General features: G+C 35.8%; 5 protein-coding genes, 1 long non-coding RNA gene and 2 pseudogenes across 14 annotated transcripts; 3 read left to right on the forward strand and 5 right to left on the reverse strand.

Moving 5' to 3' along the window:
* Positions 1 to 2,071: 2,071 nt before the first annotated feature.
* LOC132609377 (F-box/kelch-repeat protein At3g23880-like) lies at positions 2,072 to 6,799 on the reverse strand. 6 transcript variants are annotated; one of them, XM_060323343.1, is made up of 3 exons: positions 5,349 to 6,799; positions 3,621 to 4,262; positions 2,072 to 2,452 (listed from the first exon to the last, which is right to left on the reverse strand). In XM_060323343.1, the coding sequence occupies exon 1, from the start codon at positions 6,737 to 6,739 to the stop codon at positions 5,567 to 5,569; it is 1,173 nt and encodes a 390-aa protein (XP_060179326.1). In that variant the 5' UTR covers positions 6,740 to 6,799; the 3' UTR covers positions 2,072 to 2,452; positions 3,621 to 4,262; positions 5,349 to 5,566. The 6 variants fall into 6 exon arrangements, with proteins under 6 accessions (XP_060179326.1, XP_060179327.1, XP_060179325.1 ...); XM_060323344.1 differs by having other exon boundaries at positions 2,533 to 4,262; XM_060323342.1 differs by lacking the exon at positions 3,621 to 4,262.
* On the forward strand, positions 3,612 to 4,235 carry LOC132611644 (PAP-specific phosphatase HAL2-like). Its single transcript, XM_060326044.1, has 2 exons — positions 3,612 to 3,700; positions 3,932 to 4,235. The coding sequence occupies exons 1-2, from the start codon at positions 3,612 to 3,614 to the stop codon at positions 4,233 to 4,235; spliced, it is 393 nt and encodes a 130-aa protein (XP_060182027.1).
* Positions 6,800 to 32,913: 26,114 nt separating the features above from the next.
* Positions 32,914 to 34,324, forward strand: LOC132611645 (putative F-box protein At3g16210; annotated as a pseudogene).
* Positions 34,325 to 41,914: 7,590 nt separating this feature from the next.
* Positions 41,915 to 44,076, reverse strand: LOC132610734 (F-box/kelch-repeat protein At3g23880-like; annotated as a pseudogene).
* Positions 44,077 to 46,238: 2,162 nt separating this feature from the next.
* On the forward strand, positions 46,239 to 68,745 carry LOC132609167 (uncharacterized). Of its 4 annotated transcripts, none has more exons than XM_060323030.1 (24): positions 46,239 to 46,679; positions 46,923 to 47,097; positions 49,428 to 49,489; positions 50,523 to 50,660; positions 50,813 to 51,082; positions 53,346 to 53,432; positions 54,083 to 54,184; positions 54,342 to 54,407; positions 55,340 to 55,450; positions 55,538 to 55,599; positions 57,753 to 57,797; positions 58,859 to 58,932; positions 63,775 to 63,842; positions 64,453 to 64,521; positions 64,652 to 64,752; positions 64,824 to 64,905; positions 65,008 to 65,086; positions 65,165 to 65,252; positions 65,329 to 65,482; positions 65,923 to 66,108; positions 66,261 to 66,320; positions 66,976 to 67,265; positions 68,165 to 68,270; positions 68,498 to 68,745. In XM_060323030.1, the coding sequence occupies exons 1-24, from the start codon at positions 46,344 to 46,346 to the stop codon at positions 68,549 to 68,551; spliced, it is 2,865 nt and encodes a 954-aa protein (XP_060179013.1). In that variant the 5' UTR covers positions 46,239 to 46,343; the 3' UTR covers positions 68,552 to 68,745. The 4 variants fall into 4 exon arrangements, with proteins under 4 accessions (XP_060179013.1, XP_060179015.1, XP_060179014.1 ...); XM_060323032.1 differs by having other exon boundaries at positions 46,935 to 47,097; XM_060323031.1 differs by having other exon boundaries at positions 46,239 to 46,676.
* Positions 59,143 to 61,965, reverse strand: LOC132609168 (uncharacterized). The gene is made up of 3 exons (XR_009570728.1): positions 61,345 to 61,965; positions 60,635 to 60,701; positions 59,143 to 59,705 (listed from the first exon to the last, which is right to left on the reverse strand). It is a non-coding gene; the product is annotated as an uncharacterized LOC132609168 (long non-coding RNA).
* A 4,631-nt stretch (positions 68,746 to 73,376) lies between the features above and the next one.
* Positions 73,377 to 74,519, reverse strand: LOC132611646 (putative F-box protein At3g16210). The gene has a single exon (XM_060326045.1). The coding sequence runs from the start codon at positions 74,517 to 74,519 to the stop codon at positions 73,377 to 73,379; it is 1,143 nt and encodes a 380-aa protein (XP_060182028.1).
* A 30,689-nt stretch (positions 74,520 to 105,208) lies between these two features.
* Positions 105,209 to 106,597, reverse strand: LOC132610589 (F-box/kelch-repeat protein At3g23880-like). The gene has a single exon (XM_060324907.1). It carries the CDS (start codon positions 106,579 to 106,581, stop codon positions 105,412 to 105,414), a length of 1,170 nt encoding a protein of 389 aa, XP_060180890.1. The 5' UTR covers positions 106,582 to 106,597; the 3' UTR covers positions 105,209 to 105,411.
* Positions 106,598 to 131,285: the final 24,688 nt, after the last annotated feature.

The following is a 131,285-nucleotide window of genomic DNA, read 5'->3' on the forward strand; positions in this document are numbered from 1 at the left end:
TAAAATTAAAATTACTTTCAAATAGCGAAATATTAAAATATGATAAATTTGATACGTAGGACGAAAGAGCAATGACAAGTGAAAATGTACAAATTGGCTATGGTATTTCTAAAAGAAATATTAAGTGATATTCATCATCACAATGTTCTCAAATAGTAAATATGCAATACTACGACTTGTTATTTGAGTTACGCACAATCTTCTTATTTTTATAGATAAAAAACTATAAAGTAACTTTCATTTGTTAAAGAGTTATGAGGGTCAACGTAATTAAGAAATTTAACATATAATTTGTGTAAGAACTGTTAGGCAAGCCCCGAGCATTGGGCGGCTTTAGGGCGTATAGTCGGGCGCTTAGGGCGTAAGCCTCATAGGAACTAAGCCCCGAACGTGAGCCTCGGGGCGTTTTATCAATGTCTTGCCCTAGGGCGAGTCCTAAAACTGCTTTTTAAAACACTGCTATTGCAATTTTTTTTTTTTAGGGTGAATTACGTATATATACATATTAAGGAGAAATATTTACGAAACGTGATGATAGTTTTCTATTTACAAAACATAACATTACAAACGCTATAACAAATATACATTTTTTTAAAATATATATATTTTTTTAAATTTTTTTTTTTTTTTTATTATTATTTTTTTGGGCTAAAACATTTATGTATGAAAGTTGTATGAAATGTGTATATCTCGCTCAAGGCTTAAAAAGTTCGCTCAAAATTTAGTGTATGAAAACGGTATGAAAACTATATGAAATGTGTATATCTCGTTCAAGGCTTAAAAACTCACCTCAAAATTGTATGTATGAAAGCGTATGAAATTTGTATCTCACTCAAGGCTTAAAAATTCGCTCACATTTTCGTTTATAAAGTTCATGTTAGATTTATCTAAAATTAATACAACTACAACAAAATTGTATACAACTTTGATACAACATTCAAGACTTAAAATTATCGCTTAAATTTTTGTGTATGAAATGTGTATGTCTTGCTCAAGGCTTAAAAAATTCCCTCAAATTTTGTTTATGAAAAACATATGAAATGTGTATATCTCGATCAAGGCTTAAACATTATGCTCAAAATTTTATGTATGAGAATGGTATGAAATTTGTATATCTCGCTCAAGACTTAGAATTTCGTTCACATTTTGTGTATGAAAAACTATATTAAAAATTTCGCTTACACATACACATTTCATACATTTTTCATACAGCTTTTATACACAAAAATTTGAGGTAATTTTTTAAGCCTCTGAGCTAAAAAAATAAAATATAAAAAATATAAAAATTGTTTTTTTTTTTAAATCTAAAATAATTTTTTTTAACAAAATATTTTTTCAAAAAAAATTATTTTCTGAAAATAAAATTAAAAATTGAAAAATATATGAAAACCCATCATGTTTCATAAAATATCGTTATGTTTTGTAAATAAGGAAAACTATCGTCACGTTTCGTAAATATTTCTCCTTATCGTTATGTTTTGTAAATAAGGAAAACTATCGTCACGTTTCGTAAATATTTCTCCTTAATATGTGTATATACGTAACTTTCTCTTTTTTATCACCTTAAGTGGGACCAGGAAGAGTCCATAGTCCAAATAAAGTAGCTTTTCCTTTTTTGATTGCCTTAAGTGGGACCAGGAAGAGTCCATAGGCCAAATAAAGTGGCGCCTCATCCAACTTTCTTGTTGACAGTAGAATGTGAAGCCTGTAAACTTTTTTTGATAATCAAATAGAAATAAGTACAAAAATCTCTTTTACCAAAAAAAAGATCTCATCCTGAAGCTATCAGTAGGAAACTTTATAGCTTCAAGTCATCTAGCCACTGGATAGAAATTCATTTGTCTAATTCTACTTGCTAATTTAGGCTTCACAGCACTTCTACAAATGGACTCTTGAAGAATCAATCTACTAATCCCTTTAACTTATTGTACTAGTGCACTCATCTTGGATCCGCCCCGATTAGGAGAAAACAAACTTTCCGCATGTGGTACCGCATATTATATAACTGCTATTGATTTCTTAAACCCCAAAAACAAAATAAAAAAAAATTGATGATGAATTGAGAAGTTGCTGCACCAAAACCATGTTTTAATTTTTCATTTCAAGCAACCACAAAAGTTTTGTTTAATAAGCAACAGAACACCTTCAAACACTGTTTAAAACAACACCAGTAGACAACATTATCACTAAAAAAGGACACGACATATTGTGTTATAATAGGTGTTTCACATAACCACAAAAAAGTGTTTAAGTTGCTACATTTTGCTAGTATTTCTCTTCTTCTTCTTCTTCTGTATTGCAACGACATACTCCTTCATGATCTTTCTCTTAAAGCGTCTGCCACTCTTAGAAGTCAAACAGGTCCAACATCAACAACTCTATTTAACATCTTCAGCACCAACTCCATCAGCTTGAACAGTCACTACATCACTACTGGTTCTTCAATTCGTCCCTTGTGAACAGAAAAAAGAAGAAGAGAGAATTAAAATCACTATTGGTTCTTCAGTTAAGGTGTTTAGTAAAAATCATTACGTGAGTTATGATTGAGTGATTTGTTCAGTTGAATTCTTGGTGGTTGTTATCCCACATATCCGGGTAATAGACATTTGTAGTACCGCAGATGTCTTCATATTCACCGTCTCCGGTTGGATTTATATCCTTCAAAGGGCTGCTTGAAGTTGCTTTTTCAATTTTTGTCATACTTATAGTGTCCTCTTGCATTATGTCCATACTTTCTGCAAATTGAATACTGATTTTCTGGAAATTGTAGGGACGTCCACCGGGAAGCACACTTCTGGATGTATCACCACAAGGTTAAGATGTGTGCAGACCCGAGATGGAATAGGTGGGAATTGTGCGTTTATGGTCATCCCGGTGAGGCAGTTCGCCGGAGAGACCCGGGAACCCACTCGAGCATGCGATGTGCTAATTTTGGGCCCGGTCTACCATGCCCAAGAGGGGATGGTTGCGGGTTTGCTCATGGTATATATGAGCACTTCCTGCACCTGCACATTTTCCGCACTGAGATGTGCCCGCGTACATATTGCACCAAGACCCCGTGTTACTTTGCTCACTCCATGGAGCAGAAGAGAGCCTTCACCCAACGATGCCAACTGTCCTCTCAGGTAAATTTATAGGCTGGTTCCCCTCACCTCGCTTCATTGGAAAGAATTTTATTAATTGTGACGTGTTTGTCTTGAATTTAGGCTGTCCCATACCACCCGGGAGGCGGTAATGTACAGGACAACAATCTCGAGGGTGAGGCTACTGTGAAAAGAGTTCTTGACGGTCTCTTGGATGATGAATGGGAATGATAGGTTCTGGGAGATTACTTTACAGTATTATATGAGACTGGACAGTTTTTTGATAACATGATGTATTTTGAGACTCTAACAATTTTTGATAGCATGATGTATTTTGAGACTAAAAATTTTTGATAGCATGATGTATTTTGAGACTAACAATTTTTGATAGCATGATGTATTTTGAACAATTTTTGACAGCATGATGTATTTTGAGACGGGTAACAATTTTCGACAGCATTATATTGTTTTTTTAACTGAAAACATACAAACTAGAAACCATTAGAAGAATAAACGAATTAGTAAGATATGCAGTACCTGACTATTTGTGAACCAGTTGAGAAGGCAAATTCAAGCCATCCATTCACAGCAGGACTAGCTCATAGTGTTGGACCTAGGTAAATATCTCTCCCAGTATCCTCTCGTATCCAAAACTAATCTCCATCTCATACACAACGCGTGAAACTTTCAAGATGCTATATTTACTATTGCTTTATGGTCCTCTGTGTTTTTAGAGTCTATTTGCAGTTACTCTTTGCCCACACTGAAAATTCCTTTTGCATATTCAAATAATATGTTTGTGCATTAAGATGTCTTTTAAAGCTTGGCTGACAGCATATCAACTGCAGGAACCAGCCATTACGTGTATATAGCCTGGTAAAGTATGCAGCCACAACCCGAGGAGATACTGAGATATTCATGGAATTTGCGAGGGCTGGTTACAACGAGAAAATATGGGATCATGCAGCTGGTGTTCTTATCATTGAAGAAGCCGGTGGAGTGGTGACCGATGCAGGAGGGCATCCATTGGACTTCTCAAAAGGCGAATACTTAGAGGGACTTGATCGAGGTATAATTGCTTGCGCTGGAGCCAAACCACACGAAAAGATCATTCAGGCTGTAGATGCTAGCTGGAACTCCTCTAGCCTTTAACCTATTGTATGTTACTCAATGTTCAGCCTAAATGTGGTCAAATGGTGTGCATAAGGCCATATGTTGCAAATATAAATAAATGATACTAGCATTATTATACTGCAACTGTGGGCACTGACTACTGAACCATGAACTGATTCTGTACAGTAAAACCAAGGCAGATTAAAAAAAAGGGGAATATATAGATGCATACTCCCCACTCCCTAGCAACAGCAAGGTTTCTGCATATATAATGCTGGAAGAAGAACCCTTTTGCAAGACATGGCAAAAAGGAATTGGCTTCTGGTTCGAGTCACAGTAGATGGAGCAAGGAAATAGTGGCAAGGCCCTTAATTACAAGAAAGGTGCTAGCCAGCGGAAGATAAAGGCAGCTCAGTACATGAAGCGTCCTGTTCACGCAGGGTCTACCTGACCAGCAGAACCTACACAGCTCATTGTTGATTCCACAGCTCGAATGAGGTCAGACGTAGACAAGTTTACCACTGATCCAAGGCTCCCCTTCAAGGCGCTGACCAGCGGAAACTACACAAAATATTATTCACCTCCATCTGGTCATGCTGCAAATGACATCAGTATCTTCTAAGAGCGTCTCTACTCTGCTGAAACTTATAATCCTAGTGCTTGGAATATCAGGCTCACTGCTCTGCCCACTGCAAGAGTTCAAGAGCAGAGACCTAGAGTTTCGAGAGCCAGCACTTTTGAAGTTTGCAGGGAAATACAGCTCTATTAGTAATGCTGAAACAGTACCCAAGTTCTAACTTCTCTTTCATAATGTGTACATAATTTATCAAAAATGAAGTACAATACTATTCGAGTCTCAATTACCATGTGCGGAATGTTATAGATATTTTACTCTCTTCTTCTTACATTATACAAAGATCTTTTTTAAAAATAAAAAAATAAAAATTCTCTGAAGGAAAACCCCAATTGGAGGACATTATGCTAAAATTTTGAACAACGTGAATGGATCTCTTATTTGATTTGGAGCAAAAAGCAAGAATAAGAAAGGGAGCAGGGGTGTTGCGGGGGTTAAAATTCAATAAAAGGTCTACACCAGCGTGTGGGAATTTAATTCATTAAAAGAATGCATTAATTGAACTCTGAAAATACCACCTTAGTAGACATATGGAAAATTGGGAGCATCTGCAAAAGTGAGTGAAATTCAATAGGGTGGGCATTGTAGGTCCTTTTCTTTTGATGTCCCTGCCTGCTGCTTTTCTTGTCACCACTTTCTGTAGCTTCTTACTCTCTACTTGTCTCCAAATGATTAGCATGAACAAAGAAACAACAACAATACCTGCAATATCAGACTTCAAATCTGTAGAGTCTACTTAACTGCCCTCCACAGATTCTAGGCTTTCGACATAATTAATGACTTTAAACCTACCCACTAAACTTCTCCTTTGAAAGCTCCGAGTTCTTTTTGTGAAAGGATTGTATGATAAGAGTTCAAGTGACAACCCATTCGGGTAACCAAAAAGAAGTTCACTGTCCCTCCATGATCCAACGGGTCGTGCTAGCTTAGAGAAGGGCGAAAAATCAAATTGCTTAGTCCAAGACTCAGCTGCACCTTGTTGTTTAGTCATCATCCATACCTCGTAGTGGTTCACATTAATACCATCCCCAAAATAGATTATCATAGAAAGACAACCCTTTAGTACCACAAGCTTCTGGAAAGTGAGGTTAGTGACAATATCAGGATTAGGCAGCGTAATTTTCCCAAAGACTTGATTAAACAAATCAAAAGAAGTAATTATATCCCGTCCATTATCATTACTATACGACATCCAATACAAGCACCCGTTAAGAGTAACAGCAGACCCGCCCTTGGGTAGCAAACCATGAAGAACATCAGCTCCTATCTCTTCCCAAGAATCGGAATTCATCGAGTAAACCCAAACCTTAGCGTTACTATTCTTACTAGATGAAGGAACCTTGACAACCTTGTATTCATGAGTCTCAGGTACAAAACCAAGCATTATATAAGGGAAAAAAGGGTCAGAATAAAAGGAGACACAATCAGGTGATTCAAGAAACCTATACTTTCTCGTAGCAGGATTCCACAAGATAATGTTAGAAGTCCTATTGAAATGAACACATAACAATCCATTACAAGAACCCACAACCCGTACCTCATCATCAGGACTACACGGAAATGGCAAATCAACAACAACAACAACAGAAGAAGAAGACAGATCAGCAAAGTCTTCAATTTTGTACACCTCATCAATCTCCTCTTTAACAGTAGTAGTTTTGTGATGATCAAGAGAGAAGAAAGAAATAGTAGGGGTGTCTCTAGGACCTCTATCGCTAACTCTAAGGAGCATTTCATGAGTGTGACGCAAATGCAGTTGAGTGAAATCAGGGGTGATGAGGAAAGCATACCATGACTTGGAAACTGTTTGGAATCGTAACAGTGACTTAACAGGAAGGCGAAAGAGGATTTCAAGAATTACATCTCCCGGAAGAGAGCAACTCCCTAATTTTGCACTTTCATCACTCATTGAAAGCTGGCCGCACAATTGCTTTTCCCAATCCACGTTTTGATTAAATCAAATCTTCCAAGGGATTCAGTTTTATTTAGGGAAAAAAGAACCAAGGGCCTGTTTGGAATTGGGCTTAATTGGAATTGGGAAAAGGGTCAAATATAACCCCCTCTACTTTACTTTATTGGTTAAATATATCATCCGTTAGTCAAAATACCTAAATATACCTCTCTGTTAACTAAAATTGTTAAATATACCCCTACATGGATGGAAATACTCAAATTAGATGAAATTAACCATTTAACTTAAAAAATTCGTGTCCCGTAATTTTAACCGACCCGAACCACTTAAAAGTTAAAATTCAACCATTCAATCTCTAACATCTCACTAATGGTCATAGAAGAGTCCCATAATAACACCGTCAAAATCGATACATTCAGTACTGGTCTGCTTGAAACAATTAGAACCACTTCTTCCATTGATTTGTTCATCTCGTTATTGTAATGAGTGGAGAATGCTAACATAAATCTTCAGACAAATCTTCACAGAGATCAGAAAATTTCACCAAAAAGTGGAACAAAAAAAAAACCGTCACAAACTTCGTGCACGTCATCACCCTTCCGGAACCTTCCATTTTCTTCATCTTCTCTTCTCAAAGACACTTCTAATTCCAATTTCAAAACTCCCAAAAATCATTCACGAAAAACAAAATTTCACTTCTTCTTCTTCTCCTTCCCCGTATCGCCAGCCGGAATTCTTCATCCCCTCGAAAACCACACCGATATCCTCCGTCCAACCCCGCCGTGGTGGAAGCATAATAAAGTCGAGTGTTGCTCGTAGATTAAAGGCGTTCGAGCTCGAACAATCAAAATTAGCACAAATTTATGGGTCGGGTCGGGTTAAAATTATGGGGCATGCGTTTTTTAAGTTAAATGGTTAATTTCATCTAATTTGGCTATTTCCATCCATGTAGTGGTATATTTAACAACTTTAACTAACAAAGGGATATATTTAGGTACTTTGGCTAACGGAGGGTATATTTAACCAATAAAATAAAGTAGAAGGGGTATATTTGGCCCTTTTCCCAATTGGAATTCGATTAACTGCATAATCTTCTTTGATGTTGTTACCATGATTCGGGGATCGCGTGAATGTATAATGTATAAGGTAATAATCTGAAAGGGCGCTGGAAAGAAAAAAAAAGAACACGAGACTAAGGAAATTACCTTATTTTTCTTATTGTTAATTTTCAGCCATACTAACGAAATTCAGCTTAGGAGTCTTAAAATTGTGATTAGTTGACCAAAATTACTTTGGTCATCATGAGATAAACCAAATCATTTGCTAGACTCGGATCCTATTGGAATTAAAAAAAAAGAATATGAGAGAATATTTTTCTTGTATATTTCTGTATATTTTCAATGATGTACAGTGTCCCTATAAATAGGAAGAAAAGGAATCACTACCTATACACTTGTCACTACCTAATTCGTATGACTACTATACACTTGTCATTACTTAATTTGTCTATGTCTAACAGATTTATTTGTTGTACAAGAAATGAAAATTATGTACTATTCTTCTAGAAAGACCTATGTACTATGTGTAATTCCTCTTATCCTTTTGCTGAGTTGAAATGGGCTCATGTAGTCTGTTGGGCCATCAGTTGAAGAGAGTGAAGTCTGGGCCCAATGAAGTTTGAACCCAAATACTTGAGCCAACCTGTGTTATGTAGTATTGTGTTTGTAGCCTTTATTGATTCTTTAAGTTTCCGTCATTTCTTCATCAACTAAAGACTCCATCTTTGTCTTGTCCGCAATCTTACCAGAATTTGCTTGATCTGATCCGATATTTCCATTAACACCCCCCCCCCTCAAGTTGGAGGGGGCTGTAAGCAAACCCAACTTGCCTAAAATGTTCCGATGAGAAGGATCGGTGAGTGGTTTAGTGAATAGATCGGCCAACTGAGATGCTGAAGGAACAAATGTGAGAGAAATTAGACCGGCTAGAAATTGTTGCCTGACAAAATGGCAATCCAAATCCACGTGTTTCGTTCTCTCATGAAACACGGGATTTTTAGCGATGTGTATCGCAGCTTGGGAATCGGAGTAGAGTGGAATAGGTAAAGCCGGAGAAATTGAAAGATCTTCAAATAATCGAACCAACCATGTAATCTCTGCAACCACTCTACGCATGGATCGATATTCGGCTTCAGCCGATGAAAGTGACACTGAGGGCTGTTTTTTGGATTTCCACGAGATCGGACAATTACCAAAACTGATGAAGTAGCCACTAATAGATCGTCGTGTCTCCGAGCAGGTGGCCCAATCCGCATCGCAGAAGGCTAACAATTTGAAGGTAGGAGAAGATGTCATAAATAGTCCAAGACCCGGATCGGAACCTCAGAACATGGATTGCAGCATCAAAATGGGGTTGTCTTGGAGTTTCCATGTATTGGCTTAGATGTTAAACACAGAAGGACAAATCAGGACGGGTATGTGTCAAAAAGTTTAATTTTCCAATCAAGCGTCGGTAAATTGTTGAATCAGATAATAACCGTCCTTTTGTTGTTGTTAATTTTTTAGATGGATCCAGTGGTGAAGAAACAGGACGAGAATGAATACAATTGAACTCAGTGAGCAGTTCCATGGCAAATTTCCTTTGACTCAAGATCAAGCCCTGTGGTTCTCAGAGCACTTCCATACCCAAAAAATAATGTAAGCTCCCAAGATCTTTAATTTTGAAATCCATATCTAAAAATGCTTTAATGTTGTGGATCTCAGCTGCATCATTACCAGTAAGAACAATATCATCTACGTAAACTGCTAAAATAGTGATAGTAACCTTATTTCTCTTAAAAAATAGACTGTAATCATTTAGAGAGTGTGAATATCCCTTAAAGCTAAGGGCAGAGGTTAATCTTGCATACCACTGTCGTGATGCTTGTCGTAACCCATAAAGGGATTTTCTCAATTTACAAACCAAGTTAGGATTCGAATTCTGCATCCCAGGAGGAAATTTCATAAAAACATCTTCATCAAGTTCTCCATGTAGGAAAGCATTATCAACATCTAGTTGAAATAGGCCCCAATTCCTCTTAACTGCCACTGCTAACAGACACCTAATGGTCGTCATTTTAACCACTGGACTAAATGTTTCATGAAAGTCGATGCCTTCCCTTTGAATGTCACCCCTTATCACTAGTCTGGCCTTTAATCTCTCAACGGTGCCATCAGACTTGAGTTTCACTTTATACACCCATTCGCATGGTAAGGCTTTGTGACCCTTAGGTAATTCGACTATCTCCTAAGTTTTGTTTAATGTCAAAGCACTTATCTCTTTGGACATGGCCTGTTGCCATCCAGGATGTAGGCTGGCCTGTGAAAAACTGGTTGGTTCTTGAACATGGGATAGAGAACTTAGGAAATGTTGGTTAGATGGGGATAAAGAAGTGAAGGAAAAAGAAGTAGGATGAATTGTAGATTGAAGACATGAGTTAGAAACATCTGTTAGGTGCACTGCATTGCAAACATAATCTTCCAGCTAAGAAGGTGTTTGAGTGGCTCTGGTTGATTGTCTTAAAATGACAGGATTAGGAGGAGGTAAGATTGGGGATGGCAGGTGAGGATGAGATGAAGTGAGAGAAGGAGGAGGAGAATGAGTAGGTGAAGTAGGGATTGATATGTGTGGAGGAGTGGGTTAAGGAGGTTTAACTGGATCAAGGTCCAACTCAGGAAAATGAGGTGAAGGAATATGAATTGGTAAAGTAAAAGGAATGGGAAATAAGGGACTGTTGGAGTTTATAGTAGAGAAAGGATAAATATTTTCATGAAAGATGACATTTCGGGAAATAAAAACTTTGTTTGTGTCAAGGCTAAGTAACTTATATCCCTTTTTCCCAAAAGGGTAGCCTAGAAAAACTGATGGTTCTGCCCTTGGAGAGTGTTTAGATTTGCCTTGCGATAAAGTAGAAGCATAGGCTAAACATCCAAAGCATTTTAAAGCAGAATATTATGGTTTGGTACCAAATAACTTCTTAAAAGGAGTTTGAAAATTTAGTATTTTAGTAGGGCATCTATTGATAAGATATGTAGCAGTTATTAAACTGTCTCCCCAGAATTTGTAAGGGAGATGAGATTGAAACAGTAAGGCTCTACAGACCTCTAAAAGATGCCTATGTTTTCGCTCGACTATTCCATTTTGTTAAGGGGACTCAACACAAGAGGTTTGATGTACAATGCCTTGTGATTTTAAAAACTCTGCAGATTCATAACTAGAACCTAACTCCAGAGCATTATCTGATCTGATCTTTTTTACTTTCTTATCAAACTGTCTTTCAATCATAAGTAGAAAAGATTTGAGGATTGGAAAAGCATTGCTTTTAATAGATAGAAGAAAGGTCCGGGTACCTCTACTGTAGTCATCAACTATGGTCAAAAAGTATTTGAAATTATCATAGGTAGGAAGCTTATACGGGCCCCAAGTGTCAATGTGTATTAAGTCAAAAGGTGCTTTGGAAGTAATGCAACTGTTAGGATATGGTTATTTAGATTGTTTTGCTAATGGACAAATACTGCAAGGAACATCAAACTTAGAACAAAAAGAAATAGGAATTGCATTGATATTCTTTATATTGGATAAGAGCATATGGCCTAACCTAATGTGCCATAGCCTACTAGATACATCAGAAACAGTAGCTAAAGACAAACTAAATGGCCTAAGGCCTTTAAATTTGGAAACAGAATTAAACGAAACAGTAGAGGACTTGATAGGCTTGATAGACTTGGACTTGACAGACTTCAAAGCTTCTATGGGACTGGTTTTGAGCACATAAAGACCCCTGTGACTCCTACCAAGGACCATGGGGCTGTTCATTGAAGGGCCCTGCATTAGACAATGAGAAGAATTTAACATTAGTAAACATTGGAACTGAACACATAGCTTGTGGACTGAAAGAAGATTATAGTGGAAACTAGGAATGAACAACACATCATGAATGAAAAACTGAGTAAAGAGTTTGACAGAACCTGCATGAGTGACCTTAACCTTGTGTGAATTAGGAAGATTAACAAAGATTGGTTTAGGTAAAAGAAATAAAGAAATGAAAAAGTGTCTGTTGAAACACATGTGCTCAGTAGCACTTGAGTCAATGATCCAAGAGTTTTTATCTATGTGGTTGTTTTTAAAGTTTGAAGAAAAAGAGAAAGGAAGTAGTTTTATACCAGCACAGTTTCCACTATCTTCTGGTTGTGCATCATTGTTGTGTTCCTTCCCTTTCATTTTACTAAGCATGTTAACAAGTTGCTGAATCTGGTCTTGACTGAGAGACTTTCCAGTTTCCTCTCCTTCAGGGTTATAGAAAAATTGTCCTCTATTTCCTTTATTGTGCATGACTGCATTTCCTTGAGCAAAATTCTGATTGTTCTTTGTCTTTGTAAACTTAAAACTAGCAGGAAATCCATGAATCTTATAGCATTGCTCAATGGTATGACCAAGTTTCTTACAGTATCTGCACATGAGATGTGATTTCTTGTTGTTATAAAACCCTTTTTGACCCTTTCCAGCATCATTATAAAAGGGTCTTTGATTTCCCTGTCCTGCAGCTATAAATGGTGAACTTTCACCTTGGTATGATGATTTCTGAGTGTTATGTCCAGCAACCAAAAAAGATGAAGAATCACCAGGGTATTTAGGTGTAGAGTGCATTTCCCTTTGTTTCTCCTCTTGCATTAAGAGTGTATAGGCATTAGCAATAGAGGGAAGAGGGGAAATCATCACAATGTTACCTCTAGCCCCACAATAAGTGTCATTTTGTCCAATAAGGAACTTAACCAGCCTCTCATCTTGCTTAGCTTTGACTGCCTTTCCTTTTGCTTCACAGATGCACACACAAGAGCAGTTAATGAAGGTATCCATGTTGTCCAGCTCATCCCATAGCCTTTTCATCTTGGTATAGTAAGTAGCTATGTCATTTGGCACTTGTATAAGATCACCTAACTCCTTTTGGAGTTGGAACAGCTTGGCACCACTGCTTTGTCCAAATCTTGCTTCCAGATCTTTCCAAATATCCTGAGCAGTGTAGAATAGATGACACTCTCAGAGATCTCTCTTGAGAGTGAGTTTAGGATCCAAGAAATAACCATTGTTTGCTCTTGTCCATGCTTTGTGCAGGTCTGAATCTCCTTCTGGTTCTGGAGAAGTTCCACTGATGAAACCAGCTTTGTTCTTAGCATTGAGAGCAATGAGCATGGCTCTCCTCCATCCAGCAAAACCCTTACCATTAAATGGAGTGTTCACTAGTAGACTTCCTGGCGAATCAGATGGTGATATGAAATAAGGGTGTGAAGCATTCACAACCTCAGTGGTGACTGTTGTGGGTGCAGCTATTGGAAGATCTTGGTTATTCATGGTGAAAGTTCAAATGAAAAGAAGGAATAGAAGATTGTGATTAGGTTTAGAGCAAAAAAAAAAATGAAGAGTAGGATCTTTTATAGAACCTGCTCTGATACCATATTGGAATTAAAAAAAAAAGAATATGAGAGAATATTTTTCTTGTATATTTCTGTATATTTTCAATGATGTACAGTGTCCCTATAAATAGGAAGAAAAGGAATCACTACCTATACTTTTGTCACTACCTAATTCGTATGACTACTATACACTTGTCATTACCTAATTTGTCTATGTCTAACAGATTTATTTGTTGTACAAGAAATGAAAATTATGTACCATTCTTCTAGAAAGACCTATTTACTATGTGTAATTCGTCTTATCCTTTTGCTGAGTTGAAATTGGCTCATGTAGTTTGTTGGGCCATCAGTTGAAGAGAGTGAAGTATGGGCCCAATGAAGTTTGAACCCAAATACTTGAGCCCACCTATGTTATGTAGTATTGTGTTTGTAGCCTTTATTGATTCTTGAAGTTTCCGTCATTTCTTCATCAACTAAAGACTCCATCTTTGTCTTGTCCGCAATCTTACCAGAATTTGCTTGATCTAATCCGATATTTCCATTAACAGATCCAGGTGTTGTTTTTCTTCTTATAAATAATGGTTGGTGTTACAAATGACTGGTAATGTAGAATCAAAGATTTTTTGTTGGTCCTTTTAAAGTTTCTCATTAACCTAAATTGAAAGAAGAGATAATTTGTTACTAATCCATCGCGTAATAGGATTTGCAACAAATTTTACTGTTTAACTTTTTGTGGATAATTCATGTTTATTTAGCAGTGAAATAACTTAATGTATAAAAGAATATTGATAATTTTCATTTGTTAAAATAAGTGTAACAGAAAAAATAATGACACTTGATTGAGAATATATTTTATTTTCTACTATCTCATACTTGTTATTTCATTTGCATTTGACCAATGTGACATTTAACATTATACTATAATTGATTTTGCTTTGTTTCTAATTTCTTTCGCTATTAATATTTTTCTTATTTAACAAATTTATATACTTAAATTTTTTGTCAAGTTGAAAGTAAATAAAAGTATAAATTAGATTCTTTTGCTAATTATTTAACTCAAAATTATAAGTATTTGCTTGCAATACCAAAGGAAATAATTTATTTATCTTAATTCAAATTCTTTATATTTGTTCATTATAAATGAAATATTTAATTGTAATTATAATTTTATTCCATGAGAATTCTATACGAACTTTATCTATACTATATTAAAAGCACGAAGGGTCTTAGAAATATTGTTTGAACTTTTTGCCCTTCATTAAAAGACTCTACAATAGATGAAATAGTCATATACCATTTTCTAATATTTAGGACTTTAAAACTATTAAATTTTTTATTTATTTGGACTATAAGAGTCCCTAAAATTTTGATAGACAATCACTAATTGAGAAGTTGTCACTTATGATTTTTGTTTATAATATTTCACATGCAATTAATAATTTGAAATTGACTTATTTACAATTCTTGATAGTGTCTATGACGGCAGAAATAAATTTGCTTGTGATTTGAGGTAAGCTTTCTAAATTTTTAATCTGTTGTTGAAGTTACAATTATGTTTGATTTGGCAAAGCTCATATATTTGCTTCTTTATTCCATATTCTTTAGCATAAAATCTTGATATGTGTATGACTGCAGAAACACGTTTGTTGTGATTTGAGGTAAGCTTTCTAAATTTTTAATTTGTTCTTGAAGTTATACGATAATATATGATCGTATATTTTTGATAGACAATCGCTAATTGAGAAGTTGTCAGTTATGATTTTCGTTTATAATATTTCATATAAAATTAATACTTTAAAATTGACTTATTTACAATTCCTGAAAGTGTGTGATGGCTGAAACAAATTTGCTTTTGATTTGAGGTAAGCTTTCTAAAAATTTAACTTGTTCTTGAAGCTACAATTTTATTTGATCCGACAAAGCTCTTATATTTGCTTCTCCATTCCATATTCTTTAACATAAAATCTTGATAGTGTCTATGCCTACAGAAATAAATTTGCGTGTGATTTGAGGTAAGCTTTCTAAATTTTAATCTATTGTTGAAGTTAAAAGATAATAGACGATCGTGTATTTTGATAGAGAATCTTCTAATTGAGAAGTTGTCAGCTGTGATTCTTGTTTATAATGTTTCATATACCACTATATGAAAGGCAATTCGTTGCCTCATCGAATTCTTTAATAATAGCTTTTACACCGCATGAACATTATACTAGCTTTATAGACGTAATTGCATTATTGAAAGCCATCATAGTTTAAAAAATATCTGTTGCCGATGTATTTCACATATTGAACAAGGACATGTCACTAATTACTGCATATTCCTTTCCACTATTTTTGCATATATATGTGGATGAATGTGAGGTGAATAGGGTTGAATAGAAGGTATGAATGTTTTAAGTTTTGTTTTTTGTTTTTGTATTATTATAGTTTGAATTGACTCTTGAGATTTGTTTGTTTCTCTTTGGTTAAAAATTGTTGTCTTGAAAAAAATATTTATTTCAATGGTAGAAGCTCTCATAACAGGATAAGCGTAATGATTGGGGTTAGAAATAAGTTGAAAGAGTATGTAATTAGAAGCAGATCTAGAATTTTGAGTTTGCCGAGTTCTAGAAAAAGTAGCTTATAATTAATTTATATATATTAAGTGAATTTATTAACACAAAATATAAATTTTTAGCTAAAACTATTAAATTTTATCGAACCTATAGCTAAAACTCGAACTATTTGTCTCTGCATTCGATGTGTAGCGTGGACGAACATGAGAAGGTATAGGCAAATAATTTAGATTATTTGAAATTTGAACTTTTTAACCAGAAAGTCTTTTAGATTGAGGAGGAAACAAAGAGAGGGAGAAAGAACAGAGTTGAGCAATGACAAGAAGTTTTGATCAATTTATGTGTTAACTGCCAAATGCCTATATAAGTGACTGCTAGATTATTTTTTGTAAATACAGTTCAATGAAGCATCATTTAGTTATTAGTTTACGAGATTTACACATTTAGTTATTAGTTTACGAGATTTACTTCCTCTCAAATTTTTGTAGTTAATTATTAAAAATTGCCATTTATATATTTGATTAAAAAAAATACATTGCCATTTGAAGTTGCTCGTCTTTCCAATCAAATCACAAAATTATTGATGTGCACATTACTCATGTGCTACACCTATATATCGTAGTTGGCCGTTCAAATTCTTAAGGGTATAGTTACATAGCAAAAAATCGTTCTTACATTTCAACTGTAGACTGTTCTTGGATCTACCTCGGAGCTACTATACGATAAATGAAGATGGAAAGCAAAGAAGAGCTAGGAAAAATATACCAATTAGTAAGTTGAAGAAATCTATAACTGATTGAGCGATTAAAGTTTTAGTAATTCGAAGAGGCTTCATAAAGGCATACAAAACTGCGAACTGCAATGATGTTCTTTGACTTTTGTTGTTGATTTTGCAGGTTCAGACAATATATAATCATTTGTCGCTCAACAAAGAAGTCATTTGAATAAGTTGATTGTTCATCAATTTTAGCTTGAACTTTTAATTTTTTTGTTACTCATGATTTCTGCAGTTTACTATAATTTTGTTTTAATCTGTTCGATTGTTATTATGGGTTGAATTGAATATTTCTTTTAAATAAATTTTCAAATATTTTTATCTATTTATATGATCTTACTGTCCTGTCTGTTTTAAAACGGGTGCGCACGTGATTCCATATACACTTGCAATGACAATTGAAATAGATTTGGCAAACGAATGTGTGACGATTAACAATTTAAGAAAATTTCTTTCTCAACAGGTAATAAGAAGTTTACTTATTCAAAGTAATTTAACAAACGGAATTAAAAATGCAATAAATCAAGACCATTGACTTCGTCCAAGAATGAACTACCAACTGAATATTTAGTTCTGAAAAGGTTAGATGGCGTTTTAATGATTTATTATGAACGTAGTTCTTAGCAAGATGTTTTCCAAATATTTTTTTCAAAAATATAAAAAAGGTGTTTGAAAATTATATCGATATTGCCAGTTATAACTTCTAAATTAAGATTTGGAACCTTTCGGACACTTCGAAATTTGTTTAGGTTTAGAAGTCTTTTTTGTATGTCTGGAGTTTTAACATATTAATCATTAGAAATACTTATTATTTTAGAACTTGCTACTTTTTATAGTAAAATGCAAACATATCATTTAAATAATATTTATGTTGTTCTTAAAAGCTTATTCTTACTAATATGAGGACACGCGCATACGCTAAAACTAGTAATTACTAAATGAAACAAGAAAATAACCAATAACTTCTACGTCTAAATTATTAACTTGCATTTTTTCTTTATTTTTTCCAATTCCCTAATAAATGGTATTTTAGGCTTTTCATTTTGTTTCAAAATAAGTGGTGTTTTAGGATTTCAAAAAGAAATTGATCTTATTCTTCCAAACTTACCCTTATTTATAATCAAGAATCATTAAATAGCTTTTCTTTTTCTAGACATTAATTAGGGTAAGTTAGTTAAAACACTCATAATTTTCTAAGAGTAAGCAATTTCTTAAGGGATGTGCATAAGATAAAAACATCACTTATTATGGAATGGAGGGAGTAACTAATAAGTTCTAGGCAAAATACATCAAAACACCCCTAAACTATACCCAAAATGTCGATATCACACTTAAATTATATAGACGACCCATTACACACCTAATATATTTTAAAGTGCTATTTATTACCCCTTAGAAGCTGATGTGGCAAAAATAAAAATTATAATTCAAAAATAGGCAAGTGAAATTAAAATAAAAATAAAAATGATTTTTAAATAATTCCTCCACCACTACTACCCCCAACCCCAACCCCACGCACCCCACCCCCTTCTCTTCTCATTTGTTATTAGTATGCTTCGCTGGAGCTGGAGCAGCAGCAGCAGCTCAAGATGAATGCTTGCCAACAAGGTGTGGTGATTCCGGTCCAGTAATTCGATTTCCATTCCGGCTCAAAGATCATCAGCCAGCTCACTGTGGCTACCCTGGTTTCGAACTATCTTGCACCGCCGATGATGTCACTCGATTCAACCTCCAGGCATCTGCAAAGAACGTTAACATCCCAATATCAAGCAGTGTTTTTGTTGAGGAAATTGATTACAATCCCAGGCAATAAAAGTATCAGATTTCAATGCTTCATGTTTTCCCAGGCAGATTCAAAACATAAACTCGTCTGTTTGGCCGTTTACCTTTGATCAGAACGCGTATGGTGGCTTCACTTTATTCAATTGTTCCTCATACAACAAGCACTCATTTGCTTATTCTCGGATCGATTACCTTAGCAGCGAAGCATACATCTTGAGAAATTTCTTCATTGTTATTAAACAATTAAGAAATTGCACGAACTGCCCTTCAAATGGACTGGAGAAATTGAAATTGCACGAACTGCCCTTCAAATGGACGTTTAAAAGAGATTTGGGTGATGTTAGTGATGGGGTAGTGGTTGAGGGGTTAGTGATGGAGAAGATGAAGAAGAAGAAGAAGAAGAAGAAGAAGAAGAAGGGTGGCGGGGGGGGGGGATGAGGGGTTATTTATATTTTACAATAAAGGAAAAATAAATTAACTAAAAGAAAAGAAAAATAATTTAAAATTTAAAATTTAAAAGAAATCTGATTTGGCGCTGACGTGGCAGGCGAGTGTATTACACTTTCCATTGTGCAAGTGGTCATCAGTTTGCAGGGGGTAAATAATTTCAGTTTTTAGATGTTCAGGTGTGTAATAGGTCGCCCGTATAGTTTAGGTGTTATATCGACATTTTGGGTATAGTTTAAGGGTGATTTGATGTATTTTGCCTAAGTTCTACTGTTACTTTGTTTTTCGTAACTTTAGGCCTTTTAACCAGACCCCAACCTGTACATATCAACCAAAGGAAAAGACATTCAAATAGGAGGAATCTTATCCTTGCCTCTATGTGGAGTACAAAGGATAAATAGGTCCTCCTTGTACAAATTGTGTCCTTTATAGCTCAGGACTGTGATATGATAGGATCTACATGTAAAGATAACAAAAGGAGAGTTAGTGTTCATGTACATAGCCAGCAGGCCATAGCAAAAAAGGAAAAACTACATGTTAATCATTATTGAATATGAACTCCTTCTTCTTGACTTTGATCATAAGATTAGGGAGTTGATCTTGATCAATCTTCAAGATGGCTTTGACTTGTCTTGGAATAAATTTTTCCTCAGTGAAGAAAATCTCAGTTTTCTCAATTTCTCCAATATTAAAGTGTCAGCAACACAATTAGCCTCTCTATAATAATGTTTTACCTTATAAGTTCCTTTTGCTAATAGGTTGATGATCTACTCCATTTCAGTTCTGATAGCCCATGGCCCTTTAATTTTCCTTTGATCAGATTGACCAAAATCATGGAGTCAGTTTCTATGGTGACATTATCAATGTGATTTGTCACACACCACTGGAGTCCTTTAAGGATGGCATTGGCCTCGGCTTATTATTGGTAGAAATCCTGAAATATGAGTAAAAAGCCATTCTCATATTTCCAATGTGATCTCTCAGAACACCACCACCTGCAGCTTCTCCGGGATTGGCCTTACAACAACCATCAGTGTTGAGTTTATACAAATTAGTGCTAGGTTTTTGCCAAGTGATGAATTTGGTATGTAGACTAGGAGTGGCCTTCTCCACCTTAATGCACATATCAGACCAATTTCCTTTAAAATTCAAACATTGAAACTGGCTATTAAGAACTAAAGTCATCAACCAAGTGACCCTCTCTTTAATCCTGAACATAGACATAGGAATACCATCAAATCTAGCAGAACATCTTCTTTTCCAAATTTCCCAACACAGGATTAGAGGAAGGCATTGAATCATCAAGGATTGAATCTCATTTTTTGCCTTGATCAGCCACCATTGCATGGTAGTGGATTTGAGTGATCCAGGTTGAATTTTGATGCCCAAGATGCTTCCAAAAAAGTGCCAAAGTTGTGCAATATCACTTTGAGCAAATAGGTGTTCAACATTCTCTTCATGTCCATCACTACAGTAGTTGCATTTGGATGGGCCTGTCACTCTAAACTTCTTGACCCTATCATCAGTAGCAATACCTTTTTTAAGTACTTTCATCATAAAAAAATGAAACTTTAAAAGGAATTTTAGAATGCCAAGTATTTCTAGCACTAAGAGAAGGCAATTTAGACTTCCTGATTATAGACCATGTTGATTTGCAGCTGAATTCACCATTTTGAGCAGGTGTCCAGATAGCTCTGTCCTTCTGCCCCTTATGAATATGGATCTAGAAAATGTTATGGATGAGTTTGTTGGGGATGGTAGCCCTGATAGCATCTTCTTTCCAATTTCCATCTTGACTAAATTCATCCACCATAATGTTTTTCGATTTCCTTCCTTGAGGAGTAATTTTGGCTAAAGGTCCCAGACCAGTCCAATTATCCCACCAGAAGGACACCTTGCCCTCACCAATTCTCCATAAGATATTTGGTTCACAGAGTTCTTTAATATTCATGAGCCTTCTCCATGTGTGAGATTGATCATAAGCACCCTTTCTGGCAACAGGATGAAGCCTTTTACAGTATTTGGCCTCAAGAAAATCTCTGAGAAGGGATTTGTTAGTCCTGAAATTCCACCAATTCTTGACAAAAAATGAGTCACAAAAGCTCTGGATCTTTCTGATACCAATACCACCCTCTGAATTGGGATAACATAGATCGTCCCATGCAATCCAGTGGTGCTTCTTCTTTCCATCAGCTTCACCCTAAAAAAAGTTAGCCATCAGGCTATCAATTTGTTTAAATGTGCCTTTGGTAGGTTGAACCACTGAGCATATATGAAGAGGGAGTGCAGCTAGGATAGCTTTAAGCATTACTGCTTTACCACCTGCAGAGAGAGTTTTAGTCTGCCAAGTGGTGACTTTCTTAGCCACTCTAACCACCAAATCACTAAAATAACAATTCTTTTTCTAACCAAGGAAGATAAGACTTCCTAAGTATTTCATAGGGAATCTGGTATGTGGGAAGCGTGTTCTAACCAAGGAAGATAAGACTTCCTAAGTATTTCATAGGGAATCTGGTATGTGGGAAGCGTGTAATTGCCCTGATATCATCTTTGAAGTGACTAGATGCCTTAGGATGAACCATAAAACCAGATTTATTCTTGTTCACCATCTGGCTAGACACCTTTTCATAAAGTCCCACAGTGTCCATCATCATAGTTAAGGACAAGGGATCACCAGAAGAGAAAAGTATGGTATCATCAGCAGAACACATGTCTGTGATAATGGGACCACCCTTCTTGTCTGTTTGGAAAGGAATGAAATGACATCCCAGGAGGTTGTCAGCATCTGAGTAAGCAGCTCAACTCCAATCACAAATAAAGAGGGGGACAAAGGATCACCTTGTTTTAAACCTCTAGTGGACTTGAAGAAACCGTGCCTAGCACCATTGATATTTATAGAGTACCAGTTATTGGACATTAATCTACACATCATCTGAACCCAATCCTCACTAAAACCCATTTGTCTTAACGTTTCACAAAGATACTCCCATGATACTCTATTATAGGCCTTTGCCATGTCAAGCTTCAAGGTCACATTGTCATTGGGATTTTTACCTTTCATATTGTGGACCATTTCTTGAGTCATAATAATGTTATCAGTGATGGACCTTCCCTTTATAAAGTCAGTCTGATTAGGAGACACTATCTTGTGCATCAAAGGATTCAATCTATTATTCAGGAGTTTAGAAATAATCTTACAGGAGAAATTACTGAGACTGATGGGCCTGAGCTCAGTAAATTGTTGAGGTTGATCCACTTTGGGAATTAGGATCAGACAAGAATGGGAAATGGATCTTGGGAGGGAATTACCAGTAAAAAAATCTAAGAATCATGGCATATAGATCCGCAACTATAATATCCCAACAATGTTTATAGAAGGTGCCATTAACCCCATCTAGTCCTGGAGAGCTATCAGAATTCATGCTAAAGACCACATCATTTACTTCCTGGATGGATGGTATTCTGCAAAGTTCATAATTATCATCATCATCAATAACCTTTAGTAAGCATCTGATCAGAGATAGATCACTAGGATCAGTGTCTTTTGAGAACTGTTTTTCAAAAAAGGAAATAGTTTTATCAGCTATCACTTGTTCACCTTCAATCCACTGGCCAGTGTCATCCTTGATCTTTTTTAGAATAAGCCTTCTTCTCGTAGACGTCATAACTGAATGAAAAAAACTTATTATTTAGGTCTCCTTCTTTGTGCCATTTGACACCAGATTTCTGTTTCCAGAAGGACTCTTCAATCTTGTATTGTCTGACAAGTCTGGCATTAGCTTCATTGAGATTCATTCTGTTGATCTCATTATTATCCTGTTGACATTTCTCTTCCATATCAGCAACAATGCTTTCCTTAACTTTAATGTTGTTGAAAATATCCCCCAAGTAATTTCTAGACCACCAAGACAGTTGCTTGTAAATGTTTTTTAGCTTTAGATGAAATTTCCACATTGGTGATCCATCCGTTGGGATTTGCCAGGCTTGTTTGACAACCTCTTGGAAACCAGGCTGCTCAACCCAAAAGTTAAGAAGCCTAAAGTATTTAGCATTAGTATTATTGGTGGAAGCAATAGAAACCAGTAGAGGTGCATGGTTAGACCCAGTTCTGACTAAATGGGTGATAGAAGTGTCATTGAATCTCTACACCCATTGTTGATTTGCCAAACCTCTATCTAATTTTTTCCAGATTCTTTGTCTTGGAGCCTAACCATTGCACCAAGTATATTTAGAACCGGTGTATCCCATATCCATGATATCACAGTCTTGCATGCAGTTCAAGAAAGGGATACTTTTAGAGGTATTATAAATATTTCCTCCCTTCTTCTCATCAGAATCCAGGATACAGTTGAAATCTTTAATGACCATTCCAGGGATTGTGACATTTAGTGGCAATATTTCTGATATCATCCCAAAGATCCATCCTCAGATTAGCATCACATTTGGCATAAACTATGATAATAGTGATAGTGTCATCATTGTTCTTGATGGTGCATGATACCTGCTGATCAGTGTCTGAAATAATATTACACTCAAGAAATTCATCACAAAATCTCCATATCTTATTGGAACAATTGGCAAATGCAAACTGAGTTCTCAAACCCTTTTTATATCTGTCAATTGTTGTTATTGACAAAAGGTTCTTGTATTGTAATAAAAGGTAAATTGTGTTTTCTTTTGAGGTCTTTAAGTTTGTCAAAGGCACCATTGGAATTGATGCCCCTAATGTTCTATGATAAGGCACTAATCATTTGGATGATAGTGCAGTGAATCCCTTGCTCCTTGTGGTTGTGTTAAATGTTTGATAGTGTGTTCTTCCTCCTCTTCCCCTACAAGATGTCCTTCCACCTCTAGTTGAAGGTTCTGCTCTAGGAGAAAGGTTTATTTTTTCAGTGATGTCTCCGAAGGCTTTGGCTATGTCGTCCTCTTTGTATTAACCTGTAAAGGCCTCATATAATGTATCAACCACTTCATCACTATCATCATCCTCACTATAAGACTGATACTCCTCAGATTCATCTTCTGACGCAGTAGCAGAGTCATAGTTAGAATCTCCATCCTCTATCTCTAATTGAGAATTAGCTACAAGATCTTCATTATTGTCAACATAGTCTTCATTTCTTTCACTTGTACTAATATGCTGGTTTTCTCTTTGTATTTCCTCATCTGGAGGGTTTGGAACCTATTCAGGTACATCCTCCTTTTGAGCAATATTTTTGTCCTTCCTGCTTTGTTCCTGGCTCTTGCGATGTTGTTTTTCTTGCCTTTTGGTCAAGATCTTTGTCACCTGATCGTTAACTGTCTCCTTTGATTTATCCTTGTTGCCCTTATCTTTGTATTTGTCAGCATTCTTAATCTCTTGGTTCTGAGTAATTGGTTTTGACTGGGATGTATGATCAACTTCTTGATAGTTGGCTCTAGTCTTATTTTTGGTCAAGTTCTTCTGCTGGTTTTGCTGGTTCCTCGGCTGGTGTTGCTCATTATCATTGTTTCTGTTAATAGCCCCACTGTCCACATTATTGTGTTGCAGATTTTTCTTTTTTCCATCATTTTTGTCGGTGACTTCCTGTAGCTTGTTCTTTTGATTTTTATTGGTCTCAGTTGGTTGCTTGATGATAGTTTGAGAAGTCTGTCCTTTGGATGTGTTTCCGGGATTTTGTTGCTTTACTTTGATCTATAGTTTCGTTGCCCGAGGGACGGTGGTTTTGGCTGAATACACCGAGTTCCCGGGTAATTTCAACAACATTGCCTCGCAATGCCTTCAGAAATTGCCCGCGTCGAACAATAGGTTCACCTACAATTGTGATGGCCACACTTTCAATTTCCTCGCAGAGAATGCATTTGGTCAGTTTTCTAATTTCTTTCCCATTCACGATCATGCATTCTATAATTGCTTTTTAGGCTTATTATTTTCTGCAATTCCTTTACTTTTCAACTCTTTATTTTTTTTAATTCCTATTTAACATAAAAGGCAACTAGAGGCATAGCCTTGTTGCATATTCTCTTCCTTTTTTTTTTTTTTTTTTTTAGGAAAAATAAATAAACTGTTTCATCAAAATATAATTACTTGGCGCTGCCCCCGGTCACGCGGGCGAAATGTGTTATATATTGGACTAACTATAGGCGATTTTGAAAAGAAAAAAAAAACTTATTTGCACCCGTATTTACATTACATGTTATTACTGAATCATAATTAATTAGGAGAGGAATGGGGAATATGGGTTGACTGGGTCTGGCTGGAGGTAAAATAGGTAGGATTTACTAAAAAGAAAAGAAAAGAAAACAAGAAGAAAAAGGAAAAGGAAACTTTAAAGTGGGGGAATTCGATTATGGTTTTCAGGATAGAAAAAAAGTAAACTAAAAAAAAAAGATGGAAAAGAAGAAAGAGCAAAGAACCAAGTTTTATTCATTTACAAACAAGGCAATTTAGGAATAATATACAACCTAATTTTAAAAGTTCTATATCATTTAATCGAGCTTAAAAGGCCTAAAGTTTTGACTTATGAAAAACTATTCCTTTTGTTGATTTTACTTTTCTTTCGACATGAGCGAATGTACCATAAATATTAGATATTAAAATCTCGAATAAGTCTAACTTATTTGAATTTGAAACTAAAATATCAATTTAGAAAAATTATTTTAATATACTTCTAATAAATGATTAAGAAGTAATGAGGAGCTAGGTTAAAACGTAAGCACATAGGAGTATAGGAATACTAGTAAAATGGTCCTCGCTTTGCACGGTTATTTCATGAAAAATTCGAGTGAACTTATAAATTAATGGCTTAATGCATATGCGACTTCTAAACTTGTCCCTTTTTTTCATTTTGGCACCTCAAGTAAATGTTGTTCCTATTGAACCTCTGAACTCGTCTTCAGGTGTATCTATCAGACACAATCCGACTTACTTAGTATTCCATCTTCAATGTAACAACATGCTAATATATGTTCTAATTTAATTATGTCATCTTTTAGCTAAGATTAGCAACAATTGAGAGGGAAAAAAAGAGTAGCTCTTAATTAAGCTGGCAGTGGAAGAGCAGAACCAGCAGAAACCGACACATCCATAACCTAAAGAATAACTTACCACATGTCTAAAGTATTACTCCACGTTCATTTTCCCAATTTAATTCTGCTTCTAATAAAAATCAGATTTAGGGGGTTTGATAGATATACTTGAGGACGAGTTTAGGGGTTCAATAGGATCAACACTTAGTTGAGGTGTCAAAATGGAAAAAAAGGGCAATTTTAGGGGGCCGCATATGCATTAAGCCTAAATTAATTTTTCGGGGTAAATTTACTCTGAGATGGAAGTCGAAGAACTTTATAAAATTGCATTCATCTATTATTTTTTCTGTTTCAATGAGAAATATTAAATTGAATATCTTCCCGTCACTCCTCTATTATAGTTTTCTTCCTTCCCTTTTCCCCCCTCTTTTATATTGTCACTTCCCTTATAATATTTTCTTCTTGATTTCCTTTCTATCCCTCTCTGTTACTCCTTCAATTTACCTCATTTAATTTTGTCAATTGCGTGAAAATGTACATCATTCTATTAAAGTTTGACAGTTACTATATAAACATTTTAAATAGAAGATGAGTGAGTTCAAATATGAGGAAACGGAAAAGGGCCAAATATACCCCTGTACTATTGGAAAAGGGTCAAATATACCCCTCGTTATACTTTGGGTCCAAATACACCTTTACCGTTGAACTTTGGGCACAAATATACCCCTCCACCGTTAAAGTTGTCCACCTTGGGCATGCTATCCTACGTGGCAATGATATTTGATGAGGTGGATGCCACGTGAAATTGCCACCTCGTCACCCCTAACTCATTTATTCCTCCCATCTTCCAACACTAAAATTTCCATCCCTAGTAAGGGTATATGAAAAATCCGAGGTGAGGCTTAAGGAATAATGGTTGTGGATCATTAGCAGTTTTGCATCGTTAGCAACCAACCACCTAAAAACACCATTGAACCGCCACTGCTTCACAATTCTCAACCAACTCTCAACTAGATCCAGTCGACTCAGGCAATCAAAAGTCCACTTAAATTACCTATGTTAATAGTATTCGTCACATATTCAATAAAATAACGTAACAATTAATTATAATTTAATATACTCTGAAAATCATTCTGTATATTAATCATTATTCAACATATATATGGTTAAAGAATTAGGTACCATGTATATTCAAATAATATAATATAACAGACCAGTAGTAAATTACTATTTATACTAGGCATAATGGATAAAAAGTTTCTAGAGCTCTAACTATATGGTGGTAATGGTGGAGGGGTGGAAATTTTAGTGGTGGAAGATGGGAGAAATAAAAAGGGTTAGGGGTGATGAGGTGGCAATGCCACATGGCATCCACCTCATCAAATATCATTGCCACGTAGGATAGGATGCCCAAGGTGGACAACTTTAACGGTGGAGGGGTATATTTGTGCCCAAAGTATAACGATAAGGGTATATTGGACCTAAACCCGTCAACCGGTTCGGTTAAACCGGTTAAAACCGGAACCGGAACCGGTTCTCCGGTAGAACCGGTTCCGGTTAACCGTTTAAAATGTTACCGGTCCGGTTCCGATATTTTTGAAACCGGACCGGTTAAACCGGTTTAACCGGTAAAAATTAAAAAAAAAATAGTCGTTGGGCCTGTGTGAGCTGTCCGTTAATGGACCGTTGGCAACGGTCCATTTGCAAAAATGGTCGTTGCCAAACGGTCTTTAAATTAGTTTTTGGCCCCCCAACCCCCCAAACTTTTTTTTTAACACTTTAACCCATCTCCCACCCCTATATAAACGCTTCTTCATTTTCATTTCAATTGACTCTTCTTCATCTTTCTCTCAAATCTCAAATTCTCAATCTCTCAATTATAGTCACTTTGCAATAATTAGCCACAAAGTCTTATTATAGTTTTAACTTTCAATTATTAATTTTGCAATTATAATATTGTTGGTGAAGTTGGTGATTTTGCAACAATCCGAAGTAGCTTTGGTGGATTTGCAATTCTAGCCGCCTTCACTTTGTTGGAAATTAATCCGGCAATTTGGTACCTTCGTTCCAACTCTATCTTTATTTTTCGTAATTTAATTCTAGCAATTTATTTTTCGCAATTTAATTTACGCAATTTAATTCTAGCAATTTAATTTGTTGTAATTTATTTTCTTGTGTTTTATTTGATTGTGATTTAAATTAATTCTATTTAATAATGTCAAAGAGATTAAGACGTGGTGCCGGTAGTAGTAGTAGTGGTAGGGGTAGGCTTAATGAGGAAACATTTGTGGAAGAAACACCAAATTTAGGTATTGATGTTGGTGGAAATAATCCACTTTTAGGTCATGAGTCAATGCAACAACATTTTACCGACACTTTTAATGAAGACTCATATGATGATGATGATGAAACACAACCCCCCGAAAATCCCATAAGAGATACATGTCCTGCCCAATCACATACACAAGACAAACCGCCTAGAACTCGTAAGCCAACAGCTAAAGTTTGGAAATTTATGACTAAGAATAGGGAAAATCAATCAGCTACATGTACCATATGTGGACACGTATTTAGTTTTAAGCAAGGAACTGGTAAGGATGGTGGAACGGGTACACTAAATGCTCATATGAGAACCAAACATATGGATGTTTGGGGAGAGCAAACGGGTTCAAATGTGGGGGGGGGGGGGGGGGGGATTCAAATGACGACAGACCCACGAACCGGTAGAAATTTTAAGTATGACAAGAAAAAAGAGCGTGTAGAAATAGCTAAAATGGTAGCTTATGATTGTTTGCCATTTTCCTTTCCCTCAGGTTTGGAGTTTGTTACTTACATTCAACGTTGTTATAATCCGTTATTTGAGGGTATTCCTAGAAGTACTTGTAAAGCCAATGTTATAGATTTGTTTAAAAAATATAGATTTTATTTGCGCCATGTATTTAATTCTTTAAATTGTAATGTTTGTCTTACCGCTGATTTGGGTCTTAGTCTTAATAAGTTAGATTTTTTTGCTATTACATGTCATTGGGTTGATGACAACTGGGTTATGCAAAAACGAATTATAGCTTTTTTATATGATGAAGGAAAAGGTCGTCACGATGGAAAATTTTTAGCCGATTTAATGTCTACTATTATGAGATTTTTTAACATTTATAGAAAAACACTTTGTATTGCTTTAGATAATGCTTCTAATAATACAAATGCGATAGGTCTTATAAAAAGAGAACTAAACCCGCCGCTAAGAAATATTTTTCATGTAAGATGTAGTTGTCACATTTTAAACTTAATTGTTAAAGATGGTCTTGTGCATTTTGAAGATTCTGTTCAAAAAGTTAGAGATGCGGTTGCGTTTCTTTTTTGTAATGCTAATAGGGGAAGAATTAGAGATTTTAAGAATGCTTGTGTGGAAAATAACCTTAGACCTAAGAAAATTCAAGTAGAAATTGAGACTAGGTGGAACTACACTTACATTATGCTACAATAAGCATATGAGTATAGGATTCCCATACAACAAGTTCACAACAAATATAATATTAATAGTGAGGATTGGTTAACTTTTATGCATTGGGAAGATGTTAAAGAATGTGTTGACCTCTTAGAAATTTTTTATAATGCAACTCTTGCTTTTTCTAGACAATTCTATCCCACGGTAACCGGAATTTTAGCCTACGTAGCGGAAATAGCTAGAGTTTTACAAGAGTATAAATATAAACCCGGTTATCAAGTGACTATTTTTGAAATGATAATCAAATTTAAGAAGTATTTTTTTCCCATCCCAACTTTATTTATATTTGGTTCTCTTTTAAATCCTTGTTTAAAAGTGTCTTATACTAAAAATTTGGTTAATCAAATTTATACATTTTTAGAAATTGAAGAGGGAGTTCAACCATCTGTAGCTGAAGCCGAACTCGCTATTGATGATGAGTTTAGAAAAGTTTTTACTCATTATTCTAGTTTGGAAGAACATGCTACACCCGTTGCTCCACGCCCTACTACTTCTCAGAGTAGCAAAAAGGGCTTGTCGGGTTTAAAAGTTTTACATTCACAGCCAACTTCTTCTTCTACTGCAAACTTTGATGAATATAACTTTTATTTGATGCAGCCAAATGTGGATATCAAGGAACTGGATGACTTGGTCGTCTTAGCAGGTGGAAGAAGTACAAGGCAAGCTATCCGGTACTTTCAAGAATGACTCGAGATATCCTTACGGTTCAAGTATCAACCATGGCTTCAGAGAGCGCATTTAGCCAAGGAAGACAGCAAATTGGAGACCATAGACATTCATTATCCGGCTTTAGCTTGCAAGTACTAGTGTGCATTCGCGATTGGATTAGATCGGAGCGACGCAACCAAAACTTAGAAGCGGAGGAAGGCGAAGAGGAAGAAATTGAAGATTTGATAGCTAGTGGACAGAACCAAATGGAAGACTTTGAAGATATTTCCATGACTGAATATGATGTGGGGGAAATTAACAAAATGGTTCAAAATTGGTGATTTTATTATTCTACTATTTTTGTACAACTCATGTATTATTTGCAAGTTAAAAAAAACTACAACTTTCAAATAAATGTTATCCAAGAATGAATAAAATATATGGCTCATTGAGCTTTCTTCTATTTACTTGTGTTCATATTTTTACTTTTATTAAGTTAGGAATATACCTAAAATATACTAAGAATATACTTGTAATGTATAGTATACTATAAGTATAACTTAAACATATATACATTAATACACACACACACACATATATATATATATGTAAGTTATACATATATAATGTTATATATAACTTAAACATATATATATATATATTAAGTTATATACATATATATAAGCTATATATAACTTAAACATATTTATATATATTAAGTTATATAACCTAAGTATATTGATATATATATTATATATATATATATATAACTTAATATATATATATATATATATATATATATATGTATATATATATATATATATGTATCAGTATATTCTTAGTATATTTTAGTTATATATATATTAAGTTATATACATATATATAAGCTATATATAACTTAAACATATTTATATATATTAAGTTATATGTATCAGTATACTATATATTATAAGTATATTCTTAGTATATTTTAGTTATTTTAGTTATATATATATATATATATATATGTAAGTTATACATATATAATGTTATATATAACTTAAACATATTTATATATATATATATATATATATATATATATAAAAGTATATTCTTACTATATTTTAGGTATATATATGTATATGTATACGTATATTCTGTATTGCTGACTTGCTGTTAGCCTGTTAGTCAGTAAATATTTAAACTTTACTTATAAACTTGTATAACATATGTAAATATACCTACAATATACTAATAAATACCATAATATATATATATATAATACAAAAAACAAAAAAAAAAACATGTTTTGGACACTTTGAACCGGACCGGTTCCGGTTTGAGTTTTCAAACCGGTAAACCGGAACCGGTTAAACGGTTCCAGTTTTTTAACCGGAAACCGGCCGGTTCCCTAACTGGTTACCGGTCCGGTTCCGATTAAACCGGTTGTCAGGCTTAATTGGACCCAAAGTATAACGAGGGATATATTTGGCCCTTTTCCAATAGTACAGGGATTTATTTGGCCCTTTTCCAATAGTACAGGGGTTTATTTGGCCCTTTCCTATGAGGAAAAATGCAAGAAAAAGGACCTTAATAAATACAAATGACTCAACTTTGTAGGTAAAGAGTAATCTGATGTAATTACAGAACTATTATTCTTTTGGAACAACATACTACAACCCAAAATATACTAACTCACGAAATCATACGACAACACATAGGCTTGATTAGTAAGCACAATTAAAGTAGATAAAATGATAAAACTCAGACCATTTGCTAGAGCGGGGCTGAATATTGATTTAATTCTATATAGAGCACTACCAAAAAAAAAAAATTAGTTGGCTACAAACGTCGTCGCTAATCCATCGCTAAATTGCTCATAGCTAGCAGAATTTTAACAATCCGTTGCTAAATAGGATTATTGACGGATTTTGCTATTTAGCTTACATAATTTATCGGTCTCTAATTCCTATTCTTTTTGTAGTGTAGTGGTTAAAGCATATGAAGAATCACTTATATTAGTACGTTTAAGTCTTATATCTAGTAAATAAATAATAAATACACAATTATGAGAGAAGAGATGAGGACAGAACAATACGACAGAAAACTACTGTACATTTCAGAAAACAGACCTCAAGCATGCATTGTCTTTTTGTTTCTATGTGGCCGTTGCTGCGTTTATTTTTGGCCGGAGAGACAACAAAAGTATTAACAGCTCCCAGATGACCTTTGTAATTTTCGCTTCAAAGAAACTATCAATGCACTCAGATTGGTAGGAAGTCATTTGCAGAAGAAGAGAAGGAGAGATCTGAGGAAAATATAAGGATGTCAGGGAGGGGTATTGTAATCGTGGAGTATATATATCTTGAATATGAGTAGATTTTAAACAGAAAATAAGGAACTAATGAGGAACGGAAAAAAATAAAGGAAGAGTAAATGCTATTAATTGGCTGAACGCCTGGAGTAGGAAGAGCAAGAGAGTCCAAAGGCCAATTACGAAAACTAATGAATTGATCTTTATTTTCTTTGTATTAATATGGTTGTTACAAAATTTAATGAAACTCAATAAATAGGTTAGAATATGTTCATTCTTTAATTAGATAATAAGGAGAAAATAGAGAAAAATGTTTTAAAAAATGAGATAAAAGATAACTATAAATGCTGGTCATAGAGATGTGTCACATCATCTTGTCTATGTCTAGCTTTATATTATATATATATATATATATAGATTCCACATCATTTAACATGTATACTTATCAGGTGTCTGGTTTAGTAAAGAAAGAATTCGAGTTAATGAATGCTAATTTTTGCGTTCATGCAGTAGTAGACTAGTAGTTATTGTAATTCGATTGAATTAAAAGTAGAATTTATTGCTTTTTAACGAAGAAAATAAAAGAAAAATGCAAGTTGAAATTGATATCCTACTCCGACAAGAAAAAGGTCAACTTTAAGAATCCTTTTCCCACAAAAATACTGTAGTTACGTTGCTTGCTTATATAAACCCGTACATTAGTCAGGCCATGGAAATAAAAAATCAGTTGATCAAGCCAAAAATCATCAGGATGCCTAATAGTAACTTACCCTATGATATCACCACCAACATACTTCTAAAACTTCCCGTCAGATCACTTTTACGGTTCAAATGCGTTTGCAAATTATGGCGTTCTCTAATTGAAGATCCCCAATTCATCAAGTTTCATGGCGATATGTCCAAAAATGACATGCATCGTAACAAAATCTTCTTGATTGGTGGTGAATGTGACTACAAGGACGACTATTTCTACTCGGTAGACGTTCCACTTCAACATGATTCCGTTGCCTCTCTTCTGGAACCTCCAATTCCAGGAATCAATCAATTAAGTAGAGTATGTTTTACTAGTTCTTCCAGTAATGGTATAATACTTCTAGTTTTCCATTACGATTTAATCGTTTTGTGGAACCCGTCCATCAGAGAATCAAGAAAAATCCCTAGTCCAATCCTTAAAAAGAGGCTACGGAAGCGGTTCCCTGCTATTTATGGTTTTGGCTACATTTCCTCTACCGATGATTATAAAATTGTTAGAGTAGGAAAAAAAGATACCTCAGCTGGTTATTATGAGGTCGATCTGTTTTCCACGAGAACGGACTCGTGGAAATTGATCGGCAAGTTTCCTCCGAATAACTTTTTCTTTGAAGGAGACATTGTTACAGTAGATGGGATTGTTTATATGATAGCGATGACGTATTGGTCTATGAATGAATGTACTATATTAAGTTTTTGTTTGGAGGCGGAACAATTTCAAGAAGTACTCTTTTCGGATCGGGAGTCTTGGTGTAACTGGTAAAGTTGCTGCCATGTGACCAGGAGGTCACGGGTTCGAGCCGTGGAAACAGTCTCTTGCAGAAATGCAAGGTAAGGCTGCGTACAATAGACCCTTGTGGTCCGGCCCTTCCCTGGACCCCGCGCATAGCGAGAGCTTAGTGCATCGGGCTGCCCTTTACTCTTTTCGGATCGGGTTCAAAGGTTCCAAGATCCAGTTTTGTATGTTTTAGGAGAAAACCTGTGTTTGACTAGGTTGCACGATAACTCGAGTCGCGATTTTGAAGTTTGGTGTATGAAAAAGAATGAATTAATGAGCAACCCATGGAGTAAGATTTTGACGATTCCATCGATGCACTGCGGACGTTGCTTGAGGCCTGTGACTTTACAAAGATTAATGTAAACATAGTGTTTCTGAGGAATAAAGGTTATTTTCGAGGCCTATAATTCAAAAAGACGTGAATTCAAAGTAGTTGAAGTCGTTGGGCTTGAGGTACCACTTTTACTTCAATTGGCTTGTATCAGATGCAGAAAGTTTGTTTTCTCCTAAACGGGGATGGATACAGAATTTCAAGAAGATGAATGCACAACTACAGAAAAAGAACAGAAATCTCAATGAGTTCAAATTTTGAGAACAAACCAAACAAAAAGGATAAAAAATAGATACATAGTGTCTAGTGGCTCATTGTTGAATAATAAAATGGATTTACCTAGGAAGTCTAGGAGAAAATGTAATGAATTGTTTCAAGACCGACTCGAGAAAAGGGTAAAAAATACCCCTCTATTTTGAAAAAAGGGCTAAAAATATCTTCTGAACTTATTTGGGTCAAAAATACCCCTCTCATCCTTAAAGTTTTCAAATATACCCCCGTCTTGATGGAAATTATTCCCCCAAAATAACCTGAAATCATTATTTAAACTCGTTTCATCATTTAAACCCCATCCAACTAATTAATAAATCATAAGATACCCTCGTTCTCCCAATTCCCTCAAACTTCAAATCTACGTATTAGGGGAATAAGGGGATCATATGAGTTATTATTTAGTTGAGTCGGGTTTAAATGATGAAGCGGGTTTCAAAAATGATTTTGGGTTATTTTGGGGGATAATTTCTGTCAAGGCAAGGGTATATTTAAAAACTTTAAGGATGGGACGGGTATTTTTTACCCAAAATAAATTCGAAGGATATTTTTAGCCATTTTTTTCAAAGTATAGGGGTATTTTTGACCCTTTTTCCCTAATTAAAACGCAAGAAGGGACACCAGAAGTGCTCATCCCGTAAAATTTGGGTGCTCGTCTATTATATACTTCATGTACCTTATCTTTTGTATAAGCTACTTAACAATTGTTGACGAATTAATCAATCAATCCGTTGTTGTTGTTAGCCAAAAAAGAGGACATGAAGTGCTGTGTTGATCATCCCGAAGAAAATAGCAAACTCGTTAAGGTGAAAGTTCAAGTTTGTCTTACTTTTCTCCTTTTGGGAATTGTTCGAATTGTATTATTTTAATTGATCGTTTAGTAGAATACTGCTATCATTTTTCAAAATTCATTGTTTCCTATCAAATATTTCCAAATGTTATTTATGTTAAATATCTACCATCACACAGGGTGGTTAACTATACCAAACAATTTAACTTTATTAGTTGAAAAATAAAGAGATCACACAATTAAGTGATAAATATGTATATGCAAGATGGTACCTTACATTTATGAGTTTGGAATAAATGCTGTGCCTGAATAAATTTTTACCGTTATTTAGCCACATCCTACACAACAAATATTCTAGGCAAAATAATCGTCGACAAAAGCAACATATGAAATTATTATATACTCCAATCTTATGCTTGATTAAAAACATGAATTCCACGAAAGGGAAAAGTACAAAGATTAGAAGTATATTATAAATAGCCTTTGTTTATGTTGAGTATGCATACTTGACTTTCAGCTAATGTCTTCGTGCAGTTTCTATCTGTTTATTCCTGTTAACTCGAAAGTTCTTTTTTAGTAAGTGTAGTTGCAAATTGAGAAAGCAAATAGGTGGAGTGGACATTTTTTGAGTAAGCACTTGTCAATAGAATTTGAAAGAAAAACGCATTCATTTTCACAGAATCGAATAAAGGGAAGGTAAGAACAATGTGTTGTTGGAGTAGAGACCTACTTCCATATCCAGGCACTTCAATATGCAAATGAACATAATACAGCTGTTAGGAGTATTAATAATTTTTAACGATAAACAATGAAACTAAATAAAATAGACTTTATACGTTTTTTTGGGTGGTAATAAAGACTCATTAAAAAACTAGGGAATATTATAAAAGCACAAACAATGATTTGTATCATGGTACCTGGCCAATCATTTTAAAGGGAGCAAATTACATAGATAGGTGGTACATCATAAAGTACTGGGTATACTGGATTATCAATTATCCTCATATTCTAAGCTTTTGCTTACCCTCTTTATTCCAAATTAAATTGCGCCAAACATTTTTTTTTTTTGACTGATAATGATAATAAAAAGTAAATCTTTGCGACAAATATTAATTAATAAATATACCAGTAAAAATAGTAAATAATCTGCTATTAGAGGTTGAATTATAATGACAGTGTAAAAATTACTTTTTACACTAGCTATTAGATGGGGTGTGCAAATTTTGGTTTAACCGATAAACTGAAACAAAAAAAATGCACATTAATTAGTTTATAGGTTTTGGATTATCGGTTTAACAGTTTTTAAACGGCTTTTGTTTTTTTTTTTTTTAATATTGACCTATCAGTTCGAATATCGGTTCTTTGAGTTTACTTAACGATTAAAATGATAACCCAATAAGGACATAAGGTTCTATAAAATTTACTTTTCTTTGGAATTCACTATTCCTAATCTCCTATTTCCCTTCATAAGTTTCTTGTGCTTGACTATAGTACATCGTAGTTGTTATAATTAAACAAATTTATATGATTCATAATTTACCTGAGATTTTCTACCTAGTGATTATTATTGTTATCTCTCCAAGCAAGTGAAGTTCACCCTATTATGTACCATTCATTTTGTAGCACTAGATTTCCTGATACAACTTCAACTCAACTGAAAGTAAATCAAGGAACTTAGTCCATGTCAATGATTAAAGGTGTGATTTTGCATTAGTTGTTTGCTCTGGTAACACATGCTAATGTGGAAGTCAAAGACAACTAATTTGGCTTAGAGGTTAGCATTGTTGAAGAAAGTTCATATTAATGAATGGAAACAAGATGGGAAATAGAAAATATCTAGCAGAGCAGGTTGATCGTTAGCCCTTACAAGACTTTTTTTAATTGATTACAGTGATAATAGAATCGTTAAAGACTGCTAAGCGATTAACTGATAACAAATAATTAATATCTTATATGGCTAGCATGTTTACAAATAGATAAACCGTACCAATAACATACAAAACTGAACAGACGATAAGCAGCCCCTACTATCAATACATACAACTTAAATCTTTTATGCATGGGTTTAGCTAATAACGGTGCATGGGTTTAGCTAATAACACGGACAATATTAAAAAATTACACTATCCGATTAAACAGAAAATATCTATAAGTAATTCTCCACTAAATTTTTTTTGAAAATAAGGAAGGTAACTTGTTACAACACGTGAATATGACCTGATAGTGCAAACAAAATTGTACTATTAGTATATACAAATTAAACTCTTGTTAATAATATTTTGCACTTCTTGTTAATAATAGTTGGATCTAATTACAAGGAGAACGAACTACAATATATAATAATTCGAGCTCTAATAAAATCTTAGGGGTCGTTTGGTTAATTACTCGGGATTGCAATGATGAGAGTATAAATTATTGAGATAATGGTCAAAAACACACTCGAGGGTATCACCTTTTTACGAGTTTTTCATCTGAACTATCATGTGTTTGCATTTCGTACCTGAACTATCACCAACTAATGATTGTTTTAGAATGGTTATTTCTCATAATTGCTCCTTGTGATGCAGCGAAACCATGACAATTAGAATCTCAAGACGCAACAACATCTATAATGCAAGGAATAACAAACTTATATCACAATGTCATTTTCTTCGTTATTCTGATTTTGATTTTCGTATTATGGATCTTGGGTCGCGCTTTATGGCATTTCCACTATCAAAATAATCCAATCCCGCAAAGGAAGATCTCAGAATTTCACGCCTACACACGAAATTCCACTCTCCTCTGTCTCACTCAAGTGAATTAGTTTCGAGAAGATTCCGCCAGTTTTGGTTGCTTTCACTTTCAACTCGATTTATCGCCTACATGCCCGATCATTCCGAAGAACACTTGTCTCCTCCCACTTATCCCTCCCCCCCCCCCCCCCCTCCACCCCAACCCAGTCTTACCACTTTCTTTTCTTTCTCTTCTTCCATAGCTCCTAGACAACTACACAGGGCAATTCTTGATATAAGGGCTTCAAATATATACTTGCAGGGCGTTTCCACCACCTTTGAAATACCTACTGTAAGTTAACACCATGTGTAAGGGGTTTTGAAGGTTGCTTGCAATGGTTTAGAACTTGAAGCTATTGTGCATAGGCCACTCTATCTTACGAGACCTTAACTGGTCTTTCCACGCCTATGCACTCGGAGTGTTGAGGGTTGTTATGTTAGCTGGTGTAACTGATTAAACCGGGCATAATCCATTCGCACCGGGAACACGAAGAAAATTTTCGAGATGTGTTTTGATAATTTCATAATTGCTAATCCCAAAATAAAAAAATTTAATACCAAATATCAGATAAAATATCCCACAGTTTATCCCAAAACTATAATATCTTAATCAACCAAAACAAACGATCATAAAAGGGAAATGAACACACAAACTATATGTACTTTATATTTCATCTCCTAACGGCTAAGAGTAAAAATCAAATTCATATTTCCCGCTTCTCTGTTCCACATTGCTTTCAAAAAACAAGAAACCGTAATCTCTTCCAAGAACTTGGATCTTCAACAATGGCCGAATGGAATGACATTTTGGGGCCTGGAAGCTTAAGCTTACTCAACGATAGGTAAATTAATGTACTCTTTTTCTGGTGAAATTTTACTCTATGCATGTAATAGTTGTATGTGAGGTACTTTGTATCTTGACAAATGGACTTTCTAGGCCCCACTTCTCAAAGCAATCAAGAATTACATAAACAAAGTTACTTTGCTCTTCCATTCAATTCTTCGTCTTCCTTCGCGGTTTCTCTCACCCTCTTCTTTTTCTTGGGTTATTTTTTCTTTTTTTCCTCCTCCTTTCTTATTTGCTATTATAATATTTTTCACTTTATATGGAATTTTGAAGTTGAAGATGGAGTTGTGTTTGGTTATGGTTTTTGCAAAGATATTTGATTGTTTGAATGTATTGAAGGTAAAAAAATATATATATATAATTTTAGGTGTTTTCCAAATTTCAAGTATAACTTTAAGTTGTATTAAGAATTTTTAAGTATAACTTTAAGTTATATTAAGAATTTTCATAACCACAGGTTGAATTTCGGATAAAATGAAAAAAATGGAGAAAAAGTGGAAAATTTCATGGCCAAACGGGTCCTACTTGTGTTCTATGTTGGTGTTGAGATGTTGAGAATCACACGAACGGAGTTACCGTTGCATTTTTTCTATTGCCTTGGGTGGGACCAGAAAAAGTCATTTGTCAAATAAATAATTGGGTGGGACCATAAAACGTCCATTTACCAAATAAAATAGTGCCTGATCCAATTTTCTTGTTGACAGTAGAATGAGAAGCTTGTAAACTTTTATTGATGATCAACTAGCAACATTCAATTACTAAATAGAATAAGTACAAAATTCTCTTTTACCTAAAAAAAAAAAAAAATCTCATCTTGACACTTGGACATAAGCCCCAAGTTATCAGTAGCAAACTTTATAGGGGAAAATAACACTGTATGATAATTTGAGGAAAATATTTATCCGGATTAGCTCATGTTTATTTTATACCCGAGCTAGCCATCGGCGGCAGCGATGGAGACGATGGCAGTAGCGATGGAGAAGAAGGAAGCAACGAGATGATGACTGCAGCGATGGAGAAGAAGGAAGCGACGAGGTAATTCTACTTGGGTACGCCGTCGTCGGTTTGGATACGTTGCCCTCACCGTCGCTGGTGACTGTGCACTTTCTGCTTATTGATAAAGGATTCTTGTTGTCGCCGTTGCCAGATCTAGGATTTCGGTAAAGTGTTTATAAACACCTCTTATATACTATTATACACTTTTATACGGTAGAAGTGTATATAAACACCTCTTATAAATTATGTATAAACCCCTCTTATGTATAAACACTCTTGTATAATATTGTATACTAGGGTAAAAGTGTGTATAAACACCTCTTATACATTATTATACACTTTTATACAAGGTTGATGTATTGTCTACAATAGGTGTATAAAGTTGTATAATGTTGTATACTGTGAAAAGTGGCTGGGTGTAATTTAAAAATATGGCCACGCAAATGTAATTTTGTATGTTGGATTTTACATTACTGAATTTCCCCTTTTTAGCTTCAAGTTATCTAGCCGCTAGATAGAAATTCAGTTGTCTAATTCTACTTGATAGTTTAGGCTTCATAGCACTTCGACAAATGGACTCTTGAATTATCAATCTACTAATCACCTCAGGGCTTCTTTGCTTTTGTTGGATTCCATAACAGGGACGAGAAATTCTGGATGTTTACCTACACACATATGGGCATCTTGTCCATACAGACATCATGGCGAGGGGCTAAGCGAGAGACCCATGACTCCACTTTTCCATCCCATGTCGTTTCTACACGGGGCTCCCCATCTCATGTCGACGAGGCGCGGGGTGTTGGTTCGCTCACGGCCTTTATGATCGTAGCTTACATCCTGATAACTTCCACACCAGGTGGTGTGGCGATGATAGATGCACCAGAATTCCTTGCTTCTTTGCACACTCTCAGGCTCAGTTGAGAGTTAGACCACAAGCTCGAGAATCCAAGTTCAGATTATCTGTTCCAATAGTTGTGTACGAGTCTGTTGGTGAGCTTCTCCCCTTGTAGGCTTCTCCTGGCTCTCTTTTTAGGAGGAATTGCTAAGGTAAAACAGCAATCTTAGGAACTAAAATGATTATACTTTTGAGCTTAATTTTGAGGATTTCGGTTGACCTCTGCTAAGCTCCAAGGTTGGGCAGGATTTTAGTTTAGGTTTCTCCACTTCTGTTTTTTTTTTGTTTTACCTTTTGCTTTTTAGGCTTATTATTTTCTCCATTTCCTTTAACACTTTGTTTGGAGATTTGTTACATATTGTTTCATAATGTATTGTATTGTATTGTATTGTAAGGTATCGTAGTGTACTATTTTGATTAACACAATGTTTGGATAGATTGTATCGTTTTACGTCGTTACATTTATTATTTATACCTTTGTATGAAAAAAAGATCAGTATCACACATCTTATAATACAATTGGGAGAGGATCTTTCAAGTTAATAAAATGTACTCCATTTATTGCAATGCAATACCTTCATTCTTGTTGTCAAAAATCTTTTTGGTAGTTATTAAGATTTAAGTAGTTTAATTCATAGTTCTAAAATATCAAACAAAGTTCTACTGTTATTTAACTAACACACTTTAAAATTGAAAATAATTGATATGATGTTTGAGTTACTTACGTACAACTTGTGATGTCCAAAGAATTTGTTGCTAGGGACAGGGTTTAATTAAAGAGGGGGGAAGAACAAACTAGTAAGCAACGTAGGGTTAGGGTTTAATTAAAGAAGGGGAAAGAACAAACTAGTAAGCAACGTTAATTCCTTTTGGGAAAAGGATTCTTAACAGCTTATCTCTTTATGCTTTCATGTCGCCTATTTTTGTTTTTTGAGTAGGATTTCAATTTTATTAACTTGCATTTTTTTTTCTTCGTTCAATCGCTAATAAGTTCTACTGTTACTTCAATTCAAATTATAATTACTCAATGAAACAGGAAAGTACGCAAAACTTCTAGGGCTAACTTAACTTGAAGTATTACAATATTAAATGAAACACTTGATATTTATAAATAAAATATAGGAAAATTTCAATAGTTTAAAAATCTCTAAGTTAACTGAAATATAAAGCTGGCTGAAAGATACGTATTGTGTACCAAAAAAATTGATACTACTCTCCTAATCATCTACTAGTCTAATAAAGTGGATTATATATATAATTGTTAACCATTAGATTGCAATTTAGTTGTCGCTATTTAATTTGGAAGAACGGCTATAAAATCTATTTTGTCCGCTCCAACTTTTCGCTTTCTTGATTTGCTAGAACTGGGGCTCTATGTCCAGTTTCTAGGGGTCTTGTGATGAACTCTGTATCTATTTCCCTGGTAAATACAAGAATTCAGTTACCAAAAAAAAAAAAAAAAACTTTTCGCTTTCTTGATTTGCTACTATACTTGTTAAAAAAAGAAGGAACTTCTAAACTAACAGACAATGCTAGCAATATTCTACAGAACGATCAACCTAAAGACATATTAAACAGTTGCATCAGAATTGTCAAACTTCATTTGGCGAAAAAAAAAGAAAAAAAATAAATAGTACAATTCGAACAATTTCCAAAAGGAAAAAAGTAAGACAAACTAATTATTTTCAATGTTTTGCAGCGTCACTCCCTTGACTTTTGAAACTTAAGCTTTCACCTTCTTGTATTAGTGCACTTATCTTGGATTCGCCCTTAATTATTAGAAAACAAACTTTCCGCATATGGTACCACCCAATTGAAATAAATTGGTACATCAAGCCCAAAAACAACTTCAACTACTTCAAATTTGTGTCGATTTGAATTAGACCTGAAACACCTTTATGCCTTAGAAACAATATGTCCCCATTAATCTTCATAAAGCTCACAGGCCTCAAGCAACGTCCGCAATGCATCGATGTAATTGTCAAGATCTTACTCCACTCATTGCTCATTAACCCGTTCCTCTTCATATACCAAACTTCAAAATTGTGACTCGAGGAATCGAGCAATCTAGTCAAACAAGGGTTTTCTCCTAAAACATACAAAATTGGATCTTGGAACCTTATAACCTGATCCGTAAACAATACTTGGTGAAATTGTTCCTTCTCGAAACAAAAACCCAATATGGTAGATTCATTATTGCTCATAGAAAAATCCGCTATCGCTATCATATAAACAATCCCATCTAGTGTAACAATGTCTGCTTTAGAGAAATTGTCATTAGGAGGAAACTTGCCAATCAATTTCCACTAGTCACTTCTTGTCGAAAACAGATCGACCTCATAATAACCAGCTAAAGTGTCTTTTTTTTCCTACTCTAACAATTTTATAATCATTGGTAGAGGAAACATAGTCAAAACCATAAATAGCAGGGAACCACTTCCCTTCCCTCGTTTTAAAGATTGGACTAGGGATTTTTCTTGATTCTCTGATGGCCGGGTAAATTCCAAGGGAAAACTAGAAGAAGTATACATTACTGCAAGAACTAGTAAAACTTACTCTACTTAAGTGATTGATTCCTGGAATTGGAAGCTCAAGAGGATAGGCAACAAAATCATGTTGAAGTGGAGCATCTACGGAGTAGAAATAGTCGTCCTTACTGTCACATTCACCACAAGTTAAAGAAGATTTTTTGACGATTCACGTCATTTTTGGACATATCTCCGTAAAACTTGATGAATTGGGGATCTTCAATTAGCGAGCACCATGATTTGCAGACGCATTTGAAATGTAAAAGCAATTTCACTGATGATTTTTTGTTTTTTTGGCTCATAAAAGCAAGATCTGAAAAGAGCGGATCAACTAAGATCGTGACTGAGGGGGACTTGTTCTGTGACAAGCAAATGATGACTTCACATTATTTTTTGTGGGAGGAGGATATCAACTTCAACTTGTATTTTTCTTTTATTCTTCATCAAAAAGCAAAGGGTTCTACTCTTAATTCAATTGAATTACAATAATTACAACATGAAATATGGTACCTTGACATAATACTGTGTGCTTACTTTGTAGCCGAGACTTGATTCTTTGCTCTTTCTTTTTTTTATTTTCCATCTTTTTTAGTTTACTTTCTTCCCTGTTTGCCTGAAAACCACAGTCGAATTCCCTCCTTCTTTAAAATTTTCCTTTTCCTTTCTTCTTGTTTTTTATTCCGTTTTAGTGAATCGTACCTATTTTACATCCAGCCAGACCCAGTAAACCCAAATCCCAATTCCTTCCCTAATTAATTATGATTTAAAGATGATATTAATATATGTAAAAATATGTGTCATGTGTTTATTGAATTAATATAATTACCAGGTTTAAATATTTTTATTTAAAATCCACAAATAGTCAATCCAATACAATACATTTCACTTGCGTGTCCCCAAAAACGATTGTTCATCTGGCAGTCGCTTTTTAATTTCCAAAAAGTAATTATGTTAATAAGTCATCTTTGATTATTGGTCAACTATTATATTTAAAGTTTTTTTTTTTGATAATTCAGTATTTATATATACATGTACGTAAGAGGGTCCTCTGCTAAAAGAAATCACAATATTGCTTGTGAAACATCAACGCCACTACTATATGGTAGCCTCTAACTTTATTTATTTATTTATTTATTATTCTATCTGTTCGAGTTCTGATTTAATCGAACCCAATTATAAATATTAAACATTGAGTGAGTTAGAAGAAGAAAAAACCCTTTAATTTGATTGAAGTAAAACCAATCCCTGGTATCTTACTTCGCTCTTGTTGGACTCATTTCATTTTACTAGTATAGACACAAATATAGAAATTTTTACATCGGAAAGCTACTTCAAGACTTAATTATATTCTTTGTGGTAGTTTTATTCAATTACAAAATATAACAATACTTTTATCAATTATAGTAAATGCAAGACATTAGGCTCCAGTTTTCTCCATTTAAAGCTATAATCTTCCTCGTTTTTTCTCTTTCACACCAAGCACACCCAATCTGAGAAAAACTTCATTAAATAGCCACTAAAAAGTATTAAAGCTTTAAATTAGAAATTGAATTTTTCCACCTTGTTATTTATTTGGATTGAGCGTAATGGTAAACGATTGAGAATTTCATTTGGAGTTTATATGTCAATTTTGAGTTGGTTTTTGTTAGAATTTCATATTGAAAGTTGAAACTCGAGAGAAGAACAATGTTGTTTTTTACAGATGTATAAATACGTTGTATGTATTTCGTATTTCAAGTATATGTTACTTGTATGTCCAATGTATCACTGGACATAATGTGACATACACACGATAAACAAAATACATACAACCACATAATTTGTATGCAAGTTGTATGTAGGTTATATATTTTGACCGAATTTTATGAAAAACAGTTGTATGCAAGTTGTATGTTTTGACAGGATTGTATATACGGAAAAGGCTCAAATATGTAACTGAACTATCACAAAAGGTTCAGTCATGCCACTCGTTAATAGTTGAGCTACAAATACCACCACCGTTACCATTTTGGGTCATATATGCCATCACTCACTAACAGAACTCTGTTACTACTAGATTTTGCCGCGTGACATTATCTAAAACCATCATTTTACGAATGGCATTAATTTTTGAGCCCAACTATTAACGAGTGGCATGAATGAACCTTTTGTGATAGTTCGATGACATATTTGAGCCCTTGTATATATTTTATAAAACATCTCTCCAGCTTTTTGCAAAAAATTCTATTGCTAAACTGAATAAACATTTATATAATTTTACATATCCTGATAAAAACCACATAAATATATACAATGTATCTAAAACTGAGTAAAACACTCGTAGCAAATACTCGAACTCAAGACTCATTTGATATGAGGGATAAGGGATAATTAATCCCGAAATTAAATTTGGGATGAGTTTATTGCATATTTGGTTGAGACAAAATTCTAGGATATCTAATATCGAAATTGTAGTGTTATTTTTATGAGATAATTTCAGGAATATACAATCCATCATAAAATATTACATCGGCGTAGCCATGTTTTTAATATACACTTGCTGTAGACAATTTATAAACTTAATATAATAATGTATAAAATGACCATTTCGGGTAGTATTAGAAATATAGGCTATTTGGGGTAAATATTTTCTCCAAATAGACATGGAGTGTTATTTTTGCAACTGTGTTTCTAAACACGGTATACAACATTGTACACTTACTGGTAGGGATCTAGTAGCTCGACTACCTGAACTTTCATCTTATTGGTGAGAGTTCGAATTCCCACGTTGTAATCCCCTTCCCCAACCCTTATGTAATAATTCTTTTTTTTTTAAATAAAATAAAGTTATACACTTATTGTAGACGATTTATAAACTTAGTATAATAGTGCGTGAAATGACAATATTAGAAATATAGTCAATTTGGGGTAAATATTTAGTATTATTTTCCCTATTTTTATCTCTCACATTGAGGATGAAGTAACAACTGCACAATAAATAAATAATTAATACCGAGATAACTTTATTCCCTAACCAAAGGAGGGACTGCAGAGGGTAATTATGGAAATTGATACATATTCCCTTGCCGCCCTTTTCACTTCTCATTTCCCGCCAAACATAACAAAAAAAACATTTTAGAGAGAGAGAGGCACAGTGTGTGTGTGTGTGTGAGAAATCGGAGAATCAATCAATTGGAGGATATGGAAGAGTTTCCTGATGCAGCAGAACTCGAATGGCTCGAAGCCAACACTACTACTTACCCTGAAGACGAAGAAGAATACGACCTCGATCTCGAATTTCCTCAATCAGAACCCGGATCCGACCCGAAACCCACTCTCTCACTTCCCCCTAAATCCTCACTACCACAACCGCAGATCAACGGTAAGAAAAGGTTTCTACCCGACGATCCTGAGTCGTCGGATGTAGTGATTACAGAGGAGAAGAGGAGTAGAGTTGAGGTTGATGTTGAGGATAATGATGAGGATTGGCTACGTTTTTCGCCTCCGAAGCAGCCTGACGAGGAGGAACCAATGGTGGTCATTTACTTACTTCTACATTCTTTGCACTTATTATTCCTACTCAGTTACATTTATATATATATATATATATAGACTTTGAATTGCTTGTCCTTGTGTTGAGTTTCTACTAGAAACAACCTCTCTACCTCCCAAGGTAGTAGGTCTGCGTACACTCTACCCTCTCCAGACCCCACTTTGTGGGATTACATTTGGTTTGTTGTTGTACATCTATACTAAGAATTTCAAATTGTATTGGAACAGGAAGAGGAACAGGAAGAGGAAGAGGGAGAGAAGATATTGGCTAAGTATGCTTCGGAGATTGATGGGGATTGTATACCTGTTACTGGTTTGGATGATGGTGAGAGGGTTTATGCTAAGATAAGTAGAGTTGAAAATGAAAGGGTTAAGAAATTGGAGCTAAAGGAATATTCTACTGGTCAGTTAGTTATTCAATTTCTGTAACTACCTGTTTTTTTTTCTTTGGTTATCGCATTATTTTATTCCATTTTTTGTAAATGCTATCATGTGATGTTTTATCTAGTATTTGTTATGTCTGCTTTACTTTCTGTATTTTATTTTTAAAACCGCTTTGATATGTGTTACTTGACCCAGAGGTTCTTTCAGAAACAACCTCTCTACCTCCACGAGGTAGGGGTAAGGTTTGAGTGCACACTACCCTACCCAAATGTGGCATTTTCCTTTATACCATATCATGCACATATGATAAGTTAAATTTTCCATTTTTTTCCTAGTTAGAATGGATTGGATGCACCTACCTATCCAATCAATAAATCAACAACTATGGAGAACATGAGTTTATAGAGGAGGGCAATGTAGGTTGCAGATTAGGGTAGAAGGTAGTTGAGTGTTGTCTCGCTCTCCTGCGGGATAGGCTTGGTGGGTAGATAGTATTAGCATTATTCTCATAGTTTCTCGTCCTTAGATTTCTGGTACTACCTTTTGTTTCTTGTGCTTCGATTATCGCTTTATTTTGCCCTGAATGCTATGTTATGCTTTCTCTATTATTTGCTATGTCTTATCTGCTATGCCTTTTTATTTCTGTTTTGTCCTGAGCCGAGCGTCTCTTGGAAACAACCTCCCTATCTCGACGAGGTAGGGGTAAGGTGTGCTTACACTTTACCCTCCCCAGATCTCACCTGTGGGAATACACTGGGTTTGTTGTTGTTGTTGTTGTTAGCTATTCACTTTGTTTTTATGCTCCTTGCACTGGGAAATAGCTAATTAATGGATTATTAGGATCCCATGGATTACAGAGGGTTGTGATTGTTGGATGTTGACCCAGTGTTAGTAGAATGATTAAAGAAGCATACATTTCGGGTTAAAGTTTCTTCTGTAGGTTTGTGAGGGAGTAAGCAAAGAGAGATGCCAACACAAAAAGAAAGTGTGAATAAGTGAATTTTGATTATGGTCAGAATTTTTATGAAAAGGAAAGGGAATTGAAGTGCAAATAGATGGATTTTCCTTCACATATTCTCTTTTGTGCTTATTTTTTCCTACTTTAACTCTTTTCCCGATTCCTTCATGGTTATACTAGTGTAATTGGATGATTGTAAATGCTTAAAGTTAAGGGGTTGCTGTATGTTACCGTTTTTGTATATGACCATATTTACTCTTTTTGTAGTACTGTTTTTGCATATGACCATATAAACTTTCTTTTTAAGTAGTCGGTTGTATTAGTCTACTTCAACCGTGAGGTCTTTGATCATAGTGAACTAAGCACAATCTATATGTTTCACATGGTTGTTGGCAAGGGAAGCAGTACTGACTCAAGAAAACCTAAAAAAGAGAAAATTCTCTCTTTGTTCCAGATGTTACTTGTGTGGTGAAGAGGGTGAGACAGTCAACCATCTATTTTTACATTGTCGGATCACAATACAGCTTTGGAGGATCTTTGTGAATCTCAGGGGCATTGTCTGGGTAATGCCAAATAGGATTACTAATCTACTCCATATTTGGGAGGAGGCAGGAATAGGAGCCTCAGACAGAGATAGATGGAGGATTGTCCCAGCTTGCATTTGGTGGACAATATGGAAAGAGAGAAATTCACGGTGCTTTGAAGACAGTAGTAGTGATGTACAAAAGATCAAGCTAAATTGTGTCAAACTTTTTTGTTTTTGGTGCAAACAGATTTACCTTGAGGAGACTGAATCCATAATTGAAATCCTAGGCTCTTGTTAGATTTTCAGAGTTTTGGATCAGCTTTCTCACTTTTGCTGTAAATATGGTTCCAGTGCAATCTATGCACTGATCAAGTCAATACATACCAATGTTACATTTTCAAAAAAAAAAAAAAATATGTTTTGAATCATCATTTATGGACTGAGGCAGATACAAGAATAGTGTGGGAGAGATGCACACTGGAGAGAGAGAGAGAGAGAGAGAGAGAGAGAGAGAGAGAGAGAGAGAGAGAGAGAGAGAGAGAGAGATAGGCAGCACAGGGGTAAAAGATTCCTAACTACCTGTATAGGTGATCTTGAAGTGCATTGCGTGACACCAAATAACCGTCCCCTTGAATATCAGGCATAAAGGAAATTCTCATATGATTTAGTTGGAGTTAATCAAGCATTCCAGTATCTACTCTAAAAGATTACGAATGTGAAAGTAATACTCCAAATCATCTTTGTGCTCTGCATAATAATTCATCCTCTACATTTTGTTGACATGCTCTGTGCTGTTTTTCCATCTTTTGTTTGCTCAAATCCCCAATTTACACTGAATATCTAAGTAAGTGCAGATGTTATGCAGGTCTTATTCAGGAACCTGTTAGGGTCCTAATGCAAAGAGTGGAACACGATCAATTCACAAAGGTGCGGTTTCTATTAGACCATCCATGCTCACTATCATTCTGTCAGTCATTTAATCAATTAACAATTATGCCTCAATTCATTCTCCACTATAAAGCTAAATTTTCTCTGAATGATCCTATCAAATTGAAACAGAAGAAAGATAAGAGGAAAAAGTATTTTGAAATTCTCTTTGATATTTACGGAATCCTCTGAAGCCCATGATTAGAACACAATCAATTCATACTTATCATTGGAATAAGTAATAACAAGTAGTATTATCAAATAGAAAAGGAAGACGATCAGTTCACAAGAGTTGAGATTTTGAGTAAGGTTCCCGAATCTCTGAAAATGTTGCTACAATTCTGAACTGTCTTGCACATTAAAATGGAGGAAAATAGGAAAAGAATTATCAGCTATAAGCTCCTTTTAAGAGGACGAAAAGGAGGTAACTATCCTATCTTGTCCAGATAGTTCTTTTTGAAGTCCTGCATTATTTCCTTCTTTCCTTTGTCCAGATACCCAGCTGCATTGCTTTGATTTTCTTGTCTGTATCTGACTCTTTTCCCTTGTTTTCCCTTGTTTTCTTTTGAGCCGAGGGTCTTTCGGAAACAACCTCCCTACCTTCCAAGGTGGGGGTAAGGTCTGCGTACACTTAACCCTCCCCAGACCCCACACTATGGGATTCAACTGGGTATGTTGTTGTATTTGTTCTCCTTGGACTTTTTTATTTTCTGCTCTTTCTTTCTGCCCGTCGAATTTGACAGTTAGTGTACTAAATATACTAATAGTACTTCCTCATTTTATCCGACTTGGCTTTTGAAGAAAATATGTTAATTCCCCGTGCTCCTTTTTCAGTAGGAGGGATAGTATGTTGGTCGGTTCAGTAGTTGTCTCTGCACCTCATTTCCCCTCCCTAGTTTTCCATTGGATGAATTGGAGATTTTGTGAAATGAAGCATTGACCTTTGTAGATAAAGTTTCCAACAATTTTATACATGTTTTCTATGTATAAGATCTTTGTTCCTCCTTGAAAACTTTCCTCCTTTGTCATGAAGGCTCTGGAAGCTAGTTCTGAAGATCTAAATGAAGCAAATCTTCCAATAGGAACTGTGGTGAATGAGCAACTTTGGGTGGATAAGTATGCTCCTAGTTCGTTTACAGAGCTTCTCAGTGATGAGCAAACAAATCGTCAGGTACTACATATATTAACAATTTGTTTATTCTTATAATGGTTTCTACTTAGTATTTTGTTTTAAATTTTAAGGTGTTTTCACCTATCAGTTTTTTTAGGTGTTTTCTTAGAGATTCTGCTTTGGGGTCTTGACTTCTGGTCACTCTCCTGTAGGTACTAATGTGGTTGAAGCAATGGGATTCCTGTGTTTTTGGGGTTGAAATTAAGAGTACTACAGATGATGTCTTGTCTTCTCTGAAACGGCATTCATTGGCTGTTCAACATCCAAGACGTTCTTCTAGGAGTTCTTTTGGAAATAGCAGAGAACCCAGAATAGACAATGAGAGAGCTCATAATGATATGCATCTAGAGAATAGTGATTCGGACAGAATTAAGGACCTTTGGGACAAGAAGCAAAGAAAAGGTGGTCCTCCAGAACAAAAGGTCAGTCAAAGTGGCCCTTTTCCCACTTTGTTCCACTGGTGCTCGAACCTCTAACTTTGTAGTTTGAGGTGGATGGCCCTTACTACTAGGCTATCCGTCCATTGTCAATCTTATAGATTGTTCTGAAAGACCCTAGGCTGGTGTGCTTTATTGCTTGTCTTGATCTGATCTTTTATTCACACATGATGAAAGTGATGATACTAATCTTCTTTTTTGATTTTTTTTGTTTTTCATGTTTCACAATGTTATTGTAGGCACTGTTTATCTGTTTTCTTTTGAAATATTCATCTTCTCAAATAGAAGTAACTATATGATGCAGTCAACAAACAATGAAACCAAGGATGGTAAAACCCTTAAGCTATAACACGACAATGAAACCGAGGATGGATAAAACCCCTAAACTATAAGATAAATAATGAGCTAACACCACAAGTTGCCCACCCACGGAAATCACTCCTGCCATTTATTGAACTGCTGGCTTTTTCCTCTTTTTCAATGAGACTTTACAAGTAGGTGTTACTTCCCTTTTATACTTGTTAAGAAGGGATCAGCCATTGCTTCTGCACTATGATTGGTGATTGCCTCTCTTTACTTTGCGGTCTATCATGTCATTTTCTTGATTTTGACTAGGCATGTGCATACGTTGGTAAATACCGAATTACTGTATCGAAACCAATTTTTTTTGCAATTCGGTCTTGGTACAACGGTATTTGGTATGCATTTTAAAAATATTGGTATTGGTATGGCGTTGGAATGTATAGAAAAAATACCGAAATACTTAATTACATATACAATCCATATAAATTATATCATTAGACATGTAATAATTTAATTAATCTAAATATAAACTAATAAAAGACCAAAATCTGAAAATTCTTCAGCTAAAAGCTTCTATTACTATATATAAACTAGATACTTAATTACGTAAAGTCATATACAATATAGATTACTCAAAAATGTGTGTAGTTTCCCGCCAACACTGGACAATTTTCATTCAGTTCAAGCATGAAAGAGTTCCCACCGTTATCGAAGTCATAATTCTCCAATGTATGTAAGTTGAAATCTGACAAACAGTGGTTACCGCCGTCCCACACAAACCGAAACTGAACTTAGAAGTACTGAACCATACGAACTAATTTGGTATGGTGATGGTACATTTTTTTAAAAACTGAAAACCGACATTACCTAACTGAAGTTTTCAAAACTGTACCCTACGTGCCATGAACATCGATAGGCTGACAGCTGTGCTCCTCCTATCATCATGGCTCTGCTCTAGTTTTGAGGTAGGTGGTCCAACAGTTTGTGATCAAATCAAGCTCAGCTGAGTCTGAAGTCATATTCTGCCTAATCAACTGAAATATTCATATGTTTGGACTCACCAACTGTTTGTTTCTTCTTGCCATGTGTTTGGTTGTGTTTGTCTATAGAAGTCAGGATTTTTTCCTGTGATTAGTTTTTTGATTCTTAAATATCCTTAGGTATCTGGATGTGTGATAATTTTCTCAACATTTCCTCTAAATTTTGTTCTTCCATAGAGCAATGATAAGGTAGATTCAAGGAATCAGATGAAGAGAAAACTATATATGTCAAACATTTATAATTTTGAAAGGAGTGAATAGCATGTGGCTGCTAGACTACCTATGAAGAGAATAACGAACAAAACCCATAATATATTTTGTTACATAAAGGAATGAATGAATGAATAATGAAATAAGAAGCACTTGGGGTTGTAAAAGACTGGCGTCATATTTGATGTTTGTATGTCAGCCATGCCAAGTCATATTTGCTCATACTACTCAGCTACTTTGGACAATGATCTTAGAAACAATTATGATTTCACCATTATAACCACTGGTTCTAGAGTGATGATAATGTTAAACCAAGCCGTAAAAAAATCTGGACCAAGACTGTTATTATGGATTAGTATGGACCAAGACTGCTGTTTTTGAGAAGGCAGACAATGGTGCTTGAAATCCTTGAATTGTCTTCCTCTACTATCTACTTCTCAATGCAGTCCTAGATTAGTGGTCCGGATGCCAGATTATACCTCATTATCGACTTCCATCATTTTGCATCTCTGGTCATATCCCTATTATGTGAAGTTGATCACTGTTCTCACCAATCCTCTATGGTACATATTGCATATATAGAAATAATGTAAGTTTTATACTTATCACATGTTTGTCCTCTGTTTATTAGTTCCTTATTTCTTTCTCATTTTTATTCTAATTTTACTAAATTGTGAGAACCCAATTGCTTGCAGATTCTTTTGCTTTGTGGTCCTCCGGGGCTAGGGAAAACAACACTTGCACATGTTGCTGCTCAGCATTGTGGGTATCGAGTGGTTGAGGTCTTGTAACCTACTCATTTCAAACAGTCCCATATAGTTGTTCATTTAAACTTTTATCTCCTTATTATCGCAATCATTGTGAAAGAGATCTGGCAAGAGATTGTTAGCACATTGCAAGTCACATTTATGAATTATTTTGTTACCATGAAGGATTTGAAAAGGTTATTTAATTTATTCTACTCTTTAGTATGTGCTAGAATCACTTTGTGGGATTATACTGGTTATGGTGTTGTTGTTTAGTATGTGCTAGAATAACAAGTATACTTGACTCCACACTTAAATTCTACATATGTCTAATCCCTAGGTGCTAGTGGTTTATGTCTCTTATTTTGAATAAGAAATTTTCCGGGAATTGTATTTTCTTTAAATCAGTTCAGATGAAAAAAAGCATGTGCAATTCAACTCGACCTACATATTAGAAGCCCGAAACGGACGGACGCCCTCTGCTGTGCCAACATTCTAGTGTATGCTTGGCTTTTCTCAAGTTTCATGGATAAGTTGATGACAAAATTTGATTTCCCTGCTGAATATGAGCTACACAATCTCAAAATGCCTTTATACATACCTCCAATCCTGAATATCCTCCGGAAAAAATTAATGTGGAGTAATAGATGTCTGTTTATCTGTTGATTGAAATGTTTCCTTTGCAGATTAATGCAAGTGATGATCGATCATCCTCCAGCATTGAAGCTAAAATACATGATGTCGTTCAAATGAACTCTATAAATGCTGATTCAAAGCCCAAATGTTTGGTCAGTTTTAAGTTCTAAATTTTTGTTTTTAATCTTCCTCTGATGATTCAAAGCCCAAATATTTAGTCAGAATATAGTTGTGATTTCAGTTTTAAATCTTTTTCAGCAGAACTTACGATTTTATTTGTGAACCTTGGTTCATTTTTTGCCGTTCTAGGTTATTGATGAAATAGATGGGGCTCTTAATGATGGAAAGGGAGCTGTCGAGGTCATCCTAAAATTGGTAATATACATATTTGCTTTTGATTTATTTCGCCCTGGTAATTTTAGTAATCCCATTATGACGGGTAATAACTTATGGCTGTAAGAAAACTTTATGTACTGGCTCCTGAAGAGTCATTTGTGCCACTTCAGCACCTCGCACCCCTCTTGCTTGTCTCATAAACGAGAAGTAAAAAGAACTTAAGATTTGTGAAGAATTTTAATTTGGACATGCACAGATTGATTTTAAGGCCGTCAGTACCTACTGCTGATTAATTTTCAATGGAGTGTATATTTTGCTATCTTTCTACTTTACAGCTTGAATAATACATATATGTTCAACTTTATAAATCAACTAGTCACTCCAAAAGTAGGGAGTCGAGCCATCTGATTTTATTTTTGGTCTTCAAAGATAAAGCAATTCATTGACATGTAAGATTTCTAGCACTAGTTTTATTAGTTAATGCAGATTATGACTCGTAAATCATTGAAGGTCTTTGAAAAAACTTGCACTTGGTACTTGCTTACTACAGTAAGTTGTTGGGAGTCGAGCCATCCTTTTTGTTTTGGGTGCACCTTCAAATATAAACAAATTTATTGAAATGTAAGATTTCTAGCCCTAGCCTTATTAGTTAATGCAGCTTATGACTCACAAATCCTTAAAAAAAAGGGCAGCCTGGTGCACTAAGCTCCCGCTATGCGTGGTGTCTGGGGAAGGGCCGGACATTCTTAAAGACCTTTGAAAAAACTTGCGCTTGGTACTTGCTTAGTAAATTAGTTGGTCTGCCGGAACTTGAGGGAAAGATAATATCAGTAATATGGAGTACTTTGTGGCACCATATATTTTTCATAGTAATTATGAAGTGAATTTCAATCTTTGGTTGGACCTATATCTTTTTTCTTGACAGTATGTATGTTTCTGATAGAATAACAATGTGTGCTTTAGCAATGCAGGTTTCTGCTGACAGAAAATTGCGTGCAGGCAAAGAAAATGAATCCGAGGGAGGAAATGCTGGGCAGAAGTCATCAAAAAAGAGGCATCAAAAAGCATCTTTGCTAAGACCTGTAAGAGTGAATTTGTCTAAATATGTTCATTTGTATATTAACTAGGCATGTCATTCTCAAATCTCAACTTGTGTGTTTCATTCGCAGGTTATTTGCATTTGTAATGACCTTTATGCTCCTGCCTTAAGGCCTTTGCGTCAGGTAGCAAAGTAAGTATTGCTTAAATTTTGCAAGACATCAGATTGAAGTACATAGATTAGCATCTAGAGATCTTAATGCTAGGTCCATGAAGAAAGCCATAGACTCAACAATCATTTTCATATGACATTTGCTGGTCTCACGATGATTCTATAGAACTTGATTTTGAGTTTGTTAGGGTTCTTATTGCCTTGCATTCTCGTGCTTACCTTCAGTTGTCCTATTCTAGTTCTATGTTAAATCTTCATCTATCATTCCATACTCCTGAACAACTTAACATAGATATCTGAATTGTCTAAGTTTAGTCACACACACTTGTTTAATCTCTGTTCAACTTTGTTCTTCTTATGCGGCGTGTAAATCTGCATTGTGTTCTTACTTCTACTTTTTCTAAAACTTTTACTCTATAGAGCTGTTTCTTAGTATTTCGATCTTTTGGTTGTTTGTTTCATCAATTAACACTCTGCAAGTGGAAAGCAGAATTTAACCTCAGCCTGTATACTAGTGGTGAACTCATCCTTAACTAGGGAAAGAAGTGTAGGTCAAGCTAGATATAGAGAACTCATGTGGTATCTCTGGCCACTGTTTTCACACGTGTGCCCGCTCCCTCATAAATATCCTTTTATTTTGTTTGTATATTTGACATGAACTCTTTCTTCTCAAGCATCCAAAGGACTTTACTTACCCAGTTGTTATATGCCTTCTCTAGGTAGATGAATAAAATGGGAGAGCCTTTGTCGTAGATCTACCAGGCATAAATCCAGTTGGTTCCGTGTCAACCTTGTGATGAAAGTCTATACTCTACCACTCTTTCCTAGAATTTCATGCTTGACTAAGTTTAATACATCCACAATAGTTCACTTTTGAATGTCACATTTATTCTTATACATTGGAATCTGTTCACTTCTTAAATGGATTAGTTTGGTTAGCCATACCACTTCTACCTCTTCAAGGTACATCCAAACTTCTATTGGGATATTATCTGCGGAATAATCTTTGTAACTCATATTCTTTGCAGTAACTTTTATTTCACTGTACCTAGTGGGTGTTTGGATTGGCTTTTCAAAAATAGCTTATAAGCTAAAAGCTAAAAGCCATAAGTTAGGAATACTCAACTTTTGGCTTTTAGCTTATTTTTGTACTTTTTTGGCCTAAAAGTAAGTGCCTAAAAGCACTTTTTATTTTTCCCAATCATAATAAAGAGCTTAAAAGCCAAAAAGCACTTAAAATAAGCCAATCCAAACACCCTCCTAATTTCACGTGTGCAGCAAAGTTTTTTGTCTGTTGTGGATGTATGAAGATCTATGTAGTTACCTTTGTGATTTGTGTTAAGCAATTGATTGAAGTAGCATCTCCATCTCTCTTTGATCTCACCATCTCTTAAACTTGTGGAGATCTTTAGTTCAGTTGACTTGGTTCACGTATTTACTCCTCTTCTCTCTTCGCTCGAATAACTTAAACATTTCTTTTTTCCTATCTGCATCCTAACTTTTGGTACAGGTTGTGTAAGGCTTTGTCTCGAGTTTTGTTAATAGTCTGCTTAGCTCCTCTCTTTGTTCTCTTATACTATTCAAAAGCTTTTTATCTTCTGCTGATGATAACTTACTGTCCACTCCCATTTTGCTTTGATAGCTTGTTGCTCCTTCTCATTCCACAACCATGATTTTTCGTGGTCGAAGTCATAGGTTTTAGACATGCTTAGAGCTTCACTTGTTATTTTCTTAGTGCAACTCATTATTTCATTCCCCTAGGTATCTGTGCTAGCTTGTAACTCCCATATGGTGCCTTCAATAGTTTGTCGTTAAATGCTTTTGGTTCTTACCTTTTAATGTCCATCATCAATTTCTTGTTGCTACTTTTCTCCTTTTTTGCTTCACATCTGGACCAGCAATCTATGTTGGGCAATTAGGGCTTCTCCTGGTGTAACTTTATAGACCTTGTGTGATCTTTTCACAATTGTGGGATCACACTAGGTGTGTTGTTGTTGTTGTTGTATGTGATCCTTTCACTTCTTCTGGTAATGGATGAAGTCTATTTGTGTATGATCCGGATTCCCTTTTTAGCAAATGTTAACAATTTTCTGTTGGACAATTTCACACATTTCTCTATATTATATATAATCACACAACTAACGAAGTACTTGTCTATGTGGTTGGAATTGCAGGGTTCATATCTTTGTCCAACCAACAGTAAGTCGTGTTGTTAACAGGTACTTACTACTAAATTATCAGATGAATCCTCAAAAATATGTTTTCCATTTTTTGCATGATTAACTGTTTGGTAGAGTATAAGGAAAACCCACATGGATACTGGATTAACCTCCAAACATAAGCCATCTTTCAGATTTAAGTAATGCAAAGCTTCAAGTGGATTGAGTGATTTCAAATCCTGGAGATTTTGTAACTTTTATCTTACCAAAGTGTAATAGTTTGTCCAAATTGACCAGATAAAATAATTAAATTCAATGACTGTTAGTCACAGTCACAAAAAAGAAGGATTTTGAGTCAGTTAAAATTGAGGGTATTTGAATGTATAGATTATCATTACAAAAATCTTAGACATTAACAAAAGGATTTGCATCTTATTGAATTTTAAGGCTTATAAAAGGATTTCAAGTTTCACTCGAATGGAGTTTAAGATACCAACAAGTCAGAATGTTTTCTGCTATATGTATGCTATTATCAAACATGTAGAGTTTACAAGTTTTATTTTGAGAGTGCTATATTTCCGAGGGCTTCTTAGCCTATCGTATTGAAAAATGAGAACTCTATTTGGTGTAGTTTTCTCATAGTCATGCTATATAATGACTTGTACAACTCTTCCAGTTGATACTATTGGAAAGTTATATCTTGGCTGACAAGGTGATTGACATAAAAAAAAAAAAAAAAAAAAAAAAAAAAAAGAAAAGAAAAAAAAAAACAAACAAAAAAAAAAAGACAAGGTGATTGACATAATCTGATAAAGCATCAAACACATTCCGGCAATTCACTTTTGTTTTGTCTTCATTTTTCTTGGATATGATCAAATGGGTGATTGGCATTTCCATATTACACCTCAAAAAGTATTGACACTTTCATGTACTCCGTGAATACTTTGTGTTTTAAGAAGTATGCACATATTGGTAAGAAGCAGGAAACTTCTTCCAATTTTCAGTTGTTAGGACCTTGCATTAATTTAGATCTATCATAGAACAATCTGTTTATTAGCAGTGCTAGTATCTTCACAAGATATTTCTAAGTCTAACAAACCTAATTTACTGCGCAATTGTAGGCTCAAATACATTTGTAACAAAGAAAGAGTGAAGACAAGCTCCATCGCTCTTACTGCTCTAGCAGAGTATACTGGTGAGTGCCATTCCTTCGATTCATCCGAATCTAAATTTATTTGAGAAGATACTTGAAATTTTAGTAGTAGTATAGGAACTGTTGGTAAAATATTTCATTTGCTTTGTCACCGAAAATCTGTTAAAAGGAACAATGTAAGCCATGTAACTTATGATTGATATTTATATATCGAGTCAAAACATGCAAAAGTAACATGTATAATGTCACGACCCAACCCCGTAGGCCGTGACTAGTGCCCGATCTGGGCACCCGAACCCATCTATCAAATATTATCTCAAATTCTATTAACTCATTCTAGTATATGGCGGAAGCCGACAAGGCTTTATTTCAAATTTAGGTAATTTCCAGAAAAATTTCGGCAAAGTTTCCTTTGTTTTACGGACTATCCAATATACCCTGCACGCAGAAAATACCAACAAAAGCCACACAGGGCTAACCAAGCAATATATAAACATATGCGGACCGGCCGCCTCGGCGTATAGGATCGCCCAAACAACATATGCGGACCGGCCGCCTCGGCGTATGGGATCGCCCAAACGACATGTACATACATCCATACAGAAAGACCCTAACCCACAAACATGTCCACAGACCTCTAAACAGACCGACAGAATCATATGACGGGACAGGGCCCCGCCGTACCCATGAACGAATATATACAAATGCACTAATAAATATATATACCAAAAGTATAAGCTCCGGAAAGAGAGGAGCACTCCGAATAGCAGAAAGGGTGTCCTAAACAGGTGGATCACCAGGCTGTGCGTCTGTACCTGCGGGCATGAAACGCAGCCCCCGGAAAAGGGGGTCAGTACGAAATATGTACTGAGTATGCAAAGCAGAAGGTACAGAAATAAATCTGAACAATAATCGAATCAGATATATAGAAAGTAATACATATAAAAAAATATCAAAATGTTTATTTCCAAAGTATAAATTATGCATAGGGCACAGGAAAATGTGGTCGCCCGCCTGTCGATGGCGCCACAACACAGCATAACACCAGAAAGTTTCAAATCTCCGAATCCCCGTCACACATCACAACACAGCATAACGCCATACACAGCATAACACCAAATATATGTGGAACCCGACCCTCTTTTGCGAGTAGCTCGGTGAACCATAAACACAGCATAACACCGGAGTATATCAAAGTGCGCACGACAACAGAACCGGCCCGGGAACCGGCGAAAGATGTAACAGAACGCACGAATAGAGTCGTGAGTAGTCATATGCATAAAATCAATATCATAAATTCAAACATAAGCAAAATGATCATATTTGAAAATCGAAATAATAATCTTAACAAATTCTTTCAAACGCTCCCGAATTTCATAAAGGGAAGCCGCGGGACCCACGGACGGAAATTTACCCAAGTCGGGCCCGCTTATGGAAAACATACTCGTTATACGTAATGCAAACTTTTATAAAAATATATTGGAGCAATCCGAGCACTTATGTGAAAGATATGACATTCGGAAATTTCGAAGTTCTTTAAAGTGAAACCTTTTTGCGCAAAGTTTGGAAAGTGATTATTTCAAATACATAAAGGTTCATATTTCATCAAATCATACATAAGAGTGCCAAGGAACATATACGGATCATAACATGCTCGGATTTCGAATTTAGAATTTCCTTAAGGCTTATAATTTAGCCTATACAAACTAAGGCATGCCAAAAGAAAGAAGGTTGCCTTACATACCTCGTACGCACTCCAAGATGGCCAATCTTAAGTAAATATCCAATCTACGCCTCAGGCTCCCCAAGGTCTACAAATATGCCAACGAATACCAAACATCAGCTAAGGGCACTTAAGCCATTCTTCCCAACTAACCATTAAATTCTACAGAAAATTCGGCAGCATTTCCCCTGTAAATGCTACCATCCCCGAGAATTCCACTCGGCTATATCATCAACAATAAATCCGAGAATTTAACTCGGCCAAAACATCAACAACCATACCAACAATATCAACAACCATACCAATAACATCAATAATCAATTCAAAACACATTCTAACATTAGTAACCTTCCTTTCAACATAATTCATCAACACTCATTTCAATTACGAATTTTCAAGTCGATATCGGCACTTGCATATTCACTACCAATTCAAGACCATTCAAGTGCAATTCAAAAAGCATTTTGTACCATTCTACAAAATACACAAAAAAAATCCCACCAAAACTATAATTCACCCGAAACCTCCAACCTTCGACACAAAATTCACAACACACTTTTCATCTTCCAATTTCATCAACTACAACCACAATTTGCATCTTAACAATTCCATTTTCATAATTACATAAAAACCATTTATCCGATTTCCCGCAATTAATTTCGTAGTTCCCATCTAACAATTTAGCTATACCGGGATGAATTTAAATATACTTAGGGGAGAATAAATCTTACCTTATATGCCAAGAAATGATCTTCTTCCGCTTTACTTTCCTTCGAAGAAAGCCCAAATTTAATAACGCGATAAAATAAAAACAACGATATCAAAGCGGTGAACGAAACTCGGATATTGTTCCTGAGAAATAGTAGAATTTGCTTCCTAAAAATAATAATTATGTTGCTACTATCATGAACTGCTCGTTGATGTAGCTAAGAGGAAATGGCTGTTTGTTGCAAAAATATGCCTTTAGATAGCATTATACAGTGAGACAAGTAAAATGGCTAATTGCCTTTACACGTGCCAAACATATGGAATCCCCTTAATATTCATCTTGTCTACAACCTTACGTGTCCTTGAGTGTGGACATATTGTTGTCCATTTGTGAACCGAACATGTGGAGTATGTCCACATTAATGATTATTCAATAAACCCAATTAATTGTTTTACTTCCACTACAATTCTAACATTTGGTCAATCACACACATAATTAATTTTTTGATCTCAGTTCACTTAAATAATAATCATTTTTAACACACTTCACATACTCATTATCATAATCATGTGGTATAATCCTAGTCCATAGCCTCTTTATATCTAAACAAATATTATTCTCAACCACCGTCGTCATACTTGTTAAGGCCTAAATTATATCGGGACTTCTTTCTTTATATACAAGGCCTTTTTGCACAAGATTTTTTTCAATTCCAATTATATCACTTTTGGTCCTAAATTTTCCTAAGTGTTTAATGTCAACAATTTTCATGCACAACTTATCTCTCAAAATAAAATCAAAGGCCAAAAGTCCCGACTTCAAATCCCGGAATGGTCTTGGCCTTAAATTATCATAGTTAATCCGGGTTGTCCCAATGTATAAAAATACGGGACGTAACATCCTCCCCCCCTTAAGAACATTCGTCCTCGAATGTTCGATTTAATGTTACGGATATTACTCAAATTCGGGGGAGTTTCTTTTTGAATAGCATATATCAATTTCTTACCAAACAATATAAATATCGTGTAGCTGTGGCAAGAAAAAGTCCGATTGTCATTAAAACCTTTGAAACAAAAAGCTTTTTGGAGTACCTGATGCATGATAAATTATTGCAAGTGGAGAGGCTGCCAAAAGGACTATTGAAGTGATGTATACACTTGCTTACTCACGTAAACAAGTACCTGCATGCACTATCGTAAATATACCTATTTGGGCCGACCTTTTTGGGTGTGTATTCAGGGATTAAATTTGTATGTTTGATGTTCATTAGTTTGAGAAGGATTAGTGGAAGAGACGGTGGCTTCTAAAGGAGGCATAATCACTCACATTAGCAGTGCTCTCAGCAGTATTGCTACTTCCTCTCTTTTTACACTATCTACATCAGTTATTGGAGACTTGATAAAGTGAGGAGGGAATTATATATTTAAACTATCAGCCAGTGTGGCTTTGGTATGAAGGATCTGAAGAAACCAACTCAATATTTTCTGGGAAAATGGTTAAGGTGGTTGGCTCATGAGAAAGGTGGATAACGGGAGGAGGGACCCAAGTCTGCCATCCTTCTTTTAGGATGGCTGCTTTGTCAAGTTTTGTGGTGATCTCTGGACTGGCAATTTTTTAAGAGATGTTTCCTGCAGGAATTTTAATTTGTTGAGAATAATGCCTTGATCTGCAGTTATGTCCAACAGTAATGACAGTGACTGCAGATGTCTCTAGCATAGCTAGTAATGATTATAATCCACACAGATTGTGCTTGTTCATACTTTGATATAAGCTCCAGTTAGATGGGAGGGAACATGCAGTTTGGTAAAGACAATGAGCAGGGAGTCCGTTCAGTTGCGTCTTTTTGCCCTCCTAAATGGTGTAAAGGACCCTGGTTTATTTTCTATATTTTTTGGGATTCAGCGGATTATACCACCCATATGAGATGATTTATTTGATGGGAGTTGATAAATTAAAGATTAGGGAACCCGTGTCTCACCATATTTTATGATAGAATTCTTAGGTCCTCTGAAAATGTGAAGACACCAGACGCATGCTGACACCAAATACTTAAATACACCTCTTGATGTATGGAAGAAAGTCCAGCAAGGTTGAAGAGCTTTTGCAATTTCTAGCACACCTTAGTTTTTGCCGTTTGTTGCCTATTCCTTCTTAACCTTTGTTACCTTGCTATGCATCATCTTGGTTCTCGCTCTACAGACGGTATTCTTACTTTACTGATCATATCATAAAAATAATTTGTTGTTCTTGAGGGGGAAATGATATAGACTGCAAAACTTTTTTCGTATCAGTGACAAGTTTCTTGTTGGATCTTTATTCAGCTGCTCTAATTGCTTATTTATCCAATGTCCTGCATTTTTCCTTTTTTTGTGCTTTCAATTGCTACATCTTGCTAAGTATGTTTTCCTGTTAATCAGTAACCTGAATTTGTTTTCTGAAATTATTTTTCCAGAATGTGACATAAGATCGTGCCTGAACACCCTTCAGTTTCTTAACAAGAAGATGGAGACTCTTAATGTGGTATGGATTTATAGTTATCATACATTTCTTTTTGTGGTATTAGTCCAATAGAGGAAAACGGTTGAGAATTCGTCGAAAGTCTAGTATTATGATTTGTAAGATCAGTTTGCTTGCAATTATCTTTCCATCAAGCGGTTGAAAGTGCTTATCAGATAAAATATTGCCTCTACCATCCCTGAGTCACATCGTGTGAACCACGTGTAACATCTGCTAACTGTCTAAATCTGGATCTGTTTGTTTTTTGACTTATCCAACCCTTCACTTATCATGTGAATTCTAGGAATACTAGTTCATGGTTCATCCACTGCCATTATTTAATTTCTATGGAGCCATTGTGATATCTTTAAAGACTTTTGTAGAGTATAATTTGTTTTGCTGCACGTGCATTCAACTTCTGAAAAAAAATGTCAAATTCAAGTAGAAAACAAGTCATACTTTCAAGACGGATTACCCAGTTACATTATATCATGACTGAAATTTGCAATTGACTTAAGATGAATTTCACTGTAGTTGGGGTCTTAGGGACATAGTCCCTATGTGTTATACAAGCTTTTCTTTTGTGCATCCTTCTATTTCCTCTGGTTTGATGAATGATACATTCTTTCTAAAGTTGGAGCTCAGTTCTCAAGTTGTTGGGCGGAAGGATGCAGCAAGAAGTGCTTTTGATATTTGGAAAGAAGTAAGCAAACTGCCGATATCTTCAAGTTCTACTTCTATCTAACTTCTAACTATATTATTTTTGTCTTTTCTTCTTCATGATCCTTCTTTTCACCCTCTCTGTGCTTATTACTATTGTTTGATATTTGAAGGTTTTGCAAAAGAGGAAAGTAAAGCAGACAAAGAAATCCTTTAATTGCTTCAGCAGTATGTCCAGTGACTTTGAGACACTGCACTCTCTAATATCTCATCGGTAGGTGAAAAATTGGAATACTTTTGTTTGAAGTTCTGGATTATCTAGTTTAATCTTTGATGATTCTTCAGTGGTGACTATGACTTAATTTTGGATGGGATCCATGAGAACTTTTTGCAACTCCATTATACGGACCCTGTGATGCAAAAGACAGTAAGTGCATCGAGTACCGCAATTGTTTTTCCTTCTTTTTTACTTCATCTGATATTCCGCGTCTAGTTTGGGCAGTATCTCATATTCTAATTACTCTTGAAGGTCAAATGCTTAGAGATTCTTGGTTGCTCGGATATATTTCATCAATACACCATGCGCACTCAACATCTCTCCCTTCAAGGTAAATGAAATGATACCATCTACTTGCTTGAAACTTAATATTTTTCTAAGCATTATTCTATATTTTTTCTTACTGCAGTTTATCAGCCTCCTCTTGCAATATCTATACATGGGCTCATAGCTCAAATTGGAAAACCAAATATTGAATGGCCTAAGTCTTTCCAAAGGTAGTGCTAAATTCCTGTATACTCATTCTGAATATTAACAGTGGTGACTGTTGGTTCTTCTCACCACAAATTGCAGATATCGAACAATGTCAATAGAAAAGAAGGAAATCTTACACTCATGGAAGAACAAGATATCACCCTGCATCTCTAGGCATCTCTCAACTAAATCCTTTGTGGAAGACTTGATTTCTCCATTCCTACATATTCTGTCCCCATCAACACTGAAACCGGTAATTCTTGTTGAATTATCTGTTGGTTTAGTTGCATTCAGGTTTCCTTTAGCATTTTAATTACACATAAATCACTTTTGGCTTGGACTACCAGATTGTGTTGTCTAGAGTTTTGTCCAATTATGCATCTTTGGAATAGAATTTCACCCAGGCTCTGTCTACTTATCATTTGTAAAGGTTGCAAGTGTATAAACCTAGTGAATTTGAGTTCTGAAAAGATATTCACCATATTGGGAAAGAAAACGTTTTACTCATTAGAAATGATTTTGTGGTTACTGCCTCTTTTGGGTCACTATTCTTCTGCTTAATCTTTTTTAGTTATGCTTAGGCTGGTGTTAGTATTGAATCTAGGCTAAGTTGGTTAATCCTTTGCGAATGTCGCTGTGAGAACTTGGGTTCACCTATTGGTGATAATTGGAAATGTATTCTTCCTTTTGCAGGTAGCATTGCATATGCTCTCAGAGAAAGAAAAAGCTGATTTGTCTCAGTTAGTAAATACAATGGTGTCCTATGCCATGACGTACAAGAACATAAAATCTGATCCTTTACTGGGTATGCAACATGGTGCTTCAGATGCATCAATGCTTTCATTGGATCCCCCAATTGGTCAATTTATAAACTTCAAGGTTAGCATGGTCAACTGGACCCACGGAAGGAAATTAGATCTGAATAGTCTATATATAATTAGATCTGAATAGTCTATATATCCTATCATCGTATCAAACTGATATGAACTTAAAATTTCATCTATTCGCTTTGACTTGATGCTTTTGGGCAGGGTTATGATTCCTGTCATCTTGTTCTGGCATCGGCTGTGAAAGTGTTCTTGGTACATGAGGTAAGTAGAGGAGCACTCAACTCTTTGCTTGTGAATTTTAATGCACTCTGTTGCTGAAAAACAAAACCAAGTTGATTCACTTTAGACACGTAAATAGAACCCAAACTAGTCCTGCATTAGTGAACATTGGTTGGATCTTTAGGGAGGAATTCATATATATGTGTGTGTATTAAAGTGTTTGACCATCTCATCAGAAAGCTTAACATGTTATAACCTGTCATAGAGAGCACAATTTTAATTATTTAATTTATATTATGTCTCAAAAATGTATATAAAACACATACATACACACAGGTGGACACCAACGTTTACATGTGGTGTGTCATTTTCTTTGTGGTGTGCTGGAGATTGTCAGCATTAAATAGTCGTTGGACGGCTTTGTCACGACTTGAATTAGTGGTCTGTGACTAGCACCGACGAGCCTGGCACTCGCCGAGCGAACCCTTAACCTTGTCGTATTTTTTTTTTTGTCACCCTCTCCCTCTTTTGGATGTATGTGCATGTGTGCCTATCTAGTTTCCGTGTGACTTTCTTCGTTGTCACTGGCATTCCCGTGTAATTCTCCAAAGATCCTATTTCTAGATTATGTTGCTTTGTGGTGCATTATGGGAACTTTTTCATGTCATATGTTCATGTATGTCAAACATTATTTTAGGCGGAAAAGCAAAAAATTTTGCAAGGAAGTAGCTACCTTCGCTCACCATCCACTGGTGTGGAAAGCCAGGACATTTTGAGGTGCGAGAATAGCAGTACACTATCTAAAGCATCGGCTTCTTCAGATAAAACAATACATTTCAGAGATACCTCTAGACAAAAGCAATATGACTTGCCTAGCTCTTCTAGTCAGAATAAAAGATCTGGTGGAGGTACCACAGCTAGCGGGAAAATGGGCTTGCCTGAAAGAAAGAAGAAATCGTTTGTCGATTCTCGTTCCTTTTTTGACAGGTATTATCAGCGTTAGCTAGCCTTACATTCCTCTATCGTCTGTTGGAATCAATTATGTTACGGTAAATTCGAGGCAGGATAGGCTCTCCTTGTTGTTTCTGTTTCACACGGGTTTTTAAAGAACAAAATCAATCAAGTAGTTAAACTAGCACATTTAGAGTGGAAAACAATAAACACCACATAGAAAGATCCTATTTAAGCGAATATCTGACCCAAAATCCCAAGTGAAGCTCATTGCCTAAGCATGTGATTCCTAAAAATAGTCACCCATTGGTCACCAAACTCGTCTTCTTTCGATTACCTCATATGCTGTGTAAAGAAGGAGAATCAATCAGAATGATGCAGAAGTATTCAAGTCCATAATTATTATTAAAAAGCAAAGCCTCAGTACCTTTGGAAATTCGGATAGAAGGATAAGAGGAGGCAAGCCTTAATTGTGTGGACAAAGTTGGGAATATCTATCATGTCTAGCTTGCTTACACATGGAAAATCATGAAAGTCTGTTCTTAAAACCTTTTGCTAATTTATGTGCTGTGGTTGGTCTCTTCACCTGCGCAACGGAGAGCTTAAAGGATCAATATCTTTTGCAATATGTTATGCCTAACTTCAGTAGGAGGCCATCGCTTTGTGTTTGGATTCATCTCATGTTTGTCTCATCCTTAGTTCACAGTATCTCATGGTCATTATTTGCAAATGTTTTTTTTCCTTTTTTCTTTTTCCTTTTTGTGAATTGAGATTTATATCTTTGCTTTGAGTACTCGTTAACTGCTGAGGAACAATGCTCCCTCCTCATTCTACTTGATGAGCTTTTGGGAAACTATAGAGTCAGCTGAGAAGCATGTTCTGGCATTTCATTGATTGGTAAATGCATCTACTCATGATGATTTTCTGTTAATCAGGTTTAGGAAGCCAAGTGGCAAAGATACTCAAGATAACAACAATGCTAAACCTGGACAAAACTTGGAGGAGAGGGATTCACGGCCTTTGTTGTTTAAATTTAACGAGGTATTTAATCAATCTAAATTTACTGTTGTGAACCTAAAACATGGTACCATTCTTTTCATATCCTTGAGCTCAAATAGAGTATCTCCTCTTAACTTGTATTGCTGCCATCTAGCTTTAGCAATGCTACTATATGATCATATACACGAACACGATAGACTTGACTTTTGGATAGTGAAGAAATTGAATGTCAATTGATTTCAGCATTTTGTTTTTTTCATTCTGTGCAGGGGTACACCAATGCAGTCAAGAGACCAGTAAGAATTCGTGAATTTCTGAAGTGATATAAGTGCTATATGTAATTATACAAGTGTTGTATTATTTTTTTAACATAGCAGTTAAAATGTAGATCAATATGCTTCTAGGGTCGAAGAAAGCAGAACTACCACCATGTATTTCATGCCAAAAAAAAATTGTCAATGCATTAAATGCTGTACAAAATTATAATGGAAAGATATCTTTAATAGTTTCTGATGCTCCTCAAATTGTCCACTTTTGCATTTTTTCAAGCTGTATTATCAATATCATTTATGTGAATTTGGTTTAAATAAAACGTAATAAATACAAAAAGATTATTTAAGGGACTCAACTAATTTGGAAGTGTGATGTAGTATTGATTAAATGTTCTGCAACTTCTGCATACTTATTAACACATATCTTGTATGTTTTCATGATTGCGTGCCTGCTAGAGAAGTAAAGGGGTCGTTTTGGTTCAAAACCAGATCATCTAGTGATTATAATTTTGGATTATATTATAACTAGGATAAATTAACCCACCTTTTATATGGGTCCAATGATTGTAGTATAAAATTTATTCTGGTTTTAGCTAATACCCTCAAGTCTAAACCAAACATAGGATAGATTTAGTCCTAAGTTTATATCACGGGATAATTCACTTAATCCCTCTGAAGCCAAACAGTCCCTCAATGCATTGAAGTCGAGATGCACCATACTTGAGTGAAGTTCCATGTTTACTTTTGTGTAACGATATGAAGAGCTCTAGTGACCTCAGCAATGGGGAAATTAGAGAAAGAAGAAGAGAGGGAGAAAGAGAAAGAAGTAAAGATATTTCTCATTCAACATAGCATACAAGAATACCTTCGCTACTGAAATATAAAGACAACTAACCCACTAAAGGAGTTAATTAGCAATTCTAGAACCTAAGGGACTTTTATGTAAATAATTAAAACTCCTAACAGTCTCAAAACGTGACATTTTGTTTCGACAAAGTTTGAATAAATTATCATATAGTAATATTTTTGATATCTTCATGATTATTTCCTGTGATATTTTTGATAACTTTCTGTCCTATTAAAGCAAATTACGAAATAAAATCAGCAACTGTTTCAGATTTCAGTGAGAAGAAATATTTGCACAATGATAGGCAGCATGACAAAAATAGTTTGCTTGCTTCACATATATTAAACCCTAACCCTAGGTATTAATTCTTTCACAGCAGAAGCAGAAACAAAAGCTCAAACCCAAAATCTTTTAGATATCCGAAACAATGCCTAATAACTTTCCCCATGATATCGTCATTGATATACTGCTAAAACTTCCTGTCAAATCACTTCTCAGATTCAAAAGCGTTTGCAAATCATGGTGTTCTCTAACTGAAGATCCGCAATTCATCAAGCAACAATATTACCAAAAAATCTTTCTGGCATGCTGGAAGGACCGATACTACTCTATAGACGCTCCACTTCAACATGATTCCGCTGTCTCTCCTATTGAACCTCCTCCAGGATTCAATCATTTGTTCATTAGCAAATTCGTTAATTCTTGCAACAGTTTATTTCTTCTTGTTTTCCCTCCTAAAAACCATAATTTTCTGTACTACCTCGCCCTCAGAGAAACTAGCAAAATCGTTCCGTAGAACCCGGCCCTCAGATAATCAAGAATAATCCCTCGTCCGATCCCTATTGAGGGCCACTACAGGTCCTATTCTAAATATGGTTTAGGCTACGTTTCTTCTTTGAACGATTACAAAATAGTTAGGGTAGGTTGCCGTCGCCATCCTGTTCAAATATTTTCGACAAAGAGTGACTCGTGGAAATTGGTAGGCAAGTTACCTCTAAACATTGAGGCTTGTATTGGACGCATAGTTGTAGCTGATGGAATTGCTTATATTATCCTTCGGCAGCCACGGCAGCCACCCACCTGGTCTTATAGTAGGAGCATGATTATATGTCTGTTCGAAAAATGAAAATTTTGAGGAAATATTGTTTCCACATTCGGATCTAATTGCGGAAAATGTATCTTTGTATGCTGTAGGAGAAAGCCTTTTGGCTATGTTTTGGACCAAATTTTTTAAAGAGAATGTTGTTGATTTCGAGAATATTGTTGATTTCGAGGTTTGGTGTTTGAAAAAGGATGGATTAATGAGCTGGAGTAAAATATTGGCTATTACTGAGCCTGGGCCTGTGAGTTTTAGGGCGGATGAAGATATGTTGTTTTTCAGTTGGGATAAAGGTGGATACATGTGTTACGATTTCAAAAGTCAAATGTTTGAAGAATTTAAAGCTTGTGAGGTCAAAGGTCTCGAAGCGAGAAGAAAGTTGAAAGAATTAAAAATTGTTTGGCCTCAAGCATCACTTCTCATCCATCGTGCTGTACCATATGTGGAGACACTAATCTCTCCTAATGCTATATAGGATTAGCTATTTTCTGTCCAATTTATACAAGTGTAAATTTTCCTGTACGTTTTGCATTGCCTATTATATTCATCAATGGAAAATGGGCACAGCTGAAAGAAAAAATAAACCTTTTGTTGACTCTTTGCTTTTTTTGACAGGTATAGTTAGCCTTACATTCCTCTATCTTCTGTTAGGAATTAATTATTTTAGTAGATCACTACAAAAAAAGGGAATTACCAATAAAAAAATTCGTTGGCAAATCGGTCGCAAATTAAGTTGCCAACGTATAACCAATGACTATTGATCCTTAGCTAAAAGGCTCGTTGGTAAGTTTTACCAACAAATTTGAATTCGTTGGTAAAATTACAAACTAAAACCTGGTTGGTAAACTCCAAAGGAAATTTTTGAAACTTGGCTCTATAATTCCATTGGTAAATTTACTAACGGATAAAAAATGGGTTAGTACATTTGGTTCTTCATCATTCATATTCCGTGGTAGTCTGGTGGTAAATGTCGTAAAAAAATACTTTATAATCGATAGCAATTTTAGTTACGAAAAAGTTCTGTTGGTAATTCGTCGGCTATTTACCAACAAATTTTCCATTCCTTAGTAAATATGGTTATTTCTTTTTTGTCTATATGATGTTAACCAGAAGAATCTAGATACCTAGATGAATGTCATGTCTTACGCTACTATTGACTTACGAGTTTGATCGCCTCCAAGGAACGATAAAATAGAACTCGAGATTAAAAAAAAGAAAATAATAATAATAAAAACTAAAGAACAAGATTACCGTCCAGAATTCCAATTCTTGAAAAAAATGTAATCTGAAGTTGAATGTGAACCGTGAGGTCCCAATTCTCTCTCATGAGTTTCCTAATCTCCGAAGAAAAATAATCCTACACTAGCTCAACTAAGAAAATGTGTTTGTCAAATGTGCACAATTGTGTGCTCCCAGGAAAGTGTTCTTTAGCTTTTTAATTTATATCCCTCTTAAACCATTTCTAGCACCTTTTGCTCTCCAACCTTTTCTGTAGTGTAACTAGCTTGATCTTCACAATCTCCAAGTTTTTTTTGCATGAATCATCAAAGTTTTGATGACTCTCTGAACACCTTTTAGTTAATTATATATTCTTGAAGATTATTCAATTCACTAGCATGCATTCGTTGGACGTTCTTGGACTTGAAGTGAGTCAATGGCTTGCTAGATAACGGGCTATCCAGGATCGTAGTAAGGGGTCTTAGCATAGCCCCCATCAACTCTTGTTGGTTTTAGATTTTAAAAAACTGAAATGAGTTCAAGAAGAGGGGAAAGAGATACTTAGGATTTTCAGAGATTTATTAAAACTTATTGTCTAGACAATATTGTTTTTTAGTTAGGTGGGTAATGTTACTAACTTACTATACGTCTTTTAGTACTTGTTCATAATTTGTTCGCAATCAATTTTTGGTATTATCAATTATCCAAGACAAATTAGTTCTATTTATTTATAAATAACAAGGGTTTTATTAGTGTTGTAATTCAAGTTAACTTGAAAGTAGAACTTATTGGTTACTTTCATTTTTCATAGTATTCAATTGCCTTCAAGTTAATAGAGAATAAATAATAATAGAGAATGAATTATGAGCTTTTCCAGAATAACAACGATCTTCAAGAGTAATTTTTTCAGCGGAGAAATGCTGTTATAAAGAATGAGGAGTTGGGAGGGGGTTGTCCAAGCTGGATAGCTCCATGCAAGCGAAAAAACTATATTTTTTAACTTGGTTAATTCCAAGAACGCGAGGGTAATTTTGATACCATAACATAACGGAGGGTATAAGTGATTTATTTCCGATATGATGGAGAAGCAGAAGCACGATATGTGTGGAGATTGAGTGCCTTCATGACCAGAGCGGCCTTATTGTTGAAAGAATTGAGTTTCACCCAAATATTGAAACTAAGGGTGTGTATGTGCCTAGCACGGTCTTTTTGGGGCACTTCCAGATAACTGCGGTTCCACCAACCACCACAAATTGAAGAAGTAATTCAGCGTTGCTTATAACCGTAACAAGTAGGGTAAAAGAATGTAAGCACACATCCCATAGTACACAAATTAAATATGTAATTTTCAAATTGATGAACACAGTTTAATTCCTATTCAAACATCTAAAACCTGTAGGATTAATCACCTTTTTAAGTAGTCAATGGTCATAACTACAAGAAACCTTATTCACAAATCAATTGAAAACAAAGGTATGCAACTGGACAATGCTACTTCAACAAAATGACAATACTTTCACCAAACGAAGTGGTTAAATTTAAAAAGAAACTAGCGTAACAAAAATTATATCTGGAATAATCAGAAAACAATCGAATTAGACAAAGACTTAGCATATCCTCAAAAAAATCCAAAACGATTAGGGGGAACTAAAAAAAAAAAAAAAAAAAAAAAGGAAAAACGAAACTCTTGAATATCGTTAAATAGGGACTTGTTAATCCCACTGAATCTTGGGGGAAACTAAACTTTCCACATGCAAAAGTGGTAAATGTTTATTTAGTAGAATTTCTATTTCTAACTTAAATTCAGTGGCTTCTTTTCTCTGCACATCGTACTCGATAAAATGACCTTTTTCGTCGTTACAATATCTCCATAATATATTTTCATTCTCCTTAACACATACCAAGTCAACAAGACCCCCGGGGAATTTGTGAATCGATGAGTCTGAAGTTAGAATCGCCGTGATGTTATTCCAGATCAGTAAGCCAGTTTTCCCATCTTTCTCCAGTGCCCACATCGAAAATTTCTCCTCAAAAGTCGCGGAAATACAGACACGATTGGCAAAAGTACACAATCTCCAACTAAAAAAATTCTGGTCCTTTCTCGGGAATGGAGTGACAATAAATTTTTCGTCCGCTAAGTAGAAAGATATAACAAAGCATTCAGATTTGTCTCGAGTTGAAGTGGCAATAAGGTTAATGGTACCGTTTAATGAAACTGGATGTCGGTAGATGGAACGGAATCCAACGGGAACCCTAATATCCTCCATCCTTCTCCAAGATTGATTAATAACTGAATATATTTCAATGATATGGTCCCGATGAATTTCATCGGTCACCTTTACATGTACTATCTTGTAATCCTCAGCCACAGAATCATAGGCAATACCAAATATCGAGTACGTCCAACAAAGTGGCGGCATAGCATAACTAGGGATCAGTTTGTATTTTCGAATTGCAGGATTCCATAACATCATGCTTGTATAATTTTTCAAAAAGACCAAGCCATTGCACAGAGACACTTTTAAACCAGAATAAGTATCATTGAGGAATCCTGCGATGGGAGGGTCGAGCAAAGTAAATTTGGAATCAACACCAAGTGATGTTTCTGTTGATCGGATTTTAGCCGTAAACCCCAAGGGTTTAATTTTTTCAAAACTAATAAAGAGAATTTTTTGACGATTAGTATCAACAAATGACTTATGTAGATGTGACTTTACAAACTCGGGATCATCGATGGAACAACACCATGATTTGCAAATACTTTTGAACTGTAAAAGAGATTTCACCGGCAACTCTAACAGAATGGAATCAACAATATCGTCAGGCAAGGTGGGGATTTTCGCGCCGCGTGCCATTGAGTTAGGTAATAATATGTTACCAAGGGTTTATGAGTAATGATTTTTTAATAATATGTTACCAAGGGTTTCTGAGTAATGATTTTTTTAATAATATGTTACCAAGGGTTTTTGAGTAATGATTGAGACTTTTCAGCTCAATCCCAATAGAACTCGTAGTGCTTTGACCTGACGTGACCCGTGATGGCAAAATTTAGGATGAAACAGTTCTTAATTTCTTATCAAATTCATTAATTATTTTCCTTTTGCCATAAATTAAGTTGAGCCATCCATTCAAATTCACTAACCGAGCTTGAGTTATTAATTTAAAGTTATTTAAATGCTTAAAAAACAGAATCAACATTATTTGTCCCCCCCCCGCCCCCCGCCCCCCGTTGAAATGACTTCATTTGTTGGGAATTTTGCACAAAATAGGATTTTTGAGCCATCCTTTAAATTTTGACCTCATTTTAAAAAGTTTTGCCAAATTAGACTTGCGGAAAAATATTAACGAATTGTCAAGATTCCACCGGGATTTGGCCTCCCCAAAATTCGGCCACAAATCCTAACGAATTTCAAATTGATGGGCGAAACTTGTCTTGTTACAAATCCAGACGAACGTCACAACTTACTGTGTAAAAATTTCACTAACATATTTTTGCTTTAAAATATGTCCAAATTTGATTTCTAACATTCTAATTCCCAACAATTTAATTTTCGATTCAAACCTTCAAAATTTAAATCAATAGACTCGCTTGGTCTTCTTCAGCAAGTTCCTTTTCAAACTCAACAAAATCAAAGAACAGTGTTTTTCAATTTTCTTCGACTAAATCAATTCATATTACTAGGGATAGACAATAGACACTCAATTTGACCTTATCCACTCAACTTCAACCACAAATAAGCAACAAGACTTCTATTTTCTAGGGCACATATATCATTCCTTTTTAGTTGGTTGAGTATGGGACTTCCATAATGGAGGTCTCAGGTTCAAAACTCTCTGCTTATGGCAACAAAGAGCTTTGCCTTCTGGGTCGAGCTCGTCGCATGGGGCTTACCTAGTGTGGGTTATCTCTCCTGTGTGGTTTGCGGGCTATTGTACAGGAGTGGGGTTCACCCTGTGCGCACCCGAAGTGTAGCAGTTGTTATATCCCGCATTTTTGTGCAATCGGATGATTCAAGATAACTGCGGGAAGATAACAAGTAAGGCCTTATTTTCATTTTGTTTGGCATACAAGTTGCTTATGAAAATTTTTGAAGTGGAAACGTTAAGGAAGGCTAGGGGCAAAAAGGGAAATTCGCGATATGACTCATGGAAATATGGAGAGAGACTAAGGGTAAATTTGAAATTTGAAAAAATAAAAATCCTTCATGAGTTGTAAGACCCAAATGCATATATGGACTTGGGAATTAAAATGGGCCATTTGAGTCATCCAATTGGAGTGGGCTTAGGCCCAACTAGAAGTTTAAGAGACCAAATAAAAGATGACTTAGTCATCTTTTCCATGGGACTTTCTAGACTTTTCAAGAAAACAAAGAACAAGAGAAAAAGGAGAAGTTTTCCAAGGCCATTTCGGCCAAGAGCAAGTTCCACAAGAAACTTGGAAAAAAAAATTTCTTTAAAAATCATTTTCTACTAATTGAAGGGTTCCTAGCAAAGTGAAGTGGTCTTTGGAGCAAGCAAAACCCATATTCTTGCAAGTTGTGAGTTCTATCCAAGTGAAGAAGTGAGGAAGAAGGTAAGGTTTAATTATTTCTTTATATGTTATGGATATTGGTGCATGTTGTAGTGTACAAAAAATGGATGAAATTCATGAGGAATATGAATATAGGGGTGTGGCCGTGCATGTATGTGTGTGTGTAGAAATCATGTTTTAATTATTTTATCTAGTATTGGGTTGTTATTGTTGTGGGTGTTAGGTTAATAATGGAAGTTGGATGATTTTAGTGAAGTTGTAGCCATGTGTGCATGATGTTGGCCGCGAGTTGTATATTATATGTATAGCCGTGTATATTTGGTGAATCATGAAGGAATGGTGAGCAAGTTTATTTAGTATTTTGGTTGTTGTGTTGTGGATTTTGTTTTGTTTCAAATAAAAGCTTAATGAGCTTAGTGAAGTTTAGTAGTTGGAGGCTTGTTTTGGGAGATTATGTAAATTGAATATGATGTTCTTGCGTGTATGGAATATGATGTTGTTAGTGCGTAAATTATTAAGTTGTTATTGTTTTTATTGGGGTTGAAAGGTCTTGAAGGAAGTAGTATATTGATTGAGTTGTTAGAATGTATCTTGGATTGAATATGGAAATTGTTAGAATGGTTGTTGACATTATGTTGATAGTTTGGCCGGGTTGAATTCCCGGATTGTTGTTGATTGAAATTGGCCAAATTAGATTTTGGGGATGGTGTATTTACAGGGGAAGTGCTGCCGAAATTTCGGTAGACAAGTGTTACTTTAAGACTCCACTTCTAAATGCTCTAATTAAGGTTTGGTAAATGTGACCAATTTGTAGATTTTGGAGGATTTGGAACTTGAATTTGGAATAGCATAAGGAGCGGAAAAAGGTATGTAAGGATTCACCCTTCCTTCTTTGGCATGTCTTGGACATACTAGGTTTGAATACGAGCCTCGAGGACGATCCTATTCCTAGAAATCCGAGATTGAAATTGGCCCTTTTTCATTCAATAGAATTGAATTAAGTTTTTCCTATCTTATTGAAACAATTGCATCTAACATCTACAACTTGTTAAATGAAATCGGATTACACTAAAGCCTTCATAAGTGTCGTAATTATTCTAATGATCTATGACGACTACGATGAATATGTTCTACAATGACATGGATGATGTCAATGAAGAAAATGTTTATATGAAGAATATGACAATGATGATTCCATGATTAAAGGTTCCAAGTTCATGATTTCAGTGACGATATGAGAACGTTGAGCTATTTCTTGAATTCTCAACTCTATTCATGAATGATGACTATTCTTAAAGATTCCAAAGTATACGAAACGACACCTTATGATCCTGTTTTATGTTTTCTCATGATATTACTCTCCCTTAGTAGTCTCGCCTTATAATATTAGTTCCTTCAAGGTGAGACATGACGATCATGATTATTCCATAATGTAATCGGGGGCTACCGACCTTACGTCACTCCGACGCGAACATGGTTTCCTTGGACTCTCATGCATGCTGTATACATGTTATAAGTATATGTAAATGTATATGGGGAAGATGGGGAAAGGTAAGGCGCTATAGACGCATAGCCACCTGATCAGTTGGAGTATGGTACATGATATCGTCCCAGACGCGGGATGCCCGGACGCGGGATATATGGTTAAATGGACCGGAGCCGACGCCTCGGCAATATGATATGATCTATGTTATATATATATGAAAAGAAATGTTTTCCAAGAAAGAAAAGTATTATATGTATAAGGATCGGGCTGCACGTGCCGCAGCAATATGTTATAGCATATGCACATATGGATCGGGCTGCACGTTCCGCAGCGCTAAACATGCATGGTATCCGCCAACGTGCACTTATATGTACAGGTTATGTTTCTACCTCATGACATGCGCTATATCTCTTTTATGTCATTATCCCTGTTCTATATTTGCCGTATGTTATTATTCATGCCTTACATACTCGGTACATTACTCGTACTGACATCCCTTCTTGTGGACGCTGCGTTTCATGCCGCGCAGGTCAGCAGGTAGACAGATTTGACTCCTAGGAGCTCCATCAGCAGTACTGTGGCAGCGCTCCAGTTGTTCCGGAGCCTCAGTTTCTTGGTACTACTTTTGTGTATATATTCGGGCATGGTAGAACCCGACCCTTCTTGTATATGTGGATGTACTTTGTTTAGAGGCTCGTAGACAGATATGTACAGTCAGATGTTTTGTACGTTTGTTGTCCTCGTCGTTGTATAAGGTGCTAGCAAAGTTTATTAGTCCATGTTTACAATTATGCTATTAATGTTAGCGTTAAGTAACAGAAAAAAAAAGGATACGGTATAGTCTATACGGCCCACCTAGTAGTAAAAGTACGATACGAGATAAGGGGTGCTCGGTACAAGTATCGGGTACCCGTCGCGGCCCCTAGTTGGGTCGTGACAGCAGTGGCGATTTCTCTTTTTATAAAAAAAATAAAAAAAATGAAGAAGATTACTAGAAGAAGAAGAAGAGAAGAAGAAGAAGAAGAAGAAGAAGAAGGTGGAAACGAAGGAGGAATCGTTTTGGTGAAAATCTGTATTTGCACGACTTCTTTTTACTGATTCAAAAGTTAAACATTGGCTCTTAAAATGGTTATAATTTTCATGAAGAATTATGATCACCGTTAATCATATCCATAGTGAGTTTGGAATTCATTTTAAGGCTAACATTATCCATCTCAATTTGAGGTAATGAAATTCTATTCCTACAAGGCAGTCTAAATCTCTATCGTTTAATTACTGCAGTAAATAAAAGATTCAAAGAATATCAGAAAAAAGATCCATCATTATTGATGTTAAGGTAAGATGAGGGGCTTTATACCATTTAACTAAAATACTATGCAGTTGAGGTTTAAAATGATCATCTACATAGACAGACCCAGGATCTGAGCGCGACAAGAGCACCACTATCATTGGATCAAATTCGATAGCCGAAGAAATTGGTTATTGTCGACGATGGATTTGATCGTCGGTGACGTTCCTAATTAGTGATTTGTGAGAATGGAAGAAGTGGAAAAAAGAAGATGGGGTTAGAAATTAAAATGGGAAAAGAACTTTTCTTAAAATTATGTAGGCTTATAAGTTATTATGAATAAGCAGGTCAAACACTCAAACTACACAAAAGAATACAAAAGGGAAATTTACACGATTGCCCTTCAAAGACGCTGGTCTTTAATTTTTGCCCCTCAAATTTTCACACCCCGACAAGGGGCATGACGGGCACCCGACCCTATCGATCGAGTACCACCTGGCGTATACTGACATAATCTCAGAACAACTATCCTGACTTGTAATGTGATCTCACTGTATCATAGAAAGACACCTGCAAGCAGAAAAGGCCCAATACAACAGAAGACATATGCATGACCATACATTTATATATACATATATTCGCTAGCCGACGAGGCTGCCACAAGAACGTCATAATAAAATGAAGGCCGACGAGGCCGTACATGCAATCTACATACATCATACTGTCTATGAGCCTCTAGGAGAACATATACATGACATACTGGACGGGACAGGGCCCCGTCGTACCAAAAAGATACATATACATAACAAGTGAACATAGCATATACCAAAAGAGCAAGCCCAGTACAATGGCACTTGCTGACAATCCGCTGAAGTTGATAGTCCTACTGAAGAGATCCTCCGCTATGTCTGTCAGGACCTGCAGCACGAAATACAACGTCCCGTAGTATGGGAAGTCGGTACGAATAGAAGTACTGAGTAGGTAAGGCAGGAAACAATAACGTAAGTAAGACATAAATATAAAAGTGTAGAAGTAACCTGAGCCATCTGAGAGTGTACAATATGCAATGCATGAGTTTAAAAATCATATGCACACATGCATAGAGTAGCATCATCATCCCGCGTCCGGAACATTTCGCCTCCGGGGTAACATCATAACATGCCCACTGTAGTGGTGTGCACATCTACGTGCCTGCCCGACCGACTATAGCGCGGCGCGGTGTAGTAAAATAGTGAATACATATATATATACATAACACATGAGGAGCCAATGAACTAACATCGGGCCTTTTGGAGTGACGTAAGGTCAGTAACCTCCAAATGAATTATGAAATTCGTATCGAATTCAAAGAAATAACTTAATAATGATAAGCATGATAATATTTCCAGAATCATTAGAGAAGTATACCAAACTATGGGAAAAGAAGTAAGTAATTCAATAAAGAACATCTATAAGAAGTGATACATGAATGGAGTAGAACCATCACGGTATATGCATTAGTACGCTAAATTTAGATTTGTGTCAAGGAAAGAGGAGCAGCAAACACCTTACATACCTTACTTGTCAAGCTGTCACCTTGAATGAATCCTTATTCCGGTGCTCGCTCTTTCCCTGAACCTATATTGAAAGATATGTCCTTAGTTATAACCTATCATGTTTGTATATCGACGTACATGAGTTGCACATCGAAGGGTGATTCGGGTTGCGGGAATTTGGGTAGCATTTTCTTTGTTTCATCTACTTCCTCCAATTCCAAAACAACTCCCAAACGTCATTAATAACATCAACAATAACATATCCGAGAGATTACATTTAAATTTGGACTCAAATCTATCCAAGACTTCCTTCCAAATTCAATCCACAACTAACAACTACAACACAACACTTTATGACTTCTTCTCCATATCCCATTTCACTGATAAGACTTGTTTAACCTTCAAATCAACTCAACATAAGAAACAAGATGAAAAACATACCTTATACTTGAAGAACTTCAACTCACACAACTTGTTTCAAGACCAAGTTCATCACAACTCTAAGTATAAGCAAGAACAATCACCTTTATATACTAGTTGCGGATTTGAAACTTGATCTTCTCTTAGAAAGATCTATTTTTGGCGATAAAATGAACCCAAGGTTGTGTCCCTTTTATTTGTAACAAAAGAGGAAATTTTGCACTGCCTCAATTCGACGGTTTACTTCGATGGACCATCGAGTTGCACCGTCGAATTGCATAAGAGGAATCGTACAATTTTGTACAGGTCGTATCTTCCACCATATGCCTCGGATTTTCGATCTGTCAGTTGCATTGGAAAGAAAATTCTCTGAACTTCAATTTACATAGGTTATGCGTTCCATTACTCTTCATATTATAGGAGACACAAATCCCTCAAGTTGGACTAAAAATCCTGTCCGAAATTCCGCCAAGTTTTCCCAAAGTTTCAACAAATTTAGTTCTTCGATTCGCTTGATCCTGAAACCTTTATACACTTGCTTAGTACTTGTTAAAAGTCTCCCTTAACTTTATAAGGGTTCCACAACCTCTCCGGCTTACATTACTTTACTTACAACGTAAACGATGCGAAATTTTTTGAGGTGTAACACAATTGTTGGTCTTTAATTTTTGCCCTTTGCTTAAAAAAGTGGCCGAACATGCCCCCAGGTTCTGGGTTTGACCCCTCGCTCAGTCAAAATAGAAAAAATTTCGCAAGGAATAAGTTCATATGAAACTATGCCTATTCGCTATGTAGTTACATAGAAATTATGCCGGACACGACAAAGGTTTATATGAAACAACATAAAACCTATGCCTATAGGGATAGTTGTGAAATTAAGGCAAAATTTTATTTCCACAAACCTTTGTCGGACAGGGCATAGGTTCTATGTAACTTCGCCTGAATAGGCACAGGTTCATAGAAAGCTATGCCTTGCGAATTTATTACTCACTCCATCCCAAAGAGATTGTCTTACTTTCCTTATTAGTTTGTCCCAAAAAGATTGCACATTTATATATTTAGAAATAATTTAACTTTATGAGATAATTTATAGCCACACAAATATCTAAGGCTTGTTTTGGACCACACATTTCAAAACTCTTCCTTTATTTCTTAAACTCCGTGTCAAGTCAAACTAAGACAATCTTTTTGGGACGGAGGGAGTATTATTATCGACTTTGCTAGGGATCGAACCTAGAATCTCTAGTGCGAAAAGGATATATTAGCCCACAAATTTTCATTAAATGAGAAGTATGGGCAAAAATTAAAGACCAGCGAATTGAGGGGCAAAATTAAAGACCAGTCTGTATGAAGGCAATCCATGAGATTTTTTGAATACAAAATGCCTAGGGCCTAAGGGGAACGCTGACCAAATGACCCAGTCCAGCAAAAATGTTTGAGAGATCCTTTTAAAATATACGGAAAAGGGCCAAATATACCCCTCGTTATACTTTAGGTCTAAATATACCCTTACCATTATACTTTGGGCACAAATATACCCCTCCACCATAGAAGTTGTCCACCTTGGACATCCTATGCTACATGGCAATGATATTTGATGAGGTGGATGCCACTTGGCATTGCCACCTCATCACCCCTGGCCTAACCCATTTTATTCCTCCCATCTTCCACCACTAAAGTTTCGACCCCCCACCACCATTTCCACCATGGAATAAGCAAAAAATAATCCAACATAACTGGCAAGCTCAATCAATTAAACAAGGAAGTGGTAAAGTTGCCCTGCGTATTCAGGCCGTGGCTGAGTGTATGATTTGGGAAATTTTGCTCGTTTTGTTGGAAATAATTCACTGATATTAGCAAACTTAGTAAAAGACTATGTATTTTCCTCAGAGTTAGATCTTGTGTTAGTGCAACTGGAACCTTTCATATCTTAGTTTTACTCATATTGTTTTGTGGTGCTTCACTTGTCTCTCTTGCCTTTTATTTGGTGTCAGAGAAATTTTCATTTTTTGCATTTAAAACCGCTTTAGCTCAGAGATTCTGATTTTGACATGGTGGAAATGGTGGCGGAGGATGAAATTTTAGTGGTGGAAAATGGAAGGAATAAAATGGGTTAGGGGTGATGAGGTGGCAATGCCAAGTGGCATCCACCTCATCAAATATCATTGCCATGTAACATAGGATATCCAAAGGGGACAACTTTAATGGTGGAGAGGTATATTTATGCCCAAAGTAATACGGTAAGGGTATATTTGGACCTAAGGAGGGGTATATTTGGCCCATTTCTAATATTACAGGCATATATTTGGCCCTTTTCCGTAAAATATATGATAGTTCTTCAAAGTATATACACATATATATACAGAGTTTTGCTGAAGTTGGCGGGTGCATGTTCACCCCATCCTTCCACGTGGGTCTGCCTCTAACAACACACAAATGTCTTTCTAATTAGATTCAAGTCTTTGAAATAATTGCATATAACAATCTTTGTGTTAAAGACAATTTCATGCATATTTCTAAGAATAAAAGTAGTGAGCTGAGGGTACTTGGCTGTACATCTTTGTTCGGCAGCTCCCAGAAAATAAAGTCAGGTATGAACTTAAAAAGAAAGGTCTATATTGTATTAGTAGCTTGGTTTCCCCACCAAATTCCTAAAAGCGCTCTGAATTAACTGAAATATAGTCCTTAACCAAATGAATTAGCAAACTAAGGCCATACTCTATGTGTAGTATAACCTTCCAAGAAGAGATGGTCAGATGTTTCTGATTGAGGAGACCTGGCTAGGAAGATGATTGACAGACAAGAAGATAATGAATACAATGTTAGCTAGTCCCCATGAGGCACCTATGAATTGCTATCCTTAGAGAATTATTTGTTCCACTCACAATTCGCTGCTATCGAGTTAATGTCAAGTATTCTCTCAAGATACAAGAGTTCTACAACTAGCACCATTGAAGAACTTCCAAAAATGCATTCCTGCTTTGTCCATTCTAAAAGCCCCCTCAGCAGCCTGAGGAAGGTTCTCCGTACATTATGATATAAATTCGATTGAGCCAAAAATGATCCTTCTTTAGCCATAGTACATTTGCCACTATATTTGCTTCTCTAGAGCAAATACACAAATTTCTCATGAACATTTTTAAGGTAAAATTATATCCTCTTGATCCAAGGTTATAATTTTCATAAGAAATTATGAGCAACATTAATCATATACATAATGAGTTTGGAATCCATGTCAAAGGTAACATTTTCCATCGCAATTTGAGGAAATGAAATCTAATCCTACAAGGCAGTATAAATCTCTGCCATTTAATTACTACAGTAAATAAAAGGTTCAGAGAATGCCAGGACCATTGATCGATCTTCTTTCCTTATAATCCCTCCAACCAGGGGCGGAGCCATGTTAGCTCCAGGGGGTTCGAACCCCCTCAGTGAAAAATTACAGTGTATTTTCAAAGTTAAAATTATTTTACTATGTATATATAGTAGATGTTGAACCCCTTGACTTGTTCGTGTATTTACTTTTTAGAATTTTTGAACCCCCTGGATGAAAATCCTGGCTCCGCCATTGCCTCCAACTCCACTGAGAATGCCAGGACCATTGATCGATCTTCCTTACTTATAATCCCTCCAACTCCAGCTTTCTTCTCTTTCCACGTATATATGGAGCTTCCATAAGTATTGATCTTAATTTAAGATGAAGGGGCCTTATTCCATTTAACTAGAAATCAGTATTGTCAAAAGTGAAAAGCGCAAAAAAGCTCTGAGGTCCGTTGGGGCTTTAAGGAAAAAAGGTGCAAATGGAGAAAATATACAAATATATATATGTTTAGTCCAAAACTAATAGTTATAAGCATGAATAACAAATGTATGGGCAAACAAATTAAAAAATATTATGATAAAGTGAAATATCAATTGTTTAGTGTCGCCTCTTTAGGAGAGGCTCCATTGGAAAAGAAAAATATGTCTTAAAGTCTTGATGACGACACTGAAACGTACATTAAGTGAAACGAAGCGCTCAACATGTTTTGAGCTTCGCTTCAGGACTTAAGCATGCTTTAAGCGCGCCTTTGATAACACATGGTTGAGATTTATAATTATCAACAAATATACAAATGTCTTTCCAAGTATATTGAAAGCTAATTTGTATAAAATCTTTGTGTATAGCAATCTTTGTGTTAAGGACAATTTCATGTATGATGATTTTAAGAATAAAAGTATTGACCTGATCATACCTCGCTGCATATCTTTTCCATAGCTCCGAGGAAATAAAGTCAGGTATGATCATACGAAAAAAGGGATTGCATTGTATTGGTGGCATGGTTTCCCCACCAGCTCCAGAAGAGTGCTCTGAGTAATTAACTGAAATCTAGTTTTAAACCAAATAAATTGGTAAAATAAGACCATACTCATTATGCTGTATAACCTTCCAAGAAAAGTTTCTGATAGAAGAGACTTGGCTGGGAAGATGTTTGATAGAAAAAGCAACAACAACATATCCAGAACAACAACATATCCAATGTAATCCCATGAGTGGGATCTGGATTGATAGCAAAAGCAAAATGAATTAAAAGAAGTACGAAATATGTAGGACTTTGAGGCACAAATGAATTGCTATCTTTAGGGAATTACTAGCAATGCCGAACATGTTTATTCACTTTAATTAATCAGTCTTCAAGGTTTGTATTTTGTAAATAATTTTTAGAAAGTTGTTCATCGATGTGAAAAAGAAAACTAGTAAGAAGGTGAGGGAAAATTAATATTTTGATCCTAGATTTTTTCTTTTAAATTCTTTAATATCTCATATGTATACCGACAAGTTAATATCCATCTCAATTAATTAACTATTCAGATTCAAACATAAGGACCATTATGTTGTATGTATTGGATTTTTTTAAAAGCAAAACTAATAAAATATTTTTATTAAATTAATTAAAAAATATGTTAATAAGGGGTAAATTAGTTACATTATAATTTTTCGTATTAACAATTATGATAAAAAGAATTGTTACAGAGAAATCAAAATTAGAAAGATATATGCTATATCATAAATCACCAAATTAATTCTTAAATAGCGTGAAAAGTCAAAAGTAATTGTATACGTTAACATATCAAGAGAAAGAAATTTTTCTTCTTCTTATTTTACCCTTCACATTAATTACCGGTTTTCAAATCATTTTCTAAGGCTACTAAGACTATACTACACTAAGAAATATGGATATTATGATAAAATATATACTTTATTTATTAATTCTTAAAGAACGTGAAAAGTCAAAAGTGAATAAGTAAAAGTGGACGGAGGAAATAAATGTGTCGGCGAATTGTCCGTCCTCTCTTCACGTTTAAAGTATTGAGAAAGAAGGAAAACAGGGATGAAAGTTACTCCCTTTATTAGAGAGAGATAGGAGTACGATCGTAAAATACATCTTTTATTTATGATTTCTTAAGGGCCTTGTAAAACGGAAAGTGGGCAACTAATATGGCATGGAGGGAGTATATATTTTACCATAATATTCATATTTATTGGTGTATAATGTCAATAGCCTTGGAAAATGATTTGAAAATGAGTAATTAATGTGAAGGGTAAAATTAATAATAAGAAGAAAAATCAACGTAGACGGTAAAAGAGCACGGACGGTGCAAACATGAGAAGACAATAAATATTCAGTAATATGATACATGTCCACATGGAATTAAAAAGTAATTGGTTAAAGTCTACAATTTATTGTCCATGTGGAATTATAAATAGTTGGTTGAAGTGTACAATTTATATAGCTCTTAGTAAAAGTATTCATTGCATGTACAATTTATAAAGCTTGTGGTACAAGCATTTTATGTTGTGTTCGTCCACTCACCACACTTATATATAATGGAAATAAAGAAAAATATAGAATAGAAAAAGAAAAATATAGAATAGAAAAATAGAAATATATTTTTAGTAACGTAGCCAAGTAATATGGGACGAAGGGAGTACTCCATTTATTAATTCTTAAAGAATGTGAAAAATCGAGTATAGTAATGTGGCCAAGTAATATGGGACGAAGGGAGTACTTCATTTATTAATTAATTCTTAAAGAATGTAAAAAGTTAAGTATAGTAATGTGGCCAAGTAATATGTGACGAAGAGAGTACTTCATTTATTAATTCTTAAAGAATGTGAAAAGTCAAGTAATTTGCCCAAGTAAAGAAGCGAATAAACATTCAGTACTATAATATATGTCTACGTGAGATTTATTAATTCTTAAAGAACGTGAAAATTCAAAAGTGAACAAGTAAAATTGCATGTAGGAAATAAATAAGTGTATACGTGTATACATGAGAAGATAATAAATATTAAGTTCTATGACATATGCCCACGTGAGATAAAAAAGTAGTTGGTTAAGAGTACAAAGCCAAGTAATATGGGACGGAGGGAGTACTTCATTTATTAATTCTTAAAGAACGTAAAAAGTCAAGTATAGTAATGTGGCCAAGTAATATGGGACGAAGGGGTACTTCATTTATTAATTCTTAAAGAACGTGAAATGTCAAGTAATATGGGACGGAGGGAATACTTCATTTATTAATTCTTAAAGAACATGAAAAGTCAAAAGTGAATAAGTAAAAGTGCACGGAGGAAATAAATATGTGTCGGAGAATTAGAATTGAAGTGCATACATGTATACATGAGAAGAGAATAAATATTCAGCAAGAAATTGAAAAGTCAAAAGTAAACAAGTAAAAGTGCACGGAGGAAATAAATATGTGTCGGAGAATTAAAATTGAAGTGCATACGTGTATACATGAAAAGAGAATAAATATTCAGTACTATGACATATGTCCCCGTGAAATTTATTAATTCTTAAAGAATGTGAAAAGTCAAAAGTGAACACGTAAAAGTGCACGGAGAAAGTAAATTTGTGTGGGAAAATTAAAATTGGACTACATACGTCTATACATAAGAAGAGAATAAATATTCAGCAAGAACGTGAAAGTCAAAAGTGAACAAGTAAAAATACACGGAGAAAATAAATGTGTCAGAGAATTAAAATTGAAGTGCATATAGAATGGAAAAATAGACATATATTTTTAGTAATGTAGCCAAGTAATATGAGACGAAGGGAGTACTCCGTTTATTAATTCTTAAAAAATGTGAAAAGTCGAGTATAATGATGTGTCCCAGTAATATGGGATGAAGAGAGTACTTCATTTATTAATTAATTCTTAAAGAACAAGTGTAGTAATGTGGCCAAGTAATATGAAACGAATTGAGTACTTCATTTATTAATTCTTAAAGAACGTGAAACGTCAAGTAATTTGCCCAAGTAAAGAAGAGAATAAATATTCAGAGTACTGTAACATATGTCTACGTGAGATTTATTAATTCTTAAAGAACATGAAAAGTCAAAAGTGCACAGAGGAAATAAATAAGTGCATACGTATATACATGAGAAGAGAATAAATATTAAGTACTATGACATATGTCCACGTGAGATAAAAAGTAGTTGGTTAAAGAGTACAAGTTATATAACTTTTAGTATAAGCATTCATTGAGTGTACAATTTTTAAAGCTGTTGGTACAAGTACGGGAAGCTGTGTTCGTCCTCCATAAGATATTTGCGTTCTCCTTCAAACATATAATATCATCCAAGTAACTATTATGATTACCAATTCCAATCAATGAGCCTAGTGTAGGAATTTTCATGACATTAGTCCATGTCCGCCATTCTCCATATTTCTCCAGGGAACACACAAAAAAATCCATCTCAACGAACATGGAAAGACAGAGACGATTAGCAAAATTAGACAAGTTCATATGACTCCCACAATATAGGGGTGGGAAGGGTGTTGCAACAAATTTCTCATCAGCCACGAACAAGGAAATAATCGCGAAATTATTAAATGCATTACCGTCATGTTCTTGAACTGAACTAATTGAAATCATGTTAATAGTACCATCTAAAACAACTGGATTTGGTCGAACAAGCGATAGCTAGCAGGAATAGTGTCAATGTTTTTCCAAGACTCATCATTCACCGAGTATATTCCAACAATGTAACGACTATCCTTTGCCTTAATCACAAATTAGCAACTATCTTATAATCATCACTAACAGAATCATACGCAAAACCATATAGCGCTGATTCGTAACCATATAGTGCTGATTCGTGACCACTAACACGTTGCACCACGTAATGACCGGGCTTGTCAACAATTTTATATTTCCTATCGTGGGATTCCATAAAAATATTCTGAAGCTATACACCATACATAACAAGCCGTTACAAGAACTCACCGATAGATAAGAAATATCTTGGGAGATAAAAAAATTTGGTGGTTGGAGAGAAACAACTTGAGAATTAACGCCAAGTGATGATGCACTTGTTGAACAGATGTTAAACGCTAACATGTTATATTTCAAACAAGGAGATGGAGCAATTTTCGACGAAATTAAGAAAAATATTTTACGATTAATATCGGATGATGATTCTGTCGATATACGATTTGATGAAACTGGGATCATTGATTTTGGAGCACCATGGTTTGCTTACAATCTTGAAATATTGAAGAGACGCAACAAGAAGTTTTAAGAAGATGCAAGTGATCACATCATCGGCCAAATTGGGGAAGGACTGGGATTTTTCTAGGACTCATTGGACTTGTATTTACTTAGGGTTTTTGGTTTTTTCCAAATATGTATAATACATGCCTCATGACGGCTGCCAACTTAAATTTGACTTCTAAGATTTTGATAGTCTATTTCGATTTGATTTTCCAAAATTTATAATTAGTTATTTATAAATACTACGAATAAGTTAATTGTACAATTCTATAAATTTAAAATTGTATTATTTCATAGACCCTATTTAGACCCGATCAACCCGGTTGAATTGAAACTGAAGCTAAATGACCGGATGATTTGCATAATCAGGATCTTTCGGTGTCACCGTTTAAATTTTGATAGTTTAACAATAATTTTTTGCGACAAGCAAAAATACTGACGAGTTGCCACGATTTCAAATTTATCGACGAAACTTGCCTTGTTAAAAAATCACAATGGGTCGCTACATCAAATCATGATGGATTTCAAATTTATGGGCAAAACTTGTCTCGTAGCGAATCATGACTTATCATCTGGATTTTTTTAGCTTTTTAGCCAAATTTTGAAAAATCGCTAGAATTTAGCTACAAAATTACGATGGATCACTAGACTTTGGGTACAAAATCATGACGGATCACCGTAACTTACGGTGTAAAATATTCACCAACACATTGGTTCAAATCAACTCCAATTTGATATGGAAATTAACTTTTAATACCAATCCCACTATTTTCCTGTTTATTCAACCCAGACCTTACAAAATCAATGGACTCACTTCTTCAACAAGTTTTTTTCAAGCTCATCGAAACCCAACAAATGTTTTTTTTAATTTTCTTCAACAAAACAATCCAAATCATTATAAGCTCAATGGAACATTACACACCCAATTACACAAATAAATAATGAATCTTTTTCTACATCATATATCTCATTATTTTTCAATTTTAGCGCTATATATGCTCATATAATTTATTGGGAAAACAAAATGAGAAGTTATGACGAAAATTCGTATTTTCGAAACTTTAATTTCTTAGCAATGTCAAAGTTATAAAAGTTGCACATGTGAACGAGGAGAATATGCTACATACTGTTTGGGTTTGTTAATTTTTTATTTATTTAGTGGACTTGTCAAGTTGACTTTTATTCATCGGAAAAACTGAATTGATATTATAAGAGTAAATGTGGGGACTTTTGTAGTCCTCACAATAATTTCTCAATTTTTTTTAATTAATTACTTTTAGGTTCTAATCTTATTTATTTAAGTCATTTTTTTTGTTTTTTATTTTTAAGGTCTACTTTTCAAAAGTTATCGAACCTGGGGACTTTTGTAGTCCTCACAATAATTTCCAATTTTTTTAAAAACTTTTTGATTAATTACTTTTAGGTCCTAATCTTATTTATTTAAGTCATTTTTTTTTGTTTTTTTTGTTTTTAAGGTCTACTTTTGAAAAGCTATCGAACCTCCTACCTCATTTTTCATGTTCTTTAATTTTCTGGTTGGTGCTCGATGTCAGCATTTGAGCCCAATTAATCCAGATAATTCGCACTGTATCGCGCTATTCGGGGAAAACGCTTCCTCCAAAGATTTTTTCCATATCCATGTTCGAACCCCTAATCCCTAATTAAGAGAGGAGCAGCTCCATCCGCTGCATAAGTTAAATTATGTATTTGTCTTAAAAGTTCATTAACTATGTATAGATTATTTATTTAGAACTAAATAGCTTCAGAAGATTAGGATACATAAGTTATAAATGTCAAATTTTGGCTCCACATTTGATTTGAAGTAAATAATTTCATCAAAATGGAAGTTAAAATATTAAAGGAATGTAATGAAAATTTTGCTTTCATATAACTACCCACTTGTGGGACTACAATGGGTATATGGTTGATGTTGTTGTTGTACACTTATACTGACACAAATTATATTTCTTTAGTTAAAATATCTACTTTTATATCTGGAGTTTGGGCCCGGGCTTAACACGGGCCTCACATAACTAGTATATATATATATATATATATATATATATATAAAGATCAAAAAGGATTTACCATGACTTCACAAGCTATCTTGTCGACTGGTTAATTCATTATTTTATTATAATTCATATTATATTAACATTGTTTGACGAGCCAGACTCTTTTATTGCGACCATGCCAAACATTATTTAAACGGATTTTCTTTTCAAAATTTATGGTTCAATGTCATTTTTAGTAATGTGAATTTTCTAGGAGATCAAGAAATTGATTCCTAGGACCAAGAAAGAAATTAGATAGCTTAATCCCCCCACCCCAACTGATCATTTTTTTCTCCGTGTACAATACAATAATTATACATGAAGCTGGTTAATATGTTTCATGTGTAACATCGTTCCAGGAAATATTTTACACTACCCCAAATACTAAAAGAAGCAATATATATTTTATGCTTTTACCATGGGATTGATAATGCTTGACCAGTTTTTAATGCTTTTAAGAATGAGTTCTGCAAAATCCAAAGAGCATATAAGATGGAAAGTTTTATTACTATCATATAAGCTATTGTATATAGATGAAAGTCAATATACTTCAATTAATACCAGAAATTGCTACCTCAACTATCAGGCTGAAGAAGAAGCTCATTTATGAGTCACGAGATTACGGAAACTACAAAAAAGTAAACTTGAAATTCTGAATATCATCATATTGGAATTTCTTAATCCCACGGAATCTTCAAGGAAACTAAACTTTCCACATACAAAGTTTCTTTGTCCCAATATCGCGGAATTTTTTTCAGGTTAAATTCAGTGTATTCATTTTTGTGCACATTGTACTCGATAAATTGACCATCACGCTTTATGCATAATATGTTTCTGTTCTCCTTAACAACACATACGACGTCACCAATCATTGAGTCTAAATCAGGAAACTTCGCGATGTTATCAGGCGCGGACCCAGGGGCGGACCCACGTACTGTATTAAGGTGCTCGAGCACCCATTGACCCATACGCGAACTATATGTATTATTACAGAAACTTCTTTAAAAATGGGTTTATTAGTTGAGTAGCACCCATTAGCCAAAAGTTGTGGTGGGTGCTTTGGTTGAGAGCCTGAATTGGATGGTCGTGACAGGTCTGGCCTGGAATCGATTCCCAGCTTACACAAAAGTAAGAATTTCCTGTCTACTTTTTCTTATTTTTGACTTTTCCTTCTTTTTCCCCCCATACAGCTTTGTTCTTTCTTTATTGGCTTTCTTTTTAGTTTTATTTTGTTTTAACTCAGAAATTGTTAACTTTGTTAGTTGTCCCTCATGACTTCTTCCGTTTCCCCTATATAGGTTCTTCTCTTCTTCCTTTTCTTTGATTTTGACATTTTTTTGTTCACCTTTTTTGTTTATAACTTTTTTTTTTCACGTTTCTCATTATTGTGTTCAAACAAATCTACGCTTATATTTTACAATCGCTAGCAACTTTACCTTAAAGGGAAGTCAGCATTCACGACCTTAAAATTCTGGGTCCGCCACTGGATGTTATTCCAGGTTTTCCCATCTTTTTCCAACGACCAAATTGAAATTTCCTTGCCAACAGTACCGTTAACACAGACCCGATCACCAAAAGCACGTAATTTCAAATGTTTCCCACTGTCACTTGGCACTGGCGTTACAATAAATTTTTCATCTGCTAAGTGGAAAGAAATAACATCAGATTTCCCGTCCGTCTTCGCCTTCATATGAGGTTGCCATTATGTGAATGACACCGTTTAATGAAACTGGAACGGGGTGTAAAAACAGATAAGCAGTGCGAACGGGAAAAATAACGTCAAGTGTCCTCCAAGATTGATTTTTAACCGAATATACTTCAACAATGAAACGTGTACCGAACAGCTTATGTACACATAAGACCTTGTAATCCTCGGCCACAAAATCATAGGCAAAACCAAACGTTGAACTCATACGAAAGATCCAAATATTGCCAAGATGAGGCTTTGGAATCAGTTTGTATTTTCGAGTCGCAGGATTCCATAAAATCAAATTATTGCCAGGTTGTTGATAAATAAAGATCAAGCCACAGGACGAACTTATTTGTAAATAGTCACCAAAGTTTCTACTATGGTTCCCCGGGATATCGAGCGGGTCCAGCGGTACAACTTTGGAATCAGTAGTAATTGATGCTTTTGTTGATAGGGATTTAAACGAAAAATTGTGGCTCATTTTTCCTTCTACAAAATTAACAAAGAGAATTTTTTGACGATTAATATCAGTAGATGATTTATGTAGATGAGACTTAATAAACTCAGGGTCATCAATGGAACGACACCATTTTTTGCATACACTTTTGCACCGATAAAGAGATTTCACTGGAAGCTCTAAAAGGATGAAATTAACGATATCGTCAGGCAAATAGGGGATTTTTGTGCGACGATCCATTGGATATCAGTGTCTGCTATTAGGGTTTTTAGTGATTCCCTATGTAAATTACTCCTAATATAAAATTTAATCCTACTTCAACTCGGTTACAATTAAATGTAACACTTGAAAACTATAAACAAAATTAAAAAGTATGAGAAAAGAATAGCGGTATTGAAAATAACCGGAACACTTCTTATATATTGAACGGAAAAGAGCCTAAAATACTCTCGAACTATTAGAATTGGTGCAAAAATACCCTCCATCCACCTTTGAGTCTCCAAATACCCCTGTCATTTACCTTTGAGCCCCCAAATACCCCTGACATCCACCTATGGGGTCTAATATACCCTTATTTCTAACAGTCCCATGTTGACACCCAATTTTGTCCATCCTTTCGTCCAATTTACATTGTTGAGCTTCTATTTTATTAGAATATTAATTATATTTTTTTTATCACAACCTTTAGTTAAATTTCCTGATGATCTCTATTATTATTACTACTACTACTACTACTACTACTACTACTACTACTACCTTTTCGTTTTACTAAAAAAAAAAATCACTCATGCATTTATTCTCCTTCTGGCTTAATTGTAGTGTTAATCATATTCGTATCTCTATAAATATTTATTTAAACATATTTTTTGTATTAGCGTCACACTTATAGTTGTTGTTATGTTTATATGATAACTTTACTATTACAAGTGATAAAATTATTTACCAAAATATTTTGTCCCTCTACTTTTATAATAATAATAATAATAATAATAATAATAATAATAGTAGTAGTAGTAGTAGTAGTAGTAGTAGTAGTAGTAATAGTAATAATAAAAGTAATAATAGTAATGGAGATCATCAAGAAATTTGATTACAAGTTGTGATAAAAAAAATACAATTAATAATCTAATAAAATAGAAGCTTAACGATGTAAATTGGACGAAATGATGGACAAAATTAGGTGTCAACATGGGGTTGTTAGAAATAAGGGTATATTAGACCCCATAGGTGGATGGCAGGGGTATTTGAGGGCTCAAAGTTGGATGACAAGGGTATTTGGGAGCTCAAAGGTGGATGAAGGGTATTTTCGCACTAATTCTAATAGTTCGAGGGTATTTTAGGCTCTTCTCCGTATATTGAATATATACTACTCCCTTGGAAAAGTATATAATCAACGGAAAAATAAAATGTGTCTTGTATGTTTTTCTAAACTTGCTCATTTTTTTCCTTATATTTATGCCAACTCTATTATATCTATAGTCCTTTTTTATCATGTTAACCTGGGACGAATTATTAGAATGGTTACTCTTATAGTTTACACTAGATGGCCTATGCCCGTGCTGCACACGGGCCCAACATTTCGGATTATATTGTATCTATGTATATGTAGTTGTGTTTAGATAATGATAATATATATATATATATATATATATATATATATATATATATATATATATATATATATATATATATATATATATATATATATATACTATGTTCAAAATACGATTAATATAACATTGTAGTTTGTGCTCCGTATCTAAAACTTTATTTTATTCGTGTTTGCTACGAAAATTTATTAATAATTTTTAAAAGAGAAGATTTGTTTAAAAGAAAACTATTTTCTTCTCTTTGAGATAAAATAATAGCAATATTTAAGCATCAGTTGATACTTTCAATTTTAATTCGATTAATTTAAAAGTGTAAAATACTTATTATTTTTTATCAAATTTTGATTTGGATAATTCTAATTCAAATTATTAAATTAATTTTACATGTTTGAAACGAAACAAAGTAGAAATTAATTTTCTATTTAAACGAAGAAATGCTATTTTTTAATTTTTGGTAAATATTCTCAGTTTAACTCATTTTACTTGTCATGTTGTCTTTTGCATGGTTTTTTTAAGGAAACGCGAATTAGAATTATAATTTGACTAATTTATCTTATTCATTATTTGATCTTCATTTGATATTAATCTCTTTTCACATTTATTAGAGTAAGAATAAAAATAAAAAAGTAATTAAATTGTATGTTATTTTTTAAATATATATTTTTTAAGTATATTTATTTTAGTAAACATAATAAATAAATGACATGACGGAATAAAAAATACAGCAATTAAATATTTTGAAGAAAAGTAATAATATGAGGTCCATATTTTTTGCTGTGCAATAATTTCATTTGCTCTCACTAATGGGTTAATATGCATGTGACAATGAATCCACTATTATTGACTTGATGGGGATACTTTGGGAATTATATGAATATTGTTTGATTTTTTAGTAAATGGGATGCAAGGTTTTTTTTTTTTTTTTTGACGTTGCCTTTTTTTTTTTAATATGGGATCCATTTTTTTTATGAGTTTGAAGAGGGTGGGGTCCACTTTTTTTTCATGAGTTTGGGGAGGGTGGGGTCCAGTTTTTTTTTTTTTTTAAAGTGACTGTCGACGAAGCATGGGTAAACTGATGCTTCTATATAGTAGAAAAATAGAAATATAATAAAGTATTTCTATCTACTTTTTAGAAGAGTTGGTAATATAAAGTATAAAACGTCATTTTTTTTGCCTTAAATAAAAAAGTGGGTGGGACCACAAAGGATTTTTTTTACTCTTAAATAAAAAAATAGGACCGAACACGGACGACGATGTTGCCTCTATAAACTGGCTCTTCTATATAGTAGTAATGGTAAAGTAATACATATAATTTTTTTATCAAAATTTGATTTGGATAATTCTAATTCAAATTATTATATTAATTTTATATGTTTAAGATGAAACGAAGTAGAAATTTGATTTTCTATTTAAATGAAGAACTTCTATTTTTTAATTTTTAGTAAATATTTTTTGTTTAACTCATTTTACTTGTCATGTTGTTTTTTACATGTTTTTTAAGGAAACGTCAATTAGAATTATAATCTCACTAATTTACCTTATTAATTATTTGATCTCTATTTAATATTATTTTTTCTTTTATGACATTAATCTCTTTTCACATTATTAGAGTAAGGAAAAAATGAAAAAGTAATTAAATTCTATCTTATTTTAATATATAAGTATTTTAAGTATGTTGCTGTACAATAATTTCATGTGCTCTCACTAATGGGTTGATACGCATGTGGCAATGAATCCATCATTATTGATTTAATTGTTTGATTTTCTAAGCACTTATTTTTAACATTGTTTGTTTTTTTAATATGAGATTCATTGTTTTTTAATATTAGTTGTTGTTTAATATATATGGAGCCCACATTTTTTTCCCAAGAGTTTGGATGTGGTGGGTTCCACTTTTTTTTTTTTTTTTTTTTTTTAATACTGGTTGGTGTTTAATATGGAGTCATGAAGAACTTCTATTTTTTAATTTTTAGTAAATATTTTTTGTTTAACTCATTTTACTTGTCATGTTTTTTTACACGATTTTTAAGGAAACGTCAATTAGAATTATAATTTCACTAATTTAGCTTATTAATTATTTGATCTCCATTTAATATTATTTTTTCTTTTATGACATTAATCTCTTTTCACATTTATTAGAGTAAGGAAAAAATGAAAAAGTAATTAAATTCTATCTTATTTTAATATATAAGTATTTTAAGTATATTGCTGTACAATAATTTCATTTGCTCCCACTAATGGGTTGATACGCATGTGGCAATGAGTCCATCATTATTGATTTAATTGTTTGATTTTCTAAGCATTTGTTTTTTAACATTGTTTGTTTTATTAATATGGGATTCACCTTTTTTTTTAATATTGCTTGATTCTATTAATATGGGGTCCACTTTTTTTTTCCGTGAGTTTGGATGTGGTGAGTTCCACTTTTTTTCTTCCTTTTCTTTTATTGCTCGATGTTATTTAGTATGGGGCCCACCCTTTTTTTTAAGGGACAACGGACGATGAAGCATGGGTCTAAACCCATGCATTATATAGTTTTTTTTTTTTTATTGGATTCACCTTTTTTTTTTTAATATTGCTTGATTCTATTAATATGGGGTCCACTTTTTTTTTCCCGTGAGTTTGGATGTGGTGAGTTCCACTTTTTTTTTATTGCTCGGTGTTATTTAGTATGGGGTCCACCCTTTTTTTTTTTGAAGGGACAACAGACGATGAAGCATGGGTCTAAACCCATGCTTTATATAGTTTCTTTTTTTATTTTTTTATTTTTTATATTGCTTGGTGTTGTTTATATATATATATATATATATATATATATATATTATGCATAAAAATAGTGCAAACTAATAATGTTCAAAAGGGTGGGCCCATACTAAACAACACCAAACAATATAAAAAATAAAAATAAAAAAAAAGAAGAAACTATATATATATAAAGCAATATATATATATGTTCAAAACATGATTGATATAACATTGTAATTTGTGCTACGTATCTAAAACTTTATTATATTAGTGTTTGCTAAGAATACAAAGTCTGAACTTTTTTTTTTGACATTGTTTATTTTTTTAATATGGGATTAACTTTTTTTTTTATATATATTTCTTGGTTTTGTCAATATGGGATACTATGTTTAAAACACGATTAATATAACATTGTAGTTTGTGCTCCGCATTTAAAACTTTATTATATTAGTGTTTGCTACGGATACGCATGGTGTTTAATATGAGGCCCACAATTTTTTTTAACATTATTTATTTTTTTAATACGGGATTCACTTTTTTTTTTTTTTTTAATATTGCTTGATTTTGTTAATATGGGGTCCACTTTATTTTTTACAATTTTTTATTTTTTATTTTTGTGGGCCGGTTTAATATTGGGTGGGGGGCCCAATTTTTTTATTTTATTTTATTTATGGGGGGCCCAAATTTTATTTATTTATGGAGGGCCCACGACGGACGACGAAGAGTGAGTAAAACTCACTCTTCTAAATAGTAGAAAAAGTAAAATACAAAAGTTAGAATTTCACGAAGAATAATTTCACAAACTAAGCCTTGCAACAAAACTAGACTAGAGGAAAAAACAAAAGCTGATTTACTTGTGTTCTGAAAATAGATTGGTGAATCTTAAGTACTTAATTAATTGTTTCATACACCCTCGAGCTCAGAAATAAAGCTTGTTTTCACTTTTTCTTTTACTGTTGGTTCGAAAAGGCTAATCAATTTGGAACTTATTCATCCCGCAGGATTATAGCGTCCACCGTCTCTTTAACAAAACTTATTATTTCAATTTTTGGGAGCCATAAACTAGGCAACTTTTGAGAAGAAATAATTTTATTTCACCTTGGGAGAATTATAACTTCCAAAGCTACAACTAATATAGATTTTAATTCAGTTAATGATTAAACCTATACATTCATAATAATAATTGAACCTATAGAAAAAATTCCATAAAAAAAGGAAGGAAAATCATACGAAATTCCCCTAAAATGCAAAACATTTATCCGCCCCGTGCCCCCTCTAAAGTCTAATCTAATTCCGCATGTTACCCAACCAACGAAAATATTTACCTGAATACCCCCTTGTCCAAAACCATTCCTTCATGATACTATCGTAGTATATTTATATATCATGATGGTATCATGGAGGAATAAGAGAAGAATCGAAGCAGTCCTACATGATACCATCTCAGTGTATACCGTGATGGTATTACAGAGGACTTAGGAGTGTCTCATTGAAGGACTGAAGCAGTTCTACATGATACCATCACAATATATGTATATAAGATGATGATATCTTAATGATTTTTTTGAAAAAAAGTGTGTCTTTTGAATAAATGAACATGATATCATTTCAGAATATTTATATACCATATTGGCATCATAATTTTGAGAGCATTTCGAGTAAAATAGTTTGAGAACATGAAAGTACATGGAGTAAGGGCTAGTAATTATTTTGTTTTTTCAAGGACAACAACGTTCTTTCCCTAAAAAACACCAATATTTCATTAAATCATGAAAATGTTAACATAAAGTAATATAATATCGCAAGTCAGTTTCATGACAGTGCACTTTCTTTGAACCAAAAATAAAATAAAATAAAATTGAGCCCTTTTGGGCGTGATCTTAGCCCCTCCTTGGCTTGATTTTCAGCTTTTATGGGCTTGAACCTTAAAATATGTGTAACACTTAGTCCATCTTTCACCATAATTTTTGAATTCATTCTTGAACTCTTTTTCCACAATAAGTAGCTTCTTGATTGGATTTTTATAGGATCCTTCACACAAATGCCCTATTTCGGGGTGATCTTTAATTTTGCCCCTCAAATTACTGGTCTTTAATTTTAGCCCGTCGACACTTTAGGTGGCCAAAAGTACCCCTGAGATTCTGAGTTTGAACTCCAGCAGAGTATAAAAAAAAGTTGCAAGACAGAATTTCGTAGCAAATTATGACTAACTTCTGTAGAAACTTAGTAGAGTAAAAATAATAATTCATAAGGCAAGGTTCCATAGCAAACTATGCCTATTCGGGGTAAAGTTATGCCTTAAGGCATAGTCTTTGTGGAAATTAAGTTATCCTACAGAAATATGACTTAAGGCATAGTTTCTACATAGAAGGTATGCCTTGCCTTAAGGCATAACTTTACCTCTTGTCCGGCATAGTTCTATAGGAAACAGACGTTAGGCCTTAAAGCATAATTTTTGCACGACTAGGCCTAATTTGCTACAAAATTATGTGCAATTTTTGTACCTCGCTGGGGTTCGAACTGGAATCCCTGGTTCCATTGACTAGCGAATAAGGATACTTTGTCCCACAAGTTATCATTAAATAAGAAGTAGTGACAAAAATTAAAGGCCACCACTTGAGGGCCAAAAATTAAAGGCCATTCCATATGAAATTTGTTGTTTGTATATAATTTTTTCCAGTAAATACAGTGTATTCTTAAATGGATTTGAGTGTATTCTCTATTTTTTAGTATAATGTTACACCTCGTAGTCGCGTACGTGGAATCTATTAGGCATTAGTTGGTTAAGTCTAGACGTGGCACATTCATCTCATGGTTACGAGGGTTTGAGTTCATATAATAATCTATGGAAGACTCGGGGACCAAGCAAATCAAGGAAATTAAATGTGTCAAAAAAATTTGAAACAGGATTTTGAGTCAACTTTGGAGGGGTATATCTCCATGAATATTAGGATTTTTAAGGTGTTTCAAAATTCTAAGATGAAGTACATCGAGTCTAGTTTATAATGCAACAAACCGCTCGTCGATTGGATATCGGAGTAGAGAATTATAGACGTTACAAACTGAGCCGACAAGCAGAAACAACGCTGCTACACTACTGCTACAGTACTGTAGCTACAGTGCTGCGGCCCAGTCCCTATAAAAAGGGTCAAACCCTCATTTTTTTCATCCAAAAACTCTCTAAAATGTTCCAGAAATTTCAGCTCCAAAAAGGCTCTTAAATATTACATAGAAGTGAAGATTTGAGCAAAATTTTAAGCTACAAAGTACTAATCGAAGTCCGGACAACGTATAGTCGCGAGTATCATATCGTTTTGTGTTGAAGCTAGATTGGAAACAAGTGAGTATTGAAGATCTTGCCACTTTAGTGAAAAATAAGGTATGAATCATTGAATCTTTTTCTTATTAACTTTGATTAAGGAATAGTTACAAGAATAAGAGTTGTAGTTTGTTGTATTGATGTTGTTGGCTTATGGATTGAGGTTTGAAGAAGATTTTGAGTGAAAATACATATATTTGTCTTGTAGAATGTTAAGAATGTTGTTGTTGATGTTGTTGGTATTGTTTGGGAGTTGTTTTGGGTATTTGGAAGAAGTCGACGATATAGGGGAAATGCTGCCCAAATTTTTGTAACCCAAATTGGACTTCCATAAATTGGTGCTCATGAGTTGATGGAAATATGAAAAATTAGTCTTCCACAATTAATACTTATAAGTTGATGGATTTATGATGAAGGTGTGATTAATGATATCGTTCTCGATATATAGGCTCGAGTGAAGGGCAAGCGTCGATATAAGGAATTCTTAAGTGGTGGCTCAACGGATAAGGTATGTAAGGTGTTCGTTTCCCTCTTTCTTTGGCACGAATCCAATTGGTACATAAACACGAGCGTTCCATAACAAATGTCACTTCATTCCTATGCTTGTAATTTCAATCTTAAGGTCTTGTTGTTTGATTGGTTTGAAGACATTATTTCGCTCATCGTCATCGATTATTCCTTCGGACTCGAGATGAATTCCATAAACTATTCGGGGGTTAACGACCTTATGTCACCCCGAAAGGCCAAGAATCAGACCCTTGATTTCTCATTCAAAACCAGCCTCAGAACAGTGCTACGGAAGGAAAACAGAGTTCTGTGCAGAGAGCTTCAGGCATTTGCGCTTTTCTTCCGCATCGCGGTAGAAAAGCGGAAGCCCTCAGAACTCTGTGCTTTCCTTTCGCATCGCGGAAGGAAAGCGGAACTCTGCGCAGTTCTTTTTTTTTTCCAGTCCAGCCCCATAATGTTATATACATATGTATACATGTATTGCACTATTTTACTACACCGTGCCGCGCTATAGTCGGCCGGGCATGGCGCGTAGATGCGCACACCACTGCAGTGGGCATGTTATGATATTGCCTCGGACGCGGGAGGCCCGGACGCGGGCTAATGATGATAACACCGAGCCTTAAGGACCGGGCATGATTTTACATATATGACACCGAGCCTTACAGCCCGGCATGGATACTATTTATTATATACAGATATATATATATATATATATATATATATATATATATATATATATATATATATATATATATATATATATATATATATATATATACAATTGATTTTATCATGCATTGCATTTTGTGCTACTTTCAGATGTTCGGTTTTTCTTTTGCCTATACTAATGTCTCATTTTGTCTTAATTATGTTGTTGCCCTCCTACCTTACATACTCAGTACCTTTATCCGTACTGACGTCCCTTTGCACGGGACGCTGCATTTCGTGCTGCTGGCCCTGACAGATTTGTTGAAGAGCAACCGCAGTAGGACTTCCCAGCTTCAGCGGTGCTAGCAAGTACCTCTACTCGGGGCTTGCTATCTTTTGGTATTTTTCTTTTGGTGTTATATATGTTCATAGGTATACTCCTAGTGGCTCATAGACATTGTGGGATATGTAAATATTATGTATGGCCTTGTCGGCCTTGTTTTGGCTTCTTGACATGTTTTAATTGCCTTGTCGGCTTTGAGATATACTTGATGTTGTAGCGACCTTGTCGGTCTGCATGTGTATATATACGTGTGTTGATTTATCGAATACCTTAATGTTGGTTCCTTTTTCCGCGAGCAGACGTTCTTGAGTTATGGTATGTGATGTCCAAGTAACAGTTAAGTCAGGTGACTTCGGCTTACGGGTCGGAGCCTGTCATACTCCTCGTCGGGGTGTGACATATAAATACAATGTATTTTATATTTCGCCGGAGTTCGATCAGATTTGATTGTATTCTCCATTTTTAAATACAATTTATTTTGTATTTTCTTTGGATATTTGGCTGGATTTGGCCGTTTCTTCATATTTGAGTGTAAATACAGTGTATATTTTTTATTCTCTTGTTTTTTGTGTTTCTGAAGGAAAAATTGTGTTTTTGAATACAGCTGAATACACGCGAAGCAGGTAAAATATAGTTGAATTTAATTGACTTTATTTTTTAACTGGTATTATAATACACATAGATACACGTGAAACAGGTATAACCTAGCAATGAATATTAATTTAGATAAAACGGAATAGCTTGGTAGGCCCTTGTACTTATCCATTTTTGTCATCTGGTGTTCGTGCTTATGAATTTGTCAACTAAACCCTTCTACCCTCTAAAATTGAGCATTTAAAACCTTTCTGACCGTTGACAAAACATATGTGGTATTAATTAGTCGTGTTGTGTTGGACAAAGTGTGTGAGAATCACACATATTAAGAGCGTGAATGTGATAATTTTAATTAAAATCAAAACTTTTAAAAAGGAAAAAAAGAAGAAAACAAAAAATAATTAAGAAAAAATTCCCAACCCCCAACCCATGTTATTTTCCTCGTTCACCGCTACCGCCACCCATCCATTAAGATTTCGTGATTCAAATCGTGGAGACATCCAAATCGGTGGAGTTTCTTGGTTCAAATCCCTCTCCGACACCAATAGACCAGCTACAAACGGAGCACCGCCACCAAACCCACCACCGTCAGGCACCGCCTACCCATATGTTGCACCACCATCTTCCACCACCGCATACTACCACAACAACAACAACCCGCCATCGTTGCCGGAGCTCGATCCAAACTTAATTGAAGCCGACTATATGAATCCTTTAAATCCATTTCTTTTTACAGTCATTTCAATTAGTAAATCAATTAAAAAGACGAACTTTTGAGATGAGAATGTAGGAAACATACAAGCTAGTTGACGAAGAGAACGAACATAACAAGGGAGGCGACAAGGGTACAATACCACCGGAAAATACTGATTTGAAGATGCCAACCTTTTCCTTTTTTAAAAAAAGAAAAAAAAAGAAAATTGGAATTTCTATGTGGCGTTTTAAAAAGACGTGTAAACGGTTGTATTACACGCACCATGACCGGGCCGAAAAAGAGTTTAAAATGCTAAGTTTTAAAGTGTAGAGTGTTTGGTTGACAAACTCGTAAGTATGAACATTGGAATGACAAAAATGGACAAGTACAGGGCGTACCAAGCCATTCCGCCTTTAAAAAACATTAGCTACTGTTTCATACTTGACTACACACCGTTTTTTTCCATAGCTCCCAGGAATAAAAATCCAAATGAGAAGGGACCACATTGTATTATTAATAGCCTGGTTTTTCTCCACCAGTTCCATTTATAAGAGTCCGTTGAGTTTACTGAAATATAGTCTTAAACCAAATGAATTGGTAAAATAAGACCATACTCTTGAGTTGTATAACCTTCCAAGTAAAGTTTCTGATAGAATCTTGATAGAAAAAGCAGCAGCAACAACATACCAGGGTAATGAACTAATAGAAGTACAAGATAGGTAGGTCTTTGAGGGCGCAAATGAATTGCTATCCTCGGAGAACTACTTATTCCACACAATGTTTGCTGTTATCAAGTTAATAGCAAACACTCTCCAGCATACCGAAAAGCTTTGTGAATTCCACAACTAGTAATATTGCAGAATTCCTTAGAACTCTCATTCTAAGTTCGGGAATTCACTTTGTAAATCTGAAAACGATATTAGGTAAACTCTTTTTTCAATGTCATATTGAAAATTTCAGCTGGTCCTCCTGTTTATAGAGCAACAAATTAAAGGTGCCCATTCTTGACGGGTCTTCTTTTTGCCAAGAGAGACATTCTTTCTTGAAAAGTAGCAACATTTCTAATAATTAACACCATTTGACAAGATAACATAATCATTCGATAATGGAAAGGGGCTACAGTCAAATGTATAACTTTAACAAACTACAGCAAAAATTACTAACTGCAACACAACAATTCGAGCGTCAGAGAGCATAAGAATCTCATTAATGATCACGCAAAAATCAGGGTAATACAATGCAAATTTAATACAACAAAATATAGTTTGATAGTCAAATTTTCTAGTCCCACGGAACTTTCAAGGAGGCAAAACTTTCAGTGAACAAGATGGATACATCAGTAGTTGGCGGAATTTGATTCAGGGTAAACTCAGTTACTTCTTCATTCTGCACATTGTACTCCAGAAAACCACCATCCGTTTTCCTCCATAAGATATTTCCATTTTCCTTCAAACATATAATATCATCCAAGTAGCAATTGTGATTTCCAATTCCAATGAGTGAGCCTAATGTAGGAATTTTCATGACATTAGTCCATGTCCACCATTCTCCATCTTTCTCCAAGGAACACACCAAAAAATCCATCTCAACAAACACCGAAAGATAGAGACGATTAGCAAAATTAGACAATTTCATATGATTCCCACAGTATTGCAATGGGATGGGCGTTACAACAAATTTCTCATCAGACACCAATAAAGAAATAATCGCAAACTTATCAAATGCACTATCATCATTTCTAGTTGCCATCATGTTAATAGTACCATCTAATGAGACTGGATTTTGATCGAACAAGCGATAGCCAGCAGGAATAGTGCGAATCTTTTTCCAAGACTCACTATTCACCGAGTATATTCCAACAATGTAACGGCTATTCTTTGCTTTAATCACAAATGTAGCAGCTATCTTATAATCATCAGTAACAGAATCATACGCAAAACCATATAGCGCTGATTCATAACAATTAACACGTTTCAACACGTAATGATCCGGCTTGTCAACAGTTTTATATTTCCCGATCACAGGATTCCATAAAAATATTTTGAAGCTATACACCATACATAACAAGCCGTTACAAGAACTCACCAATGGATAAGAAACATCTTGGGACATAAAAAAGCTTGGTGGTTGGAGAGAAACAACTTGAGAATTAATGCTAAGCGATGATGCATACGTCGAACCGATGTTAAACGCCAACATGTTATACTCCAAACAAGGCGATGGAGCTATTTTCGATGAAATCAAGAGAATTTTTTGATGATTAATATTGAAGGACGATTCGTCGATTTGAGACTTGATGAATTTGGGGTCCTTTATGGTTGAACACCAAAGTTTGCATACAATTTTAAAACGTTGAAGAGATTCAACTGGGAGTTTTGACAGGATGTGAGTGATCACATCATCAGCCAAATTGGGGAAGGAGTTGGAGTTTTTTCTTGAGTGAGAACTCATTGGACTTTGTGTTTGCTTTGGGTTTTAGGGTTTTAAGTTTTTTTCTCTTCCATATTAGTACTATATATATACACCTCGTGGATGGCTCCAGCTTGCTTATCTGTCTCAAACATTTGACCAGTTAGATTATGATAATCTGGTTTGGTTTGATTGAATTATATATTATAGATTTTGATAATCTGGTTTGGTTTGAATGAATGATATATTATATGGGTGAAAATCATTTACGCCCCTAACTTTGCTTTAAAAATCAAACTCCCCCCTTAACTTTGAACAATAGACATTCTCCCCCTTTATACTAATTGACTTTTTAAAATGCCTACTTTATCCTTACAATATTAACTTATGTTTTCTTTTTTACTTCTTTAAAATTATGTTATTTTTTATTTTTTAATTTATGTAACAAATTTATGATAAAAACTTAATATTATCTTCTACGCAAAGTAAACATTGAGAAATATTAATTGAGTATGTAAGTTAATGATGTTCTATAATAAAATAAATTAGCAGAATAAACAAAAAATTAATTTTATTAAAAATAATAAAAAAATTAATATTTATTTATACAAGTGAAAAATAACAGGTCATAATAACTTTATAAATATATTTCTATGTAGGTAATGCAAAAAAAAATTAAAAAAATAGAGGTAAATTTTTAAAATTTATTTATTTATATTTTAAATGAATTTTATTATAATTTAAGAAATATTCCATTGGAGACAACCAAAACTTGTTTATTTATATAAATAATAGAGAATAAGAGAGAAGTGAAACTTAAATATACAGACATGCATATACATACATACTTACTGCATATAATATTGAAATAACAATCATAAAAAATAGCATTATATTTTTGTTACAAATTCATAAAAGTATTATTCTACTTATAATGTTAATAAACTTAAAATAAGAATCTATAAATACCTAGATTAAATAAATAAATAAATATTATATATAAATAAAAATGTATTACATAAATGGAGGATTGAAAAAAAATAAGGGTGAAATAGTCATTGCATGCATAGGATAAAGGGGGAAGAGTGTCTATTCTTCAAAGTTGAGGGGGGAGTTTGATTTTCAAACCAAAGTTAGGGGGTGTATGTCACACCCCTACCAGGAATATGACGGGCTCCGACCCGTAGGTCAGGAACCACCTCACTTATCCGTTACTTTGAACATTATAAACCATAACTCAAAGAACACTTGCACGGAGAAAAGGCCCAACATAGGAATATCCGATCATTCAGCACATATGTTCATATACGGACCAACAAGGTCGCCATAACATAACGTATATCATAAAGCCGGCAAGGCTAACAGTAAAGTATCAAGAGCTCAAAATAAGGTCGACAAGGCTACCAATATATTATACAACAATATGAACCGGTGGAGCTATAAAACATCTAACTGTACACACACGTCTACTAGCCTCTACATAAAATACAATTGATCATAAGGACAATACCAACTAGACTGCAGCTCCGAAGTAAGTGGAGTGCTCCTGAGAATTCGCTGATAGAATACCTACGTGTCTGATCCGTCTCCATGCTTACCTGCGGGCATAAGCGCAACGTCCATAAGAAGGGACGTCAGTACGAATAATGTACTGAGTATGTAAGGCATGAATAACAACATAATATAGATATGAAAGGTAACTTGGAATATGAGAGATAGTCTGTACATCTGGATGCCTCATAAGGCGGTGTCATGCATGCTTAGCCTTTTAAAAAAAATATTTTTATACATATATATAGTACCATGCCCGGCCATTACGGCTCGGTGTCATATATATAGTATCATGCCCGACCATTAAGGCTTGGTGTTATCATCATTAGCCCGCGTCCGGGGCAATAGCATAACATGCCCACTGCAGTGGTGTGCATATCTACGTGCCATGCCCGGCTGAATATAGCGCGGCGCGGTGTGAGAAAATACATACATACATATATATATATATATATAAAGCATGCATGAGAGCCCAATCAAAGCCACAACTATATCGGAGTGACGTAAGGTCGGTAGCCTCCGATTATATTATGGATCAATCATCATCGTTTATCCCACCTTGGAGGAACAATTATTATAAGGTGAGATCAACAACAATGAATAAAATCGATAAAATCATGAAATAAACTCAATAATCTCACAATAGCATTAAAATCATAAGCTTTAGAATTTCTAGAATTAAGATCATCATCATCATGTTCATCATAGAAAACATCTCATCTTAAGTATCATAAGAAGTTTTTAAGAATCATGAACTTCAAACTTTTGGAAGTAAGAGAGTTATGGAAACATATACGGAATCATAAAATAGGAATCATTCCTTTTGAGCAAAATCATAAGATGAGATCAACATCAACAAACATAATCAAAATCTTGAAACCAGCACAGTAATCTCATAATGACATTAAAACCATAACTTTGGAATCTCCAGAAATGGGATCATTATAATCCTCATCATGAAACTTATAGAAAACATTCGTCTTTAGCATCATAAGGATTTTGAGAATCATGAACTGCTAGTATTTTCAGAAATAAGGTATTATGGAAGGTGTGTGTCACACCCCTACGAGGAGTATGACGGGCTCCGATCCGTAGGTCGGGAACTGCCTGGCTTATCCGTTACTTTGCACATTATAAATCATAACTCAAAGAATACTTGCACGCAGAAAAGGCCCAACATAGGAATATCCGTTCATTCAACACATATGTACATATGCGGATCGACAAGGACGCCACAACATAACGTATATCATAAAGCCGGCAAGGCTAATAGTAAAGTATCTCAAAATATCTAACTGTACACACACGTCTACGAGCCTCTACATAGAATTCAAATGATCATAAGGACAATACCAAATAGACTGCAGCTCCGAATTAAGTGGAGCGCTCCTGAGAATCCGCTGATAGAACACCTACGGGTCTGATTTGTCTCCCTCCCTACCTGTGGGCATGAGTGCAACGTCCACAAGAAGGGACATCAGTACGAATAATGTACTGAGTATGTAAGGCATGAATAACAACATAATATAGATATGAAAGGTAACATGGAATATGAGAGATAACCTGTACATCTGGATGCCTCATAAGGCGGTGTCATGCATGTTTAGCCTTTTAAAAAAATATTTTTATACATATATATAGTAACATGCCTGTCCATTAATGCTCGGTTTCATATATATGGTGTATCATGCCCGGCCATTAAGGCTCGGTGTTATCATAATTAGCCCGTGTCCGGGCCTCCCGCGTCCAGGGCAATATCATAACATGCCCACATCTACGTGCCATGCCCGACCGACTATAGCGCGGCGCGGTGTGAGAAAATACATACATATATATATAAAGCTTGCATAAGAGCCCAATAAAAAGGCACAACTATATCAGAGTGACGTAAGGTCGATAGCCTCCAATTATATTATGGATCAATCATCATCGTTTATCCCACCTTGAAGGAACCAGGGCCATAAGGTGAGATTACCAACAATAAAGGAAATTAAGAAATTGCAAAGTAAGCTCAATCACCTCATAATAATATAAAGTTCATGTACTTGGAAATCTCTATGAATAAAATCATCTCATAATAACATGAAATCTGTATGCCTTGGAGCTTTGATAAACAAATCCCTCATAATCATCGTTATGGTTATCATAAAAAAAAATTATTCATCTTTATCGCCATAAAAACTTTAAGAGTCATGAATCTCTAACATTCTTGGAAATGAGGATTTTTATAGAATTCATGTATGGGTTGGTAGGAAAAGAATCATGCGTTTAAAAGAGAGGAATAGCCTTAACATACCTTTTGATCTCCTCAACTATTCAACGTTTATCCTTCCAAGATCGTAAATCTACATGTAAACCATTCATACTATTGTTAGTCTCATTGTCACATGATTATCTTAAGCCTTCAATTTAAATCCATTTAGAATATGCCAAAATTTGGGCAGCATCTCCCCTGTTTATATGCCTAGCCCAAAATCACAATCCAATGACCAACAACAATAAAAACAATACCAACATCACAACAACATTATCAACACCCATAGGCTCCATAAAACATCCCACACGATGTTTTCCAAGTTTCTCAACTATCCAACTTGTTATCCGACTATTTAATAACTTTATCTCCGTAAATAAACTGAAATTAATATTAATAAGGAGAGATTCATACCTTATTCTTGCTAGAGCAGAAATATCTTCAATATCTACTTTGAATCCGAGCCAATTCTAATGCAAGACAAAAGTATAATCGCGACTACACGTTACCTGGACCTCGATTAATATTCCGTCATTTGAAATTACTCAGAATCCTCACTTTTATGAGGTAAATATGCTCACTTTTGCTTGCTGATTTTTCTGGAATATTTGGGAGATTATTATGACCAAAAGGAGGGATTTTAACCCTTTTATAGGTGGGTAAAGTCGGTGGCACTGTATCAGTTACTGTAGCGCACGTTTTTGCTCTGTCAGCCTAACTTGTAACGTCCATAATTCTCTACTCTGATGTCGTATCGATGAGCGGCTTATTGAGTTGGAAACTAGACTCGACGAACTTCATTCTAGGCTTTTGAAACACCTTAAAACTCCTAATATACTAGGAGATATACCCTTCCAACATTGACGAAAAATCTGCCCAAAATCCTGCTAACTTTTCCCAAATTTTTCATCAAATTTATTTTCTTCGATTTTCTTAATCCCAAAATCTTTAGAAACTCTCCATACATGATATTTATAACTAATCATACTTGATAATGGTCATGTCCTTTGGTTCCATGGTTGTCCTTCCCGGTTACGACTTACAAGATCATAATTCATCCTTGACTTAAACAATATACTTAATAATTCTTCGTTCCTCACGCTCCAAAGTTGTTTTACCTAGCCATAGCTCGACATACTTATATTCAAATTTAACCAGTGCTTGTCTGAGGTACGGGGTGTAACACTGAAGTGCGGGGTGTAACAGTGTGTATGTGTTCATAGGAAATCTATCATGCCATTAAAAGAAAGAGGAATAGCCTTAACATACCTTTTGGTCTCCTTAACTATTCAACGTTTATCCTTCCAAGCTCGTAAATCTACATGTAAACCATTCATACTATTGTTAGGATCATTGTCACATGCTTATCTTAAGCCTTCAATTTAAATCCATTTAGAATCTGCCGAAATTCGGGCAGCATCCCCCCTGTTTATATGCCTAGCCCGAAATCACAATCCAATGACCAACAACAATACCAATATCAAAACAACATTATCAACACCAATAGGCTCCATAAAACATCCCACATGATGTTTTCCAAGTTTCTCAACTATCCAACTTATCATACAACTATTTAATAACTTTATCTCCGTAAATAAACTGAAATTAATATTAATAAGGAGAGATTCATACCTTATTATTGCTAGAGCAGCAATATCTTCAATATTTACTTTGAATCCAAGCCAATTCCAACGCAAGACAAAACTATAATCGTGACTACACGTTACCCGGACCTCGATTAATACTCCGTCACTTGAAATTACTCAGAATCCTCACTTTTATGTTATGTGCATGCTCTCATATGGTGGATGATCTCTAGAAAATTTGGGAGAATTATTATGGAGAAAATTTGGGGTTTTAACCCTTATATAGGGTGTCCAAGTCGGTGGCACTGTATCAGTACTGTAGCATTACTGTTGCAGTACTGTAGCAGCGCGCCCTGCTTTGCACGCCTAGATTGTAATGTCCATAATTATCTATTCCGACGTCGTATCGATGAGCGGTTCATTGTGTTGGAAACTAGACTCAACGAAATTCATTTTAGGCTTTTAAAACACCTTAAAACTCCTAATATACCTGGAGATATACCCCTCTAAATTTGTCCAAAATTCTATCCTTAATTCTGCCAACTTTTTCCAAATTTTTGACAAACTTATTTTCATTGATTTTCTTGGTTTTGGAATCTCCCACAACTCCCCCTACATGATATTTATCATTTATTATACTTGATAATGGTCATGTTCTTGTGTTTCAAGATTGTCCTTCCCGGTTGCGAATTACGAGATCGTAATTCGTCTTTTAATTCGTTGTTATGTACTTCCCATGACTTGTACCTTCCAAAACTTCATGGGACGTGATACGCCCAAATTACACCTTTATTATCAGGAGTAAGCGGTCGTTGTCAAATATAGAACCCAACAAGGTTGGGGTCGAATCCCACAGAGAATACAATGAAGAAATAGACTTATCACGTGTAACACTCGACTATTTGTCTAAACTTCGAGGGTAAGGGGATATAATGATATTAGGTTTGATGTTTGATTTCTGACAATTAAATGGTATTGTAATGAGATGTAAACTATTAGAGAGAGGGGCTAAGGTTGCAGTTCCAATGGGAAGCAATGCGAGAAGGTATCAATTTAACCTCTTTGAATGTTGCGATGCGATTAACGATGGATTTCTTAAGTTTATTAAAAGTCCTTCGACCAAATTAATAAATATCATTACTAAGCTTTCTCAAGCCTTAGAATGTGAACCATATACGCATCCAATGCGCTACAAGTTAGTCATCCTATCTCTAGCTCAGGCTATTAGATGGGTGTATTGACCCAGATCTTTGCTATCTAACCCTTTTCCTAACTTCCACCTTCTTTCTCAAGCAAGGTGAAAGTGATTAGGCGCAATTGATGTTTGCAACCATCAAAAGATGTTAAGGTACGAAGAGCAGATAGAATGCATCGTCAACATACAAATGAGGAGTGAATATGAAACCCAATCACATTACTAACACATTTGGTCCCACAACCTTAGCTAGTGAGATTAGCTAGACATTTGCATTAAATAAGAAATAAAGATAGGTAATGTAGTCATAATGCTTACAAATCTTGTTGTGAAAACAACTCCAAATAAAGTGAAAGATTCTCCTTCAAAGCTTCAACAACCAGGCATAAATGTTTCTTACACAAAAAGAAAATATCAAGTGCAGAGAATGTCCTTGTCAGAACCCTAGTTAGGTATTTATATCTCCCATAAACATGCACAAAGTTTAGACAAAAGTACCCCTGCAGATGCAACATGCGTCTCGCATAGTGTGCCGCAAGATAGACATGCGAGACGCATGTCGTGCTCAGCCGCCGCACATTGTGCTTTTCCTTCAAGCTTTCCAGAGTACTGGCACACTTTGCGTGAGCATTGTTGTGCCGCATGTTGAACATGCGAGTCGCATGTTGGACTCGCATATGGCACAACTTTTCATTTCTCTTCTTCAGAGTTCTCTGGCACACTTTGCGTGAGAACTGTTGTGCTGCATGTTGAACATGCGAGCCGCATGTTGGACTCGCACATGGCGCAACTTTTCATTTCTCTTCTTCAGAGTTCTGTCACTCTTTGCGGTATGATTGTGGAACCGCAGGCATGACATGCGATTCGCATGTTGTGCAGTGTGTTCTTGTCCTATTTTGCTTCATTTTGTTCCGTTATGCTTTCCAACTATCTTTTCCTACAAAATGACATAAACACACGAAAAGTAACACCAAAAGTGCTTGAAGATTTACAAAATCTTAAGAGATTAGCATCGAATATCCCGTAATTTCACGGCACATCAACACCCCCAACTTAAACTTTTGCTTGTCCTCAAGCAACTAAAACAAAACCGAGACACAAGACAGGCGTTCAAGCATTTCAAAAACAACATTGGCTACGATGGTGATAGTTTTCAGTTACAAGCATGTATTCGGGACGTTGAGTGAAACCTAAACATTTCATTAGGTGGTGCAATGTGTTTCGCTTTAAGGAATTTTCCTCGAATGCTAAGTCGGGAAGCAATTCTTTTATCAAGTTTTGTAATCCATATGCCCTCACAAAAGACCAACGAAAGTCCCGGAATGCAAATATTCACAAGAATAAATGGGACAACAGACGAAAGAGAAGAGAACAACTCACACTCCAAGAATGTGTACAAGCACACAAATACGATGCCATAGGCTTGCCCTTTAAGTATTTCTCCACTAATGTAAACACACCTCATTTGAAATCAGTTAGGACTTGTGGGTAGTTTTGTGGGCTTTTGGTTAGGATAGGGCACAGTTTGGGTCCGAGTGACTCAAAAACCTCTCGGAGCACGACACATTTCAATCAATCAAAGCACGCATCCCTTAAAACTTTTCCACCCTTTTTCTTCATCTGTTCTTTTTACCCATTAGTCTTTCCTTTATTCAAAACTTCTCTTTTCTATATAAGTATATATATATATATATATTTTAGATAACCCTTTCACCTTTTAACCGACTTCCACATTACAAATTTTTCCAACCATCACCGCCAAACTTAGGCTTTTAGCCTGTGTTTACTCTTTCAAAGTACTCCGGGAGGTAGGATTCCAATAGATAGATCAAAAGAAATAAAAGGTTAAGGCTTGTAACTTGGTTGCCAAAGAAAAAGGTTAAAGGCCCAAAGAGGTTGACTAGGGAAAATATGCATAGGGTAGGCAATTTTAAGGTTTTAGTGACAATCCAAAGAAAGCCTAACATCCTTTTTCAAGCAAGGTGTCATTTAGGATTTCGCCTTGATATACTTTTCGGGCAGTTCTAGATCACAATTATGTACAAGACACGAATGATAAAAACCTCACACAGATATCACATGAATTACTACACTATTTTCTAATTGCTTCTCAACCAGATCTTCACGGCCAATACATCCTTATCAGCAAACGCTATGTCACTACGTGCATCATGTAAAGAAAAAGGTTTTTTATTTTTATTTTTTTTTATATGCCAAAACTGATTAAACTGTCACTATACAAGTCGAGTTGCTTTATACTACTTTAACCCAAAAGCTAAAAAGAAAACATAACGACAATAACACCCCCAACAAAAACATATGCTCCCACCCCCAACAAAAATACATGCTATGTCCCCATATGCATTTACTACACAAAATCAGGAGGTAGGAAGCTCACTGAGACGCCTTAAGCGTCCGGACGAGCAGCCGGAGGAGCAGGACTCGGGACAGCCGGGATTATTTCCAATGGTGGTGTGAGGTCAGGCGATCCGCTCAAAGTCTCCTGAATGGGGTCGGAGGTGACAATCCCACTGGCCTGTGTGGGATCATCGTCTGTGCCTACGGTCCCAAGTTGCTCCTCTATTGACCTCTGTACCCCCACCATGGTGTCTACATCTTCTCTATCAACTCCAGCCGCCAAGGCTTCCTTGCGAGCTCTATCCAACCGCTGATTCTCATCATCATCTGCATACTCACCCTCATCTTCTTCTTCGGCCTCTTCTTCATCCTCCTCGGAAGCAAGGTCGTCCTGCGGCTCAGCGGGCCTTGTGGAGAAAAGCTCTGCCGCTGAGGGTAAGATAGGGCCAATGTGGGATGGATCAAACTCCTGACTCGCTGTACGGGCCTGTGCCAGATCAGCTCAGATGGAGGGTAAGTCCTCCGCACGACCACCCTCGACTCGCTGTAAGCGAAGCTCGATCGACTGCAACCGATCATTTAATTTCTGTTGTTCTCTTTTGACCTCTTCAAGGGCTGCAACCTGTGGAGCCAATGCCAGCTCAATGGCATCCTTGATGAACCCAGGCAGCTCAGTCACCAATTTATTTACCTTAGCGTCCGCAAGACAGATTAGACGCATGCCTTCCCTGGGAATAGTGGCCCCCGTTGATGAAGCTGAGGGAGTAGCCCTGGAAGTGGAGGGGGCTGTGTCTGTGGCTGCTGCTGGCTCACTTGAAAGCTCAGGACTCGAGGGGGCGGCAGGAACAGTTGGGCTCAGACACGAAGTGTCCTTAATGTGTGGGTCTAACTCGGTAACTGATTCCCGCGGGTGCTCAGCCTCTTTCCTCCGTCTGGTCCTCGGTTCAAGTCCGGTGATGTCAATCGTTTGATCCGCTTTCAAAGGTATATCAATCCTTTCGAACTGAGGGACTCCAGCTTTCCGACAAAAGGCAGTGATCATGCAAGGAAAGGGGAAAGATGTGTTTTTATGATGAGTCTGTTCCTTAATCTCGTGCTGGATGATCTCTCCCAAGTTCACTGGATACCCTGACATGAGAGAGACGATTAGAACTGCCTTGTCGATGGAAAGCATAGTATCATTCTTAGAAGGCATGATTCTGGAGGATACGATGGACAAGCATAACTTAGCTTGAAGGCTGAGGGTACTCTTGTGGATGCTAACCGCTGGGTCTATCCAATCTGGTGTCCTAGTCGAAATCACTGACGCTACCCACTCACGATAATCAGCTGGAACGTCCTTTATTCAAGTGTATTCAGAATAGGCAGGTGGCCATTCCCCCTTCAATTCATCTTCCCAGTATCCACAAATGTACAAATTTATTTTCTCGGCGGAGCAGTCCACCTCAACACCCCTCACCAGCACCCAATTAATGTGATCAATTGATTTTTTGGATTGCCGACGCACTCGTTTGCTGTTCAACAAGGCCCCATAATTGGCATAAAACTCCCTTACTAACGTTTGACAGTAGTCTCCAGGATGGTTCGTGAACGATTCCCACCGCTGGGCTTCCAGTTTTTGTACCAATTCGGGATATGATGCCCGTAGCCCATTGCGGCTCACTTGTTTCTCCTCATGGAAACCCCGGGTGAGGTTACCATCCTCCTTAACCTTGCACCAAGCATAGTATAGTGCTTTGGACCTCTCAATAGCAAATCGAATCTCATGCTCGGCCTTTCTTTGCCTCCTTGCCACATTGACATCACTCTCCGGTTCCCCTGTTGTGGTTCTAGCCGGTTGAGAGGCCCGTGGTGCATCCTGAGCTGTAGACGTCCCCTCTTCAGACTGAGGGACGTTGGTATATGGGGCCTTCCGCTTTCGCGAACCGGCTGCTTGCTTCTCCGCTACAGGAGGGGTGTCCTTTGCTCGGTTAGTCCTTGCCATCCTGCAACCACACATGGAATACTATCTTTATGGTGTTCTGAAATGCAAATATAAGCCAAGCGGATGTAAAACCCAAAAAATGAAAATGACAAAGAATTTAAGGCGCATTATGCATTGCTGTCACACTTTGCGTCACAACATGCGATTCCGCATGACTGACATGCGAGTCGCATGTTGAACCGCAAAGTGTGACATTCATGTCCCATTGTTGGTGAACCTTCTGTCACACTTTGCGAGACAACTGTGACTCCGCATGTTTGACATGTGAGTCTCACTTTGTAACGCAAAGTGTGACACCTATGATTTGTCCCTCTAATTCACACCCGTTCACCCGTTCCACGTCCAACCTCGGAACTTATTCCCTTAAGAGGGTTGTCACACCGTCTATCATTGGGGAAAGCGACGAATTCAAGCGGGAATAAAATGACGGAATAAGAAATTAAGATCTTTGGGAAATTTTCTCAAACATGAAGTAGGCGATACCAACGCAAGCGACTATTCTAAATATTTCGGTTCCCCCCAAACACCTACCCAACAGGTAAACAAGAAAGCATTCATTCTTGGGTAATATACCAAATACGTGTCTAACACTGAAAAAATAACCAGCAATCATTGATTTCATTTTTCGAAACAAAGCAAGAATTATTTAGGAACACAGCAAGAAAATCATCAATCACTGATTTCATAGGATCATCAGAGTGTATTTAGCATTAGTATCCCATTCTTACCACCTATCATCAGGGTAAAAGGGTCTGTACCTGAACTCCACAGAAAATGAAGAAATGAGTGCTTTCTTCCACAGTCAATCTTTAGAGGCACACAATCAAAGCGGATTTTCAGTTGTTGATTTGCACTAATAGCAGATAGAAGAGAGAGAGGAGAAGATGAAACGGTGGAGAGGGAGAATTGAAACTGATAGGAATACGTGGGAATCGTTTAATTTAAAAGAGAAGAATTGGGTCCGGTCGGGTCAGTTGACCCGCACCTCACTTACCTGTGGCTCGCTTTGCGGCCAATGATGCGTCTCGCATGTTGAACATGCGTGACTGCAGTTCAAACGCATTTCATGTCAGAGAATGACCAATTCCACAATTTTTGTGGCAGCACTTGCGACTTCACATGCGGTTTCGCATGTTGAACCTATGAAGATGCAGTGAAACTGCAAAGTTTTTTTTTTTTTTTTTTTTTTTTTACACTTGGGCATGTTCCCTTGATTAGTCCGTGTATAGATCCCATATCTTCCTAATCACTGAAACAACAAAACAAACACATAACAACGTACATGTACATCACAAAACAAAAACAATCAAAGCATCACAATACCAACTTGGGTTGCCTCCCAAGAGGCGCTTGATTTTTACATCGCAGCACGACGTTGTGACTTTTCCTTCATGGTTCATTGAGGTAGATCTCCTCAATACTCTTTGTTTCCAACTCATTCGGGAGGCCCAAGTACTGCTTAACTCGCTGTCCATTCACCTTGATACGATCTCCGTTCGGACAAGCTATTTCGATCGCTCCATGCGGGTATACTTGTGTCACTTCAAAGGGCCCAAACCATTTGGATTTCAATTTTCCAGGAAACAACCTGAGCGTTGAATTAAACAACAATACACGATCCCCGGGGCTAAATTCTCTTGGCAAGATCTTTTTATCATGGAAGTGCTTCATGCGGGCCTTGTAGAGTGAAGAGCTCGCATATGCTCTAAATCGAAATTCATCGAGCTCATTAAGCTGCTCCAACCTCAAGTCTGAGGGATCACCCCATTCCAAATTCAGGTTTTTCAAGGCCCACAATGCCTTATGTTCGAGTTCCACCGGAAGATGACAAGATTTTCCAAACACTAATTGATAAGGAGACATGCCAATTGGGGTCTTGTAGGCTGTTCGGTATGCCCATAGAGCATCATCCAATTTCTTTGACCAATCAGTCCAGTTAGCACTTACTATTTTGGAAAGTATGCTCTTGATTTCTCTATTTGAAACTTCAACTTGGCCACTTGTTTGGGGATGATACGGGGTGGTAAATTTATGCTTGACTCCATACTTCTCAAGAAGAGTTTTGAATAATCGATTGCAAAAATAAGAGCCCCCGTCACTAATAATTGCTCTTGGAGTTCCGAATCTTGAGAAAATATACTTTTTCAAGAATGCAGTGACACTTCTTCCTTCATTGTTGGGGAGCGCGATGGCTTCCACCCATTTGGACACGTAGTCTACTGCCACCAGAATGTACTTGTTGCTGTAGGAGCTTACAAATGGACCCATGCAATCAATGCCCCATACATCAAACAATTCGACCTCAAGAATCGGTGTCATCGGTAGCTCATGCCTCCTCGAGATGCCTCCATGCCTTTGACATTGATCGCAAGCTTTCACAAAATCATGTGCATCTTGATAGATTGTAGGCCAATAAAAGCCACTTTGCAGAACCTTAGCCGCCGTTCTTGCACTGCTATGGTGTCCACTAACCGGTGATGAGTGACAAGCTTCGATGATGGGAATCATTTCTGCTTGGGGTATGCACCTCCTTATGATGTTTTCGGCGCAAACTCTGAATAGATATGGCTCATCCCAATAGAATTTCCGGGCATCACTCAAAAACTTCTTCTTTTGGTGGAAGTTCAAATCCACCGGCATAATGTCACTTGCATGGAAGTTTACAAAATCGGCATACCAAGGGATCATGTCATGCGACCCCGCTATTACTTGATCATCCGGAAATGACTCATTGATTTCTAGGCCATCCAATGGACGCCCACCCTCTTCAAGACGAGACAAGTGGTCCGCCACTTGATTTTCACACCCCTTTCTATCTTTGACTTCAAAGTCAAACTCTTGCAAGAGAAAGACCCAACGTATCAACCTCGGTTTTGCATCTTTCTTTGTCATGAGGTAACGTAGGGCTGCATGATTGGTGTGAACAATCACATGGGTGCCCAACAAATAAGCCCGGAACTTCTCGAAGGCAAACACAATAGCCAACAACTCTTGTTCTGTGACAGTGTAATTAAATTGGGCACCGTTCAGAGTCTTGCTTGCGTAGTAAATTGGGTGGAAGATCTTATCACGCTTTTGGCCAAGAACAGCCCCCATGGCAAATCCATTTGCAACACACATCAACTCAAAGGGTTGAGACCAATCCGGGGCAATAATGATAGGAGTCGATGTGAGTCTCTCTTTCAAAACCTCAAATGCCTTCAAACAAGCATCATCAAATACAAACTTCGACTCCTTCTCCAACAATTTGCATAGAGGGTTGGCTATTTTTGAGAAATCCTTGACGAATCTTCTATAAAACCCAGCATGCCCGAGGAAACTACGAACGCCTTTAACGAAAATTGGAGGGGGAAGCTTAACAATAACCTCAATTTTGACTTGATCGACTTCAAGCCCCTTTTCCAAAATCTTGTGCCCCAAGACGATGCCTTCTTTAACCGTGAAGAGGCAATTCTCCCAGTTTAGAACCAAATTTGTCTCTTCACATCGTTTCAATACTTGGGCAAGATTCTGCAAGCATTCATCAAAGAAATCCCCAACCACGGAAAAGTCATCCATGAAGATTTAATGGACTCCTCAACCATATCGGAGAAAATAGACATCATGCAACGTTGAAATGTTGCGGGTGCATTACATAACCCAAAAGACATTCTCTTGAAAGCAAAGGTCCCATAAGGACAAGTGAAGGTAGTTTTCTCTCTTGTCCTCGGGTGCAATGGTGATTTGGTTATACCCGGAATACCCTTCAAGGAAGCAGTAATAATCTCTGCCTGCAAGCCTATCAAGCATTTGATCCATGAATGGCATTGGGAAGTGTTCCTTTTTGGTCCACTTATTTAGCTTCCGATAATCCATGCAAACCCGCCATCCGGTGACCTTTCGAGTGGGAATCAACTCATTTTTATCATTCGCAACCACGGTGATCCCACCTTTTTTTGGCACGCATTGAACCGGACTCACCCATGAGCTGTCCGAAATGGGGTATACAACCCCGACATCTAACCACTTGATTATCTCAACCTTTACAACCTCTTGCATAGGAGGATTTAATCTCCTTTGATGTTCAACGCTTGGCTCACAGTCTTCGTCAAGCTGAATTTTATGCGTACAAATACCGGGTGGAATCCCTTGAATATCATCAATACTCCACCTAAAAGCTTTTTTGTGTCTTCTCAAGATCACCATCAACCTCTCTCTTTGCTCATCCGTCAACCGGGCAGATATAATCACGGGCAATATGTTGTTGGATCCAAGAAACTCATACCTCAAATGTGAAGGAAGAGGTTTGAGTTCCAAAGTAGGAGGCTCAACAATTGAAGGTTTTGCAGGAGGAGTTGCTCGGTTTTCCAAGTCAAGATCGAGTCTCTTTGGATTGAGGTGGTAAGACCCCATTCCAATCAATGCATTGACCATCTCCTCAAATTCTTTTTCGTCGTCCCATTCATAGTTCATTATCACCGCATCCAACATATCACCTATATGCTCATGTTCTATGGTTGTCTCCATTGCTTCATCAATTGTGCCAATAACCGATACAACACTCATATCCGCCGGTTGTTTCATTGACTTGCAAATATGGAAAGTGATCTCTGTATCATTCATTCTAAATTTCAGATCACCTCTTTCCACATCCACGAGGGCACGCCCCGTGGCTAAGAATAGTCTTCCCAAGATTATGGGAACTTCAAAGTCAACTTCACAATCCAAGATCACAAAATCGGCCGGAAAAATAAATTGATCCACTCTTACAAGCACATCATAAAGAATACCAATGGGCCTCTTTACGGTTCTATCCGCCATAAGTAATCTTATCGTGGTAGGACGGGGGGTGCCCAATCCCAACTTGTTGAATATAGACAGCGGCATCAAATTGATGCTTGCTCCAAGATCACATAAAGCTTTAGCAAACTTGTACTTACCAATGGTGCATGGGATTGTGAATGCTCCGGGATCTTTTTTTTTTTGCACCAAAGCTTTGGTGACTATTGCACTACAATGATGAGTGCCTCCCAATGATTCAATGCCAGGACTCCTTCTTTTGGTCACGAGATCTTTCATGAATTTCGCATAACCGGGCATTTGTTCAAGTGCCTCAAAAAATGGAATATTTATTGAGAGATCCTTTAATCGTTCGATGAACTTGAGGAACTTCCCATCTTCTTCTTTCTTTTCCAATCATTGGGGAAAAGGAGGGGGAGGCCTCATAACGGGCGGTGAAGCCCTTGGTACCTCCTCCGCAGCTTCCTTGCTTTCCGAGGCATCAATGATTTCCGGAAGGTCCTTGTTAACCATGGGCTTTTCAATACCAGCCCGCATATTCTTTGGGTTCGCTTCTTCTTCAATAACGATGGGTTCTTCAACCATTTTCTCTTCATCACCCAACATATTCTCTTTCACCAACGCCTTTTCCCCAATTGTTTTGCCACTCCTAGTAGTAATTGCATTGCATTTATGTTCACCATCGTTCCTTGGATTTGCGACTGTGTCACTAGGGAGTGAGCCTTTCTGCCTTTGGTTTAGGATTGCTGAGATTTGGCCAAGTTGAGACTCCAATTGTTTAATGGAGGTGGAGTGTGAACTTACAACTTGACCCATGGATTTGGCCTCATCTCTAGTCTCCTTGAAAAAGGTGTCGGTGGACTCCACTTTCCTCAATACCTTTGACAACATATCTTCAATTTTTGAACTAACGGAGTCGCTATTGGGTGGTTGACCAGATCTTGGTTGATTTCCCTTTTTGCTTCCGCCACCCATGACATGTTCTGTCAGAAGGTCCATTTGGGTGACAAGTTTGGCCATGGACTCATCTCTCTCTTCCTCCTTCTTAATCATCTCACGAGTGAGCACATGTTTGGAGGAACTTCCTCCACCCACTTCCGAATCCCTAGTGTGCCATGCTTTATTAGTCTCGGTCAATTTATCCAACAATTCACAAACGGTGGAATAAGAGTTATCCATAAGAGACCCCTCTGCAATGTTGTTCGCCACTGATTTGTTGACCGAATCTAGAGATCTATAAAATGTTTGTAGAAGCACACCATCGGGCAACCCATGCTTGGGACAGCTTTTGACTTTCTTTTTAAAACAAGTCCAAGTTTCATGGAGAGCCTCATCAGGAAGTTGACGAAAGTTGTTGATTTCGTCACAGAGTTGTAACATCCGCGATGGAGGGAAGAACTTCTTGAGGAATGCTTCGGTCAGTTCCTCTCAAGTAGTGATGGACCCGGAAGGAAGATCATCTAACCAAGCCGTGGCTTCCCCCGTTAGGGAGTACGGGAAGAGCCGTAGCCTGACTGCTTCAATTGAGACGCCCGGATGCACATTGGTAGAACAGACCCCAAGAAAGTTCCTAAGGTGCCTATTCGGGTCATCTTTGGGTAGACCACCGAACAGGCCCTTAGTGTTGAGCAGGTGCAGCATTGTGTTGGTTATATGGAAACTCGAATTTCCAATCAAAGGTGGGGGCTGAATTGCAGTTGCATAGCCTGCCCCCACAACTTCTTCACCAACCGCTATTGGTGGGTTTTGGACTTGGATACCTTCCTCATCCATATTGCCTGCACAACACACAACAACAAAAAGGAAATAAGAAATGAAATAAAGACTAAGAGTAAAGTTTTACACTAGTTAGTAAATTTCTAGACCGTATTCCCCGGCAGCGGCGCCAAAATTTGATACGCCCAAATTACACCTTTATTATCAGGAGTAAGCGGTCGTTGTCAAATATAAAACCCAACAAGGTTGGGGTCGAATCCCACAGAGAATACAGTGAAGAAATAGGCTTATCACGTGTAACACTCGACTATTAGTCTAAACTTCGAGGGTAATGGGATATAATGATATTAGGTTTGATGTTTGATTTCTGACAATTAAATGGTATTGTAATGAGATGTAAACTATTAGAGAGAGGGGCTAAGGTTGCAGTTCCAATGGGAAGCAATGCGAGAGGGTATCAATTTAACCTCTTTGAATGTTGCGATGCGATTAACGATGGATTGCTTAAGTTTATTAAAAATCCTTCGACCAAATTAATAAATATCATTACTAAGCTATCTCAAGCCTTAGAATGTGAACCATATACACATCCAATACGCTACAAGTTAGCCATCCTATCTCTAGCTCAGGCTATTAGATGGGTGTATTGACCCAGATCCTTGCTATCTAACCCTTTTCCTAACTTCCACCTTCTTTCTCAAGCAAGGTGAAAGTGATTAGGCACAATTGATGTTTGCAACCATCAAAAGATGTTAAGGTACGAAGAGCAGATAGAATGCATCGTCAAGATACAAATGAGGAGTGAATATGAAACCCAATCACATTACTAACACATTTGGTCCCACAACCTTAGCTAGTGAGATTAGCTAGACATTTGCATTAAATAAGAAATAAAGATAGGTAATGTAGTCATAATGCTTACAAATCTTGTTGTGAAAACAACTCCAAATAGAGCGAAAGATTCTCCTTCAAAGCTTCAACAACCAGGCATAAATGTTTCTTACACAAAAAGAAAATATCAAGTGCAGCGAATGTCCTTGTCATAACCCTAGTTAGGTATTTATATCTCCCATAAACGTGCACAAAGTTTAGACAAAAGTACCCCTGCAGATGCAACATGCGTCTCGCATAGTGTGCCGCAAGACAGACATGCGAGACGCATGTCGTGCTCAGCCGCCGCACATTATGCTTTTGCCTTCAAGCTTTCCAGAGTACTGGCACACTTTGAGTGAGCATTGTTGTGCCGCATGTTGAACATGCGAGTCGCATGTTGGACTCGCATATGGCGCAACTTTTCATTTCTCTTTTTCAGAGTTCTGTGGCATACTTTGCGTGAGAACTGTTGTGCTGCATGTTGAACATGCGAGCCGCATGTTGGACTCGCACATGGCGTAACTTTTCATTTCTCTTCTTCAGAGTTCTGTCACTCTTTGCGGTATGATTGTGAAACCGCAGGCATGACATGCGATTCGCATGTTGTGCAGTGTGTTCTTGTCCTATTTTGCTTCATTTTGTTCCGTTATGCTTTCCAACTATCTTTTCCTACAAAATTACATAAACACACGAAAAGTAACACCAAAAGTGCTTGAATATTTACAAAAGCTTAAGAGATTAGCATCGAATATCCCGTAATTTCACGGCACATCAGGACGTCTCCGATACTCCATTACTACGGTGAAGTACATGGCATGCTCATGCTCTGAAAGTGCAGGGTGTAACATTCTCCCCCCCCCCCCCCCTTCAAAAACATTCGTCCTCGAATCTTGAGGTAGAGTTCGCTTTGAGGTAGATGTCAATGTTCTTACCTGTATTTGTCGGTATTTACTTTACTTACTTGCAGTATTACTTGCAAGTGCTGACCCACAGCGAGGCAAGCCCGTCTATCCCGATCGGGATGATAAGGACTTGTCCTTACTTGAATGAAGACTTGAATGAAGCAGAAACCCGGGGGAAATATCAATAAAAAGAGTCTCGGTTCACTCTTCACCATAGTAGTATCGCATAAAAAGCGGCTCCTTCCCTTCGCTATGAGGTGAGTTCCCAAGTTGGGGAGTACAGGTCCCAGGTTTTTCCTTTCCTGTATGGCAGGAAGTCCCTCCAGCTTGTCTGGTTAACCGGCTACCTATTCAAAGATGAACTAATTGCCTTTGGTTTCTTCTAATGGCAGGCATGTGCCTCCTCTATTCCTGCTTTCCGGGGTACCTCTTCATCTAGTATCAGACGATTCGTTAGACGATTCCCTTGATCTTCTTCTCGGTGCAAAACAAAGGTCATTTAAAATTGAACTTATCCTAATTACGCAGTTTATCCTTCTTCTTTTGTGGCCAAAATTTACGCCCGTACTCAAGGTCGTCCCTTTTCTTATTATCTGTCTGTCTGCTAACTCTTCATGCTTTATCGTTCTCATTGTCTCTTCAGCCTCCGTCGTTTACATTCTTATATGATTTTTTATCCAGTACTTACCATATAATTTTATTCAATTTTGATCCCATCTTCTTTTTATTCAGAAATTCTTGTTCTCTTCGATCTCCATGTACCTTTGTTACGTATTACAGATGTCCCAGGCCTTTGTCTTCTTGGAGTTTACTTATTCTTATTCTCCCTCCCTTAAAGATAACCTCAAGACTGATCACATTTTAGCATCCTTTTCTTTTAATAGCAGTCGAATTAATCTTTGCGGTACTTTATCTTTTAACTAGTTTAACACTGAAATGTCTCGCTTAATTTCTCTTTCCTTCAATTGGACTTCTGGCACTTGGCTAACTAACGGTAATTCTTGTACTTATATCAAAAACATCTCAAATCTCTTCTTTAATGATTTATTTCCTTCAATATACTCTTAAAGTTTCTAATCCTTAGTTCGGCTAATAAATTAGGGGTGAAATTAGAAGTTTGTCGAAGAATAACCAAGATTCCTAGTCATGCAGCAAATCAGATCTTTTCATTCTTTCTTTTGTCTGTAATCTTCATTCGTTCCTTTTCCAATAAGATCCATCATGTTGCTTGTTCCACGAGGTTTCATTGTCACCCGATTGTTCTAATTAAACGCGATATCCTTTAATCATTTCCTTTGGGTTCTCCTTCTACTTTTAACCTTTGCCCGACTCTCACTTAATAAGTCTTTCCCACAGTCTGACGCACTTATCTATCATTTTGATTTATTAATCAAGCGGATCTCTTGATTCTTTAAATGTCCATCTCCTTTATTTATATCCTTGAATCCTTTTCTTGAGATCTTATCTTCGTCTACTTCCATAACTTCACCCGTTGACTTAGTCCCTCCTGTTTCGCAGCCCTTTATTTCTCTACTAGTGGACAACTTTCTTATTCGGCTATGGCACTTTTCCTTGCTTGCTTCTCTAGTGCTACTTTAGATTATCCCTCTTAGGACTAATCGATTTTACATACATATCATCTCATCTCCTTGTCAATTCTTTGGTCAGACTCCTTAATTCCTTGCATTGTCATCATAGTTCCACCTATGGTAGCGCCCAGATGGTTTGTCATAGCATTTCCTTGCTAATGGAATATTATTCTCATTAATTACTCTACTTCAAATTACTCATCCAATGCGTCAAATATACCATAGCCAAGGGAGTTATATTCAAATGGGACTCAATTCAACCCATACAATAACCTCAGCGCCACCCCTTATATACTTGTATACAACATTTTCTTATCATCATTGTTATCCCTCATAACAAAATTGTACTCACAACATACTAATGATCATATCTCCAGCTAATCTACTATTCAAAATATCTTCAAATCCATGGTTGAATCTTTCCTCCAATTTCCTCTCCTCTAATCTTAACATATTTACAAAATGACTCATAAGCATGAGACTAAAATAAAATCTTACTTAATCACAACTTCCTTTCAATACGAGTGTACTTCCCTCTTTAAGTCCTTGGCTCTCCTATACCAGTGGCTAATTGAGACTTAACTAGCTCTCATTCTTCTACAAATATTCATTGTCGTCCCCGCACTATTTTACTAGCCATTTCATCGGGACGATTATTTATATGGTCCTATGACATATGCTCTCGCAATTTAATATAAACGGTGACTTATGATTTCACGATGCAGGAGCTATTTTCTCGTCTCAGGCAGTGTTGCTGTCGTGCTATCCATAGGCATGTTGTCTTTCTTTCTTTTGACGATTATTGAAATTCCTATAAATATTCCTCTTTTAAAACTCTCATCTCTTCCAGCGCTATGATTCCTCTTTACTAATCCCTGATACTTATCCTTGGTCACTTGTAGGCCTTCTCACTTCTTCTGTTACCTTTTGGGGGCACATTTGCTGCATATTTAATTGTAACAAAAAATTTCTCTGGTACGAGCAATTCGAATCATAGCCCGGAACACAATGTATTGCATTGACAAAACTTATTTCCTTGATTTGCTAAACCTTCATTATCTTGTCATGCCTTCTTTCCCATGTTTGTCTCATAATATACTTGTATTTAGTCTATTTCCACTTTTCTTCAGCACATCCTTACTATATTAGTTCATCTCGAATTTCGACTCCTTTAAGCCAGTGCACTTCCTTCTTCTGTACTTGGAAATATTCTAATTCGTCTAAGAATGTTCTCATATACCAGTAACATTCGAGTATTGACCGTCTTTGGTAGTCATTTGGCCGACCCTAGCGATCCTTCAACTCCTCCAGTCCATATAATGACAGAGTTACTTTCATTGCATGATTTGACTTATTTCTCTTTTGCTAACTGGATTCTTGTATAAGGTCAAATGTCCACACATATTGGACACAAATCAAACCACTTCCTTCCGTCATGCCAAATAGTCCCCTAGGTTAATGAATCAATAGTGACATCGAAATTCGTTAAGCTCCTTATAGAATGCCCGACTATACCATGCTCCTTTAGCCGCAATTTTCCTTCATAGCTATCACTTCACCAGTACCCTTGAGATTCGCTTACTCTTGGTTCCCGATTCCGAGTTGGGTTTATACCATACCAGTAAAAGTCGATACTCTCTCTCATTCATTCTCACGATTCGTCCTTTCCTTAATTTAGCTCATAGTGTCCCATAGTTTCTCTTAACTAATTGTTTGTATCATAATCATGCGTCATAATCCTTCTAATGTCCCGCCAATTCTTATTCTCATCATGAAATTTTAGTAAAATACACCCTTTTCTTTCTTCCTTCGTTCATTTCTTATTCCCTTTATGATACCATAGCTTGCTCGTATGTATGTCTATTCCTCATATATTCGTCCTATTTCATTTATAATCGCATCTCTACTCCAAGTCCACTGTCATATGTCATCACTGTCTACCTTTGGCCAACCTTACTAATTTATTAAGCTTTCTCTTATCGTCATCGATCACATAACTTCCTTTAATTAATTTATAACCGCATTTTCTCGTACTTCTGTCCTCAAGGTCCTCCTTGATTTCCTTTGCTCTTAAAGTACTCTTTTACTATTTTCCACTTAATAATATCTATCTGGAAGTTTGCAGAACATTCCACTAAGAGTACAAACCCATCTTGATCTCGTGTATATATATATCTAATCTATAAATCGTAATACTGTACTGAAGTTCCTAATGCCAACTTTTTTTATGTTTCCAATAGGTCTCAATCCTCTGAAATCTCGAATGCAACTTATTCCAGTTTCTTTAATTACTAGTCATCCCCTTCCCCCAACCAAGATTCCTCTTTTAAATTAAATTAATATTATTCTAAAACTTCTTTGAAAGAGTCGCATAGTTGTTCCTTCAATCATGACTTACCAAACGGCTGATTGACACATTTTCCCTTTACTCTTTCTCTATAGACATGCAAACAATTCAATTTGTAAAAATTTCGGCAGAGTTTCCTCGATAATTCTTACTACCTCATTCCTGCGCACAGCCCAGAAAACACATCTAATGCCCCACAGATCAATCACAAATACCCATAATATCTTGCTCAAGTTCTTATATCAACGTTTATCCATATTAATAAAACAAGAAACATACCTTTCGAATGAACAACTTCAATTCTCAGCAATTACCTTGTAGCGGCATAATCAACTGCTTATCTATGATCAAAACATTTGGGGTTAAAATAAGTGGCATCGTATCTTATGATTTAGCTCTATGGCACGATCTAAGATAAGAAAGAAAGGTCAATGGTTCCTAAATGCCCTGCAGCCTCTTGTTTATAAGTGTGGCGCGCTTCACACCCATAAACAAGACTCTATTGGACACGGCTCGTAGACATTCCCTAGGACGAACTGCTCTGATACCACTTTTTCACATTCCTACCAAGAGTATGACGGGCTCCGACCCGTAGGCCGGGAACCACCTGACTTATCCGTTACTTTGAACATTATAAACCATAACTCAAAGAACACTTGCACGGAGAAAAGGCCCAACATAGGAATATCAGATCATTCAGCACATATGTTCATATGCGGACCGACAAGGTCTCCACAACATAACGTATATCATAAAGCCGGTAAGGCTAAAAGAAAGTATCAAGAGCTCAAAATAAGGCTGACAAAGCCACCAATATATTATACAACAATATGAACCGGTAGAGCTATAAAACATCTAACTGTACACACATATTTACGAGCCTCTACATAGAATAATATTGATCATAAGGACAATACCAAATAGACTGCAGCTCCGAAGTAAGTGGAGTGCTCTTGAGAATTCGCTAATAGAATACCTACGGGTCCAATCCGTCTCTACGCCTACCTGCGGGCATGAGCGCAGCAGCGTCCACAAGAAGGGACGTCAGTACGAATAATGTACTGAGTATGTAAGGCATGAATAACAATATAATATAGATATGAAAGGTAACATAGAATATGAGAGATAAGCTGTACATCTGGATGCTTCATAAGGCGGTGTCATGCATGCTTAGCCTTTTTAAAAAATATTTTTATACATATATATAGTACCATGCCCGGCCATTAAGGCTCAGTGTCATATAAATAGTATCATGCCCGGCCATTAAGGCTCGATGTTATCATCATTAGCCCGCGTCCGGGAAAATATCATAACATGCCCACTGCAGTGGTGTGCATATCTACGTGCCATGGCCGGCCGACTATAGTGCGGCGTGGTGTGAGAAAATACATACATAGACATAAAGTATGCATGAGAGCCCAATCAAAAGCCACAACTATATCGGAGTGACGTAGGGTCGGTAGCCTACGATTATATTATGGATCAATCATCATCGTTTATCCTACCTTGGAGGAATAATTATTATAAGGTGAGATTAACAACAATGAATAAAATCGAGAAAATTATTAAATAAGCTCAATAATCTCATAATAGCATTAAAATCATAAGCCTG

Source organism: Lycium barbarum, chromosome 9, assembly GCF_019175385.1.
Source record: "Lycium barbarum isolate Lr01 chromosome 9, ASM1917538v2, whole genome shotgun sequence".
NCBI lineage: Eukaryota > Viridiplantae > Streptophyta > Magnoliopsida > Solanales > Solanaceae > Lycium > Lycium barbarum.

Coding starts and splice junctions, on each gene's coding strand:
- LOC132611646 (XM_060326045.1), bottom strand. CDS start 74,519: ATGGCACGCGGCGCGAAAATCCCCACCTTGCCTGACGATATTGTTGAT.
- LOC132609167 (XM_060323030.1), top strand. CDS start 46,344: ATGGAAGAGTTTCCTGATGCAGCAGAACTCGAATGGCTCGAAGCCAAC. Junction 65,483..65,922: donor CCCCATCAACACTGAAACCG/GTAATTCTTGTT, acceptor TTCCTTTTGCAG/GTAGCATTGCATATGCTCTC. Junction 68,271..68,497: donor TGTTGTTTAAATTTAACGAG/GTATTTAATCAA, acceptor CATTCTGTGCAG/GGGTACACCAATGCAGTCAA.
- LOC132609377 (XM_060323342.1), bottom strand. CDS start 6,739: ATGAGTGATGAAAGTGCAAAATTAGGGAGTTGCTCTCTTCCGGGAGAT.
- LOC132610589 (XM_060324907.1), bottom strand. CDS start 106,581: ATGAGTTCTCACTCAAGAAAAAACTCCAACTCCTTCCCCAATTTGGCT.
- LOC132611644 (XM_060326044.1), top strand. CDS start 3,612: ATGCAGTACCTGACTATTTGTGAACCAGTTGAGAAGGCAAATTCAAGC. Junction 3,701..3,931: donor GCTCATAGTGTTGGACCTAG/GTAAATATCTCT, acceptor TATCAACTGCAG/GAACCAGCCATTACGTGTAT.